This window comes from Dendropsophus ebraccatus, chromosome 9 (assembly GCF_027789765.1).
Source record: "Dendropsophus ebraccatus isolate aDenEbr1 chromosome 9, aDenEbr1.pat, whole genome shotgun sequence".
Classification (NCBI taxonomy): Eukaryota; Metazoa; Chordata; class Amphibia; order Anura; family Hylidae; genus Dendropsophus; species Dendropsophus ebraccatus.
This window is the reverse complement of record NC_091462.1, coordinates 82,878,969-82,987,988: the sequence shown is the minus strand read 5'-3', so window position 1 is coordinate 82,987,988 and position 109,020 is coordinate 82,878,969. Positions and strand designations below refer to the sequence as shown.

The 109,020-nt window shown below is 44.7% G+C and overlaps 2 protein-coding genes, 1 long non-coding RNA gene and 1 other non-coding gene across 7 annotated transcripts; 2 read left to right on the top strand and 2 right to left on the bottom strand.

Moving 5' to 3' along the window:
* Positions 1-1,702: 1,702 nt before the first annotated feature.
* On the bottom strand, positions 1,703-57,193 carry ZC3H7A (zinc finger CCCH-type containing 7A). Of its 3 annotated transcripts, none has more exons than XM_069983721.1 (23): positions 56,828-57,193; positions 50,935-51,039; positions 44,687-44,726; positions 42,628-42,825; positions 40,189-40,347; positions 28,961-29,041; positions 28,845-28,883; positions 27,396-27,429; positions 26,339-26,604; positions 22,162-22,315; positions 21,978-22,045; positions 20,077-20,275; positions 19,801-19,962; positions 18,539-18,735; positions 16,520-16,620; positions 14,709-14,890; positions 12,887-12,960; positions 11,120-11,253; positions 10,746-10,851; positions 10,538-10,646; positions 9,426-9,544; positions 6,064-6,227; positions 1,703-4,775 (listed from the first exon to the last, which is right to left on the bottom strand). In XM_069983721.1, exons 2-23 carry the CDS (start codon positions 51,000-51,002, stop codon positions 4,586-4,588), a joined length of 2,844 nt encoding a protein of 947 aa, XP_069839822.1. In that variant the 5' UTR covers positions 51,003-51,039; positions 56,828-57,193; the 3' UTR covers positions 1,703-4,585. The 3 variants fall into 3 exon arrangements, with proteins under 3 accessions (XP_069839822.1, XP_069839823.1, XP_069839824.1); XM_069983722.1 differs by lacking the exon at positions 56,828-57,193 and adding an exon at positions 52,187-52,317; XM_069983723.1 differs by lacking the exon at positions 56,828-57,193 and adding an exon at positions 52,063-52,142.
* A 5,790-nt stretch (positions 57,194-62,983) lies between these two features.
* Positions 62,984-80,644, top strand: NAGA (alpha-N-acetylgalactosaminidase). Its single transcript, XM_069983720.1, has 8 exons — positions 62,984-63,087; positions 67,361-67,531; positions 72,916-73,090; positions 74,003-74,180; positions 75,302-75,396; positions 75,489-75,650; positions 76,005-76,202; positions 78,766-80,644. Exons 2-8 carry the CDS (start codon positions 67,377-67,379, stop codon positions 79,042-79,044), a joined length of 1,242 nt encoding a protein of 413 aa, XP_069839821.1. The 5' UTR covers positions 62,984-63,087; positions 67,361-67,376; the 3' UTR covers positions 79,045-80,644.
* Positions 80,645-84,828: 4,184 nt separating this feature from the next.
* On the bottom strand, positions 84,829-85,010 carry LOC138802255 (U2 spliceosomal RNA). Its single transcript, XR_011364723.1, has one exon. It is a non-coding gene; the product is annotated as a U2 spliceosomal RNA (small nuclear RNA).
* An 8,945-nt stretch (positions 85,011-93,955) lies between these two features.
* LOC138802225 (uncharacterized) lies at positions 93,956-106,512 on the top strand. Of its 2 annotated transcripts, XR_011364703.1 has the most exons (6): positions 93,956-94,054; positions 96,940-97,029; positions 102,994-103,044; positions 104,445-104,905; positions 105,422-105,732; positions 106,250-106,511. It is a non-coding gene; the product is annotated as an uncharacterized lncRNA (long non-coding RNA). The 2 variants fall into 2 exon arrangements; XR_011364702.1 differs by lacking the exons at positions 93,956-94,054; positions 96,940-97,029; positions 102,994-103,044 and having other exon boundaries at positions 104,361-104,905; positions 106,250-106,512.
* The last annotated feature ends 2,508 nt before the right edge of the window (positions 106,513-109,020 follow it).

Here is a 109,020-nt window from a genome sequence, read left to right as displayed (position 1 = left end):
CTCCCCTAAATACAGACACCCTACTCCCCTAAATACAGACGACCCCAGACCAAGTCTACTCCCCTAAATACAGACACCCTACTCCCCTAAATACAGACCCCAGACCAAGACTACTCCCCTAAATACAGACGCCCTACTCCCCTAAATACAGACACCCTACTCCCCTAAATACAGACACCCTACTCCCCTAAATACAGACCCCAGACCAAGACTACTCCCCTAAATACAGACACCCTACTCCCCTAAATACAGACCCCAGACCAAGACTACTCCCCTAAATACAGACCTTAGACCAATTTTCACCCTCAGGGTACAAACACACACACCGTATACACAACAGATATGCAGCAAATACGCAGCAGATTTGATGCTGTGTTCAGTTATTTAGATCTAATCTGCCGCATATTTGCTGCGTATCGCAGCAGTAAATACGCTGCTTATATGGTGTGTGTGTGTTCATACCCTTAGGGTATAAACCCACACACCGTATACGCAGCGTATTTACTGCTGCGATACGCAGCAAATACGCAGCAGATTAGATCTTAATAACTGAACACAGCATCAAATCTGCTGCGTATACGGTGTGTGTTTGTACCCTTAACACAGACACTCTACTCCCCTAAATGCAGACTGGAGACCAGGCAACTTCAAGATAAAGATCCCACCCCAGGCTTCCCCTAAATACAGACAACACACTCCATCCCTTAAGTGATACTGCCACCCACCTTAGGCTCTGGCTTACACGGAGCAAAATTGGCGGAATCCTGCCAGCCTCCCTGTCATAATGACAGTCCATGGGAGGCTCGGGCGCCTCTTCTCTCCGCACTGAAGTATGAACATGTCCATTCTTCAGCGCAGAGAGAGGAGGCGCGCAAGCCTTCCATGGACTGTCATTATGACAGGAAGGCTGGCAGGATTCCGCGAGGGAGAATTCCGCCAGTTTTGCTTCGTGTGAGCGTAGCTTACTCTCAATTCAAATCCTGAGTAAAGTTTTATAATCATCCTTTTCATTACCAGCTGAAGTGTCACAGAGGTGGAGCTGAGCCACGCCAGCACCTCCTGCCCCCACCCCTTTTTGCTGTTACTGATTGACATACAGCACGGCGCACCAACTGTCATCATGAAAATAATATAAATATTTATTTTTATAGCGCCAACAGATTCTGCAGCACTTTACAGTTATGGGAGATACACATGTATGTCACTATCAAGCCGTACATGAGGAGTAAGGGCCCTGCTTGCACAAGCTTACAGACTATGAGGAAGGGTTTAAGTAAAGTGCTGTAGATGGGAGTCAGAAGCGTGGATTATGGGGAGCAGGAAAATGGGTAAGTGTAAGGGTCTGAGCTACTCTGATGAGGGCCAATGTGTAATAAATGTATAGCTGGGTGAGAGCATTTCCATAAGGTCTTGTGGGGTTATTCCCTCCCACATGTGCTGCAAGGAAGGAGAACCAATGATGGTTACTTACAACTTAAAACATAGTTTTACAGTATTACAGCTCCGATCCCTTCACTTCAATTAAACAGACCTGCAATACCACACACAAACTGAATACATGAGTGGCGCTGTTTCAGGAAGCAGCTGTGTATTTTCTAATCCTGGTGAGCCCCATTCATAAATAAATCTTCCTTTGAGTTATTTGGCGTTGGGTGAGACAACACGTTTCTTCCACAATGCAAATAAGTACGGAAACAAATGGTAATATGGTATCATATTTATTGATGTTGATCAAAATGACACATACAAGAATATATTAAAAGGTTAACATATAAAAATACAGAAACAGGCCAGCAACATTTTACATTTTATTAACAATTTGGCAACAACTGACCAGATACTAGGGGTTAACGGAAAATTAATGAGGTTTCCTTCCTATACGTTTGGTCCTTTACTAATCACTGCAATGCATACACTTGAGCTGAATTTATTATTCTCTCAATGGTATTTGGATACTTTGTGCAAACATTCTTCACTTTATAAGTGCTTGATGCATACTGCAATTTCACGCACAAAGGACGCTACCCAAAAAAAAACTGCTTAGGCTGAGTTCACACTACGTTGCAATCTGGGTTTTTTTAAATCCATTTTAGGAAGTCAATGGAAAAACGGATCAAAACAGATGCATTCAATTGCAAACGGACTGCAAAAACGTAGTGTGAACCCAGCCTTAGGCCTCATTCACACACCCGTAGTGCAGTCTGCGACCGCGGCCCGCACTACGAATATGCATCCGTAGTGCTCCGCGCCTCAAAAACCGGTATGGACGTGTGAACAGGGCCATTGAATAACATTGGTTTTATGTTCTGTCCGCAATTGCGTACAGAACAGAAGTGTGAATTAGGCCTTAGCAGCGCCCTGCATCTGGCACCTTCACTTGTTCTGTACCCTTTCTTTCGTTCCTTGGCACCAGCGGTCTGCCAAGGTACAGCGTGACAATTAGCAGTCATCTATATGTGGTTACCACCGCTTGGCTGCAACATATATTCAGTACCCTTACACATTATGCAGGTTTGCGGTCCGTACGGATCTGCAATTAAGGACAAATTTAGAGCTCATTATTTCTATTGGGCTGTTCACACTGTCCATAGACGAGCCACAAAAATTACTGACAAGCTCTAGTAAGGACCATAATTGCGGCACAGATAGTCCCATAGAAGTCTATGGGAATGTCCATAATTTTTGCAGATGAAATGTCCGTAACTTCGCAAATCCTTACAAAATACAGATGAGTAATCATTTTAAACCATTCCCACTTCTTTAACTATTATATTTACCTTATAAAACATGCAATACGGATGAATTTTTTGTGGATTGTGGACACTCCTAAAACGGAAACTGCTGAACGTGTGAATGTTGGCTGAAAATATCTACTTATTTGGTCTCAGTCTGTTGTAGTAGACCACATAGAAAGCAGAACGGTTGGTGCTGGGGGGGGGAGGGGGGTAAGTACAGTTGTCAAGAATGTGAATTATATTAAATATATATTCCTTGTGCAAGAAGTGTAAGTGGAATGGTCAAACAACAAGTAAAAATAAAGCAGAAACACAATTTTACTAGTGAATACAAAAGTCAGGTGAGGTGTCCATTAACTACAAAACTAATAAAACTAATAACCATAGAATCAGATCAAGCTTAAAGGGTCACTAAATCTCAGTGATTTAGTCAATGGTTAAACAAAAGAGCTGCTACCATTCACATGTATACATTGATCAGCCATAACATTAAAAAGGGTTGTCATGTCTTAGAAAAACATGGCCACTTTCTTCCAGAAACAGCACCTCTCTTGTCCTTTGTTTGAGTGTGGGTACAGTTTTGACTATCAGTTCTACAGAATTGAATGACACTGATTTGTAATACCACATAATACCACCAGGACAGGGAGGGCACTGTTATTCCACAATAGTAGCTGTTTTTTTTTTCTAATCCTGGATTACACCACTAGTTAAATCCTATGATCCCCTGTGCCCTGAGACGGCAGCTCCTCTTACTGTATTCCCGCTATCCTCTCTGCATAATGACCTCCATTCAGGGTCATGCTTAAATCTTGCAGGGAGGGGTGCAATGCTAAGCAATGGCGCAGGCGGCGTAAGTCTCCGAGGTTGCTACCGTGGTCTGTAGGCTTACCACTAGAATAAGTGCATGAGTGTGGTCAGTCTACACTCTTACTTAAAATATTCCTATGTAGACACAATGAAAAAAAAAAAATTCCAATGCCATATAGAAAGAACCACACACCTAGGGAACGCTGCATTTTTAGAAATCATTGTAACGTAAAAACATTAAAGTATATCAGACTTTGTATATTGTGTCAATATTTTACTGCTTTACTAATCTTAATATACTGTCACAAAGATTTTAGGCAATGCCAATAGCTTTAAAACCTAGTGGAGTATGGGTAATGTTAGGCTTGTGGCTTAATAGCCTGGCAGAGGACTCCGCACCTACACACTGCAGGCAATGTACTAACACTAAGTATTCACTGTCACATTATGCTATTACCTATAAGAATGACGGAAATCACAATAATACTCAGTCCACGTGGAGTCCTATCCAGGAGGTAACACATCCAGTACTAGGTGACATTAACACTGCAAGACTGCATACAAACCTTACAGAAAGCATCTGCTTCACTACCACAAAACTCTTCTTCGAAAACAAAATGTAAGAAAAACCTTTGTTAATTTTATGTTTTTTTTAATCTGTTGCTATTTATGGACTTTTCCTTTTATAAAAATATATAGTCTAAAAATTAGTGTCATAGATACATGAACAGATTAAGACTAGAATAAAATAGGATACCAAGATTAATCCTTCCCCATAAAATCTACCATTTTGTGAATCATTACAACGATTTATCAGTCTACAATCCTGACTGAGGTACATGTCACTATTGCTCCTTTACTCCTTTATATTTAGCTCTGAGACCATGATCCCTTCCTTATGGGACCCACAAAATGCTGTTCTGCTTTAAATGACACAGAGCACCCAGAGGAGCGGGACCGGATGCTCTAATAATATCAGGATCATTTTAACTCTTACATCGTTTCATCTGCCTTGTATTCATTTCCAAGTGTCACCACTCTTATTTCAAATCCTTAATCAAAAAACTATATTTCCCAAAGTCATTATCATCTGGGTTAATCAGTTGATCCTTGCGGGCCTTCTCTAGTTTTAAGTGTAGAACCTTGCTTCTCTCTTCCCATTCCAGAAGTTCAGCATTTCCATGAGCAAATTTGCACTGGTCTCCATTTACACATGAACCAGATAAGAACCTGAGTTAAGGAAAGACAGAAGAAAAAAAAAAGTTATATTTATTAAAATAATAATAAAATTATGTGTGTGTGTGTGTGTATAAAAATGCATATAAACTGTACAAGTTTAAATAGAACACAAAGAATGGATCTCAACCAGTGGCGTAGCTACCATGGAGGCAGACCATGTGACTGCTATGGGGCCCACGGGGCAGGGGGGCCTGGGCTCCCATCGGCAAAACACATTGTCTGTTTCCATGGTAATACCGGGTGGCACTGTCAGCTCACTCACCAACAGCACCTTCCTCCACCAGAGAGACAGTGGGTCCTCAAGACAATGACAAGATCAGGCACTGACAGTGGCTGCCGCTTGCACTTTCCACCTTCCCATTGGCAACCCAACATCCCCCCGCCTGCACCTCACTTCTCCAGCCCCCTCCTCCACCTGACAGACACTGCCTGGCACCATCCACCTTTGGGTCACATGAGTATATGCATGGGTGGGGGAGGGGACGTACAGGATTTATTTGGCCCCTGTACAGTTTCTTGTATGGGGCCCCATGAATCCTAGCTATGCCCCTGATCTCAACGTACTGTTCCCAGCAGGTATTAAGAGAAAAGAGAACGGTCTTGTATTGTTCTGTTGTCATATAAGTATACATAGAATTGTATAAAAGATATGGCTGTTGTAGAGGGGGTATGCATTGCATAGTTTATTCCTAAGGTGCCCACATCATATTGAAGTAAGCCGACCCGCCAGTGTGTTTGGTGGTTTCCATTAAGTGTATGCATTAGGAGGAAGGTGCTAGTATAGTGCAGAATACATTGTTATGGATTATGTGAGCCGTGACCAAAAGTCGGGAAGCAGATTACCTATTGATGTCTGCGCTCAGTAGTGTTGTAGGGGATATTATTACTATGGGGAACACAGCAGGGGGTATGATTACTATATGGAGAGCACAACAGAGGGCAATATTACTATATGGGGACACAGCAGGGGACATAATTACTATATGTGGGGTTATAGAAGGAGATATTACTATATGGGGGATCCTACATACAGAGGCAACCTACATTACTACTTACTTTACTGTGCATTACATCAAACAGCACAATTACTACTGCATAGCACCCTATAGGTAGAAAAAAGGGAAGGAAGTTGAAGGAAAAGTGGGGCGCCTAAGATGTTCTTCTGTCAAGTTCTACCGAAAAATATGCAGCTTGTGGAAGATCTCTGCAACTTTGGAATTTCCTCAATCAATCCAATCCAGATCAGGACTATGGTGTAGTAGCCTGTGTGCCAACCTACCATTTACATACGCTAAAAGAGCCAGTAGGGAAACGGTGCTGCCAGATATTCTGATCATCCTCAGAGTGGAAAACTTTCTCTTTATGCTTTTCTGATGAGATATGCATCTTCCACTGACGCTCACTATTGCAGTTTTTACCACAAAGCCAGCAATGAAAATCAACCTGCAGTTGTAAATCAGAGAATTAACACCATATATCATTCACATCATGATTTTTAGATCAGGTATATGTGTCTATGCACATTAAATTAAAGGGGTATTCCAGCGAATTTTCCTTTTAAAGCGACTCTGTACCCACAATCTGACCCCCCCAAACCACTTGTACCTTTTGATAGCTGCTTTTTATCCAAGATCTGTCCTGGGGTCCGTTCGGCAGGTGATGCAGTTATTGTCCTAAAAATCAACTTTTAAACTTGCAGCCCTGTGCCAAACGGGAATATCTGTGCCCTAACTTTGCACCGTCCCTCCTCCCCATCCTCTTCATCATTAGGAATGCCACTAGAACATTTTCTCCATGCTGAACATTGCACAAGTGGTTAACGATCCAGCCCATGTGCCAGGCTGACACAGGTGGGGAATAGGAGGCAATCTGCCTGGAGCATTCCTAATGATGAAGAGGGTGGGGAGGAGAGACGGAGGACTGGTGCAAAGTTAGGGCACAGATACTCCAGTTTGGCACAGGGCTGCAAGTTTAAAAGTTGACAATAACTGCATCACCTGCTGAACGGACCCCAGTACAGATCTTGGGGGGGGGGGGCAGATTGTGGGTACAGAGTTGCTTTAAATCAACTTTCTGGTGTCAGAAAATAATATACATTTGTAATTTACTTCTATTTCTCCTTTCAGTACTTATTAGCTGTTGGATGTCCTGCAGGAAGTGGCATATTCTCTCCAGTCTGACACAGCGCTCTATGCAGTCACCTCTGTCAGGGACTGTCCAACGTAGTAGCAAATCCACATAGAAAACCTCTCCTGATCTGCACAGTTCCTGTCAGGGACAGAGATGGCAGTAGAGAGTACTGTGACAGACAAACGAAAACACAAGCAGGACATACAGCAGGTGATAAGTACTGAAGATTTGAGATTTTTAAATAGAAGTGAATTACAAATCTAAATAACTTTCTAAAACCAACTGATTTGAAAGAAGAAAAAAATCACTGGAGTATCCCCCTTTCATGCTACAATTCCTCACACAGCTATGGAGTATGGGGTAGTACACGCAAATGTAAGCAATAAAAAAGCTGCAGCACTTGATTAGCTTCTTGGTGCGACATGGGCGAATAGATATCCATTGATCTAGTACCACATAATGCCAAAAATCTATTTAACCCATTGTAACATTCACCATATACATATGGTGAGTAGACACTCAGGTAGTATGGAGTGGGCTCACAGCCATATTAGACAACCCAATGTGCGGTGTGTGCTTACCAAGCCTATTAAACAGCTCCATTATCATGCCCATGCTTTATATAAAAAAATAAATAAAAAGGACGATTCTTACCTGTCCATGCTCCCCCTTCATCCTCCTGGCTAAATCACTGGCTAAGGCGGGACAGTGCAGCAGCCAGTGATTGGCTGAGCAGCCTGTCACTTCAGAGATGGGTTCGTAAGTTTCACAGTCAGCGGGGAATGGGCAGGAGGGCACAGGGGGAGCGTGGACAGTTAAGTTTACATCTTTATTTTTATATGTACAGTAAAACCTCGGTTTCCGAACACCTCGGAGTTCGAACAATTCTGTTTTCGAACTAAATTTCCCCCTGAAGTTTTGCTCGGTATCCGAACATTGCTCGGTATCCGAACATTGCTCGGTATCCGAACAAAACCAGGGGGATAACTGTCAGCGGAACTGATGTTCAGCTGACAGTTAGAGGTGTTCGGAACACTGAGAGTCAGAAGCGGGCGGCTATTTAAACTTGCCGCCGTGCTCCTGCTCCAATCAGCTGCGGGGGACACCCTGTAAAGAAGTGGGGAATCCCATCATAATGATGGGATTCCCCACTTCTTTACAGGGTGTCCCCGGCAGCTGAGAGGAGCGCTTCCTATAGACTGCGGCGCGCCCGTGCTGTTGCGCCCGCAGCCCCGCTCACCAGCTTCTTGCTCCCGCTGCTCCCCGCCGCCTCTGCAGGGTAAGAGAGAGTCTGCAGAGGCGCCGGGGAGCAGCGGGAGCAAGAAGCTGGTGAGCGTGGCTGCGGGCGCAACAGCACGGGCAGCATGGGATTCCCCACTTCTTTACAGGGTGTCCCCCGCAGCTGATTGGAGCAGGAGCACGGCGGCAAGTTTAAATAGCCGCCCGCTCCTGCCTCTCACTGCGGGAACAGGCTGTAAAGAAGCCGTCTCCCAGCGCTGTCCTCCTGTCTCTCCCCACCAGCCCCTCCGCCCCCCCCCCCCCCGAAGCGCTTCCTATAGACTGCGGCACGCCCGTGCTGTTGCGCCCGCAGCCCCGCTCACCAGCTTCTTGCTCCCGCTGCTCCCCGCCGCCTCTGCAGGGTAAGAGAGAGTCTGCAGAGGCGGCGGGGAGCAGCGGGAGCAAGAAGCTGGTGAGCGTGGCTGCGGGCGCAACAGCACGGGCGCGCCGCAGTCTATAGGAAGCGCTCCGGGCCGGCGGGGGGGCTGGTGGGGAGAGACAGGAGGACAGCGCTGGGAGCCGGCTTCTTTACAGCCTGTCCCCGCAGTAAGAGGCAAGAGCGGGCGGCTATTTAAACTTGCCGCCGTGCTCCTGCTCCTCTCAGCTGCCGGGGACACCCTGTAAAGAAGTGGGGAATCCCATCATTATGATGGTATTCCCCACTTCTTTACAGGGTGTCCCCCGCAGCTGATTGGAGCAGGAGCACGGCGGCAAGTTTAAATAGCCGCCCGCTCCTGCCTCTCAGTGTTGCGGGGGATGTGGAGTGTTTTTGCACTCTGTGGGCCGGGTGCTCTGCACCTGACCCACGGAGTGTACAAACCAATTAATCACATTTACATTGTTCCCTATGGGAACTTACAGCTCGGTTTTCGAACTGCTCGGTTATGGAACAGCCTTCCAGAACCAATTATGTTTGAAAACCGAGGTACCACTTATATCTATATTTTCTTTACCCACTCATCAATCCATGATATACAACCAGCATATGAACCATATATCACAAACTGCACATAGAGGTGCAAATCCAGCCTTAGGATTTAATGGCTTTCTTTTTAAGAAAAACAGCAATTCCCTGATACTTTACTATTAGTAACTGGTATACTAATACCCCTAACAACTCTGACAGCCCGCATCTTTCATTTACCCACAAGACAACTTTTTTAATGCTAACAAAAATTTGAGAAATAAGGATTCTTAAATAATCACAACTCTTAATATCCTCAAACAACTTACTGTAGTTTCTGCATAGTCAGTGGGAAGGTGAATTTGTTTGTTCACTTGACTGGAAACATCATTCCCTTTGGTCATTTCCTTGCCGTTTAACTTCTCATACAATTGTTCCATATCCTGAACTGAGCAGAAAAGCATTTCATTACAGTTCAATTCACACATCCATTTAACTACGGCCTCACACTATGGGCCCAATATATGTCAACCAGTACAGAGCAATTCTAAAAGAAAGCATGTATTTGGTTGCTTTCAGTAATACCGCCATCTCCTCTACATCAGACTGAATGTGCTCCAGTTTTCATCTTTTGGATGAATGTTCTTATTAACCTGAACTGGTTAATAAAATGTATGGGGGAGATTTATGAAAGGGTGTAAATATACATCTGGTATAAATCGACCACAGCAACCAATCACGGCTCCTCTTTTATTCTACCAAAACTGAAAGCTGAGCTGTGATTGGTTGCTTTGGGCAGCTGCTGTATGTCCTGCAGGAAGTGGTGTTTTCTTTCCAGTCTGACACAGTGCTCTCTGCTGCCTCCTCTGTCAAAAGCAGAAAAAAAAGTTTTCTATGAGGACTTGCAACTGCTCTGGACAGTTCCTGTCACAGACAGAGGTGGCAGCAGAGAGCACTGTGTCAGACTGGAAAGAATACATCACATCCTGCATGACATATAGCAGCTGATAAGTACTGGAAGGCTTGAGATTTTTTTTTTTTTTAAATAGAAGTCTTTACAAATCTGTATACCTTTCTGGCACCATTTGCTTTAAATAAAAACAAATTTGTTTTCTCCAAAGTACCCCTTTAATACTCTAAGGCTCCATTCACTTGGAGTAAAACTGGCAGAATTCTGTCAGCCTCCGTCTCATACTGGGAGTCTATGGGAGGCTTGCGCGCCTCCTCTCTCCGCGCTGGAGAATTGACATGTCCATTCTTCAGCTTGGAGAGAGGAGGGGCACGAGTCTCCCTTAGACTCCCAATATGACACGGAGGCTGGCGGAATTCCGCCAGTTTTACTCTGTGTGAACAGAGCCTAATACTGATCATGAGCAATGGGAAAAGAATAAGAAAATATTTACTGATGTAAAATAAACAGTAAAGGCTTGGCTTTACTTACTGCCTAGCTCTTTCATGAAAGTCCATATCTCTTTCTCCTCATGGCTGTGAGCAAACGCACAATTTCCTATATACTGACATTTTTTGCCATTCACTATATGATGACACAACTGCGGGAGATGAAATACATACAATATTACTTCTGTTTATTAACATTACTGTAGGCAGGGAACATTCGCTATATTAGTAAAATAACACATTAAGATCACCTCAAACTGAACTGGTACTGGCTTCTTGGTGGGACATGGGCGGACAGATATCCATTTTTTACGCTCATTGGACATCACGAGAACAACCTGTCGATCTTTAGTCCATCTAAGATAAACACATGCTGCGTCACTATGAAGCATTATTTATGACACTTAACGTACATTCTTTACATGACAGGATCCTTTACTAAGAGCCTCTTACATGTATTGTCTGAACAGGCTGATTATTACCCTGTGCAAAAGATCCGGCAGCTGATCGCTGGGATTGTGTGATAGTTCTTTTGACCCTGGGCAAACAGTCACTGAACTGTGTAAAAGACTGTTTAAAAGAACCCCAAATCTCCTATCGCTCTATATTACTATTCTCTACTTACGTGTGTCTCGCCTTTGCACTACAGTATTTCCTGTTTTTGTCTGATTCGATCACTTGGCCATTTCTCCAGCATTGTCCACAAACAAACTTGATGTTGAAATTTGGATGTCCTGGGCTATTGTGAATGGTCAACAGCTTTAAACAAATGAATAGAATTAGTCAATTTATTTTTAAGCTTCTTTTACTGTGCAGTTTACAAAAAAAAAAAAAAAAACTTTTTATTAAAAATAAACAAACAAAAACCCTACATTTACCATACTTTGGTCCCTGCTGTACAGTGATTCTGGTTTCAGGGACATGACCTCACAGAAGCTGATGTGCCGCTGTAGAAACTATGCTCGTTTGCTGTGCCTTTACACTGCACAATTTCCATTTAAAAGCGACTTTATATCCATCAAACCACCCCACCAAACCGCTATTACCATCCGTTTGATGACAGTTAATTCTTATACAGTCTTGTCATTAGTGCCCAGTGCCTTGGTTAGAGTAAAAAATTATCTTTTAATCAGCAGCACTGTGTCATACTGGTGTGGCCTAGAGTGTCTGTGCCCCAGATCTGCAACGCCTCTTTTTTCTTCCTCCTCATTATTAGAAACACCCCCAGACAGGATTTCTATTCATTGCTCGTCTAAACAGAGCACCTGTGTAGCTACAGCACAGCGATGAATAGAAATCCTGCCTGGGGGTGTTCCTAATGATCAGAAGAAAGAAAGGAGAGGCGTTGAAGATCAGGAGAGGAGTTGCAGACCTGGGGCACAGACACTGTAGGCCACGCCAGTATGACACAGTGCTGCAGATTAAAAGATAATTTTTTGTTGTAACCAAGGCACCAGGCACATTTTAAAAGACACGACTGCTAAAGATTTACTGTCATCAAACAAATGGTACTAGCTGTTTTGTGGGGTTGGTTAGTGAATACAGAGTCTCTTTAAATGAACTGCTATCAGCCGCACATTTCCTGAAAAACGTGCAGCCAATAACAATAATTTTACCAGCTGCACAACAGATCCAATCAGGCAACCGAGGGATAGGAGCTCCATAATACCAGAGGTATATTGGTAAAGGTAAGTGTGTGTTTATAGCAATAGGAGAAAATGTCCGGCATAGCCACACTTACATCCAATGCTGACTTAGAAGATATGTGTAGGAGCCTGCAGCCAGCACAGCAGGATCAGGAGTCGGGCAACCAGTAAGGTGCTCTGCTCTGATGAGCCTCCAAATGAAGCAAGTAGGTAGATGAATCAAGCGAAACTCACCTATTCATGCAATTGGTTGTTTATTGTAGTGACAATCACCGACAAACATAGTGGGAGAAGAAATACAGCAGGGGCATTCCACAGGCAGGCTGCCCTTGCTGTATTTCGTCTGTCTCCCACTATGTTTGTCAGTGATTGTCACTACAATAAACGACCAACTGTATGAGTAGGCGAGTGCTGCTTGTTTCATCTACCTACTTGCTGCATATATAAATTTATATATATTATCATGTTGCCTAGCAAAACCCTTTAGAGAACACATTATTGAACTCTTGTGTTCTCAATATGGGTTTTATGTGTATGAGGAGGCCAGATGAAGCATTAACATGTGAAAAGAACATCGCTTCTACACAGTGCACCTCTATGTTTTTATTCCACTGTTTATGAAGACCTTCTAATAATAAACAACTTTACTATTAGTGAGTACTTTCATCTTATTACTAGGATTGTACAGGTTCATACTGTATAAGTCTGAACAACTTAAAAACAAAAAAAGCCAGAACTGAACATACCTGGGGCTTCAATGAATTGGACTCCTTTGCCCAATATGACTCAGACTCCTGAACAATTCTTTCACAGGAAATTCCTACATGAAAAATGGGTAAGCATTTAGAGGAGACGATATGGCCGGAGCCGCTCGCTTCATTGTGTGAACTAACAGAGTTTCCTACGGCCGCACGGGATCCCGGCTGGAGCGTATAGGATGTGCATATGCTCCGCATGGGAAGGTCGCGAGACAGCACACTGTCACCAACGTCTTTACAAGTAACACTCTAAAGCACTATGCACTGTTAAACTCCTTTTAAGAGAGGACTAGTGTTTCAGAGACTTTAACTAATGAAACCTTATACTGTCACTTCTGTATTACCTGCTGCATATTTACAAGTAGTAAACTGACTCAACTTTGTTCTCCGCCTATGTGATTATTCGCCACCACAGTTACAGCACACACAGCAACCTTGGGACATTCTCCCCTTTCTGTGGGTGGCGGGTCCTACTATCTGGGAGGGTCACTACACCACTCTGGCCATCCGTGACGTAACCCCAAGGGACCCAGTAGCAACCCGGAAGGGCACCTACCACAGGGGAAAAGGGTACAACTGGCCTTGTAAAATAAAAGCAGGCATGCCATCACACCTGTGTGCCCACCAGGCACTGGCATCACATGACAACATCTCAAGGTCCAGATGTATCTCGGCCATCCACCACAGTAGTGGCGTCACACTACAATACCTAGCAAGTGACCGTCCGCTCCTCTGACCAACATCATCGGGGTAAACCACATTCAAACCCCCATCCAATACCACCTAGGCCTTTTCTGAAGTAGTGGTACCCTCTATTTTACGATTAAGCACATAATAGTACAAATTACTTTTAAGTGCATAACCTTACTTTTATCCACATAAAACTGACATTTCTCTGCCCAAGTCTATAGTATCCCCAAATTCTAATATCACTACCTGCAAAATTAAAATTCTACTCTGTAATCCCTCTACAAGATAACTTATAAAATATTGAGATGACCCGGACCCCTGTGTAACCCCACACTTTTTTCTTTCTTTCAAATAACTGTGCTCAGACAAGTTCTATAAAGAAAAAAATGTTATACTTAACATCCTCACTTCCCCACTGCTATCACAGGGGGGGAGGAGTCAATTACAAGCATTCCACGTCCATGTTCCGTGCAGAACACGAACCGTATGAATGTGGCCTTAAAGAGTCACTGTCGTTAAAATTTTTTTTTCAGAAATCAATAGTCCAGGCGATTTTAAGAAACTGTGTAATTGGGTTTATTAGGCAAATATGCCATTATCTGCATTTAAAAAGACTTTTCCCAGCCCCCCACTCCTCTCCTTTCTGTCATCCACTTCTCAGAATCAGCAAATCTCGACTGTTTTACATCAGTCTGATCCTGTTGGTGCTTTTTCATGATAAAAATGCCTTTTTGGACTAATAAACCCAATTACAAAGTTTCTGAAAATCGCCTGGACTATTGATTTCTGCAAAAAAAAATTTAATGACAGTGACACTGACAGCTTATTTCACAAACAACCCTACATAAAAGTAGTCCAGAATTTTCTAAAAGCCAGCAGCCTGCAGGGGGAGGGGGGAAATTGATTTCAAGTAACAACTTACCTCTCCCCATGCCTGCGGGACAGGCATTTTCTCCCCAAGTCATGATGTCATCATAACTCGGGGGTCCCTGAGATGCTCCAGTCGCGCAACACGGGCATGGGGAGAGGTACGTGTATACTTGAAATCATTTTCCCCCTTTCCCCCTGCAGGCTGCTGGCTTTTAGAAAACTCCGGATTTGTCCTTTAAAGCCAGCTCACCTTTCTTTTCTTGTATGACCCAGACTCTAAGTTCCACCAAGCTGTGGGCAAAGAAGCATTCATCATCTCTTAAGCAGCCATATCGAACTTCGTGCCGACAAAGATCAAGTACAACATGATTGCTGAATGGACGGATCTTGCAGTACTTCACAACAGAGTCTCTGAACATGTGAACAAGACACCTGTTTAACAAGAATATAGGAGACATGGTAAATACATATAACAATACCCGTGTGTATGCTAAACACTGAAAAAATACTGATAAGGATATTTTAAGCTAGAGTTTATGGTTTATGTACATTCTTACCTATTCAATAGCTATTAAACCCTACTTTATTGTTCTAAGAAATGCAACAAATGGGCTTTGTACATCTAGACAGTAACGCATCTGCACATTTGGCAGTGTCAGCTACTACAGTTCAGTCCTATTCACTTTTCATCCACTAAAAGGATACACTATCAATGGTGTACACCAGGTTCTACAGTCAATTTTGAGTGGAGGATGGGAATAACTTCACTACTGCTATGCTGCCTTCCTTTTCTCACCTGTCAGAGCAGAGTTCAGACAGACGCATAGATAAAGCTGCCTATACATATTAAACAGATATTGGCTGTATGAAAATATGACATTATAATAGTTCACAATAGACAACTATCAATCACTACTAAAACAAATCGCCATAAGTTATCATTTGTCATTAGATCACATCTTGTTCCTTGCATCAGGGGTGCCACTGAATGGCCACACTGTGTGTATACCTAATTATGGAATTACATAAGCCTACATACCTATCCACCCATTATATATATAGACCTATATGCAAGTATTCAGTACAATAAGTGTGCACTTTCTAATACATGCCCCAAAAAGAATCAATGCACTAATATAGTATCACATTCCAAATTAATGCACTAGAACTAAATCTATAATACAAGTACCGTGCCAGAACCAAACGCACTACATTTATACAGCACCAGATCCAAGCTCTATACACTGACTATGCCAGAACCAAGCCTGGTATAAAAAAAAAAAAAAAAATAGCACCAGAACCCCAACTCAGTAAATATATACAGCACTGGAACCAAGCTCAGTACATAAATACAGCACAAAACACAGCTAAGTTTATATATAAAGCACCGCTACAAATAAAAGCCCAGTATAAAAATAACAGAAATAAAACATATTAGTCACGGGCATACAAGTTTATACAGCCTAAAACTACTCCAGTATGGCCTCGGCAATAAGAAGGGCAAGCTGAGACTCTCAGCTGTTTTTTTCTCTTTTCCTGTATATCTGGATAAGACCACACTGCACCCCTCTATATAGAATCATCACAGACTGCTCTATATAGCAGCACCTTACACTGTGCCCCTGTATATACCACTAAGTATATACTTTTATGCAAAGCTCCTGAAAACAATTGTGGCAGCCATTAGAGTCAGCGCTGCAGCACGCTCTTCTACCAGCTCGTTCTCACGATCGGTCATGGTCTGAACACTTAGATCAGGCCTGATCAAAACTTTTGAAAAATCTCTGTGTCAAATGTTTTTGTGATGACAGTGACACTCACACTATTTAGTTATACTTGTAGGGCTTGACAGGTTAAATACTTTTACAAATTCATTTATTTAGCTGCTTTTAAAGCAGATAAGTGATCTGTAAGCAAATGTTGTTTTTAATTACGCTGTACATATGATGAGGGGTTAACAACAATGTCAGCCAAGACCGCAAAATGGTAAATTAAGAAAAACCTCCATGTAAAGACCGCCATGTAAAGCTTTGTGTATAGAAACCATCCTTTCATACTCACTTATTTTCTTCAAAATGATGCCTTGCAACAGGATGTGAACAGAAAAGGGGGTTATCCTTACTTTTTTCACTAATAATCCTGGGTTTGTGGTCAAAACATTTCTGGAATAAAAATATCATCAACTAACAATATGAAACTTCCATCAATGTTATTCAGATTCTAGGGATTATTATTATGTGGCCTGTAAAGGCCTTCGCTTATCATTGATATTACATATGGTGTCCCTATAAATAGTAGAATCCAAGTATTCACCCAGTTCTGTATTTTTAGTATAGAATTTTACTGGTAGAGATTAATGATCTGAACAGATCTTCCCATCTTCTAATGCTACAGATTACTGCTAGGATATGCCTTTACATTCTGTGTTGTGGGGGCGCTAGCAGTCGTACCTACACCAATCAGGAAGTGAAAGCAAATTCTAGTCATATGGTGGGAAAAACCTTATAGCAAGCTCTTACGTTAGAAATTTTCAAAAAGATTTTTTAAAACATTTTACTTTTATCCAGCCACCAAAACTAGACTATGGGCCCTATTCCACCGGACGATTATCGTTTGCTTAATCGTTAACGATTAACGATCTCAAACGACCGCTATTGCGAAAGACCTGAAAAAGTTCACTCATTTCCATGGAACGATAATCGTTACTTGCGTTCGTATCTATTGCAAACGATCGAACGATGTCTTATTCAATGCGAACGTTTTGCGAACGAGCAACGATAAAAATAGGTCCAGGTCTTATAAAGCGATCAACGATTTCTCGTTCGGTCGTTAACTACATTTCAACCGAACGATTTAACGATAATCTGAACGATAATCGTCTGGTGGAATAGGGCCCTACCACATATAACAGGGATGGACAAACTAATGTAGACTTTACAATCCAGCCAGAGTCCTCCTGGAGCCAGTTTGACAATTTTGTAAGCCAGACAATGAGATCTTTAATAGACAAAGGAACAGAGGAAGGAAAAGAAGCCACATTCAGGGTAGCTAGATGACTGTCAGCAGGACCAGCTAAGCACCTAACGTGTATGGGCTAACCAGACTCTCCCCAATGGCAGAAGATAGGGGAAAAGAGTAACTTCCTGCCTGTAATTCTCTCCCTATTGAGAACATATACATGCGCAGTTAAAAGCATATAGAAGGATTGGAAGGAATAGTTATTAGCCGGACAAGCATTCAGTTAGCATCTACCTTATGGGTATGGTCAGCCTTAGACGCAATGGGAAAATGTCTAGGTGTACTGACTACCAGGATTCTGGGATCTGTCCAGAAAGTAGTGGTGAACAATCCTACTAAAAAAAACAGCGAGCATGTCTACACTGATAGATCAGTATTGGTTATCAGAAATTCTATGAAAAGGTATTCCATTCTAAAGTTTAGTGTCTAATGGCAGTAGACTTCAATAGACCAAATGTGGGTCACAGGGGTAGTGACTCTCCTTAAGAAGAGCCCATCAAAAAGACATGTGGAGACTTACAGACCATTGCTGCTCCACTCCTTTCTTCATAGTGCAAATGTAAAACTTCTGGTAAATGATAGTGAATTACCAGGTAGCTAAATTTTGTGCATAAAGTACAGGAAGGGCGGTTATCTTTTACATGAAATGTCTACATATACTACGCCCCCTGATGGACACTTCAGGTATAGACCCAGGTCGTAGTCATTTTTTTTTTTTTTTAGAGAAACTGAAGCCTGTGTGAACTAGTTAGGAGGGGCAATTCTGGAACTGTTTTTAATAATGCAAGCACAAGGCAGATGTGTTCCTTCTGTGTTTATGGATGTGTAAATGGCATGGTCATGGGGCATACCATATTATATTTGGCACCGGATGATCACAAATTGAGTTTATGATCTGAAGGAAGTACATATGATGTATTTGCATTTTACAGCCAAGTCAAGACTCATCATTATCAGAGCAAGTGTGAATGACACCTTGTGGCTGCAGATAAGTCAACTGCCCTCAGAAGGTAAAATGTCTCACTCATCAGGTTGTACATTTAATGCAACATCATAATTTACCTCACATAGAAAAACAAACATCCCCAAATATTCCTGTAAGAGATGAGGGATTGTCAGATTGACTTTGGTGTTGCCTCCAAACATTGCTTCTCTGGAAAACATTCCCTTCCTCTCCAGAGTCCACACATCAATCTCTTCTTGACAATAAGCAAATGTGCAGCACCCAGGATAAGTGCATTCGATGCCTTGAGCAACATCTAGAAAATTCAATAAAATACAATAATATTTAGATTATTGTGATACAAAGGTCAAGTTATAAACCTAGAAAACAAATACATGTGCTGCTCGTACTTAATAGAACAAAGAAAAGCAGGTTCTCACTTGTACAGTAACCAATGCTACTAGTATAAAGCAGACTGAACTATATTTTCTATTCAGTTATGTCAATTGTAAGTCACATAAGTAACAAAGCAAGCAAAGTCTCTACTGGGATCATGAAGGAACATAAATTGTCATTTCTACTCGACCAGAGGGTGCCAGGAAGCCAATATGTCTCACAATGTCACAAGAATAGTTCTAGAGTTCAAGGTCTATGGACTCAAAAGTAAAATTTTCACATTATAGGGAACCTGTTATGTTTTCATGTGCCCTGAACAACAGGCAGGGAGTGATCTATCAATCAAAGCTGGTGGTACAGGAAGAAGCCACCGGGGACAACCCCAATGACTTGTGGTTCAGGCAGCATGAAAAGTAATGACAGGTTCCCCTTGAAGGGGGAATGCAGAACTAAAGCCCCTATTACACACTCTATTGAAAAGGAAGCGAGTGCCAAACTGTCAAGTCAGTGCTCACTTCCTCCTCATTCCGCCAGTGCTATTACACCACAGAAAGCGAGCAGGGGGGCTGCAAGAGGGGTGACCCGGGCGGTCTGCTGACGCTTCTATTACACAGTGAAATGCACATTGCTGTTGTGATTGTTTAGTTCCACAATGTTGAAAGACAGCAATTAGACGACATCATAGCACACCAAACTGTTATGGGCCAGAATGACCAGTAATTGGCCAAGTCCGGGCGATAATCGTTTAATGTAATAGGGCCTTTACCTGAGTGCTGCAACCTCTTAAACCAGCTGATGATAGAGATACCAGGAGGTTTGGACCACCATTCACTTTATAATGATATACATAATATGGAAGATCCATATAGTAGAGTGGGTTCATAACGGCTTGTAACTAATTTTAGTCAGCGAGCATGCACAAAAAGAAAGCATTAGGGTCCTTAAAAGACACTTAGTGATCAGCTGTTCAGCAATGTTTAGTTACCTTTACATATATAGTATTGACCAGCATAGTGGTTCTTTGTCGGTCTTGGTCTTATCCTCTTCCATGTGTCATCTGTAGAACTCTTTATTCTCCCTATGAAAATGTCTTTCTTGCATTTATGATCAAAGTTGGGTTGAAAATTGTAACTCAAAGACTTCACTCCTAGGGAAAAAAAGGAGATACATCTAATATAGATTATATGTATAAGTAAATGTACCATCTTAGAGGACACTGTAATCTGTGTCTGCTGGCAGGAAAGCTGTGTAATTCTCTTACCTGCTTTGGTAAAACACTGCTGACAGGCCTGTCTGAACTCATGGGTATCTTCAAGGGGATTGGTACCCTTCCCAGTATAATTTATATTACTCACAGAAGATGGATTCCCATTAGCACCTTCTAACAACTGTGCTTTCTTATGTGTCCCAGGAAAATCTATTGGATTCTTTGATGTGAGAAAGTACGAAGAGTCATTTACCTGCATGATATTAAGAAAAGATACATTAAGTCAATGCAAGAAATATACACCTTTTCTGCTAGAAAAAGTATTGTATTGTAGCTCAGCCCCATTTGCAACAATGTATACATTATTGGCTATGATATACCAAACTGCTTATATTGGAAAACTTAGAAAACACATGATGGTTAAAAAAAAACAGCTTGTCCCAGCTTAGGTGTGATCTGTGTCTAGTATATCAGCAAGAACTACAGTCAAATAACAAGGATAATCTGGACACAGTCTACAGAAAAGGATTGCACTGTTTTTAGCAAATAGACTCCCTCTTTTAAGGCCCTACTCCCCTGTTCTGTGTTTTATGGACAACATGGACGTGGAAGGCATGTAATGGAAACCACCCCCCGCACGGCAGCATTTTAAATATATTGCTGGGAGCTGTGAAACTGTATTGACGTGGCTGCTTCATTACTGAGCCACTTATATTCATACAGGGAGGATTCCACTACAGGCCTTCCACGTCCATGTCATCCATGAAACATGGAACGTGGGAGTAAGACCATACAACCATCTTCTCAGCACCCTTCTGTTCTTAAAGAGGTTGTCCAACATTTTTTTCTTACTGTTAATGTGAATAATTTGCAATCTGTCCCTTTTCCTTAGTGGTTTCCTTTAACCCTGTTTCCCCTCTGGGCCCCTGGGCCTCCTCCTCTGTTGCTGCTTTTTGCTTACATAAAGAACTTCCAGGTCACAGGGGTCAGCAGTGACATCAGAGCTCTGCAAGCCTTTAGCTCCACCCCCTCCTCTCTGAATCTAGCTCCTCCCACTCTACCCATAGGCAGGGAAATGTCTGTCTTCCTACACGTGCCTATTGAGCAGCATGGTGGCTCAGTGTCTGCCAATTACTTATATTATCAAATAAACTTTTATCTGTTGTAGCACTACACACCCCGGCAAACATGTACATGATAGGAGTTGTAGTCCTGGATTACATATACACTACAGTAGCCATACTACAGGTGGGTGGGATTTTTATGAGCCAGCATTCTGCTGCAGGTTTACCTCAGCAAGAAATAGATATACCGGTAATGGTGACTGACATGGGGTGAAGTATCATCTCTCCTCTCCATATTACAGACAGCAGCAGCGCTGCCCTAACACTGTACATCTTTACACTACAATAGTAACAATATAGGGGAAGATTAAGCAAAGCCTGTGTAGAGGAGCAGGGGGGCAGTCACCCACAGCAACCAATCAGATTGCTTCTTTCATTTTTAAAAAGGCCTTGAAAAATAAAACCTAGAATCTGACTGGTTGCTATGGGCTATGCTGCACAGAGATTGTAGTCTGTCATGCTGTCCTTAGTGCTGCAGTTTTTTCTGGGCTTAGATGTTAGATGTTAGGGATGTGGCTAAAGAAATGTGGAGGCATTACCCCACCCACCTGATGACTCACTGTTCCCTCACTGGCAGGAACAGGAAACAGAAAGGGAACGTGACATCACAGGAAGTAAAGAAAACACAGGCAGAGTGGTCATGTGACTGAGTCTGAGAACACAGTAAGCGTTCTAAATAAAAAATAGAAGTGTATATAGGATATGCAACATCCACAAAAGGTCAATGCAATGCTAGTTTATTAAAATATCCTGGACAACCCCTTTAAGGAATTATATTGCAGTTCTGTGTTAAAACAACATGCCCAGACTTTGTGGCCCATAAATACTCACAGAGAATGGAGTTGGGTCTAATAGATTTGCATTAGGTAATCCATTAAAATGATCTAATGAAGAGATATCTAAAAAAAAAAAAAAGCACAGAAAATAAAAAAAAAAATTGAATGCATCCACAAGAGACATAATGCTTATTCTATTATTTCTCATGGAAGATTTTTTTTCTTCTGTTTGACATTACCTCTTTGGGAGCTTGTCATAGGCAGGGGGTTTAGGGAAAAGCTGTTCATGTTGGGGGTCAATATCTGGGGAAATCCATAGGTCTGGTATATCAAAGGTGTTTCAAGTGCAGGTAAATCATTCAGCCTGCTGGGACCTCCTACAGCACTGCTAGTCTGAAACAGAACACACACGTATTCATCACACCATGTTCTCCTTTGTTTTTGTATATTACTAAAGAAACTACAGTCATGTGATGTCATCTTACCCAGAACATTAAGTAACCTGCACTTGCATATATTTTATCCATTTTACCCCTGTTCGCCCACCCCAAATATATAATCCCAAGATCCCCTACAGTTTCATTGTCATTTGAAAAACTTTTGACATGTTTAAAAGTTTGATTGGTAAGGGGTCTGAGTGTTAAGACCCCTACTGATCACTACAGTGTGTGGGGAGAAGCACTCAGCTAAGTGCTTTTCCCCCTGTGCCTCTCCTCATTGCAGATTTCTATAGAATCTGTCTGATGCAGCAAGGAGAGATGCTTTTAGCTGAGTACTTATCCTCACGCGTTCTAGCGATCCATGGGAGTATAAGCACTCACACTCCAACAGATCAAAACTTTCAAAATGTCAAAAGTTTTTCATTATTTTTTTTATATGACAGTAGCACTTTAAGCCTACTCTACCACAATGCTTACAAGCAGCCATCATTGGCCAGAACAGGACACAGCTTTCTGTGCTACCTTTTCTTTAGCCCCCGCACATTGGTTATGATGGGCAGTCTGTGAGCTAACAGGAGGGGCAAACTCCCAGTGGCTTTCTAGAAGACAGAGGGTGATCTTGGGATGGGTACCACGCAGGTACTTACAACTGGAGTCCATACGTTCCTCTAACAGTCCATTACCTTGTGTCAAGTCATCTGTAAAATCCTATGGGTTTGATTTATTATTTACAGCAAACACCTCACAGACCGTGCTTCAAATGTGATGTTCACCCAAACAGTACTCAGAGAAAAATTTTGTTATATAAAAACTTTAGTCAGTTGAACAAAAAAGGTTCTTATAGGTTAGTTGGGAAAATACATTTTTATTGGCGGCAATTAAAGGGGTTGGCCACTTCTTATACATTATTACCCTACTGATTTATTTAGAAAGGGTCAATACTTAGACCTATGGTGCCTTCAGGGATTTGCCGGTTTTCCCCTTTAGGCAAGGTCCTCCAGCCACTCATTACAGTGTGAGCGCCCCCGCTGCACTCCTCCTCCGTCCCCCGGAAGTTCAGCCCAGTAGAGGCATGAGATCAGCAGCCCGTCCACTGCCTTTTCCCCTAGCGCGCAGTGGATGCAGGGAAGAAGCAGTGGACGGGCTGCTGATCACATGCCTCTCCTGGGCCGAACTTCCGGGGGACAGAGGAGGAGTGCAGCGGGGACACTCACACTGTAATGAGTGGCCGGAGGACCTTGCCTAAAGGGGAAAAACGGCGAATCCCTGAAAGCACCATAGGCCCTTTCTAAATAAATCAGTAGGGCAAGAAGTGGCCAACCCCTTTAAAGACCATCATTGGGTGAACATCCCCCTCTATATGTTTTTCGTACACCTGTATTTTAGACATGGATGAGGATGTACACAAAGGGCACAGCACCTGTGCAAGAACTGACTTCTAGCCTAAAACATCAACTACTAGTGCACTTCAAGGACCATTAAACCTAAAAAGTTGCCAAAAATAAATCTAATTTGTAATCTCAAATTTGGAAATATTTTTCATGCTCAATCATGTTTATATCAACTATGACATATGGTATCGCCTGACCACTAAACCATGTGCTTTATACTTTACATACACACTGCTCGCACACTTAGGAACTGGGGATCTAAAGCAAGTGTGGGGCAGGTAAGGAGGAGTATAGTGTTTTCAGGTTGATTCAAGAAGGCAGTGAAAAAAGTGGGAGACGCCATCATTATAGAAGTAGTCTTCATTTCCTTGCTATAATGATGGTATCTTTAGGTGAAAACTAAAAAACAAAATGTAAAAGTAATCCTGTGTTGTTTGATATATATATTTTTTATACATGACTTTGACCATTCCTAAAAGGCAACTTAAAGTAGGGTTAAAGGTTCCTTGCGACTGGAATTCCAGCACAACACTACACCTCACTAAATCACAGCAAGATTCTACAAATTAAACATTACTTTTCTATGTGCCATATTCTGTCTTATACTTCCCTCCAGTTACCTCCAGTTTATGGACGCCCAAGAATAGACCTGAAGAACAGATTGCACATTTCATTTCTCATGTTTTTCAGCCTCAATTCCATAATAAGTCTGACTGAGTAAATATTCGATTGCTTAAATGACTAGAAAACATGCTTAAGAATATGGGGACATTATTCAGCATTGTAATTTTTTTTGTGACTATTGGAAACTAAGTAATGGGTATATTCTAAAAAAAGAAAATCAATACAACCAGCACTAATGAAAGGGAATCTGTCAGCTGTGATTCCCGTTCCAAACTGCTGACACTAAGATATCTTTGAGGACAAGGAGGAACATGGTACCTTTCATATATCCAGCTGTGCTTCCAGAATATAGGAAATGTTTTTATTCTCTGGAACAAGGAGTCAGAGGCAAGCTCCTGAATAGCTGCAGGGTGACATTTTCCGGTGTATAAGACTACTTTTGAACCCCTGAAAATCTTCTTAAAAGTCGGGGGTTGTCTTATATGCCCAGTCGTCTTATACGCCATTAAAAAAAGGATATAATAGAAGCTTTTTTCTACATTCTGGAAGCACAGCTGGATATAGGAAATGTATGATGTGTTCCCTGGTCCTAATATCTAACGGCAGCAGTTTACAATGTGAATTACAAATAGCTGATTCCCTTGAAATATATGTACAAATATCCACCTTTTATTATTAAAGGAAAAGTCTGGCCATTTTGAAAATGTGGCAGCCGGCAGGGGGGAATTTGACAACGAGAACACACTTCCCTCTTCCCATGAGTGGCAGGGGACCCCCACCGGAAGGCATTTTCCTCCAAGTTGTGATGGCGTCTGTCCCAGCTGATGGACTGGCCGCTCAGCCAATCAGTGACTGGAGAAGCATCCCATCCCGGTCACTGACTGGTTGAGTGGCCAGTCCATCAGCTGGGTTGTGATGTGTGCAGCAGAGGATATCCCAGAACCTGGCGGGGGTCCTGAGGCCGATATGGCGGTCAACGCAGGCACTGGGAGAGGCAAGCTCGTAATTGTTATCAAATTCCCCCCTGAGGGATTCTCAAAACAACCGGGCTTCTCCTTTAAGTCATATTTAAAGGTCAGGCGCATATCGGGTACAGAGCTGCACACATAGGCAGATAGGCGATAGAGAGATAAAATAAATCTGATGGCCATCTGCAGAGTCATAAAATTGCACTTTCCCTTGAAAGTAATTCTGAGCCACAACATAAATGCCTCCTCTCCCACCTCTCCCTGCCTTGATTAATTGGCGTACAAGACTGAAAGATCAAGTTTATTTGAATAACCAAACCGCTAAAAAAGTCATATCTTTTAAAGGGGTACTCCGCACAAAAGAAAATGTTTTTAAATCAACTGGTGTCAGAAAGTTATACAGATTTGTAAATTACTTGTATTTTTGAAAAAATCTCAAGCCTTCCAGCAGAGAGCTGGATTTTTTTTTTATAGAATTAATTTACATATTGTAAATGCGATGTCACAAAAATAAAAAAGTGGTCACATACAGGAGAAACTTGCCAAAGCTTGAACTTGTTAAGATCAAAAACTAGAAACAAGAGATTTAAGGGTTAGACATTCATTCCATAGTGGTGCCAACTAGTTTTAACTGCCAACCATGGAACTTAGTAAAGCTTCACATCCCGCTGTGAGTATGTAAGTTAACACACACACCCCGCCAACCAAACTTGCTTCAGGGGGCTCCCGGCGTCTGCATGTTTTGCTCAGCCAATCAGTGGCTGCGGCGGGCCAGCGTACTGATTGGCTGAGCGAGACATCCAGCCGGGAGCCCCCCAAGGAAGCTTGGTCGGCGGGGGGGTTAACTTACATACTCCCAGTGGGATGTCTCCCACTGCGAGTAGGTCTTCCCCTAGAAAATACAAGGCAATGGATCCTCAGCGGATTTCGCTGCGAATCCGGTACGTGTGAAGGCACCCTAAAGTATAACTATTTTTTCTCCTATTTTCTTACCATGTTTAGTCCATTGCAGGATGGCACAGAATCAAGGATGAGGTCCAATTCATCACCAATAATTTCATCACGTAAGTTTGAAAGTGGAAATAAAGCAGAAGTATCACTGCTTATAAGTGCTGAAGGGAATATCCCAGTCTCTGGAGGCACACCTGGGGAGACTGAAGGACCTGGGATTGGCGATGCTTCTCTTAAGGGTTCGCTGTTCATACTCAGTGTAGAGAAAGGCACGTGAACAGATTCATGGCCATCGACTTCCAGCAAATCTAAAATACACCACACACAAAATGTAAACTTCCTGTGCTTTTGTAAGATAAGTAAGTGCTTCTTTAGTACAGAAAGGCAGCCAAACCAAAGAAGTCAGCCAAGACTTAATGAAATAAACTTAGAGGTTTTCCGGGCAAATATTAAAACAATACTTACCCTCCTCATTTCCTCAGATTTTCTAGTCTTGGATGTGCTCCTGTTCTGCCAGCTTCCTATGATGTCATGCCCCTGTACTCAGCTCCATAACTGGCTCACTGGGAGCAGGACTTTATGGGAAGCTGCCAGAATGTGAGTGTAGCTGGGTCTGAAATATGTGACAGCAGGGGCAGAGATGGGGTAGATATGGGCTCTATAAAATGGAACTATCAGCAGGTTAGACAAATCTAACCTGCTGATAAGTCCCTACTGTACAGGAGATGCAGAGGAGAAAGGGATGACTCTTACCTTCCTCCTCAGCGCCGTTCCGATGCAGTTAGTTGTGTGCTCCATGGTCCGGTGAGAACATTAGCCGCACTGGGGCTCCTGTTAGGAGCACTGCCCGCCCCCATTTCTATTTAGTTCTTCACCACTTGTAAGTTGTGACAGATAATCAATAATTGATCGACACCCGCCAACTACTACATCTGAATTGTTTTCAGACATGTATGTACCAATACGTATTGGCTGGGAGATCAGCATGAACTATAGGACTAGGCAGCAGAATGTTATGACATGGTCCAAGCTGCTCATACCTGTCCACACAATTTTAACATCAAAACATTGAAAATAAACATGCAGTGAACTCACTTACCGGGCTCTATTTGATCTGCAAAACTATCAGAAATCTGCAATTTGAATTAAAATGTATCAGTGGCTGCTAAATGCTGATTAATAATCAATGTTCTTCCATATAAAATCCTAACATAACAATTTAGTAGATCACTCTTCTCTCTTATCACAATAAAGGAAACAGAACTTACAATATCCTTTCAAGTAAACCAATGAAAAAAAATAAATTCAAATTTAGACTTTATGGGGGAGATTTATTAAAAATATATGCTTTTTTTGGAGTGGAAAAGTCGCAAAACCGCATAGCTCCGCAAAATTTTGCGACTTTTCCCCGACATACACTGAACACGCCTACTTCAACTTAGGCTGAAAGTAGGCATGATTTATAATGTGCGACTAACTAAAAAAAAACGCACATGGGTCGCAGACTGACTCCACACTAGAGGTGGTGTATTTCACCATCTAATGTGGAGCCCGTATGCTCCGTGGGTAGGGTGCAGTGCGCCAGGTCCATGGAGTATAAGAGGTCATGTAATGATGCAGTAGCATCACTACTAACCCTCTGGGGCTGTACAGTAAGGAGGGGTGAATAGCGCACCCCTTCCTTACAGTACAGGAGCAGGGAATCCCCTCATTAAGCCAGGATTCCCTGCCCTACGGGGTTTCCCACCCAGAAGCAGAAAGCTTCTGCTTCTGAGCGGTATATTTAAAATCCCTGGCATGGGAGTTACAGTCTGGCTCCCAGGGACTTAACCCCCAGGGAGTCAGACTGTTCTGGCACTGCACCTGCACCAGCAAGGAAGGCAGTTAAGTCCCCCCTTCCTTGCTGGGGCAGATGCAGTGCGCTCTCCATTGAGGGGGGGGGGGTGATGGTAGGGGCTGGGTGTTACCTGCTGCCTCTTTCTCCAGAGTTGCTAGCAGTCCCGGTATGTTCCGGTAAGCCCCGCCCCCCACGACAGTAAGCCCTGTACCGGCCCCCTGTACAAACATCATGGATAGGTAAGGTGAACACATAATATAACACAGGGGGATGCCTCTGACCTATGCTCTGTACTGTACACTATGCTACTCCAAACACTTAACAAGAGGGAAAACCAGGGACATATGCCAGTCCAACACTCTGTTGGCCTCTAATGAATAAAGGCCTATAAATACATTTCATGTGTGCATCGGCAGCCTGAATTGTGAACAAACCCTTGGCATTACAGACCACTTACATTGGCAATGACATATGCACATAGTTTGCAATGACAGATAATGTACTGAAGGTTTTGCTCCCATTTAGTTCACTGAAACAGATGTGCTTTATTATAGGATCTTCTCTCTTTATAAAAGGAGGTGATTTTAATAATAGAAGTTTACAATGTCTTAAAATATTAGGAGAGTATAAAAGTTCCCTTTAGTTTACCAAACCTGTAACAACTTATTTGGATGTAACCCACAGAGCAGTTTGCCAATAGGGGCCCCTTACCTCTTCTGAAGGATCCACGGTGGTAACCTTAGAATTCGGCTGCAATAAAGAAGTATTTTTGTATAAAGCAGAAAAGATAATATAAAATAAACTTATTTCAATAAAAATACACTTACCTGTGCCCTTACATAGGCTTTCCTAATTTTTAGCCCCAGCTTCACAGCCAGTTCACGTGTTAATTTCGCCACACTCTCATCCTGTGAAAATATGTGATATGCAAAGATTAAGAAAATATTTAGAGGATACTTAAACACGGGGAGAGACTGATTGTTTCCCTTTAAGGCTGTCAAAAATCAATCCCCCTCAACCCTTCTCTTCCTCAACACAGAACTGCCAATATGATACTTATGGTGCGTTTACATGGAACGATTATCGTTCGAATTTTCGTTGTAACGATCGCATTTGAGCAAAAATCGGCTCGTGTAAACACAGCAAATGATCAAGCGACGAGCAAGAAATCGTTCATTGTGATCTTTCAACATGTTCTCAAATAGTCGTTGGTCGTTCGCTAAAAATTCGCAGATCGCTTTTTTTTTTAAAACTCAGCTTTATTAAGGACAGAAACAATAACATCGTTACATATATTACACACATGTATGTATTAAGAACAGATCTAACAATATCGTCAGGAGCCATATACAGCTACAAAGGACGCAACCAGCGTCCTGTAAAACATACAAACAATCAGGTATCGGAGCAATTTAGTGTCTAAGAGTCAAAATGCAAATGTCACATTAGCACTAGGTCTAAAACTATGCATGTACAGCGCGCATAAGTTAAGTAGGGTCCGCACCCTCCGAGGCTATTGTCAATGGGGACTGACACCATGGATCCCAAATCTTATTATACTTCTTGGGGCACTTACTGTGCTTATAAATCACCTTCTCGTATGCAGCAATTTTATTAATTTGTAGCTTCCACATCTGAATGGTGGGGGGGGCGGGGATCCATCCAGCGGATGGCAATGGATTTCCTTGCTATAAATAGAGATTCTCTAAGCATTATGCGGGTATGGCGCGCCCACTCCTCCTCGTCCAAGAGCCCGAACAAGCACACTGATGGGGTGAAAGGACGGGGATGTGTATCAGGGAAGTTAAAAGCTGTGTCACCTCGGACCAGAATAAAAGCTATATGTGGGCAGGCCCAGACCATATGCCAAAAGTCGGCCGGTTCATGGTGACACCTAGGACATGCTGGGGCCACCATCCGGCCCATACGGTGTAATCTCAGGGGAGTGAGGTATGCCTGGTGAATAAAGTATAATTGTATAAGTTTATTATTCCCTGCAGGCGATACAAATTTATGTGATTCCAGAATGGCTTCACAATCTTCGTCATCTAGAGTGGGTATTAATGTTTTCCATTTTTCAAGGGCTGGAAGAGGAGTGGACGCAACCACCGCCTGAATCAGGTAGGCATATAGGGAGGAGATCATACCGCCCGGGCCTTGCGAGCGGATTATACCTATTAGTGGGTAAGAGGATATAGCCTCAGAGGGGAATTGAGCCGATAATGCATGGCGCAACTGTAAATAACGATAAAAGTGGGTACGGGGAACACAGAATGTATCTCTCATTACATCAAAAGGTAGCATGGAGTCGTCTACATATAAGTCCGTCAAATAACACACCTCTTTCTGAGACCAGTATTGGGCACCCTCAAAGGTAACCAGCTGGGGCAGGGCCAAGTTAGACCACAACGGGGATTCTAAGGGAATTTTCTGGAAGTTTATTATATGTTTAGTGGCTTCCCATATCCTGGGGGCCACCCTATGTGCTGGCAGTAAGGGAATGCGTGGGCAAACTGGGGCCTCCAATATTGACCATAGTGTTACTGGGGAGATATAATCCGCTGCATTTATCTCAGGCTACCCAACCGGGGTTGCGGATGTCCAGGGATGCAAGTATTTAAGTTGCCCAGCCAAATAGTAAAGGTACATATTAGGTAAGGACATGCCAGCCTCCTGTTAAGGCGCTGCAATTTGGCGAACTGGAGCTTGGATCTAGATGATCCCCAGATAAAGGAAATCATGGCTGAATCTAGTTCCCGGAAAAAGGTTTTGGGAACTGGGTAAAATATGTGCTGAAGTACATAGAGGCATTTAGGTAGCAGTACCATTTTAATCAAGTTAATCCTGCCTGCCACAGAGAGTGGCAAGGTGGACCACAACCTAAACTTATCTTTAAAGTGATGGAGCAGTGGGTCTATATTTAAAGATAAGGATAAGAAGCTGGTTTTAGTGATAATGACCCCAAGATATTTAAAGTGATCCACCACTTTCAAGCCACACACCTCCTGTCCTGTCATGTTGTTCCGGGCAGAACTAAGATATTGTAGGGAAGACTTGCCCCAGTTGATGGAGAGGCCAGAATACTCGCCAAAGTTGTCTATGACCTCTATAGTTCTCGATAGGGATTCCTCTGGGTCAGCCAAAAACAGTATAAGATCATCTGCGTAAAGGCCCACCCTATCCTCCCCCGCGGAGTGGGGTATACCAGCTACATCAGGGTCCTGTCTTAGAAGTGAGGCCAAGGGCTCAATAGATAAGATAAATAATAAGGGGGACAATGGGCAGCTCTGGCAGGTTCCACGGGACAGGGAGAAAGAAGAGGAGACTAAACCATTAAGTGCAATAGCTGCCCTGGGCGCTGCATATAGTATTTGGATCCACTTTATAAAATTAGGGCCAAATCCCATCCGTTCCAACACCCCAATAAGGAAAGGGACCTCCACTGATTTGAAAGCCTTGGCCGCATCTAATGAGGCCAAGGCCCAATCCTCATCTACCAGAATTCCTCGCTGGACAACCAGTTGCACCCTACGGAGATTATCAGAGGTGCTGCGCCCAGGGACAAATCCCGACTGATCTCGGTGAATTATGGAGGGAATGACCTGATTTAATCTATTAGCTAGCAATTTTGTGAGGATTTTATAGTCTGAATTTAATAAGGATATGGGCCTATAGGAGCCACATTCTAGGGGGTCTTTATCTGGCTTTAAAAGTAGGATAATGTTATCATAAAATGATGTGGGAAGTATACCTAGTTCAAAAGAAGACTGAAGGATAGATAGGAGAGAAGGAAGAAGAAAGTCCTGGTATTGAGTATAGAGTTCAATGGGGAACTAGTCAGGGCCTGAGGCCTTGCCCCTAGCCAGTGATAACATCGCTTCTTTAAGCTCGTCTTGGGTAATACGGGCCTCTAACAGAGTGCAAAAGTCCTGTGAGGGTGGGCAATTCTACCGTAGATAAATAGTGTGCTATTTCCGCTGGGGAGTGGGTGAGCCTCGTGCAGTACAGATTAGTATAAAAATCTACAAACACAGAAAGTATATCTGAACTGTTAGTAACTAAATTACCCGCAGCATCCCTAATCCGTAGCACTGCAGGCGAAGCAGCATTCCTGTGGATCAGATAGGCTAATAAGCTACTAGAATGATTACCATGTTCGAAGTAATATTGGTTGGTGAAAAACACCTTTCGCTTTGCCTTTTCATATAATGTTGCCATATATTGTCGTCCAACTTGCAACCAAGTGACCCGATTAGTCTCAGTGGGTTGAGCAATAAACATGGCCTCCCTAGCGGCACATTCAGCGGCCAGCTCATCCTCCACCCAGGTGGCCTCACGTTTATGGTAAGAGATTGATGACTGGACACAACCCCGAAGATATGCTTTTAGGGACTCCCAGAGGTGAGAGTGGTTGTCCGTAGGTAAATTAACCTGTAGAAAGGTTGCCAACTGATCTGGGATTCTGTCCTGTTCAGAGAAGAGAGATAGCCAAAATGGATGTATTTTGCGTGGACCTGTTGGGATAGCCAGTGGGGTGAAATTAAATTCGGCTAGTATTAGGAGTGATCGGATATTGCCCTCTGAATATGTGATATGGATGTTAAACAGGCAGTGGCTATCGAGTTACCAAACAGGTAATCTATCCTGGACAGGGCGTCCCTCCCGGGAGTATGGCATGTGTACTCCCTTATGTGAGGATGAGCTGTACGCCATAAGTAGTCAAACGTGCCAGAGGGGACACCGAAGATGAGAGAGGCACCAGATGTCCCCCCGGGCCGTGAAACTTATCCAGGACAGGATCATATACCATATTGAGGTCTCCCATACATAGATGGAGCGCAGAGGGGAACTCCGTTGCAAAGCGTATAGCTTCATGTAGTACAGAAATCGGAGCAGGAGGGTAAGTATAGACATATAATAACAATAGGAATTTGGTCCAATTTAGCAGATATAAACAAGGCTCTTCCTTCAGGATCTACATGCGTCCTGCCTGGCTCCCACCGAAGAGACCTATGCACCAGGAAGGAGACCCCGCGGGAGGCAGTCGTGTGTGTAGCATGTAAAGACCATTGCACCCAGGGCTTATTAACATAGTGGACAGTGGAGGGCGTGAGGTGGATTTCTTGCAGACACACCACGTGCGGGTTCTGTCTGCGGATATGATCAAAGACCAACGCTCTTTTATGAGGTGTACCTAACCCCCTGACATTCAATGACAGTATACGTGTAGACATCTATGGTGCTAACGTCTAAGAAATATAAGTTTGATCTGACTCGACACAGTGATCCGCAGTAACTAAACAGTAAAGGTAACTCAACAAACAACCAACAGTTAACAAAGCAGTATATGCAGTGCTGACCACAATGGTCAGCAGTACGTGGCAAGTTCACGGGGGGAGTCTGAGAGGGTGGCAGGAACTCAGACTCAGGTGAGGTTGTGAACCGGTGTACCTAGACTTGCGCCACCAGAGTACATTGTAGATATAGTACCAAGGCACTCCATATATCAGGGACAAAGGTAAATAGGGATGGAGCCAGTCTGGGGAGCTCTTAGGCTAAGCGCCCCATATCATAGTGCCTAGTGAGTGTCCAGGAGGCAAAGATGTAGTTGTAGGTATCATGGAGTTCCACACAGCATGTCAGGTTTAATTGTAGGATCAGAGTGTGCGGTAAAGGTCGCGGCATTAATCAGAACTTAACTATCAGAAGATGAAACCAGCCGGCCAGTGCACAGTCAGCTTCCACAGCTCACCAAAATTCAGCGCCGCGGGGATCTCCGCGCCCCAGCGATAGAAGCCATTCCTCAGTCTCGGATGGCGAAGTGAAGAATATAGCCTTTTCATCATAGATGACTCTCAACCGGGTCGGGAATGACATTGAGTAGGCGATTTGGCGGTCGCGCAGTTTCGCCTTTACGGTGGCAAAAGACGCTCTGGCCTTCTGCAGCGCAGCTGAGAAATCCGGGAACAGCAGTATAGACGCATTTTGATAGGTGAGCTTACCCGCTTTACGGGCTGCCGTTAACGCTGCATCCCAGTCACGGCTGCTTAACACCCTGATGAGGAACGGTCGTGGTGGCGTGCCCGGTGGTAATGGCCTCGAGGGGACCCTACGGGCTCGTTCAACCGCGAATGCGGGGGAGAAGGAGGCATTCGGTAGAAGATCTCGGAGCCAGCGTTCTGCAAATGAGCACGGGTCCCTGCCCTCTGCCCTCTCGGGGAGACCCAGGATTCGCAGGTTGTTGCGCCGCAGGAGGTTCTCGAGGTCGTCCCAACGGGACATCCAGGCTGCAGCCGCTTTATCCAGAGAGGTAAGTTTAACCGGCATAGGGTTAACCGTGTCCTCTAGCGTAGAGATCCGGGACTCTGTCTCCCTGACTCGGGCACGCAGGTTTTGCAAGTCTTGCCTCAGGAGACCCACGTCCACCTTTACCTCGTCAATTTTACCCGTTAACGAGGCAGTGGAGGCTCGGATAGCTGTAAGCAATTGTGTGGTAACCTGAGATAGGGTTGGCTCGGGTGCAGGGTCCTCAACATCAGAGGCGAGGGACTCCACCTCATCGCTGTGGTCCTGTGCTGCACGCTGCAGGTCGGCGCCATGTTGGCCGGGAGGCCGCATGTAGTTAGCAAGCTTTTCGGCTGGCCCGGTCTGTCTGGAGCGGCTCATGATAGGGCTGGTACGTTCCTGGAATAATCCGAAGCAGTATAAATCGGGTGGCAAGTAGTTATCGGCAGGATAATAGTAGTACACCGGAGTCACGGAGCGGAGCTCACATTAGGCGCGTCTGCTCAGCTCGGCTTCCGGCCACGACCCCCCCCCCCCCCTTCAAAATAGTTAACCCCTAGACGACCCTGGACGTAGGGTTACGTCATGGAAGTCTGTCCCCAGACGACTCATGACGTAACCTTACGTCTTGGGTGTTTTTCCCGCTATGAAGCGCGCTCCGGAGCGGAGCGTGCTTCATAGCAGGTGGGGGCCGGCTGCAATCAGCAGCCGGGACCTCACCGGTAATGACACGCTGCAGCGATCGCGCTGCCGCGTGTCATTAACCCCTTAAACGCCGCGATCGCGGCACGACCGCGCCGTTTAAGTGTAAGTGACCGGGGGAGTCCCCTGTCACTTACCGATCGGGACCCCCGCAGTGTGACTGCGGGGGTCCCGATCGTTGAAACGGACTGCCGGAGGTCTCTTACCTGCCTCCGTGCGGTCCGATCGGCGATCTGCTACACTGAGCCTGCACAGGCAGGCTCAATGAGCAGATCGCCGATAACACTGATCAATGCTATGCCTATGGCATAGCATTCATCAGTGTAAAAATCAAAGTACTGGATGTAAAAGTCCCCCAAAGGGACTTCAAAAGTGTAAAAAAAAAAAAAAAGTTCAAAACACCAACACACTACCCCAAAACCCCTCCCCCAATAAAAGTCTAAATCACCCCCTTTCCCATTATATAAATAAAACATATAAAAATAAATAAATAAACATATAATATACCGTAGCGTGCGTAATTGTCCGATCTATTAAAATATAATAAGCATTATTGCGAACGGTAAACGGCGTACACGAAAAGAGGGGAAAAAGTGCGCGGATTACCGATTTTATGTTACATTATATATTAAAAAAAATCAATAAAAAGTGATCAAAACGTCCGATCTTCACAAATATGGTATTAATAAAAACTAGAGATCATGGCGGAAAAAATGACACCCCATACAGCCCCGTAGGTGAAAAAATAAAACCGTTATAAGCGTCACAATAGGCCCATTTTATTAATATTTAATTGCCAAAAAAAAGGATTTCATAAAAAAAATACATATATAACATTAGAGAATCTGTGTAATCTGCATATGGTTGTGTTCGGGCTGACCTATAGAATAATAGTGTCATGTCGCTGTTACCATATACTGCATTACGTAGACACAGGAGCCCCCCAAACGTTACCATATTGCATTCTTTTTTACGATTTCACCTATTTATATCTTCATAAATAATATATTTGGGATTCCATCATACATATTATGGTAAAATGAATGACGCCATTACAAAGTACAACTATTCCTGTAAAAAACAAGCACTTACATGGCCTGTAGATAGAAAACTGAGAGTGCTGGAGCTCTTAGAAGGGGAGGAGGGAAAAACGAAAGCACTAAGATCAAAATTTGCGCGGTCCACTGGGTCATTTTGGGCCTGGTCCTCAAAGGGTTAAAAAATCACTGTCGTATTTTTTTTTTTTTTTTTGCAGAAATCAATAGTCCAGGCGATTTTAAGAAACTTTGTAATTGGGTTTATTAGCCAAATATGCCATTATCTGCATTTAAAAAGCCTTTTCCCATGTCCCCCCCTCCTTCCTCTTTTTCATCCACTCCAAAAAATCAGAAAATTGTGACTTGTTGCATGAGTCACACTGTCTGTTCCTATAGAGAGGGGAGGGGGGGGGGGAGGAAGGAGGGAGTTAGCCTGCAGCAGAAAGCAGATAACAGAGGATTACAGGCACAGAGCTGGGTGACAGCTGTAATTAGAGGTCAGGGAGGTCAGTGCTGATGGTCAGAGGAGATACAGGGTGAGGGATTTGTAGATTAACTCTTTGTTGTCCTGTTTTGGTCTTTTATTTAGCTCTCTCCATAGGAGAACAATGAAGACAGGGGGAGAGCTTCAAACTGCTTTTTCATGATAAAAATGCATTTTTCGGCTAATAAACCCAACGACAAAGTTTCTTAAAATCGCCTGTACTAGGAATATCAACCCCATTGCACACCTTTGTGTCATCAGCAAACAGACAAATCTTACCTAACCTTCTGTTATGTCATTAACATACATATTAAAAAGAACAGGACTGAGAACGAACCCAGAATGTCGTATATGCCCTCATTGTTTTTTATTCCATTGCTTCTTGTATGTTTTTATTGCTTTCTATTTAATTTGCATCATCTCTGGTTACTTTCATGAACAAAAAGACTCTTATTTACATCAAAAGGCTGAATCCGCCTGCTCACAGCTGAGAAGTGGTTATTGCGGTATGCAAACCTCTATAATGCTAAATATATCGGATGCAATACAAATCTCCTTCCTATCCTGACAATATATCGGTGTAAGGCCACATTCACATTATGCTTTGGTTTTCTTTTGGAAGTAAACATTGAGAGGCCTGATATTTACCCCCAATGGAGGGCTGCAATGAATCCTACTGTAAAGTTTTAATGTAAGAGCTAATGTACCATCTCATAACTGAATTTTTTAGTCTACTACCTTGTCGCCTACGATGCCGGGTTCCAAGTGGCGCAATCCATTTTTTCAAAACACTGCCCAATTACAGCGCTGGTGTGCTCCCCTGGCCCGCTCTATGCACTGGAGGTGGGCCTGGCACCCCCCCAGTGTAATGATATCCCCTACCCTCTGTGACAGGCAGCCATTAGAATCAAGCCTGGCAAGTCACCATGCCACTAGAATCCCCATGCCGATACTGGCAAGTTAGTGAAAAAAAAAGAAAGAAAAAAAACATCTTCTCACTTATGAGATGGTGCATTCACTTTAAAGTAGCATGTTATCAGAAAAGGGCCCCAGAGAGGGCAACTACATCATCCCAGTTATTCTTTGCAAGCCAGTCTTCTTAAGCTCCCTGCATGGCTGTGGTACCCCTGACAGCCGCCCACCACACATTTAAAAGAGTACCTGTCATGATAAAGCTTCTCCCGATCGGTGCGCAGTCGTTCTTGCTGCCGGAGGATCGGGTAACCTTGGACGCATCCACACTGGGTGAGTGTTGTGCACAGCGTGGTTAACTGATCCTCCAGTGGCATGAGCGAATGCAAATTGATCGAGAATGCTTCAAGGCAAGTTTAGCAAGAGGAGTTGATAAAAGAGCGCTCTTCATTTCTTCTCTGCAAGTCTCCAAGTTGCCAAGAGTAGCCAAAAGTGACATTACTGGAACTCGAGGAATCTAATAAAAAGATACCTATGATGGATTGCATTTTTTTTCTTGAGGCAGAGAACAGCACAGTCCACTAAGCTATTTCATATGTAATTTTTTTTCACAGTATATTAAAGGAGAAGTTATACAAATTTCTAATGTCCATTAATTATGGGAAATGCACATATAGGGCTATTTCCCTTAATTTAGTAAATCAGGAAGTGTTAGAACTCTCTCGGATCCAGTGACGTCACGACGAAAGGTGTAATTCCTATGGAGTGTCCAGCAGGGGGCACTCTCTATATAGAAGTCTATGGGACTATTGTTTCTATGGATTTCTATGTTATGTAATGTAGTGTAGTGTACAGTGCTTTATTGAATGAATACATCTATGGAATACTTTGGGGAGCAAGTGTCCCTGCTCCCCAAAGTATTGCATAAATGTATTCATTCAATACATTAGGATATCACAGTAAGCCCGCCGATCCGCCGCATTCCCGCCACCCGCCGATCCAGACCATATACACTGAACTAAAGCTCCCATCGTCTGCTTATAGTATGAACAGGTGTTGGGAGCTGTAGCTGGGTAATGGATATCACTTGCCTGCGATGCCACTGCTTATGCCGCCGGGCGCAGAGGGGAGCCACTTAGTACACAGGAGCGCTCCCCCCTCCTCCTCCTGCTCCTTCCGGGATACCATCTCCCTGTACCACCTCTGACTCCCCGCCTGGCTGCCGCTCTCCCCCCACACATACCGGCTCCCGATGCATCAGTGCGGACACCAGGATGCATGGGGAGCCGGTATATGAGAGCGGAGAGCGGCGGCCAGGGGGGGAGTCAGCAGTGCTATAGGGAGAAGGTATCCCGGAAGAAGGAGAAGGAGGGGGGAGCGCTCCTGTGTACTGAGCGGCAACCCCCTGCGCCCGGCGGCATAAGCAGTGGCATTAGCGGCAGCAGGCAAGTCATAGCCATAACCCAGCTACAGCTCCCATCGTCTGCTTATAGTATGAACAGGTGATAGGAGCTGTAGCTGGGTAATGTATATCACTTGCCTGCGATACCACTGCTTATGCCACCGGGCGCAGGGGTGAGCCGCTCAGTACACAGGAGCGCTCCCCCTTCCTCCTCCTCCTTCCGGGATACCTTCTCCCTATAGCACTGCTGACTCCCCGCCTGGCCACCGCTCTCCGCTCTCATATACCGGCTCCCGATGCTTCCTGGTGTCCGCGCTGAAGCATCGGGAGCCGGTATATGAGAGCGGAGAGCGGCGGCCAGGCAGGGAGTAAGCAGTGCTATAGGGAGAAGGTATCCCGGAAGGAGGAGGAGGAGGGGGGAGCGCTTCTGTGTACTGAGCGGCTCCCCCCTGCGCCCGGCGGCATAAGCAGTGGCATCGCAGGCAAGTGATATCCATTACCCAGCTACAGCTCCCATCACCTGTTCATACTATAAGCAGACGATGGGAGCTGTAGTTCAGTGTATATGGTCTGGATCGGCGGGAATGCAGCGGATCGGCGTGTGGTGGGAATGCGGTAGATCGGCGGGCTTACTGTGATATCCTAATGTATTGAATGAATACATTTATGCAATACTTTGGGGAGCAAGGACACTTGCTCCCCAAAGTATTCCATAGATGTATTCATTCAATAAAGCACTGTACACTACACTACATTACATAGAAATCCATAGAAACAATAAAGTCCCATAGACTTCTATATAGAGAGCCCCCTGCTGGACACTCCATAGGAATTACACCTTTTGTCGTGACGTCACTGGATCAGAGAGAGTTCTAACACTTCCTGATCTACTAAATTAAGGGAAATAGCCCTATACTGCATGTGCATTTCCCATAATTAATGTACATTAGAAATTTGTATAACTTTTTATAAGTAACAACATATCAAAAAGTAATTTTGGCTGGACTTCTCCTTTAATATATATCAGCTCTTTTGGCCAATGGACATAGTGCTTATGTAAGGATTTTTCAGCTACCATCTTTATTCGTTTTCTGTGCTTTTTTTTTTGCCGGAAATTAGTTTGTTTAGCATTACTATGACATCAATTCTCTGCCTCCCTCTTTAATCCAGGACTATAATGAAATATACAACCTAAAACACATACATGGCATGAATGGTCTAAGCCTAACTTACCCTTGGGGCAATGATAGAACACTTTGCGACTGCTTCATAGGCTTCCTTACATCTTTCTAGAGTAAATAAGGCTTTGGACTTGCAATACAAAGCCTTGAGGTTTTTCTCATTAATACTTAATACATCTTCACAATCTTTTAATGCATCCTCATGGGAACCCTAGGTAGAGAAATAATGTTACTTCAACTGCACACCCTACCAAAATGCATACAATTGTTGAAGGGGTTAAAACATGGTCACATTTTTTGAAGAAACAGCACAAGTCTCCAGGTTGGGTGTGGTTTTAGGGCTCAGTTTAATTGAAGTGAATGGAGCTTAAGATAGCACACACAACCTGGGGGACAGGAGTGGAATAGAGGAGTTTTTGCAAGGAAGTAGCTGTGTTTCTTCTAATACTGGGCAACCCCTTTAAATCTCATTTCAAAATTTAAATAACAGTTCACAAAATGAATGTATAACATCTTAATTAGAGCTCTCTCCACACATCCTTAATAGCACCATGATGTAGCGGCAAGCATCAAAGTGCCTAAACCCCCCTCACCCTCCAACACATAGGCCTAAAGCACATCCTTGTTTCATGGCTATTTTTTCGGGTATAAACACACACACCGTATACGCAGCAAATACGCAGCAGATTAGATCTAAATAACTGAACACAGCATCAAATCTGCTGCGTATTTGCTGCATATACGGTGTGTGTGTTTGTACCCCGAAATTGTAATTGTAAAGTGTATAGAGCTGTCATAAAACACACAATTCTCATCTTCCATGTGCTCAATTAGAAACAAAGGGGGTCGGGTGAAAATCCATCAAGCCCAACCCCTAGACTTAGAAGGCCCCTACACTGTTTGACACTGAGGCAGTTCACACTTGGAAAAGTCCGCAGAGGAGCTCTCCACCATAAAATTCTGCAGATTTTGCCCAGTGTGAACTGGCCCTCAAGTTCCCCACACACTTTATAATCTTTTTGGTTGTACCCAGTGTTTGCAGCTAAATGCTCGTACGGCTGTTGGTTATTGAAAGTGTATGGCCACCTTAAAGGTCCCCATACCGTTTTACGCTTTATATATCGGCTGTCAGCACAAAGTGTATGGGGACCTTTAAGGTGGCCATACACTTTCAATAACTGACAGCCGTACAATCATTTAGCTGCAAGCATTGGGTACAGCCAACAAGAGTATAAATGGTATGGAGAACCTAAGGGCAAGTTCACACTGGGCAAAATCTGCGGAATTCTGCGGTGGAGCTCTCAGTCGTGGAATCCCTCCTGCATTAGTGTCAAACAGTGTGACTATGGGTGGGCCCACGTGCCTCCGCTCAAAGAATTGATATGTCAATTCTTCGAGTGGAGAGGGGAGGGGCGCAAGCCCTCCCATAGACACACTGTTTGACACTAATGCAGGCGGAATTCCACAGCGTATTTCCACCGATTTTGCTCACTGTGATAATACCCTTAGTGTTACTTGCAGTATTATCACTTAAAGGGGTTGGCCACTTTATAGTAAAATTGCTCAGTGTACAGTATTAGTAAGTGTCCTCACTGCCCTTACTGACAGCAGCTCCCTGTGTACCTCTTACAGCTAATATCAGCCTCCCCTCCTGCAGGCTGGGCTGCCTTGCTCTGTGATGTTTTGGTCCATAAGATTGCTGACATGGAGGAGCATGTGACCAAGCCCCGCCCACCAGTGTCCACCACTGAGTCTGTATATGCCTATGGAGGACACAGTGGACAGGGCATGTCACATGCTCCTCCATGTCGGCCATTTTATGGACTGAAACAAAACAGAGCAGGGCACCACAGCATGGTGAAGGGGAGTCTGATATTAGCTCTATGAGGTACACAGGGAGCTGCTGTCAGTATATACATTGAATACACTTACTAATACTTTGTACTGACCTATTTAACTATAAAGTGGCCAACCCCTAATACTCTAAACTGGGAGTTGATCACTTTTTGGTTTTCTTTCTGAACTGTGACCCTGTTGCCATAAAACAGTGCTCACACTTTCCCACAACCCCCCTTGCTTGCAAGCTCAGTGGAGACCAACAGCCAGGACTTCCCTGAGATTGCGGTTGAACTGAGCATGCCTGGCCCTCTCTTGTGGGTCATAACTAAAGGCAGCTGTTATGAAAACAATGTAGGCACATGGGGGATTATTGAGTCTCTATCTCTAAAATAGTACATTGGAGTAGTGGTGGAAACGGCATTGCTGTGGTGGTGGTGCTCGTGGTGGGATGGCGTCCCAGACGTAATGTAGAAGAAAATCCTGATGAAGTGCCAGGATTTTCTTCTACATAAAATAGTACATTGTCAGAAGAAATGCCTGTACATTTAAAATATGTTTATTTTCACTTCTGGCATTCATTTAGATTTAGTTTTCTTAATGGCACAACCCCCTTATGAACACCTCTGCTGCAAGTAACGAATAATGTTCTTACCGTGTCTATATAACATATAGCCCGGTTCACATGCAGCTTCTCCAGTGTCTCGCTTTTGATGGCAATCTCTTCAGATGCAGCATATGTGGCAATGCTAAGGGCCTCAGTGTACTGGTTTATGGATTCATCCTTGAGTCCCTCTCTGTACAGATCATTTCCTTCATTGAAAAGGTTTCTTACCAGCTTCTGAATAAAAATCTTAAAAAAAAAAAAAAAGATACAAAGTCTCTACATGAAAATAAAATACATTTTAAAATAGATTTGGGGGGGAGGGAGGGGTTATACTGTGCAATTGTCCATTTAGCAACTCAGTGGCCACACTGGTGTCCAACCTCAGCTATTCATTGGCGAAATGGATAATTGCACATGGCAACCCGGAACACAGGATAAGGGAAAGGTAAGTACAGTTTTTTGTGATTATTAACTATATAACCATGTTAAAAAAAAAACAAAAAACAAACAACAACAACCACCCTGTAATACCCCTTTAAACCATTTTGCCATGTCCACCACAGTTCCCCTCTCCTCTGCCTTCTCCACTCTCTTGGTTATCAATAATCTGTTCAAAAGGGATACCCAGAGAGCAGGAATTGTCTAATCTTTTTTGCTCTCCGGCCACTCCACGTCCCCCCTCTACCAGTCCATGCAAGTAACTTCCGTAGACGACAGAGGGGAGGGTGCATGTTGCAGGCAGTGACCAATAGCTGTTACCAATGTTGCGGCCACATCGGGCAGCTGTTGGACATTGCATGCGGACAATCACGCAGCACCCACTCCCCCTCCTATCTGCGGAATTTACTTGCATTGACGGGCAAAGTGGGGGGAGGAGAGTGGCCGGAGAGCAGAAAAGGTAGGAACTTTCCTGCTCTCAGATATCCCTTAGCTAGGAACAGTGAATTAAAGGGGTACTTTATTGGAAAAAAAAAAAAAGTTTTCAAATCAGATTTGTAAATGACTAATTAAAAATCTTAATGCTTCCAGTACCTATCAGCTGCTGTATGTCCTACAGGAAGTGGTGGTGTCTCACACAGTGCTCTCTGCTGCCACTTCTGTCCATGACAGGAACTGTCCAGAGCAGTAGCAAATTCCCAAAGAAAACCTCTCCTGTATTGGACAGTTTCTGTAATGTGATGCAGTATCTAGGAAAACTTTTAGTGGAGCTCTGCTGCTGAGTACGAAAGTTCATGCAGAACACATAAATAAAGAACAACCACAGCAGGCGCTCACCAAAAACGCAGGTTTATTCCTTGGAAGCAAAACACCAGTGTGCAGGCAGACAAACATGAAGCGGGTGTACACCCCTAGGCCGGAAAAAGCGTCAACGCCAGACTGGAAGAAGTGTACACTCACAAAATGTCTGTTGCCTCAGTGGGATGCACTCGCTTCAAGTTTGTCTGCCCGCACGCTGGCATTGCAGATCTAAGGAATTTTTGATGACTGTCTGCTGTGGTTGTTCTTTATTTCAATGTTTTACATAATATCTTATGCTCACGCTGCACCAGTGGTTTATTCTGTGGTCTACTCAATGCACCACAAAGTCCAGACATGCCGGAATTAACTAGATTGTTCTGCTACCTCCCCAAGTGTACTCCTACCCTCTTTTGCAATTTACATCCTTTTTTTTTCTTTGAAGGAAAAAAAAAAAAAAGAAAGAAGAAAAGACTAAACACAGGAAGTCCAGGCCATCTGAGCGCTCACAGAGAAGGCAGTCATGTGATTAATGGACACATTGAGCTGTGACTCTCTGTACTGGCCGGAATTCCTGTGTTTAGTCTCTTTTTAACAACCAGCACAAGTCAGAAAATCTGCCTTCAGGAGACTGGACCTGGATTTCTGGTAAGTACAGCTTTATTTTAAAGCATGATAACAAAAAAAAAAAATTAAGGATGTATATTGCGAAATTGCTTTATAGCAAATCTACTGTTGATTTAGATTTTGAAAATTATAACGACAGGTACACTTTAGTGTTCTTTTCCTGCTTAATTCAAAATAAAAATATTTCAACTTAAATTAAAACCTAAAACATTATTCTATAATTCAATAATTTTTAAATGTTTACCTCATATTCTTCCTGGGGTCCTGGGTATGGCAATGGAGACCTGAAATAGAGGAAATAACTGGTAAGTCATAATATTAGCTGTCCAACACTGTCAGAGTTTTTTTTAATAATTTGGGTGGGAAGGAATACAAAAGCAATTGTTTTGGGGGGGTTGGGGTGACACCATAACTTAAAGGAGAAGTCCAGCAAAATTTTTATTAAAGTATTGTGTTGCCCTCAAAAAGTTATACAAATTACCAATATACACTTATTACGGGAAATGCTTATAAACTGCTTTTTTCACTGCACTTACTACTGCATCAAGGCTTCACTTCCTGGATAAAATGGTGATGTCAGGACCCAACTCCCAGAGCTGTGTGGGCTGTGGCTGCTGGAGAGGATGATGGCAGGGGGACACTGAGGGACACAGGGCACTGGAGGGACACTGAGCATCCCTCTGCCATCATCCTCTCCAGCAGCCACAGCCCGCACAGCTCTGGGAGTCAGGTCGTGACATCACCATTTTATCCAGGAAGTAAAGCCCTTTATTTGCATTTCCTGTAATAAGTGTATATTGGTGATTTGTATAACTTTTGGGGCGCAATACAATACTTTGATAAAAATTTTCGCCAGACTTCTCCTTTAATTCTTGCCCTGCCTAAGGGAACTCTATGGCTTAAATGCAATACAGCAAATCTGTCATCCCCAAAATGGTTGCAGGGTTCGGCAGATTGCCAAAATAGAGCCAGTATGGGTCTTGGACACAGAACACCCTAGGCCACGCTTCTTTGACTCACTATTGCCAAGGAAGGCCCTGTTCACACTACGGAATCAGCCTGGACTCCTGCCTTTTATTAGTTATAATGGGATTTCGTAGTGTGAACAGGGATTAAGAGTGCGTTTTTCTGCAAAAAAAAAAAAAATAAAATTGACACCAATACAGGATACAAGGTATTATGTTTACTGTTGCTTAACCAAGTGCATAACAATGTCATTCGTTCAGTAGCTATTTTAGTGGCGACAGATTTGCTTTTTACTATTCCCTGTATTTTTTTCCACCTTCAGCCATGTGATACTAAATCAAGCTATATTCTCAATTAGCCAATCACTTGGCCTTTCAATGGCTTAAACAAAGACACAACATTCATACAACATTTAGATAGCAATAAAGCAATAAAACTGGGCTTTTTGTGACAGATGTAACAGAGGTGATAGCCTGGGAGAGCAGAGATTGAAGTCAGTCTTGTACAGGGGTATGACAAGGATGATAAATTAGAAGATACAGGGAGTCCTTGTGTCAGTGACTGCTATGTTCTTATCAGTCTGAATTACCTGACTTTTATATCCTATCATTCTGAAAATGACCTTTCAGTATAAAGGCTTTTAAATCTGTCACTGTGTCCTGGTCCAGAGAAGTATCCACCCAAGGGGGTAGTGATGGGGGGGGGGGAGAAAACCTCTAACAAGGAGATTCCTTAGCTCTGGTAACCGTACAAAAGGAAAGGAAAATCTGGGAATATTTTATTTAGTCTCTACTGTCTTTGTGAAATATTGTTTTATATCAGTGATATTCCTTAGAGAGAACCAACCACCATATTGCTTCCTAAGCTAAAAATCATTGCTAATACAGCTCCATCCACACTGACTGTCCTAACATATATTTATTCTGTTTGACTGGGCCAGCTTGTACGCAAAAGTTCCCTAACTAGGCATAGGGGCGGTCATCCATTCCTAACTAGTCACGGCTGGTGGGCTACACTCTGCTGTAGTAATGCCTCGCTGGGCGTGATTCCCAGTGCAGTAGCTTCCATTGTCACACAGAGCCTGGCCCATATCTTTGTCACAGCTCCAATGTCTTTTACTCTGCCAGACATGTGCCGTACAGCAGTGTCCAATTCCTGTTGCCTGTTTCCTGTACTGCACATACCCCAGATAGCCTCAAACTCATTATCTGTCTGTGAGTGAGTTTGAGGCTATCAGGGGCAATTACCCCACAACAGCTGCCTACAGATGGGTAATCTTTGGTAAACTTTCCTTCTACAGAGATTTCTGTCTTGGCATAAAATCCCAGTCATGTTCTAACTGGAGTGACACACTGACTTTAAGAGAAAGCTCTAACTGCTTTGTATACCCTTCCCATAAATGACAGTAATGCTTTACTTATCCTTTGACAATTCTCTCCCAGGTCATCCTCTATTGCCCCTCCATCTGCTTTGGTTGTATCCCTCCCTGTGCACATGTCCTGGTGTAGTAACTCCTAAATGCAGTGCTCTTATCTCAGTCATTTATTTATAAACCTTCCTGAAGAAGGGCCTTTTTTTAGGCTAGCCAATAAAGGTAGTACTTTTTGGAAACAAAAACATAACATAGCTTTTTTTCTGACTAACACAGTAGTAGTATTATTCTGAACCATTTGAGCCCAGTGTTTCCTCCGCTATGAGGATTTAATGCCAGCAACAGCGTCTAAGTGATCCCTATATTCTCCAGTGTGTAACCATTATGAAGATGCCAAAGATATAAGTTTTGTACTTTTTACAACTTTTACACAATAAAATTTTTTTAAAGAAAATTTATTTTTGTTGTGTTTTCCAGCTGTATGAAGACTTTTTTGCAGGTCAACTTAGGTTTCAATAGTAGCATTTTCAGGTAGAAATAAACTTTTTGACCAATTTTTTTTTTTTCCTCCAGCTGCCACGGGCACCCTATGATAATGTCACAAAGGCACAAATGGGGGGACAGAAGGATCTCTTCCCTCTTCCTAATCACTTACATTTTATGGTCAACACTAATAGCAGAAACTAACTGGTCAAACAGCAAGGATCATAGTTATTTTCAGTCCCGTCTGTTAGAGGGCATCGGTTGTATAATACTGCAGGTGATGATACAGGCCAAGCGCTTAGTGCCATGCCATCAGTGCAACAGGCTAGCACTACGGTAAGTGTGCTGCTGCCAAAACATACATCATAGGATGGGAAGGAAATGGAAAAAAAAAGGCTTTAAGAAACTAGGTCTGCAGAAATGACCAATAGTTTACATGCGTTGCCTGATAAGGCTAGGTTCACACTGCGTTTTCAGCATCCGTTTAACGGATCCGTTTTTTTTAACGTCCAGAAAAATAGGGTCAGCAACGTTTTTCTGTCCGTTTTGGTCCGTCAAAAAAAACGGATCCGTTTTTTTTTATAATGGAAGTCAATGGAAAAACGGATGCACACAAATGAATCCGTTTTTTGCAATCCGTTTTTCATGCGTTTTTTGCAAAAAACGGATGCGTTAAACGGATGCTGAAAACGCAGTGTGAACCTAGCCTAACAATGTATTCAAATTATGTAAAAAAAAATTATGTTTTTCTTATGCAATGATCACACCAGCCCTCTACAGACAGAGCATAATATGACTAATAGGTGTAAAAGCCTAATTACATTTTATAGCAGAAATTTAACAGGCGAGAGCGTTTAGAAAGGAAGCATGATTTACTACACAATAACTAGTGAAAGAACATAATAGTTTAGTATAAGCGCTACGTACAAAGTGGTAACTATGTTAAGGCTTGAAGGGGTATTCCAGGAAAAAGTAGTAGGTCGCGCGGTGTCCGACCTCTAAACCCGCCGACAATCTCCATACCGGGCCCCGCCGACTCTGCTATGAATGGAAGGTCAATACGTGACCCGCGGCTCTATTCATTCCTATAAAGAGACAGAAAGAGCGGAGTACACCAGAAGAGCGCTTTCCAACACTCCATAGGAATGAATAGAGCCACAGACCCCCGCGACCTCCTACTTTTCGATCTTGTCGATAGGGAAAAAGTAAATTTTTCCCTGAATACCCCTTTAAGGAGTATTTCAACTAAAGACCCCTTCTGAGATGTCTCTTCAGCATGCAATGTCCAATAACTGCACAGTGCTGCCATGCCCACATGTGATGATAGGGACTTCGTGTTCTATTAGATGAAGCCATTTTTAATTATTAACCCCTTAAGGTCAAAGCCAATTTTCGTTTTTGCTTTTTCCATTTTATGTTTAGAAGCCCATAGCGCTTGCATTTTTTCACCTAGAGACTTATATGAGCACTTATTTTTTGCGAAATAAATTGTACTTTGCAATGACAGGCATTATTTTTCCATAAAATATGCTGCGAAACCGGAAAAAAATCATTTGCGCTGTCAAATTGAAAAAAACACACGAATTTGTTTTGATTCACGACGTTCGCCCTATGGTAAAACTGACTTGTTATATATGTTCCTCAAGTTGTTACGATTACAATGATATGTAACATGTATAACTTTTATATTATCTGATGGCTTTTAAAAAATTCAAACCATTGTTAACAAATATATGTTCCTTAAAATTGCTCCATTCCCAGGCTTATAGCGCTTTTATCCTTTGGTCTATGGGGCTGTGTGAGATGTCATTTTTTGCGCCATGATGTGTTCTTTCTATCGGTACCTTGATTGCGCATATATGACTTTTTGATCACTTTTTATTACATTTTTTCGGGATTTGATGCGACCAAAAATGCGCAATTTTGCACTTTGGAATTTTTTCGTGCTGACGCTGTTTACCGTGCAAGATCAGGAATGTGATTAATTAATAGTTCGGGCGATTACGTGCGCGGCGATACCAAATATGTTTATTTATTTAATAATTTATATTTATAAAATGGGAAAAGGGGGGTGATTTGGACTTTTATTAGGGGGGGGGGATTTTTTTATTAAAGGGGTAGTGCGGCGCTCAGAAATTATTCACAGAATAACACACATAAAAAAGTTATACAACTTTGTAATGTATGTTATGTCTGTGAATGGCCCCCTTCCCCGTGTCCCACCACCCCCACACGTGTACCCGGAAGTGTGGTGCGCTATATATACCTGTCACGTGGCGACACCAGTCTTCTATCTTTATTCAGCGACGTCTTCTTCGGGCGGACGGCGAACAGCTCCGACTGTTCCGAATGCCGGACGCCCTCTGCAGCGTCATCCGATGCTCAGCCGCGACTGGCTGAGCATAACTGTGCTCAGCCAATCGCGGCTGAGCAGCTGATGACGCGGCCGCGTCATCAGCCGCGATTGGCTGAGCATAACCGTGCTCAGCCAATCGCGGCTGAGCACAGTTGTGACGCGGCGGAGGGGGGACGGGCGGCAGCGACTCGGCCGTCCGAAGATGACGTTTGGCACAAGATGGCGGACGGCCCTCGACACGGATCAGGTCATGTATAATGCACCACCCTTCCGGGTACATGGGTGGGGGTGGGGGGACACGGGGAACGGGGCGATTCACAGACATAACATACATTACAAAGTTGTATAACTTTGTAATGTGTGTTATTCTGTGAATAATTTCTGAGCGCCGCACTACCCCTTTAATAAAAACACTTTTTTAGCCTTTTTTTTACATAAACTAGAAGCCCCCCTGGGGGACTTGTATATACACACCACTGGTCTCTCACAGAGATCAATGCTGTGTATATACACAGCAATGATCCATCATATCGGTGATAGATTGCTATGGCCTGCTGCAGGCCACAGCAATTTATTGGCGAGCCAGGATCAGCGTCAGTGCGACGCTGAGGCCCGGCACGGGCAGAAGAACGGATCTCCCCCCCCCCCCCCCCCCCCGCGATCGCATCGCAGGGGGGAGATCCAATCCACTAGACACCAGGGATGTTGTGCATAAAGCACCTCAATGCAGCTGTCAGGTTTGACAGCTGCATTGAAGTGCTTAATTAGCCGCCGCGGCAATGGGACCGGCGCCGGCTAATAGAGGCACTGCAGCCGGGAGCGGTGCCGTTCAGAGCGGGGTACCAGGTACATCATGGGTCGCTAAGGGGTTAAAGGACAACTCCGGCGGGACCTTATTATAACCATGGCTAGACCTTGACATAGTTGTATTATGCTCACCTAGAACTCCCCTTACAGGCATAGCCAAGTAGGACTCCATGTATGACAAGTAGATACGCAATAAGGGGGAGATTTATCAAACATGGTGTAAAGTGACACTGGCTCAGTTGCCCCTAGCAACCAATCAGATTCCACCTTTCATTTTCCAACGAGTCTGTGAGGAATGAAAGGTGGAATCTGATTGGTTGCTAAAAGCAATTGAGCCAGTTTCACTTTACACCATGTTTGATAAATCTCCCCCTAAATGTTTCAACTGCAAAACCTCTTTCAAGTCAATTAAAAAAAAGAAAATCTTTGTTTTGTTTTTTTTTTTACTTAAAATTCTATTTGTCTGGAATCCACTTTCTAAACTAAGAGTAGGGTGAATAAATCTTACTGAATGAATTCCATGCCACTCTTTATATCCTCCTGCCGGCTGTGACGGTGATTTGACACGTAGGACATGGTGTTCTCCTCATCAGATTGCTAAGTGGTTGCAAATCTGTAAAGTAAAATTATTTATTCAGTAAATGCATCTTATATCAAACCAAAAAATAATAAATAATGTGTTTATAGTAAGGGCAAGATGCATCAACTATAGTGACAGCTCAAAAGAATCAAGGACTTTTTTTCACCGAACAATTACAGAAATTTACTAAGCAGTATGTGCTAGACTTCTGGCACTAAGGCCTTATGCACACGTTCAGTATTTTTTTTCTGGTCCTGAAACAACCCGTGAGAAATTGCGGATTGGACATCCGTATTCCATCCGTATTTCCGTAATTCCATTTTTTTACTACTCATTGCTTTTCAATGCACTTCATCCGGATTTTTTTGCGGAAATACGGATGCCAACATGTTACAATCCGTAAACTATCCGTAACCGATTGATTTCAATGAGAGGATCCGCAAAAAAAAAAATGGATCCGCACCCGGTCCGCACTAGGACATGTCCTTTTTTTTTTACGGATTGATTTTCATCCATTTCTGCTACTGATCGTGTGAATAGTCCAATAGACTTCAATGTGCACTAACTCGGATACGGAAATATGGATCCGTAAATTACGGAACGTGTGAATAAGGCCTAAGGGAGCCACATTTATCAAGACAAAACTAAATCTATACCTCCTTATGGTGCGTTTACACAGACAGATTTATCTGACAGATATTTTAAGCCAAAGCCAAGGATGGATTTGAATAAAGGACAGATCCCAGTCTTTCTTTATGACCTGTTCCCTGTTTATGGTCTGTTCCTGACTTTGGCTTCAAAGATCTGTCAGATAAATCTCTCTGTGTAAACGCACCATAAGTTCTGCTAAATATAATAAAGCTGAAGATCATGCCACAGCTATGTTCTCTCCAGTTTTCAAATAGCACTGAGAAAAGTTAGATTTTTGGTGTGCGCTATGACTATGGACTTTTGAGCGCCACAAAACAAGCATAAAGCTATTGTACTGTGAAATTCCCCCTACTATGGAAGATAAAAAGGCAGCTTCTTACTGCTGGTGTAAAATGATAAACTCACCTATAAGTGAGCAGAATAAGACACTTGAGTCAAGCAGCGTTTCCTTTAAAGCAAACCAATCACTCAGATTTTCCCGGGAACGATACTAGCAGTGCCCGAAAAACGTGTGAAAACACTGCCTTACCATGTGTCTTGCGTCTTCTGTAGTAACGTTAGCTGCTGAAACTAAGTTATTTGTTCTGAGACAGGAAGCGAGCCGGGAGCTAGTGATCTGGGCTGTGACTAGTCGTAGCTCTTTTGTCTGTCAGTGAGCTCTGCGGGGTGATTGACAGGGCACGAGGCCAGTTAGTAGCTGCTTTTCCTGTCAATCACCCCCCGCAGCACTCGCTGACGACAGAGACTTGTATTTTTGGTCAGTGCTCTTTTCAGTACAAAAGGTTCTCCGTTACACAACAGATGTAATATGTTAAAGGCAAAGCATAAAAGCAAACAATTCTGTTGCCAATGTTATAAATATTATAAAACAATTACGGCAGAAGTATTGGGGGAATGACACAGCAGAAAGGTGCGGCACAATGTGAAGTGTTAGCAACTGTACATTCTAACAATCAGGGTTTTTTCTCCTGAGAACTGGATGGGTCACATACTTATACAGTGTAACACTATGTCATTCTGTGGTTTCACATTACAGGACTATAAGAAAAATATTGCAAGCTTTGATCTAAACCGAAGGCCTGGCAGAGTATAAGTACATGGTTTCCATCTTGGATGTCTCATGGGAGACAAATCCATATATAAAAAGGGGCAAACTACCCTGTGGATCTCAAGGAGGACGGGGCCGCATGCACACAGCCTACAGGAAGCCTGAGGCCACTGGCAGCAACTGATAGTAAACAGAGAGTAAGGCGCCCAGGGGAACAGGTAGGGTGAGTAAAGATTTTTCTGTTATTTTATGACAAATTTTTTCAAGGGATATCCTTAAGGCCCTATTCCACGGAGCGATTATCGTTCATAAACTCGCTCCAACGACCGCTCATTTACGATCATCGTTCCGTGGAATAGCTGTAAACGAGCGAACGACAACTGCAAAATCATTGGTGAGTCGTTCAAAGTTGTTTTTCAGCATGTCGAAAAAAATTGTTGGTCTTTGAAAGATAATTCGCTAATCGGTTCAAAAAATGTGAAATCTTTCAGTCGTTCGTAAAAAGGTTTTAAAAAAGTAGGTGTGTCGTGTGGTCATGATCACTGTTTTAAACGACCATGTAACGACCATCGTTCACGTTATGTGTTATCGTTTGCTAAAAAAAAAAAAATCATTCGTTCCGTGCAATAGGGCCTTAGTGACTTGGGTCCCCTGCAGCTACCATTCCACTCCTCCGCTGCTCATTTCTTCTTCATATTCCTGAGACAAGGAGTCAGAGCAGAACCAGTCCACGCGGCCAATCAGTGGCCGAGAAGGGAGACTGCTGTGAACACTGACTGGTTAAACGGGGGGCTCCTGCTCAGACTTCTTGTTTTGGAAGTGTGGAGAAGAGACGAATAGCAGGGGATCGAAAGTAGGGCAACAGGAACTGAGGTAGATCGGGAAGGTAAGTATTTATTAAAGGGGTACTCTGGGAAAAATATTTTTCTTTCAAATCAACGTTTCAAAACGTTATATATATCTATAATTTACTTCTATTTATGAATTTCCAGTTTTCCCATACTCATCAGCTGCTGTATGTCCCTGCAGGAAATGGTATTTTCTTTCCAGTCTGACACAGTGCTCTCTGCTGCCACCTCTGTCCTAAACAGGAACTGTCCAGAGCAGAAAAGATTTTCTATGGGGATTTGCTGCTACTCTGGACAGTTCCTGTCTGGGACAGAGATGTCAGCAGAGAGAACTGTGTCAGACTGGAAAGAAAACACCATTTCATGCAGGATATGCAACAGCTGATAAGTACTGCAAGACTTAAGATTTTTTAAATAGAAGTAAATTACAAATCTATATAACTTTCTGAAATTAGTTTATTTGAAAGAAAAAGATTTTTGCTGGAACACCCCTTGTACAGACTCAACAAATCTATTTTGCCATTCATTCGGGTAGGTAAAGATTTATAAGTGCAGCAATATAACTACTCAGCAGGTAGAGGTCGGGTATATGCTACCCATCACATGACATCCTGCATTTCCTCTGGGACCTTTATCACCTTTTATTACTTTCTACAGCGAAATAAGGAGATAAACCCTGTTATGTATTTAACGGTGGGTTTTACTGTGAGACTCATTGTAAACCTCAAATTGGTTGTGTCCTTCACTGCATGGGGGTGTAAAGTGAAACTGGCTCAGTTGCCCCTAGCAACCAATCAGATTCCACTTTTCATTCCTCACAGACTCTTTGGAAAATGAAAGGTGGAATCTGATTGATTGCTAGGCGCAACTGAGCCAGTTTCACTTTACACCATGTTTGATAAATCTCCTCCCATGTCTCTTCTGAAGGTCCAGCATACTGTGTCACTTCAATCACCTGACCAAGTGTGTAATATAGAAACTAGAAACAAAAAAAATGTGGCCAAACAAGAAGGTTGTCTGGGTGGTATAAACCACAAAACAGACTAGATAGGGCCACTAGCCCGAATCACACCCAGTCTAACCTTCCAGAAAGTAAAACATAACCTTTAATGACTTTCTGCTAAGAAGTAGATATACAAAAATGTTATTCAGCTTTAAAAACGTACTAATACCGTAGCCAATCGGATATTAGTATTTAACTATGTATGACTATACTAACCCCACAGGGGGGAACTGAATACTAATATCCGAATGGGTATGGTATTAGGACATTTCTGTATATATGTTGCAGTGAAATGATAGAATCAAGGGATTTGATCAAATCCCGGGAAATGATGGAATATGCAAGCCGTTCCATCACTTCCCTAGGGATTTGATTAAATGCCTGACCCCTTTCAGGGAAATGACGCAATGAACGATCAAGGAGTCGCCCTGCTCTATGTTTGGCGGCGGAGGCGGACGGGGGAGTGGAGCGGCACACCTCCCCGGCAGGCATATGGCGGCGGGGCGGACCGAGAGCAGAGCGGCACACCTCCCGGTAGGCATACGGCTTTAGGGTGGGGACGGGAAGTAGGAGGCGTGCCACAGGGCGGGGTGGACGGGATCAGAGGCAGATGGGGAGCGGAGCGGCACACCTCCCGGCAGGCGGACATGCCGAGGGAGCGAGAGACGCGTAGCAGAGGAAACGAGTGGAACGGTAAGCAGAGAGGCGATACGGTAAGCGAATTCTATGTCGCAGGGGGAAATGATGAAGTTCATTCCATCATTTCCCTGAAAGGGGTCAGTGATTTGATCAATTCCCTAGGGAAGTGATGGAACGGCACAGGCATTTCATCATTTTCCAGGATTTGATCAAATCCCTGATTCTATCATTTCACTGCAACATATATACTTCTTAGCAGAATGTCATTAAATGTTACGTTTTACTTTCTGGAAGGTTAGACTGTGATTTGGGCTAGTGGCCTAGTTTGGGCTAGTTTGTTTTGTGTCATATAGAAACTAATCACAGACCAGCTTTCATTTCACCACAGATGAAAGTTTACACTAGTTTCTATAATAAACACAATCGTAAATCAGGGCCACGGACAACACATGTGCATCCATACCCATCCCCATTTGCACAGACACATTTATTTAAATAGGTGACCTACAGATGTGTGTATAGGGCCATACAAATCAAAGGGTCTAGAGATATATAGTATGCAGATAGGCTGGGCTCACCCTAAAGTTTTTCGGATGCATTTATGTTTCTGTCTCTGTCTATATTTCTGAGATTTATCTGACAGATTCCTGGCTTTGGCTTACAAAATCTTTGAGATAAATCTGTGTAAATGCACCATAACATTCTCAAGTCCCGTCCTGACAGTGGGTTACATGCCAAATACTACATTAGGCTATGTTAACTCAACGTAAGTTCAGTATTAATCACAGCCGTTGTTGGTGATTTTCAGCAACGGCCGTGATTACTACTGAACCTACACTGTGCTGCAGGCTAAGGGAATCCCAGCCGTACCATACGCATATAGTATACACTCCGGCCGGGATCACTAACTGACATGACATGTCACTTTTCTGCGGCTGTTATTCATTGAATAACGGCCGCAGAGAACCTGTCAGTGCACACAATGGAGCGTGCGGCTCTGACCGCATGCTCCATTGTGTGCAGTAGGGAATTCGCAACCGAATTCAGCAGCAGTGAAGAAAATTCGGCAGTACCAGCCAGGACGATCATCTTTGACCCCGGCCGCGGTCTTACACCACTTCTAGTCACTGTTCCCAGAACATCTTGCAAAGTGAACCCCCCACTTAGTGGAGTCAGACCCCCACCCATCACAGTGAGCACAGCTGTCAGGGCAGATACTTTCCAGCAGTGATCACCAACCTGTAAACTACAACTCCCAGATAGCCAACAGCTGTCAGGGCATGCTAGGAGTTGTAGTTCCACAACAGCTGGGAATCCTGGCAGTAGAGCAGTGACTAGCTGATACTTGTACACTGGACCTGAAGTCCTATATGTGAGCAGACACTATGGTAACAGCATGAGGCTGCGGAGGGGGCAGCTCCCAGCTTCTCCCCCTCCTCTATATAGCCCCCTATGTGGTGGGCACCATCAGGACCACCAGACACCAGGGTCCCCCGGCCGGGGACAATAACAACATGCTACCCATGACAGCTCCCGCCATAGCCCCAACCAATAAGAACCCCCCGCATGCAATGTATAGCACAAGGAGGACAGCGCGACCCCGCCAGAGCCCCGGCCCCCGCTCCCGGTTACCTGGCTGTTCAGGCGCTGCTTCTTTACTGTGTGATGAGTCTAGAAAGCCGGAGCCGTCACCGCCCACAGCGCCACCTACTGGCGGAAGGACCGAAGAGCAGCCGGGCTCCGGCCTGCCAGCATGGCATTACTACACCGCTGTGTGTGCACTGGGCTCTGCGGGGAAGTAGGACAGATAATAGGGATATGACCTAACACTCAGGGGCTGGGAGGTGCACGTTATACTACAGCTGCCAATATACAGAGAGCAGGGGATGCTGGGAGGAGGTCCCACTATTATAGCTGCACACCTTACTCTGATAACTAGGGATGAGTGAGCTCCAACAGACTCCCCAGCAGTAACCCATGTCTATTGGTTGTTCAATAAAGCTTGTTGACAGCTCAGCAACCAATCAGCAAGCTTATATGTGTCAAGGTTTCCCTGGCAACCCATCAGGACATGTTACCCGCCCCCATTCTGCTGCTGGTTAGTGTAGGGATTGCTTGGTGCTTCAGGGAGAGCTGGGTAGGCCGGAAAAGTTTAAAGGGGTTATCCAGCACTACAAAAACATGGCCACTTTCTTCCAGAGACAGCACCGCTCTTGTCTCCAGTTTGGGTGGGGTTATATAACCCAGTTCCATTGAAGTGAATAGAGCCTAATTGCAAACCCTACCTGAACTGGAAACAAGAGTGGTGCTGTCTGTGGAAGAAAGTGGCCGTGTTTTGTAGCACTGGATAACAGTGGCTTAGAGTATCTGTGCCCTAACCTTGCACCACCCCTCCGTCCTTCCTCCCCACCCTCTTCATCATTAGGAGTGCCCCAGGCAGGTATTCTACTATTCATCAGCTGTGTGAGCACGGCACATGGGCTGGATCGTTAAAGGGGTAGTGCAGCGTTTAAAAATTATTCACTAATGTGTGTTATGTAAGTGAATGGCCCCCTTCCCCATGTCCCCCCACCCCTGGAAGTGTGGTGCAGTATACTCACCACAGTTGGGCACAGTTATGCTCAGCCAATCGCGGCTGAGCAGCTGATGACGCGGCAGAGGGAGGCCGGCATGAGGGACAGCTGGAGCGGTCCGGCCGGCCTCCTGAAGATGATGTTGTTCAACCCAAGATGGCAGACGGCGTTGACAGTAATCTGGTGAGTATACTGCACCAGACTTTCAGGGGTAGGGGGACACGGGGAAGGGGGCTATTCACTTACATAACACACATTACAAAGTTGTATAACTTTGTAATGTGTGTTATTTAGTGAATCATTTTTAAACGCCACACTGCCCCTTTAAGGCACCTGTGTTCACTGCAGAGGAATAGGAAAAATCCTGCCAGTGGCATTCCTAATGATCAAGAGGGTGGGGAGGAGGGACGGTGCAAAGTTAGGGCACAGATACTCTAAACCGCGGCAGTTTGGCACAGGGCTGCAAGTTTAAAAGTGTTTTTTAGGGCAATAACTGCATCACTTGCCGAACAGACCCCAGGACAGATCTTGGATTAAAAGCATCTGAAGGTACAAGCGGTTTGGGGGGGGTCAGATTGTGGGTACAGAGTCACTTTAAAGAATGCTGACTACTGGGTGGCCACCTTGCTGGATCCCCACTATAAGGATAACATTGCATCCTTAAAGCGACTCTGTACCAACAATCTGTCCCCCCCAAACCGCTTGTACCTTCGGATAGCTGCTTTTAATCCAAGATCTGTCCTGGGGTCCATTCGGCAGGTGATGCAGTTATTGTCCTAAAATAATACTTTTAAACTGGAAGCCCCGTGCCAAACAGGAGTATCTGTGCCCTAACTTTGCACCACCCCTCCGTCCCTCCTCCCCACCCTCTTCATCATTAGGAATGCCACTGAAATATTTTCTCCATGCTGAACATTGCACAGGTCCTTAACGAACCAGCCCATGTGTCGGGCTGCCACAGGTGGGGAATAAGAGGCAATCTACCTGGAGCATTCCTAATGATGAGGAGGGATGGAGGGGTGGTGCAAAGTTAGGGCACAGATACTCCCATTTGGCACGGGGCTTCAAGTTTAAAAGTATTTTTTAGGACAATAACTGCATTACCTGCCGAACAGACCACAGGACAGATCTTGGATTAAAAGCAGCTATCCGAAGGTACAAGCGGTTTGGGGGGGGTCAGATTGTGGGTACAGAGTCGCTTTAAAGTGTACCTGTCATTATAAAAAAAAAAACTTTTGATATGTCCACGTCCTCTTTCAATATTATTTTTTTATTCAGTTAATTTAATTTAATTCTTCTTTTATTTCTTTTATATTTATTTTATCTCATGATTTTAAACACTTTCCCAACCCCATTATTGTCAGGGCAATTGCCTTGTTCTTACCCACATTTATGTTGCATTCGCAGCCTTGCACCCCTTTGTACAGCCATTTTTGTGGCCAAAAGTTCGGGTCCCCATTAAGTTGTGGTTCAGGTCTATGTGAAAGTCCGGGTCGGCAAACGTTTTTTTAATTGAGTTTGAGTGAACCCCAATATTCATGGGTCTGCTCATCACTAATGATAACAGCTCTAATGGTAGGCAGTCAGTGGCAGAATATCAATATACATTCATGGAGAGGTTCCTGAATGAAGTTATACTGAGATCTCTACAATTATGTTTGCAGGTATTAATCTATTAGTTCTGTGGCATGGTGTGGCTTTAAGAGGCAGCACTGCTCCTCTGGAGTGGGAATTGTGGCTCAGGTGGAGCTCCTGGTCCATATACTCTGACCTAAAAGCTGAAGAGGCTCTAAAACCCACCTGGTGGAGCTCTATTAGACACTGACTTTGAAGCCAAAGCCAGGAATGGATTTGAAAAGGGCAAAATCTCAGGCTTTCCTTTATGACCTGATCTCTGTTTATAGTCTATTCCTGGCTTTGGCTTCAAATCTTTGGCAGATAATCTTTCTGTGTAAAAGGACCATTAGGCTTAAGCGTTGCAAAATGTGGGCACGCTTGTCTGTGGGGTCTGGGCACCTAACTCCTGAGTATACTAAAGTCACCAGAAACAGGACAACTGGCTGAATCCCACCCATGAACATGGACGCTGTGATGAGGCTATAATTACACGCCTCCTAGTTTTTTGAATAGCCAAAGACACACTTCTCATCTATCCATGGAGTCCTGTTGGAATCAAGTAGCAGACACACTGGTCTTTCAGAGACCAGGAACATTGGCAAAGCAGCTGCAGGGGATCAGGGAAGGTAAGAAGCTTATTTATTATTTTTTTTTTACATCACTCCCAGCCACATATAATTTTTTTTTACCCCTTCAAACAAACCCTTTAACTACCAAAAACGTTTTGGTAATATCACATGCTGGTGTAGCTTTAGTATAGGAACTCTGGGCTGATGGAAATATATGGACCTATCTGGACCTATCTATGTTTAGTGAATGAAAGTTACTTGGGCACACAAGGAAATGTTCATCTAAGTATGTAGGAAATCCCCATAGTGTTTTACGTAAGTGAATGCATTCCTTCCAAACCATGGTGGTTTATATAGCAGTAACATAAACATTCACATATCCCATATTGTACCTTCACTTCCTTTTACATTGTAGTGTAATATCAGAGCACAAAGCACATGCAGAGATATCCAGTATTGCTGTGTTACCTTGGTCCCGTAATACAGTAGAACTGTTAGTTGATTGACTACCATTTGGGGTCTCCCCAGCCTAAAAAGAATGGGGGAAAATAGTAAGGCCATTTTTTCTTCCCATAAAATGGCCATTTTATTGAACTCAATAGTAAAATTTCTGTTTGTTCTTACACATTAACAATGAACACTAATTTTACAGCCCAAATTTTTATGGCCATGAAATTGTCAGGTCCTGATTTTCAGTTGCCCAATCCTTTTGTTCTAAAGTTACCATACCCTAAAGTCGACTATACCTGTAGGTATAAGGTGCATGGGGATCTCCCAACTCCTCACTGACAAAATGATGTCCGTAGAGAAAGGTATCGGGCATGATGGATTTTCAGGACCCAATCCTATTGTTCTAGAAGAGCAACACATGAACAATTGGCCATGCTGAAAGTCCACATAAATGGGGAGGGCAAAAAGATCATTGCTGGCTAGTTATTGAAAATGCATGGAATCCTTAAAGTGACTGTACCACCAGGCCCAGGCAGAAGCACTGGAGACGGGCCGACCCACCCCCAGTGGGAGGAAACCCTGGCCCCTCCATGATAGGGTTCCATTGATTCTAATGGAGTCACGTCATGGAGGGGCTGGGGTTTCCTCCCACTAAGGGAGTGCTTCAGCCTGGGCCTGGTGGTACAGTCACTTTAAAGGAGAAGTTCGGCCGTTTTCAAAATTCGTCATTCATCAAAACTCAGGGAAAAAAGGCCTTCCAGTGGCGGGCCCCGATGCTTACTGCGGGCACGAAGAGAGGTAAGCTAGTACTTCCCCCTGCCCCTGGCTGGCTGACGAATTTTAAAAATGGCATGACTTCTCCTATAAGGGAGATAAGCCAGTGTCCGATAGCCCTGTAAGCCTTCATATGCTTGATGCGATCGAGAGATAGCCGGCTGCTGAACTAGTGTTGGACCTACAGCTTTTTAATGTGAATGGCCAAATTTAGTTGTTGTAGTAAAAGATTATCTTAAGGATTTATGGCATAACAAAACGTGTAAAGGGGTACACCAGAGAAACAAAAAACGTTGTCAAATCAGAGGCTGTCACAAAGATTATATTAAACAGGAAAAATGAGTCCAGCTCCCGGCCAGGATTAGATGAATTGAGCTTTATTGGCACCCCAGCACCGTGCACACACTGCGGCAACCCCCCCAAAAAGAGGCCTACGCGTTTCGATTGCTAACCGCAATCTTAATCATGGCTACTGACCTCTTGGAGTAGTCAAGACTTATAGTCTCAGGCTTCCAGCGCCGGCGGTGCGGAGGTCACGCCCCACTGCACACGTCAGCTGCGGGATACACCTGGACTAATCAGTCAGACCCACACCGAGGTCAGATGGCTGTGTAATGATAATAACAACGAACGTATAAAAACATACTACAGCGCAATTTACAAACCCTGTACAATAACTATAAACTTATAAGTTACATTCATGTGTCTCTTACTGTTGACCAAACTGCTGTGGGCAAAGTCAGTGTTCACTGTGCCAATAAAGCTCAATTCATCTAATCCTGGCCGGGAGCTGGACTCATTTTTCCTGTTTACTATGCTACGACGCACTGGTTGAAGTGAGAGAATGCACAAAGATTATATACATTTGTAAATTACTTCTATTTAAAAAAAACCTCAAGTCTACCAGTACTTATCAGCTGCTGTATGTCTTGCAAGAAGTGGTGTATTATTTCCAGGCCACAATGCTCTCTGCTGCCACTTCTGTCTGTCTCAGAAACTGTCCAAAGCAGAAAAGGTTTTCTAAGGGGATTTGCTACTGCTCTGGACAGTTCCTGTCAGTTCCTTTCTGATACTAGGTGATTTTTCTCCGGAGTACCCCTTTAGGGAATCTGATCCAGAGATGTGGGGGGTGTTAAGATTCTTCTCTGCCTAGGCTCTTTTCACACTGTGTCTCACATTGTCTCTCCAAGGTATTCGTTGGGGGAATTGCCCACCCACCAATGACTGACAGCGCACGTCAATGCACAGTATTATCAGATTGCTGTCAATCACTGGTAGGTGATCCATGGTAATAAACAGTTATTTTATCAAAACTACAGCACCTTAAGGGTGCCTTCACACGTACCGTATTGCTGCGTTTTTAACGCTGCGTTTTTATCACTGTGTTTTTGGTGCGATTTTTACATGCCAGCTTTGAAAATCATGTGAAAATCAAAACGCGCATGTAAAAAACGCAGTGATAAAAACGCAGCGTTAAAAAGCAGCGATACGGTACGTGTGAAGGCACCCTAAAAAATGTTTATATGATCTAAACTATAGATTTAGTGATAGTCTTATTAGATTAAATTACTTAAAATGGAATATGCTACAGAAATAAATACCCCTAAAAGTGCATGTACTAAAAAAAGAAGCACACTAAAACACCAGAAAGATGTATAAAAACTAGCAAGTATGTAAATATCCAGCATTTCTGCCTGATTGTCACTGTATAGGTCCCTGGGTGTAATTGCACACACTGAGCAGTAGATGGCGGTAATGACTGACAGCGTGGAGGGAAGCTGCAGACACAATAGCTTGTGGAACTAGGAAGTGCTCAGTAGTCTTGTGATCTCTGCCTGGAGTTCCTGCTTCCTGCAAATGTTCCAGATTGTGGCATCCCAGGGACTGGCAGGAGCTGCAGGGGACACAGGTTGGTCTTGCTGTCACATCTCTGCTTATTCAGGCTTGTTTGCTTTGCATTTTGTATTCTGTGCATTCTGTTATGTCCTGACTTTTATTAGTATGATTGTTATGTAATAAAACCTGACATTTCATGCAGGATTTATTTATTATTATTATTATTATTTATTTATAGGATACACTAGTATATACAGTCCATGGTCTTTATGAGCAGTTCTGTGTCTATATATGTAAGCAAAGCTTATGTGACCATAGTGTGTGTGTATATATATATATATATATATATATATATAATTTTTTTCTCTGTAGTGCTTTGGACTGTCATTGCACACCTTAATGTATATATTATCTATAGCAGCATATTCATAAACCTATCTACTTGCACAATGCAGGCTACCTACTTTCCTGGCTATCCTGCACATCATGGTCAGGATATATACCCTGTGTACACATGAGAAGAGCCCCAGACACTGTATGTGACTGTTTGCCTATATGTTTACATACATCTCTCAGTATAATAACAGCTTAGTATAAGTTCTTTCAGGATCCCCTAGAGAAGGTATATGCATGTATTCCAGCTATACGGTGTGCCAAGTGAATATTCTCTGCTTACTTTTGACATCTCTGGGAGTGCACTGCACAGCTTCAGCGTCATCCTGGGTTGTCTGAACTTGTTTATTAGATTGATGTTCATGATATTCATGTAGATTGTAATATGGCTTTGACCATAAACTGGCAAGGGTGAGCGCCACCTAATACAAGCAGTGTAAAACATCTTGACAATATGCAGCCCTATAATTTTCATTTTTTTTCCAACAGTCTGGGAATTGGCCCAATGCAATCTGCAGCTTAGTTCATTAGTTAAAGATGTAAATGGAAAAATTATTTTCAAATCATCTAATTTCAAAAAGTTATATAGGTTATAAAAAAAAATATATAAAAATCTCAAGTCTTCCCATACCTATTGGCTGCTGTATGTTCTGCAGGAAGTGATGCTTTCTTTTCAGTCTGACACAGTACTCTCTGCTGCCACCTCTGTCCATGTCAGGAATTGTCCAGAGCAGTAAAAAAATCCCCATTTCACAGTTCCTGTCATGAACAGAGGTGGCAGCAGAGAACACTCAGACTGAAAAGAGTACACCACTTCCTGCAAGACATACAGTAGCTGATAAGTATGGGAAGACTTGATTTTTTTAAAGAGAACCTGTTACCCCCTTACCTGGACCGCAACCCACCCAACCTCTCAAAAGAGCCCCCATACTTACCTCCTCCTGTAGCGATTTCTCTGTGGACTGTCATCTGAAGTGGGACCGGCAGAAGTCGATAATTATGGGGCGCTTTATCAGGGTGTTGAGTGGGTTCCGCACTGGGTGTGGGGGGGGGTGACAGGTTCCCTTTAAATAGAAGTAAATTACAAATCTATATAACATTCTGAAACCAGTTGATTTAAAAGAAAAATATTTTTGTTGGAGTATCCCTTTAAATGAGTTCTCTGATATCTGATATCGGTATGACCTGTTGGTGCATATAAAAATTTGCCCAGGACCCCCATTTATGAGCCAAAACAGAAAGCTTCTCCAGCCGAGCAGTTCATATGCAGTATGTCTGATGCCTTCCCTAGCAATAACAGCCGATTACAACACTAGCTGCTCTTCAAGACAACCCCTTTGAGGGTAGCTTCACACGTAGACAACCCCTTTGAGGTTATCTTCACACGTAGACAACCCCTTTGAGGGTAGCTTCACACGTAAACAACCCTTTGATGGTAGCTTCACACGTAGACAACCCCTTTGAGGGTAGCTTCACACGTACCGGATCCGCAGTGGATTTCATGCTGCGAGTTTGCTGCGGATCCATGTAGTGTGAAGGTCTATGGGGTTACATATCTGCAATGGAATCTTCATTCTACAGCGGATATGTAAAACGGCCCCTTTAACTCCCTGCAGCCTCCGGCCCGGAGCGTACATTATCTGCTCGGCGCCGCGGCTCCATATCAGTGCTGCCGTGAGGGGAGCCGGGAGCCTCATACACAGCCGCAGCGCCGAGCAGGTGATGCATGCTCCGGGCCAGGGCGACGGGGTGAAGGGGGCCGGGTCACATACTGGCAACGGAATGAAAATTCCACTGCCGTATGTCACACATTCAACTTTACACTACCAGGATCTGCAGCAGATTTCGCTGTGAACTCGCTGTGTGAAATCCGCTGCGGATCCGGTACGTGTGAAGCTACCCTAAGGCTGAGTTCAGTGTAATACAGACACCTTTTTTTTTTTTTGCATCTGTATTATGGCCCCAAATCCTGACCAAACCGTGGGACTGATGTCCCCAACTGACTGCTATTAGTTCAGATAATCAGACCAGCACTTGTGCCTGTAATGGGGGCCATATTATACTAGTGTGAACCCAGTCTTATACTCTGGTAATATTAGTGTCTTGATATGGCACACAACTGCATAGAACAAAAACAGAAGTAACATAGGTTGCATTGTAAGTGTATAGCAATGCAGTCAACGGCACTTCCAGGAGTTCAGTACCTCGCTCTTGTCATAAGAGGACCGGACCACCCATCTGCAGGCTTTTTTCAGTGTATCCAGTGCATGCGTCATTTTTGAGACAAGCCCATCTCGGGAGTGACATCCTGTTCCGCCAGACATTGGCCGCTGTGCTGTCCTGTCTCAGTCAGTGATTGTCTAAGCGGGTTGCTACTCCCAAGACATGCTCATCTCAGAAGTAACGGCCACAGACAGCGGGGGACACCGGCAACCGCATCAGGATACCGGGGAGCGCGGAGAGGTGAGCATAACATGTGTGTTATTTTTACTAATATGGCAGCAACATGTTAAAAAATTCTGGAGTGCTGGATAACCCCTTAAAGATCTTAAGTTTCCACACTCCACACCTTGTCCCACAGCAGGATATGGCTAAGTTATCATGTGACCATGCCGGACCCAGACTAGAACATGTGACAGCTCATCTTATGACTAGCAGTGTTACTAGTAACTGATGGTGATTTTCCCAATTCTTAGTGACAAACCTGTAAATCAAGTTTTCTTCATACTGACCTTTTGCTAAGGTAAATGCATTTCTGTAAGAAAAGATGGCTGGTGGTATTGTGGGAGGCCAGGTGCTTTATTAAGGTACATGATGCACAAGTGGTGCTTTACTTACAGGGCACTTGACGGCCATGGCTGTGGGGTGTGTTCCTTAAAGGGGTGCTCCAGCATGGGGGCACTTTCTGGGGGGGGACCGGTTCCAGCGGCGGGTCACTCATTGCGGCGCTCCGTCCCCGGTTCCCGGCCGCTTCCTGGTGTCTGACGCCGCCCGAGACGCTACATCTCCGGGCCGCTCAGCCACTCAGTGAAGGAGGCGGGATCCGAGCGGACTTCAAACGGATCCCGCCTCCTTCACTGAGTGGCTGAGTGTCCCTGAGACGTAGCGTCTCGTGCGGCGTCAGACACCAGGAAGCGGCCGGGGACCGGAGCACCGCGATGAGTGACCCGCCGCTGGAAACGGGGAGGTGAGTGGACGTCTTTTATTTCAGCCACCTCCTCCCTGATCCCCCCCAAAAAGTGCCCCCACACTGGATAACCCCTTTAATGGCAGGCCGCACCTAGACTTGGTGTTTTGAGCAGTTGCCAGTCCAGGTGCCTCCTTCAGTTATCAGGGAAGCTGTGGCCACTAATAATTTAGGGTAGCTCCACACACACTGTATTGCAGCAAATTTTCTGCTGCGGATCCGCAGCAGATTACTTCCTAATAGCTGAACACCGCATCAAATCTGCACCACCAAATCTGATACAGATCTGCTGCAGATCCGGTGTGTGTGAAGGCACCCTAAAAGTGAATGCACATCTCATGCCGCAGTCTCAGTCAGTATCACCATATGTAAAAGCACCCCTATGGGATTGTTCCATCTGGTCAGCTCTTCCTTCTGCCGCATATCTGCCTGCTGATTCCACCGCACATCCGTGCTAAATCAACCTGTGGGCATTTGTAAAATCTCAGTACTGTCATACAATGCTAATTTTTCCTTCCTCTACCCTTAGGCCGTCCTAGTACTCCACAGCAAACATCAACACAATCTTTCCCATGCAGCATAGTAGCCTGGTAATGTCACAGGCCAGCCTCTGCCTGCTGCCTGAAAAGATGCCAAGCCACATAAATGATCTTGCAGTAATAAATTGTTATCTGTATCCTGCATAAGATACTGCAAGCAACACAGTATGACATGACACTTTTGTTCTTGCATGTACAGTAATTTTTAGTTTTTTCCCATTTTAAAGGGTTCAAGGGAACAAAATGCACTTGGTGTCTGTGGGCATAGTCCTTGCTCTGACAACGCTCTGCTCGTCACTGGACAATGGATTGGTCAGGACGCCGCCCATGGGCTGGATGACTTGGGAGCGCTATAGGTGCAACATCGATTGTAAAACAGACCCTGAGAATTGCATAGGGTAAGTCTGATAAATTGTATGATACTTTCTTTATTGCAGCTATTGGTGTCCCTGTTATCAGAGACTTGTCAAATGTTTTGAAGGGTCAGAGAGAGTACCACGCAGTTATGCGCATCCCTTGCTTGCTGTGATCTCCATCTCACTGTATGAGACAAGATCCAATATATATCTATGGAGCTTTAGAAATAGTTGGAGGTCTGAACATTCAAAGAGATATTCATGTCTCTGCATCATGTCAAAAGTTTTTCCTGATGACAAGTACTTTCAAAGGGAGTCTGCACGGTCTTACTACCCTAATTGGAGGCAGCTTGATTTACTGACAATGCCCGGTTGTAGTGAACTATGCTTAAAAAAATCACAGTATAATTTACACTGTACCACGGTTAGATTTAAAGAAGAAGTCCTTTGATTTCTAAAATCACGAAGCTGGCAGGGGCAGGGGGTGGAATTGATTACAAATACGGACTTACCTCTCCTCGTGACGTGGCGAGCGGTGGGACTGGCCTTGGGCCCCCACCAGGCTCCAGGATCTCCAGCGCTGAGATGTCACTCACTGGCTGATGAACTGGCAGCTTAGCCAGTTAGTGATTGGGGCGGGACGCTGCTCCAGTCACTGATTAGCTGAGTGGCCAGTCCATCAGTCGGGACAGGCATTTTCGCCCAAGTTGTGACACAGCTGGGGGGAAAATGCCTTCTGGCGGTGGTCCCAAGTCCATACTCAATTTCCCCCCTGCACCTGTCTGCTGCTGGATTTCATAATGCGCTGGACTTCTCCTTTTAAGATTATCTAAATTATTCAACCTCTGACATGTCACAACAAAAAGTTGTGAGTGATGGTCCAGCTGTTGAGACCCCCATCAATCACTATTACGATCACTTGATTGATGGCTTTGTCCCTTTGTTTCTTTTCGGCTTTACCTAGAAAACTGAGCATGCAGAGTACAGGTGCCATGACGGTGTCTATGTATCTCTATGAGAATGTCCATAACTGCTTGGGTCTCACCAGCTTTACCCCCACCGATCACAACTTCTGACATGTCACTATGACATGATAAACGTTTAGGTACCCTTTAAATTCCAAGCTGGGGGCAACGTGTCCAATAGGTGGCCCAGCTTCTGCCTGCCTCGGCTTTGGTCTCTTTCTTTAAGGTACCAGTCACTTAGGGCCCTATTCCACAGTAACGATAATCGGCCGGATCGGCCCTATTTAGCCCGATTCGGCCGATTATCTTTTGGTGAAATAGAGAGAACGATCAGCCGATGATCGTGTCATCGGCTGATTGTTCATTTAGGGCCAGACCTAAAATCATCGTTCCCCCACCGCGCATCACTACTGTTGAATAGCGGTGCGCAGCGGGCGACGGACGATTTGACAGGCTGCAGCATCATACATTACCTGTCCAGGCTTCTTCTCCGTGCTACCAAAACAAACAACCCTTAAATAATTAAATAAAGAAATCACATACCAATAGATATGACCAAAAATCTAAATCCTTTATTCGTACATAAATCCCAAACCTATCCCATAAAAACTACATATACACATGAGACACTTAAAAACAGGGTGCAGTGGATCATATACAAATACATAGCAAAATCGGTGCAGTGGATCATATACAAATACATAGCAAAATCGCATTAGTTTACACAAAAAGGGGAAAATAAAAGATTACATAAATAATGGGATTCCAGATGGTTAAATCCATATACCTTAAAGTGCAATGTGCAAAACTTCTTATAAATAACTGGTACCGAGTTTGGAAACAATATGAATCATATGGCTGATATTGCCAACGGAAAAACTCAAACCCTCAGAACATGCCAAACACATGGAATCTCCGCGCTGTCTTCATCCCAGGGTCCTGCGCGCTCTATCTTCAGAATGGCCGGTCAGCTGACTGAGTGCTCAGCCAATCACAGGCCGGGACCGCCGCGGCCTGTGATTGCCTGAGTTTGGCCGTTCAGCTGACCGGCCATTCTGAAGATAGAGCGCGCGGGACCCGGGGATGAAGACAGCGCCGAGAAGACCTGACAGGTAATGTATGATGCTGCAAGGACATCGGTAACGATGTCCTTGCAGCCCTCGCTCAACGATCATCGGGCCGTGGAATAGGCCCAGTAAACGAGCGGCGATCTAGCAGATCGACACTCGTTTACATCGTTGATCGGGCCCTCCTCGGCCCGTGGAATAGGACCCTTAATCCTGTTATCCACACTTGGGAAACAATGAACTTACTAATAGGTTCCCTATAGGTGTACATTGATGGAAAATTATACGACAGTAATAATGGGTGTAAAGGGGCTGTACCAGGTCTAGCACAATATCTTTGGTTTCATGGGGTTGACATGTACATCTGTTAGGATTTAACCCTCAAGGATCATCTGCAGTTTATTACATAGCTGTTTAACATCTTTTCTGATTTTCTCACTGTTGCCTACTGACCCAGATGTTAGAGAAGGAACCACTGCCACATATGTGTATTAGGTATATGGCCAGGCTTAGGCTGGGTTCACACTATGTTTTTGCAATCCTTTTTTTCATCCGTTTTTTTGCAAAAAACTGATTCAACTGTGTGCATCTGTTTTTCCATTGACTTCCATTATAAAAAAAAACGGATCAAAACAGATCCGGTTTTTTTTACCGGACACAAAAGTAGTGTAAGCTACGTTTTTGTGTCCGTCAAAAAAAACGGATCCGTTTTGATCCCTTCTTTTTACAATGGAAGTCAATGGAAAAACTAATCAAAACGGATGCACACGAATGCATCAGTTTTTTTCCATCCGTTTTTTGAAAAAAACTGATGAAAAAAACGGATTGCAAAAACGCAGTGTGAACCTAGCCTTACATTTTCCACTTTGTAACTATGGCGGATATTCACAACCACCACAATGAACTCTTCTATATAGATGAATAGGGTCTGAGAGTTTTAATTCCTTTTACCTCTTGAATTGTTCCTATCTTACAATACCAGATGATGTATTTACACAGAGAACAGGTCATAACGGAAAGACTGAGAATTCTCCCCTTTTCAGATCCATTCCTGGCTTTGGCTTCGAAAATCTGTCAGATAAATCTCTCTGTGTAAACACATCATCTCAGTTCCACAGAATTCAGATAAAGTGGAAGGTGACAGTAGCGGTTCCTCATTTTGGGCTCTCTTCTCAATCTTTTGGAGAAGGAGAGAACAGACATTGGCAGGTTGCCCAGTAACTATTTAGTGTCAGTTTGTGTATTTTCAGCATTTTTATGCCAGACTTGCCCCAAAATATGTTTGGGGCTATGCAGGGTGGAGTGGTCATCCAGGCCTGCCACCTTTACTAACCAGAGATTGGCATAAATTGTAGTGAAAATCTACTCTCTTAACTGGGATATGAAAATATTAAAGTGGTAATGCGGAGACTGACACAATTTTTTTTTTTGCTAATACATTGCTTTAGTAAAGTTGTAGTACTTTGTAATAAGACTTTATTTTAAAAAGTGTTGTTTTTTTCCTTAGCAAAGACACTCGGCCGTTCCCGTTCCCTAGTGGAAGTGCACTGATGGTTTACACAGTAAGGGGAGGGAGAAGGGGTTACTGATGCTTTGGTTTGCAAGGTGCTGGAAGCATGGAAAGGGTTACATGTAGCAGAGAACTGGGGATGGGGGTGGTTGTAAATCTATAGCTGAGAGGGCATTAATCCAGATTGGAAGTGTGAATAACTTATTTTTTTTTTATAATAACCTTGTTCTCCTTAAAGGCCAAGTCCACCTTTTCACAAGGATTGCCACAGTGAAATATATTGTGAGAAGAAGACTAGTTAATCTTTTTAAGATGTTAACTACAGTATTTTCTCTGCAAAAGGATGCACACATGAACCCCAAGTCAGGTTCATCACTGTCCTAATAACAAATTAAATTTTCCAGCTTCACTTCTCTATATGCTGATTCTGTAACCACAGATTAGGGAAATATATATTTTTATGTTTACATTAGAAAAACATAAAAAGAAGTGGTGAGCATTATTATGAAATCCCCAGAAGTCTGTACATAAATCTGTCAGTGTAATCATTTTTGTCTATTGCATAGTTACGCAGTTATACTAAATGCTAAAATGTTCATTACAGCCTAGTTACTTTTGCCTTAATAAATAAAGCATGAGAGGAATTAAGAATTGAAGGAAATGGGCACTGTCACTCATCACTGACATTTCAAAAGTTTTGAGTCCTGAGAAGAGCCAAGCTGAGTGCTTCAATCTCATTTCACGTGGCTGCTTTTTACATTTCCCAGAAAGTGTTGGCACATGGCCCTAGTTTTCCCCTTATTCACAGTAAATGTATGTATTACGTGATTTTGTTTTGTGTGTGTACATATATATTGCTTTGTAGATCTTTATATAGATAATGAAAAAAATGAGTCTTCAAAAAGTAGTACTGTAAAATAACCACTAGATGGCATAAGATGGCAAAGAAGGAAAGCTTATAAATAGAGATGAGCGAACCTGGAGCATGCTCGAGTCGATCCGAACCCGATCGTTCAGCATTTGATTAGCGGTGGCTGCTTAACTTAGATAAAGCCCTAAGTCTATGTGGAAATCATGGATATAGTCATTGGCTGTATCTATGTTTTCCAGACAACCTTAGAGCTTTATCCAAGTTCAGCAGCCCCAGCTAATCAAATACCGAACGTTCGGGTTTGGATCGACTCGAACCCGGTTCGCTCATCTCTACTTATAAACCATAAAAGTTAATGGACTTTATTTAAATAATCAAAAGGAGAAGTGTAGATGGCACTCACCATGGCATATTCAAAGTAATCCGGCTTCATTAGGCATTCGAGGTAGCAGGGGAGAGGAGATGGGTAAATGCAGTTTCGCGGCTCTGTGGCGCTTTGACGAACCCTTGAGAGTTTGTCAAAGCGCCACTGAGCCATGAATACAGTTACCAGTCTCCTCCACCCAGCTACCACTTGTCCATAAAAAAGCCGGATTGCTTTGAATATGCCATGGTGAGTGTCGTCTACACTCCTATTGTTTGTACTTACATGCTGTTTTCTTGGACTGAGCTTCACTGAGATATTGATCCGGAGGTCAGACACCGGTATCCAGTAAATAGAGAGGCAGACAGTGGCATCCCCATTTTGCCTTCTATGAAGTTTATTTAACCAATATCTGCTAAGTGTAACCAATAAACACTTCCTCCAGTGGCCCGCCATTTTTTGATTACCAGCAGGGGGCCCCACAATACATCCATACACCCTTATAGGGGCAGTTTAGATTACACATGTACATTGATTAAGTTCATAAAGAGACAATACTATAAAATAACAAACCATCCAGTATTTGCTCATCATCTAAAGGTATAATGCCAGGACTTTTGTTTATAATTTTCTTTGTCATATTTTCTAGTGAATATTTGATTAAGCAGATAGCAGATAAAATGGTAGACAGCGGATGGAGGGAGCTTGGTTACGTTTATATCAGCATTGATGATTGCTGGGCCCTGAAGAAGAGGGATTCCAATGGACAACTCCAGCCGGATCCAGACAGGTTTCCAAGTGGTATTAAGGCCCTTTCAGACTATGTGAGTAACATATACTGTACACAATATGAAATGTTATATTCATATGAAACATGACCATTTCTTGGAACTATTTCATGAAATGTATCTAAAATACCTGGAATGGATCATTCTATGTAGAGAAAGGGTTTGTTGTAAACTGAAACATTGCATTTGAAGATGAGTATAATCACACCATTGTTCTAGCCATGCAACCTGACCGGGAACTTTTTTAATGTCCTCGGTGCTGTTATGGAAAAGTTTTTGGGGATGGGACCTTTATGTTAAGCCAGATCTCCCTGCATTAAGTGGTCTTCTTAGCTATTGCCACTGTATGGCATGTGACACGGGATTCTGTGTGTGAGATGGAGGTAGGGAGCAGGATCTCCTATTGTCTTGGTGTGCTGTGTATGGGAGACATTGTAGCAGCTAGTCTTCACCCGCTCAGGAGCTGGCAAATAGAGAGAGAGCCTGCAAAATACAGGCTATATAATGGTGAGTAGCTTAATAATTTCTCTTAGTGCAAATGATGCAGCTTGTACTCTGCATCACTGAAATTTGTGTGCTAAGTGGGTGTCCAGGGATATTCAAGGAAAGCAGCTGCCCATTTTAAAGTGATCCAACAATAGTATATGAATGTCTCCTCCAGTTGCTTATGACACCTGCTATATGACGCACCGTATACTCCTTTACCTGTAGTGTCGCCCACTTTCTACATTCATTAAATACATTGTAAAGCAGTTGTCTCTAAAGACGGCCTGTTCCATATGACTCTTGGAGCATGTAGCTCTCATAGACTATTGGGGGGGGGGGGCTGCTATCTATAGACAATACACTGACCAATTTTTAAGATCTGTGTTTTCTTCACTAAACAGGTTTAATGAATGAATGAATAAAGCTGACTATTCTCTTATGGTAAAAAATCTTTTATTTTAGGTTCATGCGAGAGGTCTGAAACTGGGTATATATTCTGATATGGGGAATTATACTTGTGGTGGCTATCCTGGGACAACTTTGGACACTATCAAGATTGATGCTGATACCTTTGCATCATGGGAAGTTGACATGTTAAAATTTGACGGCTGCTACTCAAACTCCACAGAAAAAGCCATAGGTTTGTTTTTACTTACCAGCTTTATGTATTTGCTTGTAGAGTGTCAGCCCATTGTGTAGTGCTGTACAGAGGCTATCATCATTTTATCCCCCCCCCCCTCCCGATTAAAGTTCTGGCGCTCCCATAGGCTCCATTCTATGGTCAGGCGGATTGGAATGGAGCCTATGGGAATGTGCGGAGAGTCAAATGTAACCCAGTAAGTAAGGAATTGCTGGGTTACATTTTCTGTCTGCAGGTCTAGTTTTTGCAGGATTTTTATTGGTTGCATCAGGTAGATTTTAATTGCCTTTTTATTTTTTGGGGGTGAGGTGACCAAAAAACATCATTTATCTAAACACAGTAATACTTTTCTGTATCTTTTAGTCCCTCTAGGGAGTTGAACAAGCAATTGCTTGTACAATACACTACAGTATTTAGCTACGTTCAAACAACGTATACACAACAGCCGTTATTTGGCTTATTATTATTGTTTTAAATGAAAATTGCATTCAAGTCTATGGACAACGGTCGGAAATAATTGACATGATTGTTATTTCGACAGTTGTAGCAAACAACGGTACATTGTTTGAAAGGACGGCTGTTTTTAGCATCAACCTCCATGCAAATCATTGCATTATGAAAAGAACGGACGTTCTTTTCATAAAAAGTATGTTGTGTGAACATAGCCGTAATGTTTTGCAGTATATTTTATTTGACAGACTTTATAGGAATATGATGTAATATGAGTACTATTTTACTTAACTTATTTGCTATATTTTATTATCAGTAGTTTTTTTTTATTTTAGTCTGTCTGTTGTTTTTATGATACTTAAAAAAATAAATCTCATTTATCATTGCTGTATTGTATTTTGGCATGTTTTAATGGAAGGCAGGATGTAGTAGGAGTAGTAAGATGGCCGACCAAGGGGCCTTCACTAGGTCTGTTCTGCCTTGATTGCTACCTTAACTGGGGCTAACAATACATATTGTATATGCCTGTTAATGGTTGCCGTTAATGGTTGTCACCTTTTGGTATTCTGGTGTCTGTTAGACAAAGACCACAACTAAATGTAATATTAAACACTGTGGATGTGCTGTTCCTCACAGACTCAATTCTATAATTTTGTGTATTTTTATTCTAGGATATCCCAAAATGAGTGAAGCTTTAAATGCAACTGGGAGGCCAATCCTATATTCCTGCAGCTGGCCGGCATATGAAGGGGGTCTCCCACCAAAGGTCAGCCTAACATGCACCTTTCTGCCATGGTTTATCTTTTATTCTCAGTTATTTTACCATATGGTTAAAGTCTTCTGGTTTCATTTTAACAGGTTAACTACACATTCTTGGGTGAGATCTGTAACATGTGGAGAAATTTTGATGATGTCCAGGACTCGTGGGACAGTGTGCTCAGCATCATAGAATGGTACGCTGTGAACCAGAACGTGCTGCAACCAGCCGCAGGCCCAGGGAGATGGAATGATCCAGATATGGTGAGAAGAAGAGGAATAAACTTCACTTGCCACACTACTTTTATAGGGACATGTCTGCATTCATACTGTTCAGGGTCTTTACAAACGTGCTGCCTGACCACACACTACTAATAAATTACTATAGTCTGAAAATGGCCTCTTGATAGAGTTTTGACATTGTTGAACACAGACGTAGGTGTGACTATTTAGCTGTGGTTCCGACAATGTATCATAGATTTATATGCTGATAATTCCCAATACAATGCTCATAGTGTATTTTCATGGTTGTATGCTAGCCTTCCACTAACTAGGATGTTACAATTAGGATAGTAGGATATGCTACAATTCTTATAATTTTTGCACTTTCCATGGCAGCTGATCGTTGGGGACTTTGGACTGAGCTATGAACAATCTAAATCCCAGCTGGCCATTTGGGCAATTCTGGCAGCCCCACTTATCATGTCCAATGACTTGAGGACCATCTCTGAAGATGCAAGGGACCTCCTGCAAAATCGCCTTATGATATATATTAATCAGGATCCTCTTGGAAAACCAGGGAAACTCATTGGAAAGGTTTGTGTAAGAATAAGCCATAGGTTATTGTCATTGTATAATGTGTGCGTGCAGCACTGACAAGTGTTTCTGCCATTTCTATGTTACTGGTCACACCTGACTTTCTGCTTTTTAAAAAATATCTGCACTTCAAAACATTATTGGAAAAGTGTAGTGAAGTGAAAACCCTCTAAAATGGCCTAAACTTGAAAATCTTTAGGGGGAGATTTATCAAACTGGTTTAGGGTACAAACACACTGGGCGTATCCGCTGCAGATTTCTCACAGCGTATTCGCAGCGAGATCCGCTGCGGATCCCTGCCCTGTACACTCTATGAGCAGACAAACTCGCAGCGGGATGGACATCCCCGCCCCGCCCGGTGTCTTCACGTCCCGCTCAGCCAATCAGTGCGGTGCGGCGGGGCAGTGCACTGATTGGCCGTGTGCGACGTGCCAGGAACCTCCGAAGCAAGCCGGAGCGTGGAGAAGGTGATGTACTCTCTGGTGGTGGGGGGTTAACTGGGTGGGCTGCTGACATACGTGCAGCAGGCTGTCCATCCCGCTGCGAGTTTGTCTGCCCATAGAGTGTACAGGGCAGGGATCCGCAGCGGATATCGCTGCAAATTCGCAGCAAGAAATCCGCTGCAGATACGCCCAGTGTGTTTGTACCCTAAGGCTGCGTTCACACTACGTATATTTCAGTCAGTATATTTCAGTCAGTATTGCAACCAAAACCAGGAGTGGATTAAAAACACAGAAAGGATCTGTTCGCACAATGTTGAAATTGAGTGGATGGCCGCCATTTAATGGCAAATATTTGCTGTTATTTTAAAACAACGGCTGTTATATTGAAATAATGGCCGTTATTTACTGTTATACGGCGGCCATCCACTCAATTTCAACATTGTGTGAACAGATCCTTTCTGTGTTTTTAATCCACTCCTGGTTTTGGTTGCAATACTGACTGAAATATACTGACTGAAATATACATATACTGACTGAAATATACGTAGTGTGAACATAGCCTTAGGCTGCGTTCACACTACGTATATTTCAGTCAGTATTGCAACCAAAACCAGAAGTGGATTAAAAACACAGAAAGGATCTGTTCACACAATGTTGAAATTGAGTGGATGGCCGCCATATAACGGTAAATAACTGCCATTATTTCAATATAACAGCCATTGTTCTAAAATAACAGCAAATATTTGCCATTAAATGGCGGCCATCCACTCAATTTCACCATTGTGTGAACAGAGCCTTTGTGTTTTTAATCCACTCCTGGTTTTGGTTGCAATACTGACTGAAATATACATATACTGACTGAAATATACGTAGTGTGAACGCAGCCTTAAAGTAGAATTGTCTTAGTTGCCTCTAGCAACCAATCATATTCCACCTTTCATTTTTCAATGAATCTGTGAGGAATGAAAGGTGGAATCTGATTGGTTGCTAGGGGAAACTAAGACAATTCTACTTTACACCAGTTTGATAACTCTCCACCTTAGTTTCTTAATTTGTGTACCTTTCCAATTCTCCCTTATTCTCCACCTGTGCAGTCTTTATGGACCTGCGTAATGGTGTGTTATCCATCATGTGACTGCAGCAGCCAATCACATACCTTTTCACGGGTTTATTTGTTCCAAATTAGCATAGAGTATCAGGAGTACAGTATTTTTCCTGCATATAAGAATACTTTTAAACCCAGGAAAATCTTCTCAAATGTCAGGGGTCATCTTATAGGGCCGGTGCTGAAAAACTTCAGAACTGCACTGGAATCTGCTGTGACAACTGTATGAAGGTAGAGAAAGATGCAGGCGTTGAGGGTATGGAAAAAAGAGATACGGTAGAGTGGCGATGTGCTCAGAAAAACACACCTCTTACGCCCATCCTTGTATCCTACCAGTATTATTGTTCCTCCTTCTCTGCCTCTCAGATGTCGCTGCTGTCTGATATCTTTTTAATAATTTTTATTTGGTGTGCGTTGGAAGAGGGGCAGTCTTATACGGTGAGTATATCCCAAACACTCTGTATTTTAACTGAAAAAGTTGGGGGTCGTCTTATATGCCGGAAAATACTGTATCTTAAAAAGTTCATATTTTTTTGTTTGAGGCCAACTGAGAATTTGTTCTACAAAAAGAAACATGACCATATTTTTCTATATGTAACAACTGATCTCCTTCCACTTTCATTCAGTAAAGTGTAAGTAGACACCTTTTGGTCGACCCCTCAGTCAAAACTTATACACTTAAGGCAGGCAATATATGACTCTAAACAGACTTTGAGGCTAGTTTGACACACAGCAGTTTTTTGGAAAACTGCAACTGCAGTTTTTGAGCCAAGGCCAGAAGTGGATCCAGTAGGAAGCAGCGGTACACAACCTCCCTTTATATTTCCCATTCCTTTTTAATTCACATCTAGCTCTGGCACAAAACAATGTAGTGACAGTTTTTCAAAAATATAGCACATTCATTTTTCTAGGATTATGAATGTGATTGCCATATGCAATGGCTTATTGTGATGGCCTATTATTTGATAGTAGATATATCATCTTGTGGACTCTTACTATGTATTTGTTTTTGCAGGTTGGCCCTTTGGAGGTGTGGGTGAGAGAGCTGACGGCAGAACAGTATGCTGTGGCTGTGCTGAATAAAGGAACAGATGGTCTTCCAAGACGCCTCACTACAAGTCTGGCCCAACTGAATATAACCAAGAGCAGTTTTGGCTATAAACTTTATGATGTTTTTGAAAAAGAATATTTGGGAACTGTTAAACCAGCAGCAGCATTCGACCTGAGCATCAACCCCACCGGTGTGGTCATGTTGTTCGTTCGTCCAGCTGCTATGCGCCATCACTTTTTTTGATGCCAAATTTGACTGCAGCATCAGTTCAGTATGTATGAAAGTGATGCCAGTTACACACAACATTACACTGTTTTATCCCTGAAACCTTTGTGCCTTTTTCTATACTTGAAATCACTGAAAGAAAAAAAAAGTTATACAGAGCTTCCTGAATCAAATACTAGCCAGTGCATCATTTTTGTAAAAATGGAATAAAAGCAGCATCTTTTACTGTTTACATGTCCCGTCAGATCTTAATAAATATCCTTATTCAATGAATTAACTCAAGACAATAATCATGTCCTGCCTATACGCTTAATAACGGGAAGAGAATGCCCTGGCATCACAGAATTTCACTTACACCCATGTAAGTCTCCACGTGGGATATGGCTCGCCAGTTCTAGAATGGAAATCCTTAGCTTATGTGCACACACAGTACTTTGAAACTCATTTTGAGCTTAAAAAAAAAAAAATCATCTGCCCAAACGTTTTTACTTAGAAATATTTTCAAACTTTTTTGTATTTGTTTTGCTGTTTTTCTATTTTATGTTTTTTATAAAGCAAATTCTATTATAACAATTACAAACCAACAAGGCCATTTTATTAAGACTGGCGTACTTGCAAGGCCTGCCCCCATTTCCCTGCCTCTTAATAATTTCAGTGGGACCTGCCCCTACCACATCATGGGCACAGAAACACCTGTTACGGAGAGGGTGTACATTTCTGCCATGGCTTAAACTATAATAAATACCCCAGTTGAAAAAAAGCTGCACCTTTTCCGTGGCGTACACCAAGGGCACATCTTTAATAAATGTTCCCCCAAGTGTTGTTTTTTTTTTTTTAACCCATAACAAAAAGTGGGAAAAAGACTTGTGGATAGTCCAAAAGAAGTCATTGGGACTTTTCTATCTACAATGATAATGGAAGTAAAATTGAAGTAAATTTTAACTGCCAGACACTTTACCATAAAATTGGTGATAGAAAAGGACATTTTTAGGATGACTTCTGAGATTTTAAATTGACCTTTTGGGATATAAAAAAGAGCCAAAATACTGTATGGGCACATAGCCTTGGGATATTGTCCCATGATGCAGCTACCACGTGCAAACTTGTTTTACAGCCATCGATATGTAATCTAGTGAATTGTCTGCTTTTGCCAATCTTCAGGACCAATCTTCATTAATTGTTTCTACACTTAGGGTACGTTCACACTTACCGTAACCGCAGCTGATTTTCTGCTGCGGATCCGCAGCAGATTTCATTTAAATAACTAAACACAGCATCAAATCTGCTGCAGATCTGCTGCGGATCCTGTAGGTGTGAACGCACCCTTAAGGTTTACTAAAGCAGTTTTCTCATGGATTGTCTTCCACAATTTGCAGAACTTCTGTTAACATGCAGATGTAATGTACTGTGCCCATACTGTATATCTGTATATGCTGTGTGTAATATGTGTCGGTTTCTGTCATGTAAAGAAAGCTGCCGTCTTTTTTGCTGCTTTGTTTTGGCTCATGTGTTGAGGAACGGGTACTTTTTTTTTTTTCAATCAGCCATAAGATTTTGTGAACTGCACTGAACCTGCCATGACTAGGTGGCAAAATCAAATTAAAATAAATTAATGTGAGCCTTGTATGGAATGTATGTTTGTCCGGTATCAGAAACTGCTGAATTGTAGTGGTTATGGGAGAACAAATACATGACAATCATGAGGATCACATGAGGATATGTAGAATGCCTTCCAGTGGGCAACAGACTCCTTACATTCTTTTCTGTTTTTTTAAAGAACATATTACAAAAGAGAAAGTCTATAAGCACTGACTCTTACATTCTTTCCTGTCTCATCTTTGAGTCAGGTTTTTGAGTGTGGTCCTGGGCACAATTAATTTCTCAGTTAGTATAATATAACAGTCACATTCAGTCAAATCAGAAGGCGGCATGACTGGAGCATTGGAACAATCCATGCGCAATATATCCCTCCTACACGCAGATGATATATTTCTATACGTAGTTATCAAATATAACTTATAGTTCACAAATTGAAGTCAGCACTCTCCTGAATCCATTTTCACGTCTCATGGCTTATATGCCAATATTAGAGCATGTAAGAGGTCCCCCTGGACACTGGGGTCATGATATAACAGAAAAAGACCTCCAGCTCTTGTTCTTAAAGGGGTTGTCCGGCGATAAAAAATTATTCACAGAATAACACACATTACAAAGTTATACAACTTTGTAATGTATGTTATGTCTGTGAATGGCCCCCTTCCCCGTGTTTCCCCCCACCTACGCTAGACCCGGAAGTGTGGTGCATTATACTCACCGCATCTCGTGTCGTCCACGGTCTCCGATCCTCAGCAGTGACGTCTTCTTCGGGAGGCCGGCGGATCTTCTCGAGTGCCGGCCACCCTCTGCAGCGTCTTCCGAAGCTCAGCCGCGATTGGCTGAGCATAACTGTGCTCAGCCAATCGCGGCTGAGCAGCTGATGACGTGGCCGCGTCATCAGCCGCTCAGCCGCGATTGGCTGAGCACAGTTATGCTCAGCCAATCGCGGCTGAGCTTCGGATGGCGTTGCAGAGGGCGGCCGGCACTCGGGAAGATCCGCCGGCCTCCCGAAGAAGACGTCACTGCTGAGGATCGGAGACCGTGGTCGGCACGTGACAGGTAATGTATAGCGCACCACACTTCCGGGTACACGGGTGGGGGTGGTGGGACACGGGGAAGGGGGCCATTCACAGACATAACATACATTACAAAGTTGTATAACTTTGTAATGTGTGTTATTCTGTGAATAATTTTTTATCGCCGGACAACCCCTTTAATGCTGTATTCTCACACTTTAAAATGGTGATGCGTTTCGAACCTGCTGATCGTTAATCATGGCTCTATACAAAAATACATACAAAACATAAATATATAGAGTGGTGCCTTGGATTACGAGCATAATTTGTTCCTGGACCATGCTTGTAATCCAAATCACACTTAAACCAAAGCAAATTTTCCCATAAGATAATTGGTTCCACACCCCAAAAATAATGATTTTTTAAAATTCTGAATAACATGTAGAACAGATGAAACAAACAATGAGAAACAGCCGCTGTACAGTATAGCCATCAGCATTTGGAGTATAATGTAGCATTAGTGCATAAACCTGAAGAAACAGCAGCAGTTTGTAGATAGAGGTTGGAACTGCAGATCCCCATAATGCAGTAGTGTAGTACAACAGACTAGAATAGAGAAGCAGGGCTGCTGTCAGAGGTCTGTGTGGTCACATGACAGCAATGGGGAAGGGGTGTGTTTTCAGCATGGAGCAATCAGGAAGTGAGAATCACAGAGCTGTGAAGGAGGACAGTGACAGAAACTTCTGTATAGGGCAGTGTGAATGGCTGAGGGTAAGTGCAGACACATTATAGCAGGAATGGAGAGGATGGGAAACTCAAGGACTGACAGAGACTGCCGGGAGCATGAAGGAATGAGCAGGGCAGATGTGGGCACAGTATAGCAAAACACTCTGTCCGGGGAGAGAGGGGTTACAGCTATGAAGAGATTACCTCCACAGTCCCCTTCCCTGATGTAAGCCCCAGCCTGGAGTGTATCTGCTATGATTTGGAAGGTGAGGGAGACTTCCTGGGTCAGAGTACAGTGCTGTAGACCACCCTGTGCAGACCATGCCCCTCCCCCTCTCCCCGTCCCACTCAGTACAGGGAGCTCTTAAACCAAAGCAATGCTCTTAATCCAAGTTACAATTTTGAAAAACTGTGAGCTCTTCCTGCAAAACGCTCTTAATCCAAGTTACTCTTTAAAGCGACTCTGTACCCACAATCTGACCCCCCCAAACCACTTGTACCTTCAGATAGCTGCTTTTAATCCAAGATCTGTCCTGTGGTCCATTCGGCAGGTGATGCAGTTATTGTCCTTAAAAACAACTTTTAAACTTGCAGCCCTGTGCCCAACGGCCATGGTCTAGATTGTGTATGCATTTGGATGGCACAACCTCTCTGTCCCTCCTCCCCGCCCTCCTCATCATTAGGAATGCTCCAGGCAGATTGTCTCCTTTTCATCAGCTGTGTCAGCACAGCACATGGGCTGAATCGTTAAGGCACCTGTGTAGTTTTCACTGGAGAGGAATAGGAAAAATGGTGAAGAGGGTGGGGAGGAGGGACGGAGGGGTGGTGCAAAGTTAGGGCACAGACACTCTAGGCCACGGCCGTTGGGCACAGGGCTTTAATTTTAAAAGTTATTGTTTAAGACAATAACTGCATCACCTGCCGAACGGACCCCAGGACAGATCTTGGATTAAAAGCAGCTATCCGAAGGTACAAGTGGTTTGGAGGGGGGACAGATTGTGGGTACAGAGTCGCTTTAAATGAGGCTCCACGGGCTCTTCTTTTGCATATTCGTGTTTCCCAGGGAGCAATGCACTTAGGATTTCACTGCATTGAGCGCTTTAACCGGCAGCTGGCAGTGTTATCGTTTGGCTGGTCTCCCTGAGATCAGTGATCTGTTTCTCTCATGACTCTACTAGGCATTGCTCCCACCTAGCCAGAATCCTGCTCCACACTGATGAGGGGCAACACCCTGAAACAGCTGTACGTGGATGGATACCTGGCCTTGTTTTTTCCCTTGTCATTACATTGACTGATAGGGCCACTTTATATGGTGGTTTCGGTGTTTTCCCTACAGGAGCTATCCTTTGGCTGGGTCCTTCCCGGAGGGATATCTGGCTAGTCCTGTGTTTCGAGACTCTTAAATGAGGCTCCACGGGCTCTTCTTTTGCATATTCATGATCACTAATACAGCTCTGCTGCAGTAGTTGTCATTATTATTAATACAACTCTGCCCTTCCGAACAGCCTGATCCCTAAGGGCCCTATTCCACAGGACGATTATCATTTGGATAATTGTTAGCGATAAACAATCTCAAAAGACCGCTTTGCGAGCGTCTTGAGATCATTCACACAATCCAACGGTACAATGGTCTTTAATTCTAGTCGTTCCTCCGGTCGTCCTGACCTCTATGATCATTCACTTCAGTGTGATTCCACGGAATGACGAACAACACATTATGGGGCGAGTCATTTTTTCCCCATTCTCTGTGCTATTGGTGGGCGTATTTTTCCTTTTAAATTCGTACGCAATCTATGAATATTATAAATGTTCACATGTGATAAATACAATTATAAATTAAAATTTTTCAAAGCTTTCTTTATTATTTTTTTTTTTTTTTTATGAATTTGGATTTACAAAAAACATGAGCGGCGGGACTTCTTTCGTATGCAGTGTATCCCATTGGTCAACATATATATATTTTTTTCGCCCTAGGCCAGACCTCGAGTTTGCTCGAGACATTGCGTACGGAGGGAAGGGCCTATTCGACAACGTGGTCTCCAACCAGTACACTGGCCCCCAAAGGATCCAAATTAAATGGTTTAAACCCAACCTACCTGCGTCTTCCTTGCTGGCAAGCAACCAATCAACCAACCAAACAGCCTACCTGCTTGGGTGCCTGCCTGCAAATGGACTGCTAGCTTTTCTGTCAGCTGTATATGTTAGCACAGCATTGATGACATCACCAGCCCTGCCCTGGCAGGCTAGTGGTAAACAACTTTGTTGCCATGGCAACAGGCTGCCAGAGACAAACAAGTGTTTACCAAACAAACTTTTATTAGCAATGCCAAGCCTTAAATTTTGGGGTGCAGCTGCGCACCCCACTTTGGGGGTGTTTCTTGCAATGCCGTTTCTGGTGCAGATGACTTTATTTGGAGGTGTGGCTGCGCATCCTTGAGGGGCTCTGTTTTTAGGCAACACATTTGGGGGGTACACTGAACCTGGAAGCACTGCAATACCAGGTCAATGCCTGGAGAGGAAAGAGCAAGCTCTTTTACCATCTCACTGTTCTAAAAATCCATTCAATATATGGTCCCCAGATAGGGGACGTATTAGATACTAAACTGATAAGAATACATTATTTATTATTATTATTATTATTGTTATTGAGAGTCTGTCTCTGCCTGCCTCTGTCTGCCTGTCTCTGTGTGTCTGTCTGCCTGTCTGTCTTCCTGCCTCGTTCTGTCTTCCTGCATCTGTCTGCCTCTCCATCCATCCATCGGTGTAAACCAGGGTTTCTCAACCTGCGGTACGCGTTTCCCAGGGGGTACGCGCCGCAGGTTGAGGGGGTTCGCGGGGAGGTGGGAAAAAAAAAGAAACTTTTGCACCAATCACCGCCGCTGCTCTCACCTTCCTTCCACCAGCAGCAGCCTCATCAAAGCCCGTTCCCCACTGAATGCTGCTGGGCTAAGGAAGGTGAAAGCAGCAGTGGGGATTGGTGCCAGGACATTGCTGTGCGATAGTAGTGTCCCGGAACACAAAGCTAAAGGATAGGGAAAGAATGGAGTCACAGGGTCCTAAGCAGCAGCTACAGCCTCCGGAGCACACTCTACCCCTGCAGCTGCCGGATCAAGGAGCGGCGTCCACCCGGGGGCTTCTGGTGCAGGCTTCCTCTTCCAGCCCGGCGGCGCCCGCACTCCCCTCCCACCTGGCACAGATGATGTGAGAAGAGTGCGGGCGCCGTGGAGCTGGAAGAGGAAGCCCATAGTTGCCAACAGGTATGACCCGGTAAGCCCCGCCCCCGGCACCCACCGCGGGGCTAACTAACCAGCAGAGTACACAGGGCCAGAGGAGGAGAGACGCTATGGACAACTGGAAATATGGTAAGCATAATGGGTCAGTCTCTTACCATATTTCTAGTTATCCATGGCGTCTCTCCTCCTCTGGCCCTGTGTATTCTGCTGGTTAGTTAGCCCCGCGGTGGGTGCCGGGGGCGGGGCTTACTGGTTCATACTGTTGGCAACTATGGAAGCCTGCACCAGAATCTCCACGAGATTGAGAGAGGCATAATAAGGGGGTACTAAGGGCATACTAAGGGGGTACTAAGAAGGTACTAAGGGGGGGGGGGTACTAAGGGATATACTAAGGGGAATACTAAGGGGGTACTAAGGGCATACTAAGGGGGGTACTAAGAAGGAGCTAAGGGGCATACTAAGGGGGTACTAAGGGGGAAATAAGAATGTACTAAGGGGCATACTAAGGGGGTACTAAGAAGGTACTAAGGGGCATACTAAGAAGGTACTAAGGGGCATACTAAGGGGGTACGAAGGGGCAAACTAAGGGGGTACTAAAGGGCATACTAAGGGGGTACTAAGAAGATAGTAAGGGGGTACTAAGGGGCATACTAAGGGGGTACTAAGGGGCATACTAAGAAGGTACTAAGGGGCATACTAAGGGGGTACGAAGGGGCATACTAAGGGGGTACTAAGGGCATACTAAGGGGGGTACTAAGAAGGTACTAAGGGGCATACTAAGGGGGTACTAAAGGGCATACTAAGGGGGTACTAAGAAGGTACTAAGGGGCATACTAAGGGGGCAATAAGAAGGTACTAAGGGGGTACTAAGGGGCATACTAAGGGGGCAATAAGAAGGTACTAAGGGGCATACTAAGAGGGTACCAAAGGGCATACTAAGGGGGTACTAAGAAGGTAAAAAGGGGGGTACTAAAGGGCATACTGAGGGGGTACTAAGAGGATACTAAGGGGCATACTAAGAGGGTACTAAGGGGCATACTAAAGGGATACTAAGAGGCATACAACATAGGGGCCTTCTAAGGGACATACTGTGTCCCTTAGTCCCCTGTGAGTCACCGAATACCGGCAATACAATCACCTATAAGGTCTGCAAGTGTACAGCCTCATCTACCGCTATATGGTCACTGCTGAGGGAGAGTACTGCTCTGTGTATACTGGATGTTATGTAGTAATGGTATAAGGGGGGGATAAGTCACTATGTGGTGAAGATCTGGTGATATTATTTGTTTCTTATTTAATGGTAACAGGTGATGCGGTTATGAGGGGCGGGGCTACAGGGGGCGTGGCTCATTGCCGTGACTGTCCCTCTTTCCTCTGCGCAAAAGTTAGGATGTATGTATATGGGCTGCACCATGCAGCGTATAAAAGACCATATTATAGAGCACCTGTCAGATAATGTCAAAATGAGGTCTTGGAATCTAGTTAATGCTAGAAAAACTTTTTTTTTGTTTGCAGAATCTTATTGGCTGTTTATGTGATCAAAAGAATAAGGCTTATCAATACACATGCATTAAATATATGAACGATTGGTTAGCTAGTTTATTGCTGTAATAAATGACACGGCTTTATACTATGAAATGTCTTATGTTGCGCCTTAAAATTTGTACGCAGAGAAAAGATTCACACAGTTCACACAACGTAAATTTTCTATTAGTCAAGGCCGTTGTTGCCGATTTGCAACAACGTCCGTGATTAATAGAAAATTTATGTTGCACTGAAGTCAATGGAATCCCGGCTGGAGTGTATACACATAGTATACACTCTGGCCTGGATCCCTAGCGGCCGCAGGAAGAACTGACATGTCAGTTTTGTGTGGCCGCTGTTTATTGAATAGTGGCCATACAGGACTGTCAGTTCACCTAATGGAAAGTGCAGCAATTTCCATTGTTTGCTATGGTGAATTGGGATGGGGGTGCACACAGATGCGCCCGCATCCCATTTCAGCACAAATGAAGTTCATCCAACTGGTACTGCAGTACCGGCCGAGATGATCTTCACCGACGGCCGGGTCACAGAACAGCCGGTGTTTTACAGCGTGTGTACCCAGCCTTAAAATGTAAGTTCCCCATATCCTAGCCCAACCTTTCCGTAATGAGGAAGCTCATACAATAGTTAATGCGCTATTCCAAGTAATGATTATCGGCCGTATTCAACCGATAATCGTCCTGTGGAATAGGAGGCAATGATCAGCCGACATCGAGGAGTAGGAGCGACGGCAGCAGACCGCCGCTATATCCTATGGGCTACCTGGACGATCAGTGATCACCCGGGCAGCCCCCCCCCCCCCGCGACTCCTACCAGACTCAACCGCTCGCTGCTGCCGCGTGGAATATCGGCGACAGCGAGCGAGGAACGAGGAGCAAAGGACGCTGACAGCGCTCGTCTGCTCCTCACTGTCGGCCCGTGGAATACGGCCTTTAGTCTAGAGCTAAGTGCAGGATAGAGGAGTGAAGATAATAGAGTCTGTCTATGGGGACAAACAACTGTAGTCTGTAAGGGGAAGCTGGGCAAGGACCTAAGGCTTGGTTCATACATTTTTGTTCTGCATTTATTTATTTTTATTAAAATAACACAGCATACACAGCAATACATGCTGTGTCTATGAAGAAAGGAGAAACTCCGGGCAAAGGTAAAAAAACAAGTAAAGCAGGGAATGGTGGGAACATAGTAATGAAGTATGAAGTATTTAGCAGATAAACCAGCGGCACAAGCATATAGATGCAATCATACCAGGCCAGTAGAAGCGCGTGAAGCGCGAAACGGGCCGTCGCCTGTGGAATACCCCTGCTGCCACTGTTTGTACCCCACGATTTTGTCGGTGATTTGCACAATAAATGGACTTGATTGCATCTATATGCGAGTGCCGCTGGTTTATCTGCTAAATACTTCATATCAGACCTACTCCTTCGGCAGAGCACCGCAATAGTCCTCCGGCACAAGTGATCCTTTTGAGTTGGCTCCATGCTCCTCACACACACCCGATTCAGCATACTTGGACCGAGCAGTGCCGGATTGCCTTCTTTCATTGCTATAGTAATGAAGTAACTGAAGCCCCCATAGTGTCACTGCTCAATGGTTTCCTGAATCTTCCAGTTCCTGTGTCATCATGACACCACAGGGAACTACCTGCTCAGCCAGTCAGTGAGTGCAGAGGTTTCCCATCTCACTCACTGATTGGCTGAGCGGGCATTTCTGAGCGGGGCTGTAAGGTCACAGGATTGGGAGATACAGAGTTTGTGTGGAGTTAGGGGTAGGAGATTTAGAGACCACAGAGTTATGGCTAGATTGAACCTCGGGAAATCCTAGGTTAGATCGAACTCGAACATTCACGAACCTGCCACATTTGATTGCTGATGCCTTCCCGGTCCGTGGGGAAGGAGGAGACAGCCCGGGTATTGCCTGGAATTCCTAGGCTGAATCCCCGAATTCCAGTCGGTACCCGGGCAGTCTCCTCCTTACCCACGGACCGGGAAGGCATCAGCAATCAAATGCGGCAGGTTTGTGAATGTTTGAGTTAAATGGGGTTTCTCATCATATCAGGAAATTGAAGTAGCAGGGGTAAGGCCTCATGCACACATCCATAGCCGAGGACATAAAACCATCCACAGTTGCATAGACCCCTTCATTCAAAATAGGGGATCTCGGCCATAGAAACAAATGGGTCTGCAGTCTGTCTGCATTTGCAGGTCCATACAGAATACATGAGAGTGCAAGGGGGCCTAAAAGCTGGACTTTTCTCAGACGCTGCCAACATCCACTCCAAATTCCACAAACACTTATTTGTTAGAGAAGCATGTTTATTAAAGGGAATCACCATAAGAATTCATCAATGACGCATTTCCGGTATAGAATACCCCTGACAGTGACAGGCAGGGTCAGCGACTATGTTGTAGATTTATGTATTTACATAAGCTGTAGGCCTAAGTACATTCAAAAATAAGGTGCTCGGTCCAAATACAATATTTGTGCAGCACTCCTGCCTCTTTTCTTTATGTATTGGGAAAAGCGAGTGAGGATTCAGTAATCATTTCCTCTTTCAGAACACATGCATGCTCTACCAATCCTATATTACAACCAAGGAACAGACTTTACAAGTGTTTCAGCTGCAATTCATATTCCAAACTACTAATGTTAGGACAAGGATGTACATTGGGGCGTAGCTATCACAGTAGCAGCCATAGCTGCAGCTACGGGGCATCAGGGGGCCCGGAAGGGCCACCATCAGGACAGTCAGAGTGAGATGACAGGAGGCCGGACATGCACTGGTGTCTGCAGCTCCGGCCTCCCTGAGTTCTGTGCTCTGACACTACCTGTACTCCTGCCAGTCATGTCACTTACAGCCTCCCTACAGTAAGCAGGATTAGGACCCAGCTTACTATATGGAGACCGTGATTCTGACAGGCAGGAGAAAGGCGCCTTGCGCCTTCCCAGCACCCCCGGGCCCCTCTCCCCACCTTCTCACTAGGAGCTTTGGCTGCATCCTGCCCCCCCCCCCCCTGATGTCAGGACACATGTTTAAAGGGTTATTGTCATTTCCATTAATTCTCAACACTTCAGACGTGACTGATGGCACCGGGTCTCACTCCTGTTATACAGCTGGGGGAGTGCGGGTTCAGTTCAATAACTGATGGTTGGGGGTTCAGCACTTGGCATCAGCAGAGAGATGCAGCACTGACATGTACAATAGAAAGAGCAGGAAGCAGACAGTGCCGCACATTGTGTAGTGGCCAAGCTGGATTACTGCAGCTCAGTTTTCATTCACTTTAATGCTGCAGTAACCTAGCACGGCCACTACAGTATGTACAGCACTGTTTGTTTCCTGCTCTGCTCACTGTGGCTCTGTTGGTGATGCCAGATGATGGACCCCCACAAACCTCTTCTGAGGAGGGTCCATTAATGCAATAAATTTCAGGAAGCCCCTATATCATGGTGAAAGCCTCTGCAGACATGGGCGGGGGTCTCACTTTGTGGATTATTGATGAGATCAGCATGTGTCTTTTCACTTGAAGTCCAAGCCATGATTAAAGGGGAACTCCGGGTAGAGGTAAAAAGAAACTTCTGCAGAAGCATATAACAATACTTACCTATCTATCCCAGTTTTGAAACTACCAAAAATCCATTTGTTTTGGGGGTTTTTGTTCTGTTTTGTGTTTCTGTATTTCCTGATTGAGCAGATGAACTCAGTACTACAGGTTCCAGAATGCATTGCTTTCCCTCAGCTGTTCCATCACAGTCCCCCACCCTGCCCATTCCCCGCCCAAAGCTGTTGCAGAACATCTAGACTGTGTTCACACATTGCAGTTTCATTGTTACTGAATTATTTGCAGTACTTTATCATTTCATTATGGTCCCACCCGCACAGCACGCTGTATTCTCTACCTGTAATGCTGATATTGGAATAAAGCAAAGAACTTTTTAAATTGAATTTTTAATTTTTTTTTCTTTTTATCTCCACGCACATATTATAATCAAGCAGTGGCGGTCTTTGGCACCAAGCACTCCAAGCGATCGCTTGGGGCCCCCAACATCCAGGGGGCCCCCCATGCCCCGCTCTTGTGCTCAAAAGCGCTAGACAGGGCCGCTGCCCCGCTCGCTGCTGCCATTTGAACTGTAACTATGAGCACTCGTAATGAGCGCTCATAGTTACATGCAGCAGCACTGAGAGGCCGGGAGACATTGGCTCTCTTCCTGTCAGTCACTCTTGTAGCCGCAGGAAGCGTTTTCCCTGCGGTCACAAGTGGCAGCTTTGTCCTTGTGGTGCCGGTGCTCCAGTGACATCACTGGAGCATTGGCGCCAGGACAAGGGGAGTGCTGCCTCTTGTGATCGCAGGGAAAACCCTTCCTGCGACCACAAGAGTTAGGAGAAGAGGAGACGCCTGGACCCAGGTGAGTATAAGTGTTTGTTTTATTGTGTTATATACTATATGGGAGGGGGAGCACACAGAGGTCTGTTTAACTGGGGGAGCGCACATCGGGGGTCTATATAAATGGGGGGAGCACACAGGGGGGATATATAACAGGGGGAGCACACAGGGAGGCTACAGACTACTGGAGCTTCACAGAGGGGTCTATATACTACTGGGGGCAGCACACAGGGGGTCTATATACTACTTTGGGCAGCAGAATGGGGTCTATATACAACTTGGAGAGCACACAGGAGGTCTATATCCAAGTGGGAGAGCACACAGGGGGGCTATATACTACTGGGGGAGCACACAGGGGTCTATATACTACTGGTGGGGTACACAGAGGGTCTATATACTACTGGGGGAACATACAGGGGGTCTATATACTACTTGTGAGGCACACAGGTGGTCTATATATAACTGGGGGAGCACACAGGGGTCTGTATACAACTGGGGCAGCACACAAGGGGTCTATATAATACTGGTGGGGCACACAGGGGGTCTATATACTAATGGGGGAACCACACAGGGGGTTTATATACTACTGGAGGAGCACACATGGGTCTATATCCAAGTGGGGGAGCACACAGGAGGTCTATATCCAAGTGGGGGAGCACACAGGGGGGCTAAATACCCCTGAGGGAGCACACAGGGGGCCTATATACAACTGGAGCAGCACACAGGGGGTCTATATACAACTGGGGCAGCACACAGGAGGTCTATATACTTCTGGGGGAGCACACGGGGGGCTATATATAACTGGGGGAACACACAGGGGTCTATATACTACTGGGGGAAGCAAACAAGGGGTATATACTACTGGGGGCAGGACACAAGGGTTATATACTATTGGGGGCAGCACACAAGGAGTATATGCGGTTCAGGGAAGAAACAGAGTGCTGCACCTCACACCTATGGCTGATACTAGTGCCGCTTGGCTAAATAAAAAACACATCAGAATTTTGTGTATGAATTGATCAAGCCATACTGCCCCATGTACCTCGTGCCGGTATCTGATACACATGGGTCCCTACACTAAGTCCACACCGTGCCAGTCAGTGGCCACCAACCCCGCAGGCGTGCACAGCCAGGGAACGGGGGCCATGGGACGGCCCTGCGACCCCCATGCCACAGGACCAGACCCAAAAACACCACACCAGAACCCGGCAAGGAGTATATATTACTGGCAGTAGCGCACAAGGGGTATATACTACTGGGGGAAACACACAGCGGTTTATTGTTTTGGAACGCGTGTCGAGGGGGGGGCCCCAGACATAACTTCGCTTGGGGCCCCAGAAATGCCAAGACCGCCCCTGTAATCAAGCATCTTTTATCTTTGAAGTTGATTCCCACTAAAAGGAAATTATCCCATATTATCTTACATGGGATATACTGTTTGTGCCTTGTGTTTTTTGTGCAGGTGGGATTGGCAGTGCGGCTCTTATCCTCTCTGCTGTTTAGCATTATCTATTTGTGTTACTGCATCATTTTTGTGCAGATACTGCAGTGCTGCAGTGACACTCCAACATGTGTGAACACAGCCCTAATTTCTCTGTAGACTTTAAGCGAAAGTTGAAACACCTGCCGAGACTAGCAGACTAATGGTGCGTTTACACAGGCAGATTTATCTGACCAATTTTAGAAGCCAAAGTCAGGAATGGACTTGAAAGGACAGGGAATCTCAGTCTTTCCTTTATGACCTGCACCCTGTTTATAGTCTGTTCCTGGCTTTGGCTTCAAAAATCTGTCAGATAAATCTCTCTGTGTAAACGCACCATTAGACTAGCAGACAGACAATGTAAGACAGAGGCATGGAATATTTGTCTCCTAAGGGGGGATAGCAGAAAGAGCCGGAGACAATGTGGATTGACAGAGAGGCAATTTTTTTCACTTCCTGGATTTCTATCAGCTACCAGTGTGGCAGAACCGCACAGATACAGTAATACAATGTATAGACACATCTATATAACTTTTTATGTACTTTCAATAGAAAAGTTTTTATTATCTAGAGTTCCTCTTTAAATAGGAGTCCGAATGGTAGCGTTATAGCGTTATGGAGCTCATGTCATTGGACAAGAGGATCCGCGGCCTACTCTGTCAGCGAGAGAGAAGACACAAGATACGGCAATGCCGCAGTAGCGAAATTAGAGGGGGGCAAAGGGGGAGGTCGCCCCCGGGCCCACCAAGGCTGGGGGCTCCCCGGGCCGGTCCCCCCCAGTACACTTAAGGGCCGCAGAGGCCGGATGTTAATTAGGCTGCTCTGCCACTTTAAGGCTGCCCGGAAGTAGTGGCTGCTGCACTCAGGGCAGACACTGCAGCTTCCCCCCCTCCTCACAGCCCGGGCCCCTCCCCCACTCCCTCACTACCTCCGGCTGCTTCCTGCTCTCCTGGATGTCGGGACAGAAGAAGAGGAGGTGCCCAGAGTCCGACTGTTAGGAGAAGATCAGAGAACTTCACCACATGGCCCCCTCAGAGCTTCCCTGCAATTACAGTAAGTGCTGTGTGTCCTGGGTGCATGTGATGTGTGTTTCCCTGGGTGCATGGGATGTGTGTGTCCCTGGGTGCATGGGATGTGTGTGTCCTGGGTGCATGGGATGTGTGTGTCCCTGGGTGCATGGGATGTGTGTGTCCCTGGGTGCATGGGATGTGTGTGTCCTGGGTGCATGGGATGTGTGTGTCCTGGGTGCATGGGATGTGTGTGTGTGTCCTGGGTGCATGGGATGTGTGTGTGTGTCCTGGGTGCATGGGATGTGTGTGTGTGTCCTGGGTGCATGGGATGTGTGTGTGTGTGTCCTGGGTGCATGGGATGTGTGTGTGTGTGTCCTGGGTGCATGGGATGTGTGTGTGTGTCCTGGGTGCATGGGATGTGTGTGTGTGTCCTGGGTGCATGGGATGTGTGTGTGTGTGTCCTGGGTGCATGGGATGTGTGTGTGTGTCCTGGGTGCATGGGATGTGTGTGTGTGTCCTGGGTGCATGGGATGTGTGTGTGTGTCCTGGGTGCATGGGATGTGTGTGTGTGTGTCCTGGGTGCATGGGATGTGTGTGTGTGTCCTGGGTGTATGGGATGTGTGTGTGTGTCCTGGGTGCATGGGATGTGTGTGTGTGTGTGTGTGTGTGTGTGTGTGTCCTGGGTGCATGGGATGTGTGTGTGTGTGTGTGTCCTGGGTGCATGGGATGTGTGTGTGTGTGTGTCCTGGGTGCATGGGATGTGTGTGTGTGTGTGTGTCCTGGGTGCATGGGATGTGTGTGTGTGTGTGTGTGTCCTGGGTGCATGGGATGTGTGTGTGTGTGTGTGTCCTGGGTGCATGGGATGTGTGTGTGTGTGTGTGTGTGTGTGTCCTGGGTGCATGGGATGTGTGTGTGTGTGTGTGTGTCCTGGGTGCATGGGATGTGTGTGTGTGTGTGTGTCCTGGGTGCATGGGATGTGTGTGTGTGTGTGTGTCCTGGGTGCATGGGATGTGTGTGTGTGTGTGTGTGTGTCCTGGGTGCATGGGATGTGTGTGTGTGTGTGTGTCCTGGGTGCATGGGATGTGTGTGTGTGTGTGTGTCCTGGGTGCATGGGATGTGTGTGTGTGTGTGTGTCCTGGGTGCATGGGATGTGTGTGTGTGTGTGTGTCCTGGGTGCATGGGATGTGTGTGTGTGTGTGTCCTGGGTGCATGGGATGTGTGTGTGTGTGTCCTGGGTGCATGGGATGTGTGTGTGTGTGTCCTGGGTGCATGGGATGTGTGTGTGTGTCCTGGGTGCATGGGATGTGTGTGTGTGTGTGTCCTGGGTGCATGGGATGTGTGTGTGTGTGTCCTGGGTGCATGGGATGTGTGTGTGTGTGTCCTGGGTGCATGGGATGTGTGTGTGTGTGTCCTGGGTGCATGAGATGTGTGTGTGTGTGTCCCTGGGTGTATGTAATGTGATGTAAGAAGAGATAAGTAAAACTTAGTGTTTAAGGCTATGTTCACACTACATACAGTAAGTTCCGTAGTAATCATGGCCGTTGTAACAATGGCCGTGATTTCTACGGAACTTATGTAGTACTGCCTTCTGAGGAATCCCGGCTGGAGTGTATACACATAGGTAGAGTTTATTTAGTAGTGTTCTCAAACCTGTGACAAAACTACAGCTCCCATCATGCCCTTCTGGCAGGAGATAGTGGGGATTGTAGTTTAGGAACAGCAGGAGGGTCACATGTTGGAGAATACTTTACTAAATAAACTGTACCCCTAAATGATTGCTTCCTAACAGTGGCTCTTGAGCTGTTACCAAACTAAAACTCTCATCATGTCCTGCCACCAGGGTACAATGGGAGTTGTAGTTTTGCCACTGGTAGGGAAACCATAATTTAGGAGGGAGGTTTATTTAGTATCGTGTTCTCCAACATGTGACCCTTCAGTCGCTACAAGACTAGAACTCCCATCATGTCCTGACATAATGGAGGTTGTAGTTAAGGAACAGCTGAGGAGACACTGGTTGGAAGACAATGATTTAGGAGGTCAGTAGTAAAGTACATTAGAGGGGACAGTGGTACAGTACATTAGAGGGGACAGTGGTACAGTACATTAGAGGGGACAGTGGTACAGTACATTAGAGGGGACAGTGGTACAGTACATTAGAGGGGACAGTGGTACAGTACATTAGAGGACAGTGGTACAGTACATTAGAGAGGACAGTGGTACAGTACATTAGAGAGGACAGTGGTACAGTACATTAAAGAGGACAGTGGTACAGTACATTAGAGAGGACAGTGGTACAGTACATGAGAGGACAGTGGTACAGTACATGAGAGGACAGTGGTACAGTACATGAGAGAGGACAGTGGTACGGTATATTACAGGGGGCAGTGGTACAGTACATTGGAGGGCAGTAGTAATATAGTTTATTAGGTAGGCAGTGGCAAACTACATTGTGGGCACAGTATAATACGGGGACAGTGGCACTATTTAATATAAAAACAGTTCATAGGAGGCACAGTTTATACAGGGGGGCGGTGGTACAGTTCATTAGGACAAAGGGGTACCATTTATTTAGCACAAAGGGGGGGGGGCTAACTGCAGATGGAGGCACAAAGTGGGGGCCCAACTAGTGTTGAGGGCATAAGGGGGGGGGGGGCTAACTACAGAGGGCAAAGAGAGGGAACACAACTACAGATGGGGCATGAAGAGGATGTCTTACTACAGATGAGGACACAATGATGGATCCTAACTACAGATACAGGCATAAAGAAGGGATCTAAGTATAGAAAGAAGCACAGAAAAGGAAAAATGACTACAGATTGCTCTTCAAAGAAGTCTCTGTTACTGTTTAAGGGCACTATGATGGAGAGTTTGTATAGAGGTGGTTAAAGGTGCTGTAAAAGTAAGGTGCTGAAGATGTTTGTCTGGCAGATACTGCTGTGATGATTTGTGGTTAGAAGAGTCTTCACAATGAAAAAGAAAAGGAAACCTGACCCACTCTCATCAGAGAAGACGTCACCTGTGAGTCACTGGATGTGTCTGCACTTTACTTACATCTCTATTTGTTTGGGGTCTACTGAGGTTCCCTATGGGTAACATAATAGGTTGGGGGCCCACTCAGACTCACTCGCCCCCCCTAGGCTGAACCCCTAGCTACGCCCCTGGGCAATGGATTATGATATCACTGTACGTGTGCAGATACATTACAGATGCCCATACATTACAGACAATACCCCCATACACATGCATGCTCGGCTCAGCCAGGTGTGCATGTGCTCTGAATGAGGAGAAGAGAGGTAAAGCCGCTGCCAGACTCCTCTGCTGACGACTTATCTCCTGAGAACAGAAGGAGCCAGGTATTCCAGCATGCCCCCCTATCATATATAACAGCCCGGATCACCTTCCCCCCCCCAATAATATAACTGCCCGGATCACCCTCCCCCCCCCCCCCCCAAAACAGCCCAGATGACACCTCCCCCTCATAATATAACAGCCCAGAAGACCCCCCCTCCCCCCTGTAATATAACAGCCCGGATGACCCTCCCCTGTAATATAACAGCCTGGATGACCCCCTATAAAATAAAAGCCGGGTGACCCCCCCAATAATATAACAGCCCAGATAACCCCACCACCCCTATAATATAACAGCCTAGATGACCCCACCACCCCTATAATATAACAGCCTAGATGACCCCACCACCCCTATAATATAACCGCCATTGCCCAGAACCCCGTCTCTCCAGGTCTTATACTCACTTGCTGATAACGTTGTGACATTTCTTGCAGATCTTCTGCTTGACGTTTCCATGTGCAGATAACACGGCCGTGTAGGGGAGGCACCCGGCACAGAAGGAACGGCCGCACGACCTGCTGCACTAAGAAAGAGAGAGTATACAGATGACATGATAAATCACATAGGATTCCCTTATCAATCCCACCACACACAGCAGATAAACATCACCCAGGGGGACTGACCGACCTCATATATATGGCGGCCTCCTAGTCTCCTTTCTACAGCAGATGTGGAGAGAGAGAAGGGCCAGCCATGTCGTGTTCTCAGGGAGAAGAGAGGAGACTCCCCCACTCCCCCCACCCCTCTCTACTATAAGCACATGCACGCTCCTCCCACCCCTCTCTACTATAAGCACATGCACGCTCCTCCCACCCCTCTCTACTATAAGCACATGCACGCTTCCCCCACCCCTCTCTACTATAAGCACATGCACGCTCCCTCATCCCTCTCCACTATAAGCACATGCACGCTCCCCCCACCCCTCTCTACTATAAGCACATGCACACTCCCTCATCCCTCCCCTCTCTACTATAAGCACATGCACGCTCCCCCACTCATCTCCACTATAAGCACATGCACGCTCCTCCCACCCCTCTCTACTATAAGCACATGCACGCTCCCCCACTCATCTCCACTATAAGCACATGCACGCTCCCTCATCCCTCTCCACTATAAGCACATGCACGCTCCCTTATCCCTCTCCACTATAAGCACATGCATGCTTCCCCCAGCCATCATCACTTTAAGCACATGCACACTCCCCCACCCCTCTCAACTATAAGCACATACACACTCCCCCCAGCCCCCTCCACTATAAGTACATGCACGCTGTCCCCTCTCCACTTTAGGCTCATGCACGCTCCCTCACCCCTCCCCATTATAAGCACATGCACGCTACCCCACCCCTCCCCATTATAAGCACATGCATGCTTCCCCACCCCTTTCCACTATAAGCACATGCATGCTCCCCCAGCCCTCTCCACTATAAGCACATGCATGCTCCCCCAGCCCTCTTCACTATAAGCACATGCACGCTCCCCCCACCCTTCTTCACTATAACCACATGCACGCTCCCCCACTTCTCTCCACCATAAGCACATGCATGCTCCCCCACCCCTCTCCACTATAAGCACATGCATGCTCCCCCACCCCTCTCCACTATAGGAACATGCACGCTCACCCACTTCTCTCCACTATAAGCACATGCACGCTCCCCCCTCTCCAATATAAGCACATGCACACTCCCCCACCTCTCTCAACTATAAGCACATGGACGCTACCCCCCCACCCCTCTACACTATAAGCACATGGATGATCCCCCACCCTTCCTCACTACAAGAATATGCACGCTCACCCTACCCCTCTCCATTATAGGCCCATGCATGCTCCCCCACCCTATTTTTAGCACGTGGACACTCCCTCCACCCTGTTATAAGCACATACACGTTCCCCTCACCCTTCTCCACTATAAAAACATGCACGCTCCCCATCCAATTATAAGCACATGCACACTCCTCCACCCCTTTCCATTACAAGCACATGCATGCTCCTCCACCCCTCTCCATTATAAGCACATGCACGCTCCCCCATCCCTCTCCACTATAAGCACATGCATGCTCCTCCACCCCTCCATTATAAGCACATGCATGCTTCCCCAGCCCTCTCCACTAAAACCACATGCACGCCCCCCCCACCCCTCTCCACTATAAGCACATGCACGCTCCCCCACATTATTTTTAGCACGTGGACGCTCCCCCCGCCCTATTATAAGCATATGGACGCACCCCTCTCCACTATAAGCACATGCACGCTCCCCTCACTCCTCTCCACTATAAACGCATGCACGCTTTCCACCTTATTGTAAGTACATGCATGCTCCTCCACCCCTCTCCATTATAAGCACATGCAAGCTCCTCCACCCCTCTACATTATAAGCACATGCACACTCCCCCCACCCCTCTCCATTATAAGCACATGCACGCTCCTCCACGCCTCTCCATTATAAGCACATGCACGCTCCCCACCCCTCTCCATTATAAGCACATGCACGCTCCCCCACCCCTCTCCATTATAAGCACATGCACGCTTCCCCCATCCCTCTCCATGATAAGCACATGCCTGCTCTCCCCTCTCCATTATAAGCACATGCCTGCTCTCCCCACCCCTCCCATTATAAGCACATGCATGCTCCCCAGCCCTCTCCACTATAAGCAAATGCATGCTCCCCCACCCTATTATAAGCACATGCACGCACCCCTCTCCACTATAAACGCATGCACGCTCCTCCACCCCTCTCCATTATAAGCACATGCACGCTCCCCACACCCCTATCCATTATAAGCACATGCACGCTCCCCCACCCCTCTCTACTATAAGCACATGCACGCTCCCCCACCCCTCTCTACTATAAGCACACGCACGCCCCCCCCACCCCTCTCCACTACAAGCACACGCACGCTCCCCCAGCCCTCTTCACTATAAGCACATGCACGCTCCCCCACCCCTCTCCATTATAAGCACAGGCACGCTCCCCCCAGCCCTCTCCACTATAAGCACACGCACGCTCCCCCCACCCCTCTTCACTATAAGCACATGCACGCTGTCCCACTGCTCTCCACTATAAGCCCATGCACCAAACAGATTCATCTTCATTTCTTGGAATATGAAAGGTGGAATCTAATTGGTTGCTAGGGGCAACTGAGCCAGCTCTACTTTACACCAGTTATTGTGGCCCCTCACCTGCACACGATGACATCACTGGTTATTGTTGTCCCCTCACCTGCACACGATGACATCACGCATGGCTCCTGTACTGCTCATGATGACATCACACACAGTATATAAGTAGCTGCAGAGCTCTAGAAGTTAATCTCCAAGGCTAACGTTATTGGTGAAGGTAAGTCTGCTGTGTCCTCCCTTCTCTTCTATAATAGTAGGATGAAACTGTTGCTAGAATATCCTGATCCCTACAGGTATATACTATATTATATATGATAGGGTTACCCCTCTATCCTGATCCCTACAGGTATACTATATTTTATATGATGTGATTACCCCTCTATCCTGATCCCTACAGGTATATACTATATTTTATATGATGTGGTTACCCCTCTATCCTGATCCCTACAGGTATATACTATATTTTATATCATGTGATTACGCCTCTATCCTGATCCCTACAGGTATATACTATATTATATATGATAGGGTTACCGCTCTATCCTGATCCCTACAGGCATATACTATATTATATATGATGGAATTACCCCTCTATCCTGATCCCTACAGGTATATACTATATTATATATGATAGGGTTACCCCTCTATCCTGATCCCTACAGGTATATACTATATTTTATATGATGTGATTACCCCTCTATCCTGATACCTACAGCTATATTTTATTGGATGATGTTGGAATCCCCCTTTACTATAGATGTACAATGTGTCTGGTAAGGCCATTTGCCGTGAGCTCCCCTTGGTAGGCGTCCCGAAATAAACAATAAATATACAATTCAGGGCATTATACAATGCAGCAGCCCCACAAAAGTTAATGTCATTTTGATGATCTCATTTCTGGTACATTACTATGGGGGCAGCCATCTTTCTGAGCTGTTTTTACCAATATTTAGTCATATGCTTTATTGTAAGCTTCATAGACACGATATTCACATCTGTAGGATAGTTTACTAAGCATGTTCTGTGGCCTGTGCAGAGATCATTATATAGGGAGGGGAAGGCTGATCGCTGACATCTTTGCCTTTGGCTCTCCAGCCATGATGGGAATTGTAGTTTTGCAACAGCTGGAATGCCACCGGTTCCCGACCCCTGGTATAAGTGAAGGAGTTGTGGTAATGGATTTATCCATATTCTTAGGTGCAGGTACAAGTTAAAGGGGTTATCCAGGATTAGAAGACTTTCCTGGAATAACAGTGTCACCCCTGTCCTCGGGTTGTGTGTGGTATTACAATTCAGCTTCATTTACTTTAATAGAACTAAGCTGCAATACCACATCCAAACTGAGGACAAGAGTTGTGCTGTTTTTAGAAGAAAGCAGTCATGTTTTTGTAACCTCTAAGGGTCAGTTCACACGTACAGACTCGCAGCGTAAATCTCGCTGCGAGTCTGTCAGGTCCTGGCAGTTCACTGTCCCAACATACTCGCAGCGGTCGGAATGACCGCTGCGTGTATGTAATTGTGCCGGCCCGTTAACCCCATCGGCTTCCGCTGCTGCCGCCGCTCGCTGTATCCTTATACATTACCTGTCCTCGCTGCACAGGTCCCGGCATACTTCTCTCCCGCCCGGCCAATCAGTGTGTTGCCCTGCCGCAGCCACTGATTGGCCGGGCGGGAGAGCAGTACGCCGGGACCTGTGCAGCGAGGACAGGTAATGTATACAGATACAGCGAGCAGCAGGAGCCGACGGGGGTTAACGAGCCGGCAGAATTACATACACGCAGCGGTCGGAACGAGTATGTTGGGACAGTGAACTGCCAGGACCTGACAGACTCGCAGCGAGATTTACGCTGCGAGTCTGCACGTCTGAACTGACCCTAAAGGTGTTATACAGTATAAGGCTATGTTCACACTACGTATATTTGAGGCTGTATAGCAACCAAAACAAGGAGTGGATTGAAAACACAGAAAGGCTCTGTTCACATAATGTTGTAATTGAGTGGATGGCCAATATTTGCTGTTATTTTAACACAACGGCCGTTGTATTGAAATAATGGAAGTTATTTACCGTTATATGGTGGCCATCCACTCAATTACAACATTATGTGAACAGAGCCTTTCTGTGTTTTCAATCCACTCCTGGTTTTGGTCACTATGAGGACCTGACATGAGGACCAAATACAGCCTCAAATATACATAGTGTGAACCCAGCCTTAGAAAAACATGGCCACTTTCTTCCAGAGACAGCACCACTCTTGTCTCCAGTTTAGGTATGGTTTGCAATTATGCTCTAATCACTTCAATGGAACCGAGTTGCAAAACCTGCACCCAAACTGAAGTCAAGAGCAGTGTTGCCTCTGGAAGAAAGTGGCCATGTTTTCTAACACTGTATAACACCTTTAAGGACAGGTCCGCTATATGAGAATGTCCCATTGCTCCCGTATCCACTACTGTCTAATGTTAATTTTTGCATCTCTAAAGCTCATTGAATCCTGACTGTTTTTCTTTACTTGTAGGAGAGAGAAAAGCAAGAAAAGAGAGGAAAGCAAAGAAGGCGAGGAGCAAAGGTTGAGTTGCAGATATTGGTGGAAGAGGAGATGGCGATGGTGGTGGAGGATTTGATAATGTTGATGGAGGATGTGGTGGTGGTGGTGGATGATTTTGTGGTGGGTGGAGTTGTGGTGAGGGTGGTGCGAGAGGTACTGGTGCAGGGGGTGATGGTGGTGAGGCGGGTGGTGGTGGAGAGAGAGGTGGTGCTGGTGGAGGTGATAGTGATGGTAGTAGATGAGATGGTGGTGCTGGAGGTGGTGGTCGTGCTGGGGGAGGTGGTCGTGCTGAATGAGATGGTGGAGGAGGAAGTCGTGGTGGTGGATGAGGTGGAGGAGTCGGTGGTTGTGGTGGATGAGGTGGAAGAGAAGGGGGTGATGGATGACATGCTGGAGGAGGGGGAGATGGTGGTGGATGAGGCGCTGGAGGAGGGGGTTATGGTGGTGGATGAGGTGCTGGAGGAGGGGGTGGTAGAGGACGAGGTGCTGGAGGAGGAGGGAGTGGTGGAAGAGGAGGTGGTGGGGAGGGGGTGGTGGAGGAGGGTGAGGAGCTGGTGGATGGGGTGCTGGAGGAGGGGGTGTTGTGGAGGAGGGGATGGTGGTGATGAATGAGATGGTGGATGAGGTGGGGGGATGGAGGAGGGGGTGATGGATAAGATGCTAAAGGAGGGGGTGATGGTGGTGGATGAGGCGCTGGAGGAGGGGTTGGTAGTGGAGGAAGGGGTGGTGGAGGAGGTGGTGGGGATGGGGTGGTGGGGAGGTGGTGGTGGGTAAGGGGTGGTGGGGAGGTGGTGGTGGGTAGGGGGTGGTGGGGAGGGGGTGGTGGGTAGGGGGTGGTGGGGAGGTGGTGGTGGTGGGGGGGTGGTGGGGAGGGGGGGTGGGTAGGTGGTGGTGGGGAGGGGGTGGTGGTGGGTAGGTGGTGGGTAGGTGGTGGTGGTGGGTAGGGGGTGGTGGTGGGGAGGGGGTGGTGGGGAGGGGGTGGTGGATAGGTGGTGGTGGGGAGGGGGTGGTGGGGAGGGGGGTGGTGGGTAGGGGGTGGTGGGTAGGTGGTGGTGGTGGGGAGGGGGTGGTGGGAGGGGGTGGTGTAGAGGGTGGTGGAGGAGGGTGAGGAGGTTGTGGGGAGGGGTGGTGGGGAGGGGGGGTGGAGGTGGTGGTGGTGGTGGGGAGGGGGTGGTGGAGGGGGTGGTGGAGGAGGGTGAGGAGGTGGTGGGGAGGGGGTGGTGGAGGAGATGGTGGGGAGGGGGTGGTGGAGGAGGGTGAGGAGGTGGTGGATGAGGTGCTGGAAGAGGGGGTGTTGTGGAGAAGAAGGGGATGGTGGTGATGAATGAGGTAGGGGGAAGGAGGAGGTGGTGGAGGAGTGGGTGTTTTGACCATATCCTTCTTAATTTGGTGTTTTTGAACCCTGAGAATCTCACCTGCAGATGCAACATCGCATTTATAGAGGCTCAACTAAGTTCTGCTCTACCTGCAACTGAGTGGAATGAAATACAAAGCAAAGGTGAGGCTGATACCTCCAAAGATTGTGAGGACAATGAAAAAATAAAATTTTCCAAATGGCATTGCGACATCAAAGACTACACCAAGGGACACGTCTTCTGCTAGCAAATGCCAAAATCCAATAGAGGCCCCGTTGGTCCACCTCTAGAAGAATGCAAACCGAGGCAGAGGCAGACCTAGACAGACCAGCCCAAGGTTTGATCTCACATTGGCAGAATTAGACGCCTCAGAGGAAGCCACGCAGGACGGAGGAAATCCCACCACAGCAGAGGAAACTCCTTTTTTCTCTCAGGGATCCCCAGCTGTCATCCGCAAAAAAAACAAGCAATGAATGGGAAGCAAGAAAAAAAACCCAGAGTCAGAAACCACCAACGTCCAGCTAGTGGTAAGTATATCTTCAATTTTTTTATCTGAATTACAAGTGACTGTACTTTCTAAAGGTTTGTCCATTTGCACCACTCAAACCACTGACTGGTTTGATCTTGAACTTTAACTGATTTAATGGTGCAGGTACTTTGTCATTCTCTCCTTAGTCCTTCTCCAACCTGCAGACCCTGATGGACACATAAGGACCATCTCTCCAGGAATTACTGTTCATTTATGTAACTTACTTCTTGCTTTATTGGTACACACATTGCTTACCGGCATTGGTGGGCTCTCTTTGCCTAAGACTGCTACATCTAGTCTGTATAGTATGATCATTCTAGGTTACACTTGATGTAAAATTGTATATACACTTTTATTTTGTGTGCAGTTTTGTCTCCTATACACTTGTCTATACCGTTACATATTATTCTTGGACGAATATGGTATGAGGATGGAACTTCGGGTTATGATGCTACTTTATACATACAGTAACATACATGTGTATACTAATGAGTTCTTGTCATTTTATTTCTAGTTATCCTTCTTCTTTCGGATGACATGTCTTCGGCTAGCAAATGCCAAAATCCAATAGAGGCCCCGTTGGTCCACCTCTAGAAGAATGCAAACCGAGGCAGACCTAGACAGACCAGCCCAAGGTTTGATCTCACATTGGCAGAATCAGACGCCTCAAAAGAAGCCACGCAGGACGGAGGAAATCCCACCACAGCAGAGGAAACTCCTTTTTTCTCTCAGGGATCCCCAGCTGTCATCCGCAAAAAAAACAAGCAACGAATGGGAAGCAAGAAAAAAAAACCAGAGTCAGAAACCACCAACGTCCAGCTAGTGGTAAGTATATCTTCAATTTCTTTATCTGAATTACAAGTGACTGTACTTTCTAAAGGTTTGTCCATTTGCACCACTCATACCACTGACTGGTTTGATCTTGAACTTTTAACTGATTTAATGGTGCAGGTACTTTGTCATTCTCTCCTTAGTCCTTCTCCAACCTGCAGACCCTGATGGACACATAAGGACCATCTCTCCAGGAATTACTGTTCATTTATGTAACTTACTTCTTGCTTTATTGGTACACACATTGCTTACCGGCATTGGTGGGCTCTCTTTGCCTAAGACTGCTACATCTAGTCTGTATAGTATGATCATTCTAGGTTACACTTGATGTAAAATTGTATATACACTTTTATTTTGTGTGCAGTTTTGTCTCCTATACACTTGTCTATACCGTTACATATTATTCTTGGACGAATATGGTATGGGGATGGAACTTCGGGTTATGATGCTACTTTATACATACAGTAACATACATGTGTATACTAATGAGTTCTTGTCATTTTATTTCTAGTTATCCTTCTTCTTTCGGATGATACACTATGCAGCCAGCAGGAGTGGGATCTTCCAGACATCCAAACCACACAGCGCATGGACTGTTCTGTACTTACCCATTCATGTTTCCTCTGGACCCTCGGAGTACGGCCTCTGTCTTACTATGTGTCTACGATTTCTCTCTCTTGTATTGTCATGTCCTTCAATAAATGTTCTGTCGCAGCAACTGTTTGGCGTGTCCCGTAATCCTTACCTGTAGTGTGCACTGGCTAGACTACTACCTAGACATGTATATTATGGCTGCCTTTACCACTTTCAGTATGGGATCCCATCAGTGTGTCCTTGGGTGGTGTGGTGGTGGACCCCCCAACATGGGCTTATCACCTTTGTGACACTGAATCTCCTACATCTATTTATTAGGGCCAGTTTACACGGAGTAAAAGAGGCAGAATGCCGTGATAGAACTCTCCACCGCGGAATCCCGCCAGCCTCAGCGTCATGTAGGCTGTCTATGGGAGGGTTTGCGCACCTCCACTCTCCGCACCTCTCCACTCAAAGAATTGTGCACCATGTGCACACATCTATTGTGGTTGACTGTGATTTATGTACATACTCAGTGCATTTTGCATTCAATATGTATTTTATGCATTTCTTACTCCAGTCCCATTTTTGTATGCTACCCATCATCCCCCTCCCCTATGGTGTCTGCCCTTTGCCCATTGGTGTATGGTTTTCCAGTAGTGGATTTATACCCTCACTGTGTATCTATCTGTATGCTTGACAAAGACCCATGCTTGGGTCGAAACGTTGCACCCGAGTACCCTAATATGTAAATAAATTCACGTTTGTGTCATTGAAAATTGTCAGCCTCATAGACTTCCATTATAAGTCTGACTCCTCACATAACACAGAACAGTGAGAGGGCCACGCTGAGCGCGGACTTCTCCTGGCTCCTTCTCCTGATAGTTACAGGTGTAAACACTCAGACCTGGACCGATCAGAACTTTTGACATTGTTCAAAAAAAAAAAAAAAAAGAACTTTTGACATGTCTCTCTGACGTCTTAAAAGTTCTTTTTATAACGATAGTTACACTTTAAGCAGTAATCACCACTAACCACAACACCATGAGATCTCCAAACAAGTCAGGGACAAAGTTGTTGAGAAGTACAAGCCAGGGTTGGTATATAATAAAATATCCATATCTTATGGTCCCCGAAGTACCAACAAATCCATTATCATCAGATGGACACAGTACTTTTTTAAGTTTAGGGTGCTAGTTGCTGTACTGCCATCTAGTGGTAGTGGTTGATAATTTCCCCTAAACATATTACCTTGAATCCTTGCAAGCATAGTAAGATAATGTCTGTACTAGAGATGAGCGAATACGATTGATAGATGATATTCGATCGAATATTGCGCCTCTCGACTGCACTTTCAACCTAGCCAGGGGAAGATCTTGGAGCAGAGAGAGATAGGTTTTAGTAGCGTTTTGGTTAGACAGGCTTACTACAGAACCCAAAAGTCCTTTTCAGGGCTAAGATCAAGCGAAAAAGTCATCTCTGAATCAAAAGCACTTCTCAGTGCTAAGAAATAGATGATATAACAGCAGCATCAGCAGGTGTATTCATTTCAGTACCCTGTGTGTACAAGTGGCTTATAGTGTCCCTGTTTAACACCACTAAGGGCACCTGATATATACTGTTCCAGTAGCCCAGTAAAAGGCACGTGATACATACAGTATTGTTCCAGTAGCCCAGAAAAAGGCACGTCATACATACTGTTCCAGTAACGTTCGTACAGCATGATGCGTGATACGCGCGAATAACATGACGTTTTACGGACGCACATTGGAATCATGTATGTAATGCTGCACAAGAAATACAAACAAAATGTGTGAACATTGCCATAAACGTTTGTAAAGCGTTCGCAAATATTTTTCCTTCGCAACTGCGGAGAGTGGCATTATACTGCGATTTGGGGGACTTGGTGACCTCCAAGTGGTCGAATTTTGTTTTTCCCATAGACTATAATAGGATCGAATATTCGTTCGAATAGTCGAATTTCGGTGCCTATTCGATTTGAATTCTCGAAAGTCGAATATTTCACTACTCGCTCATCTCTAGTCTGTACCTAATGTGCAGTGAATGGAACACCTGCTGCACTATACAGGTGAGGCTTTTTTTTTCCTGGGGTCTGATTCTACCTATAATTTTACCATGACCCCGTTCTGCCTGTGTGAGCATCTATTTGCAGACAGTCACATGAGTGGGCATTCAGCTGGGTTGGGACAATACATTTTGTTTCCCTAATTAGATATTACAAATTGCTCCATTCAGAAAGAGCGTCTTCCCACTCCAACACTTTTACTGTATTGCATGTATTGTATTGCACCCACTGGACCGCTGCTAACGATGGTGTAAGTCGAACCGGGGAGCAGAGTCTAAGGGGCCGCTGGTCTTCACCAGAGCTCGCTGAAAGGCAGGATGGGCTTGCTGCGCTAGGCGACCCCCAGGTTTCTACCTCTGGTTTGGCTTCTTAGAGGTGGCAGGTGAGGTGCATCAAGGAGACAACGTATATCTCTTTTTATTTGGACACTGGCAGCTAGTTACTTCTATACCTCCTCCATCATGTATATTATGGACAGTGTTGGACTGGAGTACCTAGGGCCACACTACACCAACCAGCGCCAAAACTTTCACGTTAGTTCAGCGACTTTGCATAGAGCTGTCTATGTGACCAGCGATGCTAATACACTGCCAGTCACTTGTACAATTATTTCTGTGGCACCA

What these genes read in the sequence shown, in the direction of transcription:
- NAGA (XM_069983720.1), top strand. Translation starts at nt 67,377, where the DNA reads ATGCACTTGGTGTCTGTGGGCATAGTCCTTGCTCTGACAACGCTCTGC. An exon ending in CTCCACAGAAAAAGCCATAG is followed by an intron (nt 74,181 to 75,301) that starts GTTTGTTTTTAC and finishes TTTTTATTCTAG; the next exon opens with GATATCCCAAAATGAGTGAA. An exon ending in GATGGAATGATCCAGATATG is followed by an intron (nt 75,651 to 76,004) that starts GTGAGAAGAAGA and finishes TTTCCATGGCAG; the next exon opens with CTGATCGTTGGGGACTTTGG.
- ZC3H7A (XM_069983721.1), bottom strand. Translation starts at nt 51,002, where the DNA reads ATGTCCTACGTGTCAAATCACCGTCACAGCCGGCAGGAGGATATAAAG. An exon ending in CTATATGTTATATAGACACG is followed by an intron (nt 40,348 to 42,627) that starts GTAAGAACATTA and finishes TTCTCTACCTAG; the next exon opens with GGTTCCCATGAGGATGCATT. An exon ending in GGTCATACAAGAAAAGAAAG is followed by an intron (nt 12,961 to 14,708) that starts GTGAGCTGGCTT and finishes TTTTTCATGTAG; the next exon opens with GAATTTCCTGTGAAAGAATT.